Source organism: Cryptomeria japonica, chromosome 2 (assembly GCF_030272615.1).
Source record: "Cryptomeria japonica chromosome 2, Sugi_1.0, whole genome shotgun sequence".
Lineage (NCBI taxonomy): Eukaryota > Viridiplantae > Streptophyta > Pinopsida > Cupressales > Cupressaceae > Cryptomeria > Cryptomeria japonica.
The window spans coordinates 509,405,743-509,549,921 of NC_081406.1; positions in this window are offsets into that span (position 1 = coordinate 509,405,743).

Below are 144,179 nucleotides of genomic sequence, written 5' to 3' on the forward strand. Positions count from 1 at the left end.
CTTGTGTAGCCATTGGCAAACTAGTAGGTGGCTGACTTGAAGATATTGCTGCCACTGATGGTCCCAATTGTACTAAGGACATTGTAGCAATAGGAATCATAGGAGTATTCACAACTGGAATTGTAGAAACTAATACTGGTGGTGGTAGTGGCATAGAAGTTGGTAAGACATTAACTATCCTAATTGTTGTATCTACTAGTGGCGTTGATGTAATAATGTAAGTTTTTGTTGCTGAAATGACAATTATGCTCACCAGGGGTGGAGTTTCTGTCATGGACACAAAATTTGAAAGACTCACTACCTATTTCTCCTGAGTTACCTATTCCATGGCTTCATTAAAATCCAATATTGACAACTCAATCATGGAAGTTGGAATGTCGTTAAAACTAGGAATGCTAGAAAGAGTAACAAATTCTTCATTGCCCCCATCTTGAACTTATTCATCATCCATATCAATATCTTCTATTTATTCATCATGTTCTTGCACCTCTTCATCATAATCAGAGTCAATAGAATGACTCACAACACGAATAGGTGATGATGTATGGGAGGTGGTAGGAATGAACTTTCTCCTTGTTCTTGTTCTTCTCCAACATGAGTAATTTTTCCCTCTTCTTGTTCTTGTTCTTCTTCCTCGGCTTGGTTAGGCCCTTGGGCCAATTCCTATTGCATAGCCATGGTGGAAGATTCCCCTTTCTTTGGGCCTTTAATTGTGAATTTTAATTTAGGTTCCTTCCCTTTAGATTTTGGTGATGAAACCAGTGGTGGGGGAGCCTGAGTATTTTCCTTATTCTTGGTTCTTATTTTTGAAGTCTTCCCCACTGGACCATCATTATCTTCCTCACCAGAGCTAGAAAGAAGTGGTTTCATCTGGATTCTCTTCTTCAGTATCCAATGGTTTGTGCTTTCCATGATAGGCACAAATCTCTTTGAAATTGATTTGCTTTTTTTCTTTGACCATTGAATTGGAGGTAAAGGAGTATCAATAATTTTCTACTCATAGTAGATAGGATCCACTATATCATTTGTATCCTCCATGGTGTCTAGAATCTTAGCCAATTCCAAGTTCTATATTTTCTCTAATGTAAGTCAACTATAGTCCATCCTTCTTACATCTTCGTCACTTTTACAATCCACCCAAACATCCTCAAGTCTATGTACATGCACATAACTCCTCTTGATTTTGCCTCTCATGTTGCAAAAATCAAAGTTATCTCGAGCTTTAAACCTCCTCATTGTGACCCATAACATTTCATTCTCCATATTCTTGGCCTTGGGCATGGTACAAACTGAATATTGGCCAATAGATAAGCCATTTGAGACATGTCTTATGAGTAGAAGCTTGTCTGGCATGTACAGGTACCAATTGACGACACAGTTCCATGAGGAGAATCTTATCTGATGGGTATCGAGGCAACATGAATGGTTCACCTATGAAGCATCCAATGTGGATATATGTAAATGTAGGAAATTGTAAGAACACACAACCAAAAGAAGACACCAAGTCATATGTTGCTTCTGAAATTCTCTCCTTGTGCAGATTCTTGTTGAAAAAATATCTCCACACTACAAAGAAAGCATCATTGACTCTTTAGAAATGAGAGCCTTGGTTATTGATGGTTAGCTGATCATAATAATCCTAAATATGTAACAACCTTCTATCTCCTTTGGTAGATAGTCTTGGATATTGCATCATTGAAGCATCTGCATAAACAAGATATGAAGTCATAGAAAATTTCAATGATGTTTTGACTTCCTTTAACTGAATATAAAGAGCATCTTTGATTTGTTCTCCCCAATCAATCTTGGTTGTCCCTTTTTTGATTACTTTCATGTAGTAACACATCCATTCTTGGAAGTAGTGGGAATCTCTCAAACCTCTAACTCATGCAAGAATTGTAACCATCTCATTATACTCTTCATGGAAATCACTTCTATGAAATTACTTTGGCCATCTAGTGATAGTTGAATCACGTGAAGTAGATAAAAACATAGCATTGCTTATTTTCTTGCACTTATCTGTGTGCTTCTCATAATATGCTTATGCACTATCCATGGTTATATCAACAACTTCAACTTCCTTTAGACCTTTGAAAAGACTATTGAAAAACACACTATCAAGTGTCATCACCACATTCTTGTCAGTATCTTTCACCTGATGAGTGTTTGGGTCAAACTGTTCTGACACAACCAATACAAATTCTAGATCATGAGCTGCAATAGGAAAATATGCATATTTGTGCAATTTTGACCTCATCAAATTTGTCATATGGGATGGAGCCTTCTTGCATCTATTTTAAAACTACTTCATATCCACATGCCCAATTTCAGTATCTCTGATCTTTGCCACATTAGAGTCCACTGAGCTTTCAAGGATCATATTCAAGTGCTTATTGTACTTGTACTTCATCTTTTTGTATACAAGTTTTCTCATTGATGGATTTGTATGAATGGGAGCGGCCTTTGATTTGCTTGTGGATGACTTGGACATTTGCAAAGATGTTGCAGAGAACATATTTGTTAGGCCTATGATCAGTATTCATCATCAGAAGAACAAGCTGGAGATCCAGAATCAAACAGGGCTAAGTGAAAAACTTGATTGAAAAAGGCTCATGAAGGGAAAAAAATCAAAACTGGCAGGTCAGGGTTTAAAATCCGACCTACTAGTTGCAAAGGAAAGATACTGGCATGTCGGTTTTCAAACACTGACATGCTAGTATAAAGGAAAAATAAATCATTGACAGGTCAGGGTTTAAAACCCGACATGCTAGTGGAACAAAACTGACTAGCAGGTCGAGTTTCAAACCCCAACATGTCAAGTGCAAATGTAAAGATAAAAGCTCGCATGTCAAAGTTTGAAACCCAAAATGCGATTTCAGGAAACTTCATCCTCACATGTTAGGTTTCAAACCTCAACATGTAAGTTGTGGGAACTAGCATTGGCTGACTTGCATGTCGGGGTTCAAAACCCGACATGCAAGTCCATGGAAGGACAATCCACATGTCGAGTTTTGAAACCTGACATGAAAGGAAAATGGAACAAAAAAGCAAATCTTATTTTGAGTTTTGAAACCCATTATGAGAGGTTTAGTAGAAAAGGGGAAGGCATGTTGGGTTTCAAACACTCGACATACCTCACATTAACTAGAGAAAAACAAACAACGAAGCAACATTGAAAATTAACACAAACCTTAGGAAAAGCTAGCAAAAACCTGATGCAAAACAAATAAAAGAAAAATAAAAACCCTACCTGCCGGATATGAAGACGCTGGAGAAAAAGATGAATCCAGCAACTAAATTGCCAACACCTACAAGGAGGAAGGAGATAAGAGCTAAAGGCCTCACATGAAGAAATAAAGACCTAGAATGCAAAAAGACCGACTAAAAAGTAATTTATAACTAACTAAAAGATAAACATGAGTTGCAATACATCCAACTCATGTTGAGAGGTCAGACTTTAAAGTCCAACATGTCACCACAAGACACTAGCAGGTTGGACTTTAGAGTCGTCCCTGTCAACAAAACCAAATTGCAAGTCGAACTTTAAAGTTCGACCTGCTAGTCAAGCAAATTGGCACATCGGACTTTAAAGTCAGATGTGCTGACAAAATATGTCAATAAAAACATAGAAAACTAATAACTCAAAAATGACTAAACATAAAGACATAAAATGAAAAGCGACTAATCGATAAGGTCGACTAGCCTTTCTCGGAGCCCATGAGGTATGAAACGCATGAGTTTTGTAGGGTTGCCTCATGAATTAGGCCACACTGAAATCAAGGACAACAAAATCCCTTGGTAAATATGATAATTTTGTGAAGAAGCTATTAGGGGCATATGGTGCTAGTACATTTGGAGAGGTTTTTCGACTGCTGTTCGTCGAAACTCGGATAACTAAACTTCAAAATTCTGATGTATTTGTTTGTTGCTATTGATTTTTTGATGTTTCTGATGATGGGATTCACATCGACATTTAGACGACACCACATCAGAAATTTCTATGCACCCGCAACATGTTTTTTTGACAAAGAGACGTTAAAATTCTGACCTCGTTGCATCCTTTATCACAATAACCTGTATCAATGACCCTTTATTTATCATCGTAACCTTTGCTGATGCATTTTACTTTGGCAGTGTCCATCAAGATAAGTCTTACCAATATCCTCATATGCTATCAACAAGACAAGATTTCTTTATTGTCGCTAGGCAGTATGTTTGTTTGATGAGGAGACGTCGAATTACGACCTTGTTGCATCCTTTATCATCGTAATCTTTGTCGATGACCCATTAACATTGTAACCTTTCTTGATGCATTTTACTTTTGCTAGTTTCCATCAAGATAAGTCTTACCCATAGCCTCATCAGCTATCGACAAGACATGATTTCTCCATTTCCAATAGTGTGTGTTCTATCGATGGACCATCTTCAAGGAGATATTAGAATTTTGACAATTATGATGATGGACGAGGCTGCATCCTATGATGTTTTTGTCGTCATAGGTATGGAAACATCATTGGTTGTCTTGTGGTGTTTGTTAGAATTCTAACCTTCCGACGATGGATGAAGCTACATCTTGTGACATTTTTGTTGTCGCAGGTATGGCAACATCATCGATTGTCTTGTGGTGTTCTTCAAAATTCTAACCTTCCCCAACATTTAAAAAAAAAAATCCTACTACTTTTATCTACACCAATGACCCTTTATCGTCATAACCTTTGCCGATGCATTTTACTTTTGACAGTGTCCATCAGGATAAGTTTTACCGATAGCCTCATTGGATATCAACAAGACAATATTTCTCCATTGCTGCTAGTGTGTGTTTTGTCGGTGGACTTAAACGGTGTATGCTATCCCATTCACATGCTTCTACTTGTTGGTGTTACCTATTGGTATTGCACACTCTAATGGTAGTTAAAGGTGATTGAAGGTGTTGTCATTGATGGTAACCTTGTGTACCTTAAGGTATTCATCTAGAAAATCACCAGAAGGCAACGACACTGGCACAGACAGATAGTTCACCGACAGCGACAATAATGTTTACCAACATCTCGGCCGATAGGATTTTGATTATTGTATTTTATATTTAATTTTAATATCTTTTTGTAAGCCGACATGGCATATTGTAATAGACTCATATATAAGTATGAGATCTTGTAAATCATTTGGAGAGAAAGTGAGAAGATGGATAGGATGAACATGATAAGCGAATATTAAGGCAGATTTTGTATAAGGGTTTTTGGTTATTGTATGAGCTTAAACCAGTACCGAACCTGGCATAACAGATGTTGTTTTGTAGTACATTATATTGGATTTTCATAATCCATTTTGTAAGTCAGTGAGACTTCCTTTTGTATTTGAGCAGTGAGCTCTACGCAGTTGGCCTTCCTACATGTGCAGGCACCACATTGTAAGTAATATCCATTCATTGGCTAGTGAGTGAATATTGTGGGTCACAAATCCCACTGAGGTTTTTCCCACACCGGGTTTCCTCACCAAAAATATTGTGTTATGGTATGCTTTCTATGTTGTCTTTATTGTTCATATTTTTTGCATTAATTCTTGTTTACCGGTACACTGTTTTGGAATGTAAAATACATAATAAGGTCAAATTTTTTGTATACCAATTAGATATTGATTCACCCTCCCTCTCAGTATATTTAGGACTATCATCAATCCTAACAATTGGTATTAGAGCTTGGTCCTCTATTTTCAAAAGCCTAACAGCTTGAGGGAGATCCTGACACCGGTACATATGAAAATTTTGAGAAAGCAATTGGAAGAAGCTCTTGCAGACTTTGATGCAAAAAAGTTGAAGAATATCAAACTTGAAGATGATCTAAGGACTACATAGGAATTCATTCAAGGACTTTAGGAAAATCTCACTATTACTAGAAACAAGAGAAAAGAACTTCATGAAAAGATGCAAAGTGATAATGATGAAAAAGAAACTCTTAATGATCTTGTGAACAAATTGAGGCAAGAAAATAGTACTATGAGGAATGAAATGCAAGATATGACTATGAGGTTTTGTAAAGACATTGAAGACAAAAAGAAGAATGAAGATGAATTGACTAGGAGACTTAATGATGCTGGAAATGAAAATCTAAGACTCAGTCATGAAAATGATATGTTAAAGATAGATTTGATTCACATGGAACATGATAAAACTGAACTTATGAGACAAAAAGGAATTTTGGAAAATGAGTTGGCTACTGCTAATTAGTACAAAGAGAAATTCAAGAAAAGTTAAGAAGAACTTGATGATATGCTGAAAAAGTCAGAGACCTAATGGAGATACTAGTGGACTTGGTTTTGAAGTTGGTGAAAGATCTGGTACTGCAAACAATCATGATCACAGTAAACTGGTAAGACAACCTAATGCTTACAAATTTAATGGGAAATGATTTAACTGTAACAAGTATGGTCATAGAGAAAATCAATGTAGATCTGGAAACAATCAGAACATTAATGCACCCATTGATCAATGTTCCAAATGCAACAAAATTGGTCCTAATTCAGAAAACTACATAATGAATGTAAGATGTTATGTTTGTGGAAGATTTGGGCACTTATCTAATCAATGCAGAACACATACCGACATAGGAAATGGAAAGGCTATTCAAAAGAACAATGTGACTTGTTATGCTTGTAACAAGATTGGACATATTACAAAATTTTGTAGAAGTAAGGCATCACTAGCAAATAATAAAGGACCCATTTTGAAAGGCAAAGAGAAGGTAGATGAGGTAAAGCAAGAATTTTCAAAACAATGGATTAGAAAGAGAGATCAGAATGTTGATGAGACTATTCCTTCACCGGTAGAACAAAGTGTTACTCCACCATGAAAAGAAATCTTTTGGGGGTATGGCAACAAGTTGAAAATCATGCAATTTTACCCTCAATTGGTGGTGAGAAGATGAACTTCTTTACCAGCAGATGTGTTAAGTTTCACTTAACTGGCAAACATTTATTGTGGTTGTTGGAAGAAAAGACATTATAAATCAGTGTTTTTCCCTCTTTTTCATTCAATGAGCATTCAAACTTCCTAAGAGCACGAAAATTTGAGTGAAGGCATCCATAGTGAGAAGTGAAGCAAATTCTTTCAAGCATCCAAACCTATTAGGCATATTAAGGTATTTATCAATGGCTTCCTCCTTTGCTCCAGAATTTATTGCAAACCCTACTATTATAGAGGTAGTTAAAAACCCCAGGCTCGTTTTCAAGATTATACCCGAGGTAGCAAAAAAGGATGATACTGTAGGTGCTTTTTCAAAAATCCCTAAAGGATTTGCATATGCAAAAGACCCTAGAATATATATTCATTGCCACATTGAGGAATTAGGTTCAGAAGAAATAATGAAAATGTATAAAAATGTTATCTGTGATGAAAGTGGAACTGTGAAACCCGAACATAAGGTTATTGAAACCCTAGGTTTTGTGGAAATCCTTGACATCTCAGAATTTCCTAAGGAAGTGGTAAGGATTGTGTTTAGCAGAGTTCATGGTGAATTCTTTTGGCTAGACTCCATTCACAATATCACTAAGGAAGTAGTTATGGTAGTGACTGGCTTACCCTCCATTGGTAGTAGGCTAGATAAAACTAAGAAGGTTCCCAATAAAATAGTGATGACTCTAACAAGTGCAACCTATGACAGCAGATCCTTAGAGTTAATGATGTAAAAGACATAAATGTTATATTCGTAAGCATGATCTTAGGATATAAAGACACACATGCTAACCGACTGAACTTAGTTTCAAGTCTTTGTATTAAAAGTGCATATGATATGGTTAATAGTGATGCAAAAATAGATGTATGTGAGTGGTTGAAAGATGAGTTGATTGATAATATAAAGAAGATAATAGGAGACAAGAAAGGTACTTTCCATTTTGGCAATCTTCTTGTATATTTAATACTATATCTTATAAAAGAGGTTCTCGGTATAGGCAAGAAAGACTTTGGTTATGATATACCGATAGGGAAACAACTGTTAGATATCTTCATTGGTATGGGAACAGATGAGGATAAGAATATCACTATGTATTTTCAAGACTTTAAAGCAAAAATGAAAAACAAGGGAAAGATTACCACAAAGCATTGTAGATAAGTATGAGAAGGAAATTTATTTTATAATTAAGAAGGATGAGATATAGGTGGAGGCAGTTCTTCCTAGAACTATATGGGTGAGATAGATAGGATATGAGGCTAATGTAAACATAATTGAAACATATGCCAAAGCCCTACTTGAAGCCCCTAGAGAACCAGAAGAACAAGTGTTTGGTAATGCTGAGATAATAGAAAGTGGCGTGCAGACACTAAAATAGAGGAAGAAAAGAGAAAAATATATGAGTGCCACCAAGAAAGTGAAAGAAATAAAGGAAAACATAATGAATATCACTGGTATCAAGGAGAGTGACCTTGAAGGATTACAACTGGAGGCTCATCTCTCACCCCTCCCTCTCAATATCTTTCAGACTATCATCAATCCTAACATTACCATTGGTTGACTTTTGCCGATTACAAAGGATTAATATCAGCAACATTAATATCAGTGAGCTTACAAAGGATTAAGCGTAGTAGGTACTTCATTATCAGGAAGATAAAGATGAAATAGATACAAGCATGCATGAGATGACTTATCATAAGGAATCATAATAGTAAATGCCAAAAATGTCTTATAGCCAATACATAAAGCATTCATAAATAGTCATACAGATAGTCATATTGTTGTTTAAAAATACTATCAAAGGAGGATATTATAAAGATAGAGACCTAGAACTCAGAATGCAGTCATTAATAACAATGTAGGGTTAGGTATAGTCCTAGACCTTGTTTAAAGGAAAAAATGTGATAATGCATGTGCCTAAGGAAAACTCTACAAAATAGTGAGCAGCAAGACTATCAAGAACAATATTTCAGTCTTAGGCATACACAACTCAAGGAAATAATGATTAACAAAGAAATCACTTACAAAGATATATCTAGTCATAAAAGATAATCATCTAAGTTGGAGACATGATAATATTGTAGAACACAAAGTAGACAATGCCATCATAAGGCATAAACTCCATTTCAAGGCTCCAAACTTAAGGACAACACAAGGAGATTCCATCAATGCCAATTGCAGTCCATAAAATCCTTGTCGTAAAGAAAATTAAAGAAAAAGTACAGTCATAGAGAGATAAGAAGATCAAGACTATCAAAGAAAAAAAAAACTCAAAGGCATTCAAAGATGTAATAGTCATAAGACATGCATACAAGATTAGTACAATGGTGATATAGTGTTGCAGATCAATAATGAGGAGTGAAGAATAAGGATTATGATAGAAATCAAGTTCTAAATATAGAGGAACATGACATTAAGTTTGAGATTAGACAATGCAACATGGAGATATGATCACCTTCTATGAGAAATGAAAGTGCAGTCATGATAGTATTTTTTAGTAGATTGGAATACCATAAACATGCACATGGAAATGACTAAAGGGTGGGAGACTCAGTTAAGTGAACTTCAAGTTAGAATGCAAGTTCTTAGTATCATTCATCAGTTCATGCATTAGTTTTTAGAGAAAATGTGGATTTCTAAGTACATCATCAATTTGAGACCTGAAAAGGTGGAGTTTTGAGAATAATTTCATCAGTTAGAAACCCCTCATAGGTCATACATAAGACAAGATGGATTTTAGATAATTTAACAGCTAAGTTACCGATTCGGGTATGCATACGGATACAGAATCAAGTACGGATTCACAAAATCGACAAAAAAAAATCTCAGGGTATGGGTACGGGTACATCCGTACACACACACACATATATGTATATGATATAAAAGTAGTTGAGAGAAAATGTAATCTTGAATTTATTTAGTTTATGACAAACTGAAATTAAATCAAAGTAAACACTCATACAGTGAATTGCATATATGCATAAACTGATTTGATTAATGATGCTCAATTAGGTCTTGAAACCCTTAGAAAAATATTGACAATACCAAATCTAGTCATCAAGATAGTAGGATGACAAAATCAAGTGATAAATAATGCCACGATAACTATTGGAAGATCTCAGAGTTGATTACTAATCAATATGATAACCAGTTGACCAATAAGAAATCACTAATAGCAGCTTCACATCCTTATGACAGTATGAAGAAATCAACAAAAATAGAAATAAAGATCAGATTGCACCAATTATGACAGGCTGTGTATTTATGACAATTACAATTTGAATAGTAGTTTGGGTCAGATCACACCCCTTACAAAAGGTTGCATCATATATGAGTTAACAATTTAAAGTGTACACTTTGTAGCCAACACTACTTTATTAATTTGCCCCAAAATTAGGCACATCAGATGATGAATAATCACTGAGGACCCAGCCACCTAAGAAGGACCTTGGAGGAATCCAAGGGGAATCAAGATCGAACTAGGACCCAAGCAGAATCAAAATTAGGATCCAAGGGTTTTAGTGAGGAATCAGTAACTTAGTTTAACACTCTATTTCCAGTAGTTCCACCTCCTTTTATGCATGCTCATTCTTCAAATTTGACCCAAAATAAACTCAAAATGAACAATGAATGAACAAAATGAGGCAATGTGTCTATTATAAAACAAAATGAACAAATGCTAAGGAATGAACAAAGAAAGTATGTCTATTCTAGAACAAAATAAACTCACAAAACCAATGAGGCATGCATTCACTTGTAATGGGGAATTGTCTCATAGAAGCATGTTCACAACCTACAACACTGAATATGTAACCTAAAAACAAGATGCTTAGGATCAATAAGATTAATAGTGGAGCATAATGAAATATTGAAAAGTGCATTACCTTATCGAGCTTCTATTTGTTTCAAGAATAGTTTAATATTCTCTACTTAATAGGGCCAATCACGTGAAGGTACAAGCTCATTTGGCCCCTCCCCCCCTAATATCACACTAAATTCCTCATTAACATCTAACATTCTTTCCTCCATTAATGAAACATAACATTCATTCATTATCATGTAACATTCATTAACATTCATTAACACATAAAATTCATCAACATTCATTAACACATATCATTTATTAACATTCATTAACAAGTAACATTCATCAACATTCATTAACACATATCATTCATTAACATTCATTAACACATAATTAAATTCATTAACACATAAAATCCAGTTGTTAACATATAATAAGATTACAATCATTTTTTTTCTTTCTTTTTGAAGCTTGGAGATAATGACTAATTGGACCATCGTTGTCGTCATCTTTTGTCGCCTCTTCAATTCTACTGCCATGTGCTCATGATCTAGTTAATGTATTCCTAGTCTTGTACTCATGATGAGGACATGTATGCAAAGGGGGGTTCGCTACAACAACAAAGAAATGGGTTAAATTCATGAGTTTTATTATTATTGTTATAAGTATTCCATTAATTAAAAGAAAATTGTAGGGGTTGTCTTTACCTAATGGGGCCGCATCATCTTCCTAATGATTTTGTATAGCCTCACCCTCAACATCCCGAACATCCTCTAAATCTTTTGGAGTTGAAACACAAAAAGTTACATTAACCAATACACTAATTGCAATTAAATTCATTTAAAGGAATAACAGTGGTCCTCTTTACCTAGTAGGGCCCCCATCACATTCCTGATGTTGTCTACGTGGATCATACTCAACTTGGTCATCATGATCTACATGCTCTAAAATAAAAACAAAAAAGGTTACATTAATTAATACACCAATTTCAATTAAAGATGTTTAATTGTAATAATCATTACATAAAAAAAAATGTTTAGCACGTGAATACCTCTAGTACTGGGATGCACACCATGACCTTCATCATGTGTAGGTTGTCTTCCACCCTATGCAACCTGCATTTCAATGTCATGTGCATTGTTATGATTGCTTGATTATTTAAAACAAATATTATAGTCATATTATGTTGGAAATTAACATCGAATAGATTATTGCTCAAGTATTCAATTTTAAAACATTTTCATTTAACTTATTTACATGATTGACGGATGCACTAGATTCTTTTGTTTTCCCTCTCAATCCTTTTAGATGTTCAACCACGACTCTATAGCCCTCTCAGAAGGCAATTTTCATGTAATCTTTTATAGGCACTCCATTGAATTTAGAGCCCTGCATTTCTTGCTTAATATCATGAATTTTGCTTGTATTATTTAATGATTAAAAAAATTGTGTGCAATTTATTATTTCGATGTGATATTTCATTTATTGTTACTTAAAATTCATGCGACAACTTTCATATAACCACCAAAGCCGAGTTTGTGTTGCCCGTGCTTTTCTAGTCTTGCCTTAGTTGCCTTTGATGTGTCGAGTAGTCAATGAAAATTTTGAAATATGTAAGATTATATAAATATAAATAGTAATTAGTACATAATTACATTCTTAATAGTATCACATACCTTCTTCTACCTGGTGGTGTATTTCCTTTTTTCCTTTCAATTCTCTCCTTTGCATCCAAAATCAAGTCCTTCCACTCCCTCTCTGGAATCATGACGGGATGCTCGTACTTTTTGTTCTTCTCTAAATGTGTCCTATACTAGTCCCTCACATACTTTAGTTGTTTTCTAGCTTAGTCAAGGACCTTGTTTTTCGTGAATGTGTCATTTCCGAACAACCCAACCAAATGGTTTATTAGCTCATCTTTTAACTTTTTTTCTTGCTCATTCCATCATTTACGTATGGTGGGATCGAAGATCTCCAATGTAATTTCATTAAGATTTTTTATAAAAAAATATCATTTCGTGCAAACAAATCGTGGGATGATTAGTCCAAAACAAGTGATCAATAAGTAAATTACAATTACTCTATATAGCATAATAATTTTTAAGTACATGTAACCTTCTCTATCTTTATGGGAAGCAAATCTTCAGTCACCACAAATGTGACTAGAAACGTTCTCGTACTAGAAATACGAGAAGATCTAAGGAATGGTGCTATAGTATCACCATTAGTGGCCTCTGCATCCTCATGTACATGTCTTGCTATAGAAAATGAATCTACTATGAAATACCCCCAAGAAAGCACACTTAAAGGGAAACAAACACATAACAAAAGAGAGAGAAAAAGAGGGATCTGCCAACTTCAGGTTCAACATGATGTGCACTAGTGGATATCTGCATGTTGCCAACATTGCAATTAGTAATATAGGTGGCGATGATGGCCTCTGATGAGGCGATGTTTGCATAGGAACATGGACATCACCTGAAGAATTATACATTAAATATATGAGCAATAACACAGTGGTGCAGGAGCACCAAGAGCACAATGAGGAACTAGGACAACAAGGAGCCTGTGAACACATAAAGGATATATCAGAGCATCAAAGTAGTTTTAATGTATGGAACATGGTCATCACCTGAACTACCTGGAGTACCCTGATCATGGCCACCAGCTTGATGAGGATGCAATATTTCTTGTAAAAACAACACAAACATATTTTAGTTCCTAAAATAAAAGAGTATTAAAAATAAACCATTTTTGAACTTATGTTATAATTAAAGATTTCATTACTACTTACTTGCAAGGCTTGTGCTCTTTGCATCAATTGTTGCAACCTCCCTTTTATTGCATTAGTTTGAGGGACTTGGTATGCCAGAGAAATAATTTCTCTATTAAATTTTTTTTGGATCTTTCTCATCATTGTGATAGGGTCTGTGGAATGACATCACATAATAGTGAGTCCACCATTGTATTGTCATCAGTTAATGCAGGTGCCTTTCCCCAAACATTCATTTATGACAACAATATTAGTAACATTATCAAAATTACTTGAAAACCCTAAAGGAAAGAAGATAATAATATAACATTTTGCTTATATCTAATTTATACGGTTACAATGAGGTTTACCTACTATGTAGAAGGGTTGGGAGTTACATCCATGTCTGTGCTATGTATCGGATGAATTCCACCCTGTGAAAAAGATTAAATATAAATTAAAAAAAATAGCGAAATTAAACCAATAGACTTAGCAAAAAAAATTAATAATAAAATGGTATATTCAAGTCATTAATTGAAAGTTGGTTTACATGGTATATAGTATGTACCACCCCCATGATAGTAACCTTTTTTGTATCTATGAGATTCAAATTGTAATCAATTAGTAGCTCTTCCCCTGCACTTATTGATTTTATCGCACATACAGATACATGATTACCCTCGCGCGCTTCAAATATGCAATTGGGTTGCTTATTAGTTGACCCAGGTCGTGTAATATTTATTAAACCTGCAATACTCCCTATTGCTTTTAGTCTTCTATCAATGTACATAGCCGCTCTTTTACTTTTATCATTATCTTTCTATTGTATATAATTCATCGGGAGTGCATAACTACGCATACTTTTTTATATTGAACAATCTGCATCCAATTTTAATAATTGTAACAAGGTCTGACATACTCCATCAATTCAGCAACTTTGTTGTAACAAATCTTTATGTCATCCATGGAAAATAGGCCCAAATCATGTAATGATGATGGTGCTATGCGATATGTCCTCTCGTTAACACAAAAATCAATGTTTATTGGAGGAATTTCCTTGGGCACCCATTGTTTCTGTAGATGTTTGTACCTCAAGGGCACCTCAATGTCGCCTATTCTCTCATCATCATAAGAACATGAACCCCCTTGAGCAAGAAAAAATTGCACATGTTTATTGAATTTTCTCCTAATATTTTAACCTCTAGTTCATCTCCCTCTTTTAGACACACTACATGTCTCACTTTCATCTCCTCTTCCTAAATTTTCCTCGCTCGAGGAAGAAAAATCTGACAAATACCTATTTGGTGGTACCTGCACTCCATCAAATGAAGAATTCGGCCTGAAAGTCAATGTTGAGATTAATATTTGAATAAGCCCAACTGGGGCCTCAAGTGTTGATAACTGTATTAGATTTGTTGCATATAGGAGGGCTGCGAAGGTGGAATGAGCTATAACATATGGTTTCGATGAGAAAAAAAATCAAACTTTTGAGAAAATATTGTTTCTAAAACTTGGCTTATTATTAAAGAGAAAGAAAGCAATTAATAAATGGTTTCTATAGGGTGTATTGACTTATAGCTATCATTCCATGACACTATGTAAGATCCTCATCAAAAGGGTTCAGGTTCCTGCATATGTTATTCATTTATCTTATGTTAGATAAAAATTACATGATACGCATGCTAAAAATTACATAGTAGACAACATGAACAATATGAAGACATCTTAATCATTGCACTTTTTTTCCTTACCTTCAATTATCTAGAAAGTGTAGGGTCCTCAACAAAAGGGTTGATGATATCTGTAGTCAATTACCTGTTTCCACCAAGGAGGACAGAATTAGACAAAATATATACATATAATCAACACCAACAATTGACCATCATAAGCATTACATGATACGTACACTAAAAATTACATAGTAGACAACATGAACAATATGCAGACATAATAAATATCAGTGTTTATATTTTTCCTTACCTTTTGTTTATCTAGAAAGTGCAAGATCCTCAACAAAAGGGTTGAGCATCATAAGAATTACATTTGCAATTTGATAAACAATAAATACATGAAATATATGAGTAATAATAGAAACATATGTATCATAAATCACATATGTTGTAATCCATTACATATGTATCATAAATCACTATTAGAACATCATGAATAAATTATGTAATGATATTATAATTTAAAACAAAATTTATTAATCATGTGACCATATGTATAAGTGAAATAAAATTCTATCAAGAAATCAATATCAAATAGATAATATTCTAATCGCATACTCATCATCATCATCATCATCATCATCATCATCATCATCATCATCATCATCAGAACCACCACCACCACCACCACCACCACCATCATCATCATCATCACCTTGTTCTTCTTCATGAACATTATCAACTAACTATCGATCATGATCATCATCTACATCATCTTCTACTTCTTCGATATCTTCTTCTTCCATCACATTATACTTTAATGACCTTCCTCTTGGATCATATCTAACAACAAATGACCAACCCGGTTTATGAAGAACCTCTGAGTAAAATACCTGCTCACATTGCCTTGGAAGAACATAGGACTCATTTCCAACTCGCTCAAATGACCATGTATTAACCATTGTAAATCAATTATCATGTTCAATAACAATTTTGTTAGGATCATTTTCATTCAATCATAGCCTGTACCATTAGATGACGAAAAGAACTAATTTAAAGGACCTAAAGTCACACTCAAGTATATCATCCAAAATCCCATAGTATCAATTTTGTGAGACTCGAGGATATATATCGCTTCTAGACAAAACATTAGTCACCTGAAATACTGCACTTATTCCAAAATCACAAGTTTTCTTCATGTCATCCAGCTTTTTGATGCAAAATTTATGACCATTGCACCACATAGCCTTGTGGTGTTTCACTTGCAAAATGTCAAACATATATAATATGTACATCATTACAATTCGGAGAAAATTAAATAATATGGGTGATTAATATATTTATACGTACATGTTTATCTCTTAAACCATATGCTAAATACATTTCCCTTTGTGTAACACTGGAATCTCCATTACGGTGAGCTTCTTTAGCCAATGAAGCCACACCTTCCCATGTTAATGCGTGACCAAATTGTTGACATCGTTGAATCCATACCATCATCCAATCAATATTATTTGCAACATACAAATGTAGTGCATCCCACTCTAAAGAAATTGTAGAAAAATAACTAGAAATTTACAACTGAAGTATATTGAAGATTACAAATAAATTAACTGCAATATCGAATAATTACCTCTCACTTTCCTCATTGTACCTTTCCCCATTAGGTTCTCCTCTTCAAATTTGTTAATGGAGTTGGGATCCCAAATATGATCTACATAGATCTTTGTCGTGAACTTAGGAAGGCATTCAGTAATGTAAACCATAGTCTGGTATACCATATATCCCTCCACCATAGAACCCTCAGGATGTTCTCTTTGTCAAACCAAAGAATTCAAAAATTTCAAGTGCCTCTCAAACATCCACATTTACCTTGTGTGTACAGGTCCACACAATTTAATCTCCTCAACTTGGTGTATAAGGTAGTGTTCTTGTGCATTGAAAAAAGTTGAAGGTAAACACTTTTGCATTTCACACATTAGATGAGAAATTTTTCTTTTCCAATATTTTATATCTTTTTTATGCATTTATTTAGATGACAACCACCTACAAGAGATTCAAGACACAAATATATTAATGAGACTTTGCAAAATAATATACAATATATTACATAACAAGTAATATCACTACAAATTTAATAAATATCACTACTTACCTCATGTCTTTTCCAAGATCATATATAACTTGCTTGACATTATTGTCGAAGTGGTCTAGGAGAGTAGAGGTAGAATGTACTACAAGAATTATAAAATGATCTTTTTCATTGTTTTCTAACATAATACAATGAAAAGTACATGCAGTATACAAATATATAGTAAATACACAATAACATGAATTACCTTAATAAAGGTATGTCAATCATGCATTTTCATCCCTAGGCCAAATTCACTTTTCTTTGTTATGAGATTGTTTATGTTTGCAGCAAATCATGTGGGAAATCAATTTTTTGTATGACTTCTTTTATAGCATTGCTTTGTTGGTCCATTAAAAACCAAGGAAGGACACTTATATTTATCTGGTCTCCATGGCTATTTGATTGAATGACATTTTTCATTGCATGATTGAATTCTTGAATGTCACTACCAATTTTGACAATTTTTTCTTTGTCACGCCTTCCATCCAATATTTTCCATAATGTCTATGTTATATTATTTTTAATATGCATAGTATCAAACAAATGCACAATTTGTAGCTTCTCTTAGTAGGGAAACCTACTAAATTGTTTGGGATAACTCTTTAGCCCCTTTGGAAGGTGGTCATTAATGCCTTGACGAACTTCACGAGGCATATAATATGTTAAAAAATTTAACAATGATGATCATCATCAATTACATCACCAGTAAACAAAACATAATATAAAAATATAGATTCCAAACATAAAACATTAGATGGAATGACATTACCTTGACGATTAATTCTATTATATTCCAACTTCTATAGGTGAGGTGTCATTCTTCTTGGCTTTGATGTAGTCTCCTCTTTCCCATTGAAAAGATATTTTTCAGTATTTCGATACTTATGATTTTTGTGGAGGAAGTGCCTATACTCATCAAACACTTGTTTTCCTAAACTTTTTGAATAACAACATTTCATCTTTGGACCACAAACTGGACATGCAAAATTTCTCTTTGTTTGAAAAACTAAAAAATCATGTATAATCAAATTAAATATGATATTTTTTATATTTATAATTATGCACAAGTTGATCACTATAACATACCACAAAAATGTGTTAGCCCTGGGGCATCATGAATTCTCCATACAAGCATTTCATGGAATTGGAATTGCCTTTGTCCTATTGGTCTAGAGACATCATACATAGTGACACCATTCCATAACTCCAATAACTCATTGATAAGAGGCTCAATATATACATTCATGTCTTTAACTTGGTACTTACCTAGTTGAATGAAAAAAAAACATTACATAATTATTATGACCATTTTGCTGCAATATTTATAATATAATGTGGATGACTGTTAAATGAAAAAATACCACGGACAATCATTTCCAACATTATGTGCTCCCTCTTTACTAACATCCATGGAGGAATGTTATTATTGATAATAAAAACATGCCACACCAAGTAAGTAGATCTCATCTCTCCAAATGGATTGACATTGTCCGACGCCAATGAAAGCCTAAGATTATGATGTTCCTCTTTAAAGTGTGGCCACTTTTTATCTATGTCCATAAATGTAGAACCACTCATAGACATTCAAATAATTTCATCTCGACTTCTAATGTGTGCATGGTAATCCATAAATTGCGCCAATCTTTTTTACCTAAATAATCGTTGCAAATGTGGAATAATGGGAATATAACGAACAACCTTGTGAGGTACCTTTTTTGTTAGTTGATCTGTGTTAGGAACTGAAAGGACAACTAAGAGGGGGGGTGAATTAGTTGTCACTGAATTTCATCCCAATTATACATTAATTCAACTAAATACTGGTAAACCAATCTTAATGTCAGTTAAATAGATTAATAGTGTATATCAATACCAGTGAAACTTAATGCATGAAACAAAAACAGAAACAATATCCACAACACATAACATAGATATTTTTGATGTGGAAACCCTGTAAGGGGAAAACCACGGTGGGAAAACTTACCCACAATCAGATGATACTACTGCAGATAGTATGCGTATACAAATGGGGTCTGGACATGCAGAAAGGCCAACTACCTAGAGCATACTGCTCAAATGGGAGTCACAATGACTACAGTAGGATGGTTAAATCTTAGAATAATGTACTGCTTCAAAGTGCATCTGTAATCCTAGATTCAGTACTAATTTAATCTTTGATAGACACCTTCAAACCTTCCTTGAACCTTCAGATGATGTCTGCTTGATTCTCTCTATGATTTTCTCTTATGATCTTCAATATTTGCACATACCATGTTACAATACCATACCATAATTCCACACTTCATCTCACAAATGAGATCTTACATTTATACAAAACCTAAGACCAAATGTGTAGGTTGGCTCACTAAGAATATTACAATTAAATAAATTACAAATAAGTCTTGATGTTATACAACATGTCAGCTCAATACATTTACAACAATATCCAATCGATAAATCATTTCCATAATGTGTTGTGCTGATCTGGAATAGATAACGTATTCCTGTCCATAACCTAGACCTATCTGCTAGTAACAACAAATATGTCAACCCAATTAGACTGATATATAAAACACCAAAACCAAGTATCCAAATCATGTCTTTGACATAATCAAGTGATGTCCAGATGATAATAAGTCATCATTAGTACCAGTGAACCATATAACCTACCGGTGAGCATATACCAGTGATTGTGCATAAGTCACTGACCTTGTCGGTGAACACAATGTGCCCGTTCAATAGTAAACCAATATAACCATATAGCCAAATCAACAATGTAGATCTCCAGAAGGATAAGTGTTGACATCAATGACAAAACCAATGCAACACATCCATAATACCAACAATCTCCCCCTTTGGCATTGATGGCAACACTAGATGGAAAAACATCTAAGTGTCAAAGAAAAATGCCAAAAAACCATAAACCAACAATCTCTAGAATAGATCAATACCAATTATTAAAACCAAAATACAAAGGGTATATATCTCTCCCCCAGTGAATAATGTTTTTCCATAGATATCTCTCCCCCTTTGACATCAAATGACAAAGCAGTTAAGAAGAAATACCAGAACATACAACCAACTACTCCCCCTAAGAAGTAGCTCTCCTCCATCAAAATCGAAAAAAGATTTCTTGGTTAGTTTCTATCAGTTTGATGCCAATCTTCAATCATCTAAGTCTCTGTCAGTGGGGGTATTACCGCAAGCTAATCTCTGAGATATTCAAAGGTTTCCTTAGGCAAAGGCTTTGTAAAGATATCTACAATTTTCTCTTTAGTATTAACATAAACCAATCTTACTTCTTTTGCTTCAACATTCTCTTTTAGAAAGTTATATTTGATAGAAGCATGCTTAGTCTTAGAGTGAAATACCGGATTCTTTGATATATCAATTTCTACTGAATTATCACAATAAATTATTATTGGCATTTTACCTTTATGTCCTTCAACATTTTCTTAATCCATAATACTTGAGTACAATTAGTTGTTGCTACAACATATTCTGATCCTGATGTTGATAATGATGTACAACTCTACTTCTTGCTTATCCATGAAATCAATCTTCTACCAAGAAAGAATGCACCGCCAGTGTTACTCTTTCTATCATCTACATCTCCTTCCTAATTTGCATCGATGTATGCACATAAATCAAAATTTTCATCTTTAGGATACCATAAACCAATATTTGTTGTGCCTTGTAGATACCGGAAAATCCTTTTTACTATTGATTCATGATTTTGTTTAGGATTACTCTGAAAATTTGAAACAATACATAGTGCATTCATTATATTAGGTCTATTTTTTTGTCAAATATAGTAAACCTCCAATCATAGATTTGTATCTTGTTGAATTAATAGGAGCTAAATCATCCTTCAATTTCAATTTATCAATTGTAGTCATACGAGTAGTTATCGGTTTAGAGTTTTCCATACCAAATTTCTTCAGTAGTTCCTTCAAGTATTTTGTTTAACATATGAATATACCTTTATCAGTTTGTGAAATCTTCAATCCTAAAAAGAATTTTATCTCCCCAATCACAGACATTTCAAATTCTTCCTACATCTTGTTAGCAAAGTCCTTACACAATCCATCTTCTCCTCCAAAAATGAAATCATCAAAAAAAACTTCAATAACCAAGATGTCATCATTAGTCACTTTGTATTATAAGTTGTTGTCAGCATTACCTTTAGTGTAGCCAAGCTTCAAAAGATATTTGTCGAATCTAGCATACCAAGCTCTAGGAGCTTGCTTCAATCCATAGAAACCTTTCCTTAATCTACAAACCATATCTTTATCATTTGTCACTGAAAATCCATCAGCATGTTCAAAGTAAACTTCCTCTTCAAGATCACCATTTAGAAATGCACATTTAACAATCATTTGATATACTTTATAGTTCTTATGAGCTACAAATGCAAGAAATAATCTAACTACCTCAATTCTAGATACCGGTGCAAAGGTTTTATTATAATCAATTCCCTCTTTCTATGAATAACCTTTACAAATTAGTATTGCTTTGTTCCTGATTACCTTACCATCTTCATTAAGTTTATTTCTAAATAACCATTTAGTTCCAATTACATTTTTGTCTTTAGGTTGGGGAACTAATGTCCATGTATTTTTCTTTTCAATTTGTTCTAATTCATCTTCCATTGCTTTTATCCAGTATTCATCTTGACATGCTTAAATAACAGATGCTGGTTCAATTTGAGAAATTAAGCATACCTCTTCATTTGCCAGTCTTCCTCTTGTCATAACACCTTGATACTTATTCCCAATTATCTAATTTTTTGAGTGATTCAGTCTTACATACTTGGGTTTATTCTCATACTGTTGTTTTTCAGTCACTGTGGAATTCTCTGATGATGCCGGTGTGACTGGATCTACATTCTGTACCAATGCAATCTATATTGGTTAATTTATGATCATCTCAACTATCGGTTCAGAATCTACAGACCTTGAATTTCCTCTAAAGTGTTCATCTATCTTCACATTAGCACTTTCAATGATCTTCTGCAATCTTTTATCACAACATATATATGTCTTTCTCTTAGATGAATAACCAAGAAATATTCCTTCATCACTTCTAGGATCAAATTTACCAACATACCCATCTCTCCTAATATAGCATTTGCTTCCAAATATTCTGAAGTATTTAAGAGTAGGAGTATTGTCAAACCATAGTTTATAAGGGGTCTTACCGGTTTCACCTTTGATATGAACTCTGTTGAAAGTGTAAACCGCTATATTCGCCGCTTCTCTCCAATACACATGAGGTAGATTTTCTTCCAATATCATGCTTCTAGTTGCTTCCAGAATAGTTATGTTCTTCCTTTCCACAATTCCACTCTACTGAGGTGTCTGGGGTGCTGATAGTTGTCTTTTGATTCCATTCACTTCACAAAATGTATTAAATTCCTTAGATGTAAATTATCCTCCTTGATCGGATCTTAAACATTTGATTTTCTTATTGGTTCATTCTCTACCATTGCCTTGTATAACTTGAATTTTCCAAAAGCCTCTGATTTCTCCCTGAGAAAAGTAACCCAACACATTCTAGAATAACCGTCAATAATTAGCATAAAATATCTATCTCCCTGTAGACTTCTTGTTCTTGCCGGACCACACAAGTTAGTATGAATTAAATCAAGAACATTATTGGATTTTTTAGAAATACTCTTAAAAGTTTATCTAACTTGTTTTCCCATTTGACATTCCTTACATACCGAATTATGAGGTTTCATAATCTTAAGTAAATCCCTTACTGCCTTAGTTGTACTGATCTTTACAATGTAATCAAAATTTACATGAAAGAGTCTCTTATGCCATAACCAACTTTCATCAATATGTGCAATCAAACATGTATTATCATTATTATTCAAATGAAAGATATTACCTTTATTCTAATTACCAGTTATAATCTCCAATCCAGTTCTGTTTCTGATTTTGCATTTTCCATTCTTGAATTGTAACTAAAATCCCTTTTCAACTAATTGACCAACACTCAAAAGATTATGCTTCAAACCTTCAACATAATAAATATTGTTAGTATTGTGCTTACCATCCAAAGATATAGAGCCTTTTCATTTGATTAAACAAGCTTTATCATCACCAAATCTTACTAGACCTCCATTATATTCCTAAAAAGATAATAATTTACTTTTATCACCAGTCATATGATGTGAACATCCACTATCAATTATCCATTCATCTTTTTCCTCAAATTTAGATGCCAGGGCCTGCTCTACCGATGGGATAGTAGGTGTCAGTTGATCTTCTTTTATTGCAACAAATGCCCATTCATTGTGTACCGATTCTTCATCAGAATCATTTGTAACTCCTTCATTAGCATAGTAACATGATTTATCTTTGTTCTTCTTAAATCTGTATCTCTAATATTTAGGGTTAGGCTTATATGATATTTTAGCTTCCTCTCTCAATCTTGCATGTCTATCAGGACATGTAGATATTATATGACCAACTTTATTGCTATAGATGATGATGCTTTGAAGGCTAAATCACTTAACTATAGCAACAGGACCAAATTCCTCAAGCTCAAATGCTGAAAGTTTTCCAACCAAGGTATCTCTAGATACTAATGTATTAGGCATTGTTCTCAACTCATTAATAGTAGTTATTTTCATTTTGTAAGTTGGTGGCAAAGCTCTTAAAACTTTAGAAACAATTTCATCTTCACTTAAGGATCCTCCACAACATTGTATTCCTAAAATAATTTCATTAACTCTTTCCGTAAAAGCAGAAATTCTTTTATCTTCTTCCATTTTCAAATTTTCATACTTGACCCGGTAACATTCTAGTTTTGCAATTTTGACACTCGTTTCTCCTTCATTCAATGTTTCCAATTTATCCCAAATACCTTTATCAATAGATCGGTCTGATAATCCCATAATTTGCTAATTTGATAATGCACTCAGAAATGCTTCTCTTGCTTTGCAATCATTCTCCAAGTCCTTACCCAATGTCAGTGGATTAGGTTGATTCAGAGTAGGACCAACATAGCCATTCTTTGTAACTTCCCATATGTCTATTCCAATGCAATTTAGATGTGTCTCCATTCTGATCTTCCATATACCATAGTTAGTTACATCAAGTTTAGGACTGTCATTCTTGAAAATGTTTGTTGCCATAGGATCTCCTCAAGTTGTTAGACTTCCACAAAAAGAGGACTTAGCTCTAATACCAATTGTTAGGAATCAGAAGTACAACTGAGAGGGGGGGTGAATTAGTTTTCAATGAATTTCATCCCAATTATACATTAATTCAACTTAATACTTAATACCGGTAAACCAATCTTAATGTTGGTTAAACAAATTAACAATGTATATCAATACCGGTAAAAATTCATGCATGAAATAGAAAGAGAAACAATATCCACAACACATAACACATACATTTTTGAAGTGGAAACCCTATAAGGGGAAAAACCATAGTGGGAAACCTTACCCATAATCAAATGATACTACTACATATAGCATGTGTATATAAATGGGGTCTGCATATGTAGAAAGACCAACTGCCTAGAGCACACTGATCAAATGGGAGTCACAATGACTACAATAGGATGGTTAAATCCTAGAATAATGTACTTCTTCAAAGTGCATCTACAATGTTGGATTCAGTACTGGTTTAAGCTCTGATAAACACCTTCAAACCTTCCTTGAACATTCAAATGGTGTCTGCTTGATTCTCTCTATGATTTACTCATATGATCTTCAATATTCACACATACCATGTTACAATACCATACCATAATTCCACACTTCATCTCACAAATGAGATCTTACATTTATACAAAACCTAAGACCAAATGTGTAGGTTGGCTCACTAAGAATATTACAATTAAATCAATTACAAATAAGTCTTGATGTGATACAACATGTCGGCTCAATATATTTACAACAATATCCAATCAATAAATCATTTACATAACGTGCCATGCTGATCTGGAATAGATAACGTATATCGGTCCATAACCTAGACCTATCTGTTGGTAACAACAAATATGTCAACCTAATTAGACTAATAACCAAAACACCAAAACCAAGTATCCAAATCATGTCTTTGACATAATCAAGTGATCTCCAGATGATAACAAGTCAAAATCAGTACCGGTGAGCCATATAACTTGTCAGTAAGCATATACCAATGATTGTGCATAAGTCATTGACCTTTCCTATGAACACAGTGTGTCAATTCAACAATAAACCAATATAACCATAGTTCCAAATCAACAATGTAGATCTCCAGAAGGATGAGTGTTGACATCAATGACAAAACCAATGCAATACATCCATAATACCAACAATTTGTTTGATATCTACTCATATGACATTCAGGGAATTATGTTGCAAATTCATGTTGTTTATGATATATAATATGATCATTGGGACATGTATCTATTGCTTGATACTCCATTCCAATATCTTTCATAATGGCAAATAATTATTGGCACGAGCGAGGCAGAATATTTGATAGTGGTAACAAAAACTCACCTATCAATCTACAACCAAAAATATAATTTGTTAATATAAAGAATCGTAATGGTGCATATTTCACCCTTTATTAACTATAATGAAATAACAGCAAAAATAGATGAAAAAAGATGACATATATGACATACGTTAACATACTTGAGATTATTATGTTGGATAAATTATTCATAACCTTCAAGTTCACCAATAACAATACAATAGAGAGAAGAGTTGTTTGGGAGCCTTCGTAAAGGGGCTCGTATGCCTTCTCAAGTAGAGGTACATCATGAACAACATCAAAGTCATCTTGATCATCATGATCAGTTGAGCTAGCACTAAATGTGTCATGGATCAACGTATTTGTACCATCATCTTCAATTATGTTTTCTGGCACATGATCATCTTCCTCCATAAGATCATTATCTTTAGCTTTGATATTCACACCTCCATGTTCCTCCACTTGGAAAACAACATACTATGGGTTGTGGTAGACCATATCATGTGCCCTAGGGAACTCTACCTATATAAAAATGATTGACATAAATAAACCATGATCATGATCTCATCATCAAGTGATTTTTTATGTATATAAATTGTTAAAATGATGTACAACCTAAGGTAGCCTAGTGGTATAGAACTTGTGTTCTTAAAAGAGAGGTCACAAGTTCAAATCCCAAAGGGGGTAAGGTATGTACACCTCATCATCTTTGGCCCATTACCTATAAAAAAAATTTAAAAAAAGTTAAAATGATATAATGAACAACTTACCAATGGACGATAATCATGCCCCCCTTCAATGTGACCATGTTGCCTACAATGTTTCTTAGTTGTTGTGATTAGAAGTCTTCTAGTCTTTAAGCCCTTACAATTTTTGCAGGGACAATAACATTTTCCATCACCTTTTCTTTTCAAGATAGACCATAATCTAGCAATTGTCTCCTTATTTTGTTCTTTGCTGATATTATCTGACATGATCTTTCTTGAGAGGCAAAAAAAAATGGGCTATAGAAACTTCGGTCTATAACCTTCACAAAATAAGAAAAATGATGTCGCAAGTATGAAAGTCTTCTTAGAAATAGCTATAAATAACTTGAAATTTTAATTATGAATGATGTTTCAATATAATATACCAAATTGAAATACTTAAACATAGAAAAATTGCAAAATGAACCAAAACCATTGAACATTCAACACAGTAACATCATAAACAACAATCATTGACAAATCACAAGAGCAACAACTATATTACAACAATGTCAAAGCACTCTGATAAGATCAAAGTAGTGATAAGGTCAGGAAGGTTCATAAAGATTTGAGGGATCCTATAGCCTCTCTGCATCACTAGGATTCTCTAGAGTTTGCAAACTAGGCCAAATAGTAAGTCAAGAGCAGCTACATTTAAAGGAGCTTGAAGGTGACCAGCTCCCATCCATCTGTGATTTGGCTCCTATAAACCAACCATCAATTGGGCAGCTTAAAGGTGGCACTAAGATGAGACAAGGTAGACATAGATCCTCTCAAGGTGCATACTAGAGTATAGAAAACTTATCAGACATTTCTTGGAGTGATCAAAAATGAAAAATGTGATTGTGGCTACTTATCAAATGGTTTTCAAGATTACTTTGAAGCAAAAACATGTGTTGTTATCATATGGTAGATATGGATGAGCTTTCACTTTGATAAATTTTTCCAAAATGTATGCTTCAAAAGTACCTTAAATAATAACTAGGAATAGTGGAGTCCATTTTTGTGTTAGAGGTTTTGTTCAGTTTATATTGAACCCATTAAGAAGATTATAAACATTTGTATTCATAAGGAAAAGAAAAAGTTACAAAATAATTGAAATCTACACTATTGACAAAAGTCAACCCAATGGTAACACTTAAGATAAGTAGAAGTATGTGATCCAGATAGAATACACTGGTGAAGTCCATCGGTAGAACACACACAAGTGGCAATGGAGAAATATTATCTTGTCGACAGCCATTGATGCTATTGGTAAGACTATTGCTGATGAGAATGTTGGCAAAGATTATGCTGAGGAGACATAACGTATTGGGACGAGCTATGCCGAGAGAAAAGACATCGAGGAAATTATGCCCATCGCCTGAACATATTTTAATCTATCCCGATGTCCAATGAGACTAGCGGGATAACTCAAACCGATCAGTAGGAAGAGAGGTCATCGGCTTATGTTATCTTAATGAGTAAGAACAAATCAGGAGGCTATGAAAATCATCGAACCAACATATGTCGATCAACAGGTAATCTCAATGTATCAAAGAAAGGGAGAGAGTTATGCTGATGATGCCAAAATAAAATTACATTGGGGAGACTTGTGCCTATGAGCTGTTGTCAAATCAAATTTCAAAACTGAAGCAGCGGACTCTTATTAAAGCTTGCATTGAATACATTTGTTATATAATTGAAGTTACTTGACATAAATCTCACACAGTGAAGGAAATTGGAAGAATAGAGACTTCTAATTCGTAAAGGATAGAGTGAGAAATTGCAGTTGCAAAAATGGAGGTGTGTAGTTCTACAGGGAAAAAGAGATCAGCCAAGAGTTCAGAGTCAGGAGCCAAGAAATCCAAAATAGGAGAAGACACCCCAATTAGAAAATTGAACCAGGATATGATTGATCAAATGCAAGAGCTTGGCCCTAAGTCTAGAAGATCGAAACAACATCTACCTGGTCGGGATCGATTGGAAGATAGATACAAGGATGTCAGGGATGTTTGGACTAGGGTAAGGGGCTATGAATTTTTTTTATTCCATTACTTAAGGATAAATAGGGAGGTGTCTCTTTGCAACCCCTACATTACAAATATGAGTAAGCTAATTGTCCCTAATGTTTTTGTAAATTTAAATTTTTTAGAGATTCTAGTGAGAAATTATAATTATGTGGGTAGATACATTCAAACTCCAAATGGAGAAGCCTTCATAAGGTTTTCAGTAAACGCTATAAATGAAGTGTTCAACCTAGATTTTGGTTTTGATAAACCTCTATCTTTTGGGGAATTGGAAGAGGAATATCAAATAATGGACACTACATACCTTGGGTGGAAACTTGTTGTCCATAAAGAATAAGCGGGAGAACCTACAAAATAGGACGAGCCACCATTTAACATCTATTTGTTCAGACATTACCTTCAGTACACCTATATGTCTTGTGGGTAGTTAGGAGGCATTGAGGTTCCAGACCTCACGAGTAATGGTCCATTAGTTTTAGCTTCAGACATTCAAATGTATGAACCCAAGTCATTTGATTATGCATCATATTTGGTGGAGAGATTGCATGAGGGTTTTTTGAACCTCGGGGATAATAATTGTCGCAATTTTAAGTTTTACTCATTATTGATGCATTTAATCTTATTTTATGGACGTTTTAGGGGTATGTGGCCTGAGGAATTAAGGCTTAACATCAGAAATAGGCAAGGGGAGGAGCAACTTGTTTAATTATGGACTTTTATTTGGGATTCTTGTTACACAACATCAAATTATATCAAATTTTAGGAATGGATAGTAAATCCAATTTATCAGATGTATGGCTTTCCTTGTGATGGATCAATCTTAGATGATATTAAAAGATTTTTAAGACTTAAAGATTTTGATGATTGAAAGATAGTGAGTCATAACTGGGGAGATTGGTATGTCCATAAGGACTCACATGTTTTAGGATATATGGGTTTGAAGGAACTCCCTATATGTTGCCAAAATATGTTCTCGATCGAACAACATACTTGGAGATTGTCAGACAATTGAGTGTCTCAAATGCTAAAAACTTTGGGGATCTACATAAGCATGCTTTCTTGCCAAATACTCTCAGCTTTGGAGATTTGTTTCAACAAAAGCCTATGATGTAATTGGCAAGAAATTAATGGAAGAATTTAATTTATTCAAATATTTTGCAAGAAATAATTATCATCTGGAAGGATATATCTATTGCTACAAGAAAAGGCAAAATCTAGGTGATTATTTGCACATGAGTCTGGAAGCGGAAGATATATTTAGGAACATGGAATATGTAGAGGCTCAAGAAGTGATTGATAACGTAAACAAAAAATTGGAGGAGAAAAGACAAAGGTTAATGGAGATGGAGTCAGAAGAAGAAATGTCATAAATGAACCAGAAGACACTAAAGCCATTTCTAGGTCACAAGCAAAAGATGTAGAAGAAGAGTTCAATGAAGATGATCAAATTGTAACTAAAATGGAAATTTATAAAGATGCAAGATTGGATGGACATGTTGCTTTTGTGGCAGATGATGTATTTGTTAAATCCAAAGAATTTAAGTATTTTCTTTATAATTTTAAAGTCAAAAGGCTGAGGGAGTCTATCCCAAATGTGACACCTGAAAATGAGGTAGGATTATTGAAGAAACTAAATGAGGATATAGAAGCGAAATTAGTGAAAATGACTCCACAAAGAGGGAGACAATTATTGATAGAGGCCAGAGTAATTCCTTTTCCAGGATGGGACCTGAGTGCCTCTTTTATTTTTGATAGTTTATTGCATTTTGATAATAAGGAATTCCAATTGGATATTCAAGGAGTTAATGACATTTTTATTGGGTCAAGGTTTGATCTAGATGAGGAAGAACTAATGCTATAGGCACTATATCTACCAAACAAGAGACCAACAATCATTGATGTGGATAGGGCTTTTGGACACATGATGAAATTAAAGGTGGGAGAAATTGATCCTATTGTCTTAGTAGATATAGGAGTAGATATTTCCAAATTCAGCAAGGCACAGATGGTTAGAGTGGTAAGGGAAAGGAATCTATACAAAGATATGTATGAGGAGGCCATCGGAAGAAGTGGACAGTCTAAAACCATGTTCCTTTCTCCTGAAAATTCAAAATGGAAGAAAAAATGTGAAGAATTGCAGCAGGAAAATCAAAGAATTCTCAAACATATGCAAAGTCTAAGAATTGATATTGCTTCGTTCTTGTTGAATAAAAGATTTCAAAAGCTGCAGGGTCACTTGGAAGACTTTTGGGTTGTGTTTTAAAAAAAACATGGACAATGCAATATCACATAACAGGATAAAAAAAGACTGGGGGTCAAGCTGCATGATAGGAATTTGGAGGGAGCATATGCCAAAGAGAATGAGAAAATTGAAAGGCTGCTTGCAAAGCATGATAAATTCAATGCAGAATTACAAAATGAGTATGATGAGTGTAAAGATGTAATCCAATATGGTATTCCTATGTTAGTTGACCAGAAAGGTGAAATTAAAGATAAGGATAAATGGATTGCTAAATACTAGAGTCTCCTCAGTGTTTCCCTTGATGCTACTCGGATAGATGAAATAGAGTTAAAGGAAACCACTGCAAAGATGGAGCGGTTTGTCACATTGGATATCGTTGTCAGGGACATGATTTATGATGTAGATACCTATAAGTTGGAAAAGTATTTGGAGCATATTAAGAACTGTGGCGAAGTGCTTGGCAATTAGCTCTTATTCCAAATGTTTCAAATTGTTGTCTTTTAAAGTCTTATGTAATATGTTTTCTATGTTTATAGTTGTGTTAGGGTCAATTAGTTGGTTTTTCTAGTTAAGATATTAGTTAGTGTAATTCTGAATAAAGGGGTATGCCCTTTCATTTTGGAATTGAATCCTCATATGTATATATAGATGATCTTTTGATGAAACAAGAGAGAGATTCAGAGATGCAATTGTATACTCTTAGGGTTTATTTTATGGAAATGCCGAACTAGTGAAAAGACATTGTGCTATATGTAATCTGTTGATTATGTTATGTTTATTTCAATACAAAGATCAAGTGTTTTTCATCTCTGATGGTATTTATCTTTTTGATTGTTTGATTAGCTCCCTGTGATAAATCTATTCATTTAGATTGTTTCAATGTGCTATCCTATGTTATTATAGTTTGGGTTAAGTTTCAATTTGATTATCAATTTGAAGGATTGGATGTCAAGCTTCATTCCATCTTATTGGTCTTTTAGAGCAAAGTTAAATTCAGTAAGACTAACTGCAACATTATGTCAGGGGTGAAGGCACTGGTCTACTATTATTTGAAGATAATTTAATCATGTGTTTTCAGAGTAATCTCAATTAATAAATCATACTTATAATAAAGTAACATTTTATTTAAAGCATTCATTTACAAGCAAGCGATTCAAAGTTTTTAGTAATTATTTAATTGAAGTGACAATCTCAGGAATCATTTACCCTCTAATGCACATAAAACTTGGAAACATTCAATTCCAATCAGGAATACTTGACAACAATGGGATTAATAACCATCAAAAGTCTCTTCTTAACCTTCAAAACACCCTTACAAGACAACTTAATACACACCAGCCATACTTTGAGGAAGACAAACATGACAAAGGCTTACCTTACCTTGTGATGAATCCAATCACTCCTATCAGTCTCTTGGTATCATTGTTACAGACTTATCCTCTAATTTATATAAAGATCTAATGGTTCAAATGAAAGTTGTGATAATTCTTCCAAAACTGCTATAGGATACAACAAAAGACAATATTAAGATAAACTATACAAGATACACATTATGAAGAAAACTAGTCAAAATTATTGATAATATCAAATGAAATATAGTGTTTGATTATATTCTACTTTCTTTTAAAGTTCTATACAATACCCATATTTCTATTAACCCATAACAAAATACGCAACTAACAAATAAAATGAGATTAATTCATTCATATTTCAAGCCTCCAACTAAAAATGATTCTCCATGATAGAACTAATATCCATTAGGACTTGTTTCACCTGGTGTTTTATGATGATGAATTCAATGTGTAGGAAAAAATTTATGGGTTGGATCACTTGGTAGTATACCATTTTCATTTAAGGCTAGTTGATAAGAGGATGATAAATGGCATTCTAGTGCTTGGACTTGGGTAGAATGAATGTTAGAAGGTACATGGGAATCTTTTAACAATTTAGCAAGGATTTGTTGATGGATAGATGGTAATTTTAAAATATCAAAAATAGATCAATCAATCCTTATGGGAGAAGAACATCTACAATAGAGATTGTGAGGCGTGTTGTGGCTTTTGGTTGGTATATTTTGAATACATTGGCCATGGTTGCAACATTATGTGGTCCTGGAAAAGAGATATTATCATTGAAGATTCATTCACTAAAAAATTTCCTTAGTCCAGATGACAAGTATGAAGTTGTCAAACAGGTAATGGTTACAGTAACCAATCAAGTTAGTGTTGACATAAACCTAGCAGCATCACATGAATGGATGTTTTCTCCCCTACAATTTGTAGTTGGCCTTGGACCTAGAAAATTTTCTTCCATACAAAGGGCTATTTTGAGGGCTAGAAGTATTTATAGTCGTAGATAATTGTTAACCCCCTAGAAGCTATGAAGCAACTTGTCTTTATAATTGGTAGCCATAGAATGAAGAGGTTAAGGAAGTTGAGGATCCATATTTTGCCAAAGTGGATAGATGGCATACTGGTGCTTGTAATTGGGTAGGATGAATGTTAGTAGGCATGTGGGAATCTTTTAACACTTTAGTAAGGATCTCTTTATGGATAGATGATAATTTTAAAATATCAAAAATAGATCAATCAATCCTTCTGGGAGAAGTGTTGGCAAATGCACACTCCAATGAGAAATTGTAGGTGATTGAAGGTATTGTCATTGATGGCAACCTTATAATCATGTGATATCAGTAGGCAAACACAAGCACCGGCATCAGAAGACTCTACACCTACATACATATCACCGCACCAAAAAAGAAGATTACCGCCACCCTGGTTGACAAGAATTTTGTATAAATATATTTTGTAATTAATTGTAAAATATTTAGTAAGCCGACTTGGTGGATTGTAACATGACTCATATAAGTATGAGATCATTGTAGATCATTTAGGATGTGAAATATGAAAAGATCATAGCAGACCTAATGTGCAAATTATTGGGATAAGGGTTTATGTATATTGCAGAGCTTAAACTGGTACTGAATCTGGCATAGTAGATGCTGATCTAAAGCAGTACAAGACATTGGCTTTGTATAATCCAATTTTGTAAATTAGTGTGACTTATTTTGTAACTGAGCAATGAGCTCTAGGTACTTGGCCTTCTTGCATGTGCAGGCCCCTATTGTAAACAGTAATATTCCCTTATTGGCCAGTAAGCAAATATTGTGGGTCACAAATCCCATCGAGGTTTTTCCCACACCGAGTTTCCTCATTAAAATATTGTGTTATGGTGTGCCTCTTATGTTGTGGTTATTATTCTTCTTTACTGCATTATTTTTAGGTTACTGGTACATAGTTTTGAATTACTTTTCATGTTATAATTCAAGTAAATTTACATACCGGTCAGATATTGATTCACCCCCCCCCCCTCTCAGTATCTTTGGGAATCCTAACAATTGGTATCAGAGCTTGGTCCTCTATTTTCAAAATCCTAACAACTTGAGGAAGATCTTGACACTGATAGATATGGAAAACTTAAGAAAGCAATTGGAAACAACTCTTTCAGACTATGATGCAGAAAAGGTGAAGAATATCAAACTTGAAGATGATCTGAAGGTTGCATATGATATTATTCGAGGACTTCAAGAAAATTTCACTATAGAAAGGAACAAAAGAAGAGAACTTTGTGAAAAGATGCAAAATGATGAAGATGAAAAGGAAACTCTTAATGATCTGGTAAACAAGCTGAGACAAGAAAATAGTACAGTGAAGAATGAAATGCAAGATATGACTATGAGATTTTGTAAAGAAATTGAAGATAGGAAGAAGAATGAAGAGGACTTGGTTAGAAGACTAAATAATGCTGGAAATGAAAACACAAGACTTATTCATGAAAATGATATGTTGAAGACAGACTTGATGCATACACAAAATGACACAAATGAACTCATGAGACAAAAAGGAATCTTGGAGAGTGAATTGGCTGCTGCAAATCAGCACAAGGAGAAATTCAAGAAAAGTTAAGAGGAACTTGTTGACATGTTGAAGAATCAAAAACCTAATGGTGATACAAATGGCCTTGGCTTTGAAGTTGGTGAAAGCTTCGGTACTACAAATAATAATGATCATAGTAAACCGGTAAGACAACCTAATGCTTACAAATTTAATGGGAAATGCTTTAACTGTAACAAGTATGGTCATAGAGAAAATTAGTATAGATCTAGAAATTATCAAAACACTAATATACCCACCGATCAATGCTCTAAGTGCAACAAAGTTGGTCATAATTCAGAAAATTGCAGAATGAATGTAAGATGTTATGTTTATGGAATATTTGGACACTTATCTAATTAATACAAAACACCTATCAACATAGGATATCGGAAACCTATTTAGAAAAACAATGTGACTTGTTATGCTTGCAACAAAATTGGACATATTGCAAAATTTTGTAGAAGTAAGGCATCACCGGCAAATAACAAAGGTCCTAGCTTGAAAGGTAAAGAAAAGGTTGAAGAGGTAAAGCAAGAATTCTCAAAGCAATGGATCCGAAAGTCAGATTAGAATATTGATGGGAATACTCCTCAACCAGTAGAACAAAGTATCACTCCATCGGTAGGAGACTCTTCATCTAACTGAAGGAAAATCCTTTGAGGGTTTAGCAACAAATTGAAAAACATGCTATTATACCCTCGGTTGATGGTGAGAAGTTGGATTACTTCCTTACTGGCAGATGCGTTAAATTGTGACTTAACCAACAAGCATTAAATGTGGTAGTTGGAGAAAATAACATTATAAAGCAAGTGTTTTGGCTCTTTTTTCATTCACTAGGCATTCAAATCTTTGAGAGGGCAAAAATTCCCGAGCAAAGGCATCCTTAGCGAAAAAGTGAAGCAGTTCATCCAAGCACTCATCCCTAAGGCAGATTGAGGTATTTATAACTATGGCTTCCTTGTCCACACCTAAATTTATTACAAACCCTACTGTGATTGAAGTTATCAAGCGCCCTAGACCTGTATTCAAGCTTGTTCCCAAAATTGCGAAGAAGGATGATACCATAGGTGCATTTTCAAAAATACCTAAGGGAGTAGTATATGCTGAAGATCCTAGAATATACATACATTGTCATATAGAGGAACTAGGAGATGATGAAATCAAGAACATGTATAGGACTATGATTTGTGATGAAAGTGGCAATATCAAACTGGAACACAAGGTAGTAGAAACCCTAGGTTTTGTGGATATTCTTAGCATTCCTAATTTTTCTGAAGATGTGATAAGAATAGTCCTAAGCAGAGTCCATGGTGAATTCTTTTGGTTGGATTCAATTCATAAGATCACCAAAGAAGTAGTTAAGGAAGTAATAGGGTTGCCATCCATTAGTAGCATATCTGTCATAACTAAAAGGGTCTCAAATGATACAGTGATGGACCTAACCAGCACAACATTTGACAAAAGGTCTCTAAGGGTAAATGATGTGAAGGACATCAATGTCAAATTTGTCAGTATGAATTTAGGCTACAAAGCTACACATGCAAATAGGTTAAACTCAATATCTGGCCTATGTATTAAAAGTGCATATGACATGGATAATGATAATGCTAGAATAGATGTGTGTGAATGGCTCAAAGATGAATTGATAGACAATCTGAAAAAGATCAAAGGAGATAAGAAAGGAACTTTTAGATTTGGAAATTTGCTTGTATGTTTAATGTTGTACATTACTAAGAAAGTACTTAGTATTGGTAGGAGAGATTTTGGCTTTGATATACCAGTAGGAAAGCAACTATTGGATTTATTAAACAACATAGGAGAAAACAGAGAGAAAAATATAAACAAACATTTTCAAGCACTAAAGGCTCGAATAAAGACAATAATAAGGTTGTCTCAGGAAATTGTGGATAAATATCAAAAGGAAATATGTTTTGTAATCAAGAAAGATGAAATCTGGATGGAGGCAGTTGTCCCTAGAACTATCTAGGTAACTGAAATGGGGTATGAAATAGATGATAACATCATTGAAACTTATGCAAAATCCCTCCTTAAGCACCAATCGAACCCTCTGAGAAAGTCTTTGGCAATGCAGAAACAATTGAGAGTGGCATTCAGTCTAGGAAAAGAGTTAAGAAAGTTGAATAAACAGTAAGGAAAGGCACTAGACAAGCAAAAGCAATTAAGGAAGATGTATTAAAGAAAATGTTGGCATTTGACATTATAACAGACAATGGGAGATTGTTGGCATTTTAATAAGGATATTGAGAAGGTTGTTGATGATTATGGATATAACTGATTAAGGATGTTTACTGTCTTAATATTATTATTTTGTCAATGATGTCAAGAAATTGATTTTCTAATTCAGTATGATGTTGCCATATCTTGAGAAGTATGATTTGATGAGTATAAAGATGTCGGTAAAAGACACAGAAAGAATATGATGAATAAGGGGATGAATAAGGTATTCAATGGGCAACTATTACCAAGTCAGACAATGATGAGATCATGATGTTTAGATTGTTTTGACATCATACATATGTTGTAAATTGTAAGGTTAATACTATACTATGTTACCGAGCAAGGAACCTAGTCGGTAAACCCTAAGGTTATCGCTATCAGTTAATGAAGGCAGAATGTCTACCGAGTAAAGTTTAGTATTCACCGAGTTGTAACTGAGTTGTAACTGAGCTGTAATAGAATGCATTAAATGGTTACATGCATTATTTAATGAAGGAAGCTAATGAGTTGGAACTAATTAAAGTATTGGTATGTCATGCATGAAGTTTGTTAAAGAATCTATGGCAAATGAAAATCGGCATGAAGATCTACAATGCAGATTGAACCGCAATACCCTAGCACAAGTTCCAAGAAATGTATGCAAGTTCCAAGGTAGGGTAAAACATTTTTCAGATTGAAGGATACATTGAACCTAGACAAGTTTGAAGATCTGATGGCTATGATTGATCATGGGAAATGTGATCAAGGAGATTAAGCGGTTAGCTAATTGTTTATAAATAGGGAACTATTGATAAACAATGTATGTGGGAAAATGTATGCACAGGGATGCTACATAGTGATTACCGAGCACAGAAGCTTGAAGACCTATTTTGAATAAATAGAGTATAGAAGCCCAGCAGATGGACAAGATTAGTTCTATGTCTAGATTGTATTCAGCAAATAAGAATCTGCTTTAGCATTTTAGATGTGAAGTTGCTGATAGATTTTTATTACTATTATTTTGTGTAAGTGACAAAAAATCTCTTAACCGAGTGGACTTAACAGTCTTATTTGTAAAACCCTCTAGCAAGGTGACATTTTGATTGAGTGTTTGAAATCCTTTAACAAGGTCACCTCTAACAAGGTGAAGATCCTAATAGATCTGAGGGAAATCCCTTAACCGGGTCACATCTAGCAATGTGTTTGTAATCTTTAATAGGATTTGCTTTTAACCGAGCATACTCTAGAAGAGTATATTTCTTAGTGGGTCCAAAATCCCACAATGGTTTTTCCCTAGTTGGGTTTCCATGTTAAATTTGGTGTTATGAGGTTTATGATGTTTATATGCTTTTGAGTTTGCATGTTTAGCAATTTTGGTTATAATACTGAAGTATATGTTACCAAGGTTGAATCTAATGTTTTTATGGAAGATTAAGTTTGTATGATTCACCCCCCTCTCATCTTGTTGGCTATTGGATCTATACTTACATTAAGTATCAAAACTATCAGCAAACTGGTATCAAAGAAAGTGAGTTGGAAGGACTTTAACCCGAAACTCATCTTTCACTAGTTGCAACTTCCTCTGAGAGTGATATACCGGTGGTATTCAAAAGGGTAGAAAGGAAAAGAAAACCCTCACCGGTACCCTCACCTACACCCAGGAGAACAAGACAAAAGCAATAGGCAGTGAGGCCTCTAGTTAAGAAGTTAAATCCAAAGAAGAAGAAGGTAAAGCAAGATATTGCTCCACTGGATAAACTCTTTAGTGAAATAATAGAGGATGGAAAGTTGAAAAACATTAGCAAACTATATAACACACTTTCCGCTAATGACAAAGAAAGCATAGAAAATAGTGTAATTTTACACTTGGATATATACAAGAAATTTTTTATGGAAATTATTGATGAAATACCCAATGATTTGTATAGAAGACTAGAAGCTAGAAGGGTAGCCATTGTTGAGCTAGACAAGAAGATAAAAATTGAAAAATTACTTGCAGTGCATCCAATAAAATCACCTGATGAGATAGACAAATTAATCAGTGAGGCCAACCGGACAATATTTTCAACCGCTCACTGGCATCTAGCACTAATGGCAGGAAGAGTAAATGAAATTTCAGAAGAGACTGTGGATCAATGGGATATATTCTTTGTTGCAAAAGAGGAGTAGGAAGAACTTAAAAGACCTAAGACTGTCAGAGTCTATCAAAAGGACAGGGATAAGGGGAAAGGTAAGGTAGGTGGTCCTCCAAGCCTAAAAATAACTGACAACTTACCCCCACCTCTTTCTAATACTCCACCGGTACATACTGTTGACAATCAACCGACAACAGAGAGTATGGAGACTCCTCAAGAGGATACAAATCCTGAGTCGGAGATATTATATACTATGAATATAGATACCCAAGAGGTGAATATTGTGGTAGATAAAGAAACCACTGAGGATAAGAAGAAAGGTGTGGCTACTGAGCCACCGACTGTAGATGTGGTGATTAATGTTAGCATAGAGATAGAGAAACTGACATAGGACACTACTAGGAAATCATCAGAAGCACCGGTAGATAAAACTAAGAAACAATTAGAGAAACCGACAATGGATAGTGCAGAGGTAAATATAGAGCAACCAGCAGTGCATATTGAGACTACATTAGAAAAATTGATAGCTAAGAGCATGGGGAAACCCACTGAGGCACAAACCAAGAAACATGAACACCAACAGGTTGATGTACAGGTTCAAACCAAAACAGTGCCACTAGCAACAGCTGAAAAACCAAAACCTTTGCTAATAGAAATGCAAACACAAACTGACCTACCAAAGGTTGAAACAAGCAAGGTTATTACTACAACCAGCAGCATGGAGATTGTGAAAATAGTTGGGCAGACATCTGGTACTTCAATAGCAGAATTACGGCCTACAAATGTGACAGAGGTCTTACTAGACTCAATAAAGAAAATCATAGAGTGTAATGCACAAGCCTATAAGGCTATTGATGACACAATTCCTATTCTTAAATTGATAGCACCCAAGTGCATTGTGGATAATAAAGATTCTTTAGGTCAAATAGACACATTGTCTAAATTCATCACTGGCAACATTTTAATAGTTGATCAAATAAATAAAGAGACATTTAAGGAGAAAATGAATAAAGAGAAAGAGAAATTCTTTGATGAAACAATAAAGAAGTGCATGGGACACATTGGTACCCTTTTACCGGTACTAAACAAAACAATAATGGAGTTTAAGGAACTCTATAGAGACACATGCAAGACAAACATTATGACAATAGATATAGACAAGGAAATCAGTAAGGTACAAAAGGAGAATGACAATATAGTTGATAACCTCATTGATTCATCTGAACCATTATTAGTTATAGAGAAGGAGATATATAGTTTTGAAGAAAAACTTGAGAAATTTGAAAAAGAAAAAGTTAAAATAAAAGGGAAGGCAAAAGACCTTAAATGCAAACTCAGTCCCAAATTGGACTACCTCATTTCTTTAAGAAAAGAGATCTCAGAGGCACTTCTTCAAAGATTGAAGACACTGGAGGAACAAATGCATCACCTCACTGGTACTATTGAAAGGATAGAGGCCATATTGAAAGACAGTGAAAAGTTCACTGAGAGCTTAAATTTTGTATTGGCAGATCTTTTCCAGATTGTAACCAACCGGTTACAAGGATCGAGTTGAAACTGCACTCAATTGACACTTTGACAACCTTTGTCATTGATGTCAAAGGGGGAGTAGTGGAAATGAGAAAAAGGTTGAATAAAGGACATCATCTGCTGAGGGGGAGCACTCATTTTCGAAACAGCATTATGAGCACATAGTTTTGGTAAGACAATTTTGGCAAATCATTTTTGGATTTTTCTCATGAGTGTTGCCATCAATGCCAAAGGGGGAGATCGTTGGCAAATGCACACTCCAATGAGAAATTGTAGGTGATTGAAGGTATTGTCATTTATGGAAACCTTACAATCATGTGATACTAGAAGGCAGACACAGGCATTGGCACTGACAGACTCTACACCAGCATACAGATCACCGACACCAAAAAAGAAGATTACCGACACCCTGGCCGACAAGAATTTTGTATAAATATATTTTGTAATTAATTGTAAAATCTTTTGTAAGCCAACTTGGTGGATTGTAACATGACTCATATAAGTATGAGATCATTGTAGATCATTTAGGATGCAAAATATGAAAAGATCATAGCAGACCTAATGTGCGAATTATTGGGATAAGGGTTTATGTATATTGCAGAGCTTAAACTGGTACTGAATCTAGCATAGTAGATGTTGATCTGAAGTAGTACAAGACATTGGATTTGTATAATCCAATTTTGTAAGTCAATGTGACTTCTTTTGTAACTGAGCAGTAAGCTCAAGGCACTTGGCCTTTCTACATGTGCAGGCCCCTATTGTAAACAGTAATATTCCCTTATTGGCCAGTAAGCGAATATTGTGGGTCACAAATCCCACCGAGGTTTTTCCCACACTGGGTTTCCACATTAAAATATTGTGTTATGGTGCATCCCTTAGGTTGTGGTTATTATTCTTCTTTATTGCATTATTTTTAGTTTACCGATACACAGTTTTGAATTGGTTTTCATGTTATAATTCAAGTAAATTTACATACCAGTCAGATACTAATTCACCTCCCCCTCTCAGTATCTTTGGGAATCCTAACAAGAAGAACATCTACAAAAAGGATTGTGAGGCATGTTGTGGCACTTGGTCAGTTTATGCTTAATCCATTGGCCATGGTTGCAACATTATGTGGTCTTGGCAAAGAGATATTATCATTGAATTCTCATTCACTAGAACATTTTCTTAGTCTAGATGACAAGTATGAAGCTTTCAAATAGGTAATGGTTACAATAACCAACCAAGTTGGTGTTGACATAAACCTAGCAGAATCACATGAATGGACCTTTTCTCCTCTGCAATTTGTAGTTGACCTTGGACCTAGAAAAGTTACTTCCATACAAAGGGCCATTTTGAGGGTTGGAAGGGTTTACAATCGCAGAGAATTGTTGACCCCTCTAGAAGCTATGAAGTGACTTGTCTTTATAACTAGCAGTAATAGAATGGAGAGGTTAAGGAGGTTGAGGATCCATATTTTTCCAAAGTGGATAGATGGCATACTAGTGCTTGGAATTGGGTAGGATGAATGTTAGTAGGCACATGGGCATCTTTTAAAACTTTAGTAAGGATCTCTTGATGGATAGATGATAATTTTAAAATATCAAAAATAGATCAATCAATCCTTCTAGGAGAAGAACATCTACAATAGGGATTGTGAGGCATGTTGTTTCTCTTGGTCGGTATCTTCTAAATCTATTGGCCATGGTTGCAACATTATGTGGTTCTAGCAAAGAGATATTATCATTGACTATTCATTCATTGGAACATTTCCTTAGTCCAGATGACAAGTATGAAGCTATCGAATAGGTAATGGTTACAGTAACCAACCAAGTTGGTGTTGACATAAACCTAGCAACATCACATGAATGGATATTTTCTCCTCTTCAATTTGAAAATTGTAAGGGTTTACGGTCATAGAGAATTGTTGACCCCTCTAGAAGCTATGAAGCGACTTGTCTTTATAACTTGTAGTCACAAAATAGAGAGGTTAAGGAGGTTGAGGATATTTTGCCAAAGTGGATAGATGGCATAGTGGTGCATGGAATTGGGTAGTATGAATGTTAGTAAGAACGTGGGAATATTTTAAAACTTTAGTAAGGATCTCTTAATGGATAGATGATAATTTTAAAATATCAGAAATAGATCAATCAATCCTTCTAGGAAAAGAACATCTATAGCAAGGATTGTGAGGCATGTTGTGGCACTTGGTTAGTATCTTCTAAATCCATTGACCATGGTTGCAACATTATGTTGTCCTAGAAAAGAGATATTATCATTGATCCTTAATTCACTGGAACATTTCCTTAGTCTAGATGACAAGTATGAAGTTGTCGAATTGGTAATGGTTACAGTAACCAACCAAGTTAGTGTTGAGATAAACCTAGCAGCATCACATGAATGGATTCTTTCTCCTCTGCAATTTGAGGGCTGGAAGGGTTTATAGACATAGAGAATTGTTGACCCCTCTAAAATATTTGAAGCAACTTGTCTTTATAACTGCCAGCTACAGAATGAGAGGTTAAGGAGGTTGAGGATCCATATTTTGCCGAAGTGGATAGATGGAATACTAGTGCTTGGAATTGGGTAGGATGAATGTTAGTAGACACATGGGCATATTTTAACACTTTAGTAAGGATCTCTTGATGGATAGATGATAATTTTAAAATATCAAAAATATATCAATCAATCCTTCTGGGAGAAGAACATCTATAATAGGGATTGTGAGGTGTGTTGTGGCACTTGGTCAGTATCTTCTGAATCAATTGCCCATGATTGCAACATTATGTAGTTCTGGAAAAGTGATATTATCATTGAAGCTTCATTAAATGGAACATTTCCTTAGTCTAGATGACAAGTATGCAGCGTTGAACAAGTAATGGTTACAGTAACCAACCAAGTTGGTGTTGACATAAGCCTAGCAGCATCACATGAATGGATATTTTCTCCTTTGCAATTTGTAGCTAGCCTTGGACCTAGAAAATTTGCTTCCATACAAAGGGATACTTTGAGGGATAGAACTATTTACAATCATAGAGAATTGTTGACCAAGCTATGAAGCGACTTCTCTTTATAACTTGCAGCTGCAAAATGGAGAGGTTAAGGAGGTTGACGATCCATATTTTGCCAAAGCAGATAGATGGCATGCTAGTGCTTGGAATTGGGTAGGATGAATGTTAGTAGGAATATGGGTATATTTTAACACTTTATTAATGATCTCTTGATGGATAGATGATAATTTTAAAATATCAAAATAAGATCAATCAATCCTTTTGGGAGAAGAACACCTCTAATAGGGATTGTGAGGTCTATTGTGGCTCTTGGTCGATAGCTTTTGAATCCATTGGCCATGTTTGCAACATTATGTGGTCCTGGCAAAGAGATATTCTCATTGAAGCTTCATTCACTGGAACATTTCCTTAGTCCAGATGACAAGTATGAATTTGTCGAACAGGCAATGGTTACAATAACCAACCAAGTTGGTGTTGACATAAACCTAGTAACATCACATGAATGGATGTTTTCTCCTCTGCAATTTGTAGCTGGCCCTTGACCTAGAAAAGTTGCTTCCATACAAAGGGCCATGTTGAGGGATATAAGGGTTTATATTTACAGAGAATTATTGACCCCTCTAGAAGCTATGAAGTGACTTGTCTTTATAATTGGTAGTCTTAGAATGGAGAGGTTAAGGAGGTTGAGGATCCATATTTTTCCAAAGTGGATAGATGGCATACTAGTTCTTGGAATTGGGTAGGATGAATGTTAGTAGGAACATGAGCATCTTTTAACACTTTAGTAAGGATCTCTTGATGGATAGATGATAATTTTAAAATATCAAAAATAGATCAATCAATCCTTCTAGAAGAAGAACATCTACAACAAGGATTGTGACATGTGTTGTGGCTCTTGGTCGATATCTTCTGAATCCATTGGCCATGGTTGCAACATTATGTGGTCCTGGAAAAGAGATATTATCATTGAAGCTTCATTCATTGGAACATTTCCTTAGTCAAAGATGAAAAATATGAAGTCGTCGAATAGGTAATGGTTAGAGTAACCAACCAAGTTGGTGTTGACATAAACCTAGCAACATCTCATGAATGAATGTTTTATCATTTGCAATTTGAGGGTTGGAAGGGTTTACAGTCATAGAGAATTGTTGACCCCTCTAGAAGCTATGAAGTGACTTGTCTTTATAACCGGTAGTCGCAAAATGGAGAGGTTAAGGAGGTTGAGGATCCATATTTTGCCAAAGTAGATAGATGTCATACTAGTGCTTGTAATTGGGTAGGATGAATGTTAGTAGGCACATGGGAATTTTTTTACACTTTACTAAGGATCTCTTAATGGATAGATGACAATTTTAAAATATCAAAAATAGATCAGTCAATTGTTCTAGGAGAAGAACATCTACAATAGGAATTGTGAGGTGTGTTGTGACACTTGGTCCATATCTTTCTGAATCCATTGGTCATGGAAAAGAGATATTAACATTGAAGCTTCATTCATTGGAACATTTCCCTAGTCTAGATGACAAGTATGAAGTTGTCGAATAGGTAATGGTTATAGTAACCAACCAAGTTGGTGTTGACATAAACCTAACAGCATCACATGAATGGATGTTTTCTCTTATGCAATTTGAGGACTAGAAGGGTTTATAGTCATAGAGAATTGTTGACCCCTCTAGAAGCTATGAAGCGACTTGTCTTTATAACTGGCAGCCACAGAATGGAGAGGTTAAAGAGGTTGAGGATCCGTATTTTGCCAAAGCGGATAGATCACATACTAGTGCTTGGAATTGGGTAGGATGAATGTTAGTAGGAACATGGGCATCTTTTAACACTTTCATAAGGATCTCTTGATGGATAGATGATAATTTTAAAATATCAAAAATAGATCAATCAATCCTTCTAGGAGAAAAATATCTACAACAGGGATTGTGAGGCATGTTGTGGAACTTGGTCAGTATCTTCTAAAATAATTAGCCATGGTTGCAACATTATGTGGTCTTGGCAAAGAGATATTATCATTGAAGCTTCATTCAATGGAACATATCCATAGTCCAGATGACAAGTATGAAGTTTTCGAACAGGTAATGGTTACAACAACCAACCAAGTTGGTGTTGACATAAACCTAGAAGCATCACATGAAAGGATTTTTTCTCCTCTGCAATTTGAGGACTGGAAAGGTTTACAGTCACAGAGGTTGAGGATCCATATTTTTCAGCCCACATGGTGGGACTGTAGCCCTACACTGTGGGTTGCAGCCACCACGTGATGGGTCTACACAACATGTAGTAGTATGCAACCCTACAACCCCACTTCATGTTGTTGCAGCTCATGGAAGGGGAGGGGGGCATCTATGGGGTTGAGCCATGGATCCCCCTCCACTCCCCAATTTTGACATTTTTTTTTTCTAAAAACATTTTTCCAATCATACTTTTTTATAACAATTTTTTTAATATAAATCTTGTAAAGACCGAGTTCAATTCAAACACAAAACTAGTAAAAAAAAATTTAAAACAAGAAACCCAGTCATTTTAAAATGAACTGGTAAAAAAAAAAAAAAATTAACAAAGACCCCCAATTTGATGAAATTTGGTGAGCATTTCCCCCTCTTTTTTGCTAAAAATTTACAACAGCAACCCAGATTTTAAAGGAACACAAGAAATTAATTTTCATACTTTGATGTTGTAAAAGGGAGGAAAATACACTAGATTCAACCTATAGAGAGAAATTGAATCCTGAGTGATGGTAAGTGAATCGCCTCTTCTGAGATTGAGATTTGAATTTGATTGAATTGTGTACTTATGATCAAGTATAAAAGTGACATATTTTGCCAAAGAGGATACCATTAAACAATGGAGAGGTTAAGGAGGTTGAGGATCCATACTTTGCCAAAGTGGATACCATTAAACAAAGTGAACAAGAGAATGCAGGGAAAGCAAAGGAACTTGCAAAAGAATATTGGTGGTAAGAATGAAATGACCAACTGTTGGCATAGGTGCAGAGTATGTTGAAATGATGATATTATGTTGTCATTGATGTCAATATGCTGAAGAGAGAATAGGTAATATGCTGAAGAGTGAACTGGTAATATGTTGAAGAGTGAACCAGTTTACTGAAGTTAAGAAACTGGCAAAGTGAACTGGTATAATGTTATGAACCGGTATAGGTGCAAAAGGTGAAGTGGTACATTTTTCCAAGTGAACCAGTATATGGAACATTTTCTATCAAGGTTTAATATGGTATGACTACCGGTTGGTACTCCTAGCCTCAAGGTTTCTGGTTGAAGTGTTTCAAGCCTGTGTGATTCAACCGATGGTATTGTGTGATGAGTTAGCATTGTAATGGAGATCAGATCATGCTGCCACATTAGCCTCATGTGCGTGAAGGATCTTGTATGAAGGGCATTGATCCTATCTACCTGGAGAATGTGCGAAGTCCTTACAAATGGTAAAGAATGCGTGATGGGTTATCACCTCCAAGAAGCAGTGAAGAACGAATGATGGAGAATGTCTTGAGATTTGTTCAAGACCGTTGTATTCAAATGAAAAGTGTTCAATGGTCAAGATTGAACTGACTGATTTTCTCAACCTAAATGTCTAGGGTTTAGGGTTTATGCTACAGACCTATCTGTTTCCTATAAGGTTGATGTTGTTTTTCATGTTGAAGTTATTGGAAAATGTTGTGTGTGTATCTAAGTGCAGAGATACGTGATTCTTGCCATACCAAATAAGAGAATTGATACCTACAAAGTGTGTGTGTAGAAGGAAGGAACTAAAATGGATCTGCATTGGCATTGAGTGTTGTTACCAGATCATTGTAATACCTATTGATCTCTAATCACTTCAATAGTTGAAAAATCCCTTAACATGGTAGCTTTAACTAGCTTGCTATAAATCCTTCAACAGAGTGACTCAAATCCATTGAGTTCATAAAATCCTCTCACAATGTAACCTTTAACAGGGTTTAACCCTTAACCAGGTATTCTAGCCATCCCTTAACCGAGTGATCCCTAAACAGGATCGGTTCCTAACAAAACCTATTATAATAGTCTTTAACCGGACTAGGCTCCTAACAGTGCAGACTTCTAAAGAGTTCAAAAATAGCTTGTGGGTATTCATCCCCACCATGGTTTTTCCCAATTGGGTTTCCACATGAAAAATAAGTGTGTCATATGTGATGTCCTTTTCATGTGATGTTTTGTTGTTTTCTGTCAAGCGGTGAATCATGTTGATCTAGCAAGTTCTTATATTTTTTATGATAGATTACCTGTTTATACACAAGGATAATGTGGAAATAAGGGTGTAGGTTGTGTGGAAAGATAAATGTTTCCAGTTTATATCTTTCACAGTCTCATTGTGCTTAACCGGTAGTAATCTGGTTCTGACTAATGTTAGTGATTGCCAGTCAAGTTCACTGTTTGCAGTCAAACCGGTTCAGGAAAAGTTTTTGTGTCTGTACTGATTCACCCCCCCCCTCTTAGTACCAGTTTGGTACTCCTTGTTCATCATTGAGTTATCAATTGGTATCAGAGCATCCTCCAGGTCCTCTGTGTTGTAAGCTTAACCACTTGAGGGGAAGATCCTATTGTAATGATGAAGAGGGAAGGTCCAAAGTTCAATAGAGATAACTTTAAAATATGGAAGGACAGAATGAAGATATACATCAGAAGCATGGGTGCTCAACATTGGAGTTATATTGAGAATGCTTATGTTATCCCTACCGGTACTCTCATCGATGACCAAAAGAGAGAGATTCAGGAGAATGGGCAAGTCATGGAAGCCCTAATTAGTAGTTTATCTAACATTGAGTTTATTGATGTCCACGATAAAGAAAATCCCAAAGAAGTATGGGATACTCTTGAGAACATCTATGGCGGTGATGAGCATGTGAAACAAGCTAAGGAAGAAATCCTTAGAGGAAAGTTTGAAGACACGTGAATGGTTGAAGGAGAGACCATTCAACAATATGGAATAAGAATCAAAATTGTTGTTGGAGATATCAAGAGTGCAGGTGGTAAAATGGAAGATTCCACTGTTGTTAGCAGAGTTTTGAGATCCTTATTACCAGTCTATGCAATAAGGGTTTCTTCTATTCAAGAGTTGAGGTCAATAGACAACTAAGGTATCCCTAGACTCCATCATTGCAAAGCTGACAGCCTATGAGCTAAATAGTTTTGATGGCAGTGTTCTGAAGACTAAGTCAGCCTTTAGAGCATCTACTCCTCCATCTAGAAAAGGAAAAGAAGCTAGTACCAGTAAATATAGAGGTAAGCTCCCTTTGAAATTCTTTTCTTGTAACCAGATAGGACACATTGTTGTAAACTATCCAAATGGTGATAGCAAGGACAAACCGGAAAAGTTCAAGAAGTTCAAAGGAGGAAACTGGAGAAACTATTTTGTAGAAGTTGATGAAGGTGTCACTAATGAGGAATCAGAAGATGAAGAAAATGAGGATATTGTGTTTGCAGTAGTCAAGGAAGATGTGTTAGACAAGAAGGCTCTTGTCTCCCGCTTTGATAATTCCAATAAGTGGATTATTGATAGTGGCTATTCTCATCATATGACTGGTGACCAGAGTAAGTTTCTTTCTCTAGAAGAGTATGATGGTGGTGTGGTTCATTTTGGTAATGATGCACCATGTATGGTAAAAGGTAGAGCGTCCATCTCTCTGAATGGAAGAAGCAATGCTTAGAATGTGTATTGGGTACAAGGTCTAAGGCACAACCTTTTGAGTGTTGCTCAACTGAATAATAATGGACTCACTCTGGAATTCAAAAATGGAGTGTGCAAAATCAAAGGAAAGAGTGGTGAACTGATGGCTACCGGTATGCAGACTAAAGGTAACCTATTTAAGTTAAATGCTAATGTCAGTACATGTCTTATGGCTAAGTTTGAGGACAACTGGATATGGCATAGGAGACTCTGCCATGTAAACTTTGACAATATTGTGAAGGCCAATAAAATCAAGGCAGTTAGAGGATTGCCGATGCTAAGCAAACCAAAAAATCCTTTGTGCAGAGAGTCTCAATTGGGGAAAATGTCTTCCTCAACTTTCAAAGGTAAATCTTTCACTGCAGACAATTTACTTGAGCTTGTGCATACTGATTTGTGTGGTCCTATGAAAACTAGGAGTGTGCAGAGAGATAGGTATTTTATGATTCTTATAGATGATTTCTCAAGAATGATGTGGGTCACATTATTGAAGGACAAGTCTGAAGCCTTTGGAAATTTCAAAGCTTTTAGAGCATTGGTAGAAAAGGAAAGTGGTAGAAGAATCAAATGCCTTAGAACTGATCAAGGAAGGGAATTCACTTCCAATGAATTCAACAAATATTGTGAAGAGAATGGCATCAAGAGGCAACTATCTACCCCCTGGACTCCACAATAGAATGGCCTAGCAGAAAGAAAAAATTGGACTATGGTTGAAGCGGCTAGAACTATGTTGATCCAAGGAAAGGTTGCTCACACCTTTTGGAGAGAAGTGGTGAGCACTGCAATCTACACAATGAACTGGGTACTCATTAAGAAAGGAAAGGATAAGACTCCTTATGAGTACTAGACTAGTAAGACACCAGTGGTAAGCTACTTTAGAGTATTTGGTAGCAAATGTTATATCAAGAGAAGTGAACATTAGAGCAAGTTCGATGCAAAATGTGATGAGGGAATATTCCTAGGATATTCCACCAAGAGTAAAGCTCTCAAATGTTTCAATAATAGGACTCAGAGAATCATTGAAAGCATCAATGTTAGGATTGATGAAAACTCTGAGAAACCTGAGGAAACTGATAGTGAGCATGTAGGAGATGAGCTAGTAGTAACCTTCTTGGAACTGGTTGTAAATCAGCCCAGTACTAGTAATTGTGCTCCTGATGATGTTGAAGAAGAAAAGCAAGAGGAATCTGTTAAGAATATACCTAGGTATGTAAAACTCAATCATGATCCAAAGCAGATCATAGGAGACAAAGATGCAGAAATTCTTACAAGAAGAAAGGTCAGAGAAAACTCATGTATGATCTCTGAATTTGAGCCTAAATCATTCAAAGAGGCACATAAAGATGAAGACTGGATCAAGGCAATGGAAGAGGAACTTGAACAGATAGAAAAGAATGGTACATGGTCTTTGGTACCCAGACCGGAGCATAAAAATGTCATTGGAACCAAATGGGTCTTCAAAAATAAACTGAATGAGGATGGTACAATGGTAAGGAACAAAGCCAAACTAGTATGCAAAGGATATGCCCAAGAAGAAGGAGAAGACTATGGAGAAACCTTTGCTCTAGTAGCAAGATTGGAAGGAGTTCGTATGCTTCTTGCATATGCAGCTTTTAAAGGATTCAATGTATACCAAATGGATGTAAAATATGCATTTCTAAATGGAATACTTGAAGAGGTGTATATAGAGAAACCAGATGGTTTTGCCCTATCAAAAGATAGTGACATGGTGTGTAGTCTACATAAAGCCTTGTATGGACTAAAGCAGGCACCTAGAGCATGGTATGAACCCTTGCACTCCCATATAGTAAAGATTGGATTTGAAAGAACAAGTGAAGATAGCAATATCTACTTGAAATCAGAAGGAGATCAGATTCTGATCTATGAGGTATTTGTTGATGACATAATCTTTGGTGGAGATGACAAGATGAGTCATGACTTTGCAAATGAGATGAAGAAGAAAGTTGAAATGTCACTCATAGGGGAGATTAAGTTCTTCATTGAACTACAGATTCAACAAATAAAAGATGGAATCTTTATTACTCAGTCCAAGTATGTCAAAGAGGTGTTGAAGACCTCTGGCATGGAAGATAGCAAACTGGTTGGTACACCAATGGTGACCGGTTGTAAACTATCAAAAGAGGATGACTCAGCATTGGTAAATGAGAAGGAATACCAATCAATGATTGGTAAGTTGCATTATGTAGTGCATAGAAGACCCGACATTGCACATGCAGTGGGTATTACCACTCGGTTGCAGAAAAGCCCAAGAGAATCCCACCTGGTAGCAGTCAAGCGGATTCTTAGATATCTAAAGGGAACTATTGACTATGTATTATGGTATCCATACAATGATGATTTCAACCTGAAGGTGTTCATAGATGCTAATTGGGCTGGTAATGTGGATGACCGGAAGAGCACAACTAGTGGTGCATTCTTTCTTGGTGGTAGACTAGTCTCATGGATGAGTAAAAAGAAGAGTTGTATCTCTCAGTCTACAGTAAAAGCAGAGTATGTTGCAGCTTTTATGAACTGCACCCAAACTATTTGGATGAAGCATGTATTGAATGGCTTCAAAGTTCCTATATCTGAATCAGTAAGTATATTTTGTGACAATACAAGTGCAATTAACATTTACAAGAATCTAGTTTTACATGATAGAACCAAACACTTTGAACTTAAGTACCATTTCTTGAGGGAAAACGTTCAGAACAAAGAGGTGGTATTGGAACATGTTTCCAATAAGGAGCAGTTAGCAGACATATTCACCGAGCATCTACTAAAGGCTACCTTTACCTATCTAAGAGGTGAATTAGGGGTGCTACCCCTTCAAGAGGCAAACTAAAGGTTTGTGCTCCACATCAGTCAAATATTACTTTGCTATTTCTTTTCAGGATTGATGTGTTGAAGGATGCTACTCCTCAGGGGGAGAAGCATAGTGGAACAGGGAAGCTCATGCCTCCACTTTGGCATTGTTGTCAAAGGGGGAGAAGATGTGAAGCGAAGAAGATACCTGCAGTATTAAGGAGAAGATGTGATGCAAAAAGAGAGATATAAGATACCTATACTATTAAGGAGAAGATGTGATGCAAAAAGAGAGATATAAGATACCTGCAGTATTAAGGCGAAGATGTGATGCCGAAAGATAGATATCTTTGTATATTGTCATCAATGCCAAAGGGGGAGATTGCTGGTGTAGTCACATAAATCTGTCCACTTAATTAAATGAATACTTAGTATTTATTTGATTATTTAACCATCAATTAATAATTAATTAAATTAATATTTAATTAATTCATCTTAACCCTCTTCTCCTATTAATTAAATAAATTATTCAATTTATTTGATTTAATTCACTTAACCAAATTCAGACCATTAATTAAATAAATAAATCATATTTATTTAATTAAATCTTCTCTCACATTTAAATAAATTAATATTTATTTAAAACCCCCAAAATCCCACCTCTCACATTTAAATAAATAAATCATTTATTTAAAATCACCTTTATCCTCCACCCACTTGCATTTTCCTACAAATACAAGTTGCACAATTATTTTAAATAAATAATTTATTTAAATCACCTTTATCCTCCACCCACTTGTATTTTCCTACAAATACAAGTTGTACAATTATTTTAAATAAATAATTTATTTAAATCACCTTTATCCTCCACCCACTTGTATTTTCTTACAAAAGCAAGTTGCACAACTATTTTAAATAAATTATTTATTTAAAATCCTATTTATCCTCACCCACTTGAAACCTTTAATGGTTTCCCTTAAAGTATTCAAACTTGATGGCTTCCTTCTATAATCTTCTTAAGACTTTAATGGTTTTCCTTAAAGTCTTCAAGCCTTTAATGGTTTCCCTCAAAGTCTTCAAGCATTTTAATGCTTTATCTTCATTTTTCTCATTTAAATAAATTAATATTTATTTGAATATTTATCCAAATGCAAATTACACCATTTAATTGAAATAAATGATTTTATTTTAATTGAAAATACTAAAATTTCTCCCACTTGCATTTTCCTACAAAATCCACTTGTATGCCTAAACCCCTTCTAGATTCTTCTAAACCCTTCCTAATTAGCCTAATCCATCCCCTAAATATTGTCACATTCCTAAGCAAATTGGAGTCACTTCTCAAAGACTCCAAAGTCTTTGAAAAGCAATTAATGCTTTGTGTGTTCAACAAATTAACCCTCAAAGTCTTGGATAACCTTTGAAAGCTTCCAACCTTCAACCACTAAATGGCTCAAAGTCTTTGATAACCATTGAAGGCTTTCAACCTTCAACCACTTAATCCCCAAAGTCTCCAATAACCATTAATGGTTACCTCAAACCCTCCCACATGGTTAAAACATTTGTTTTGACTCAACCTCTACCCAACCCAAAGGTCTCATCAAGCCTTTAATGCTTTGACCATGATTATCTCTTAATCATTTGCACAAAGGTTTATCCTTGGATTAACTCTTAATCTAATGGGTAATCTTAATTTAGGCTTGACCCTTACCTTCTAGATAACCATGAGGTCTTCTCAAGCCTTTAATGCCTCCAACCTCTTCTCTCAACCCAATCCTATGTTGACACTTGTCACCATTTTATTGGTGCCAATTGTGCACATGGATCCCCAACTTTCAAACTTGGCCCTTGATTAAACCATTCAATCTTAACCCTTCATTTCCCCATTTCTTCTATAAATAGAACCCTTCTCCTCAAGCAAAAAGAAGCATTTTAAAGTATTGTTGTTATACTGGCATTAGCATAGAGCTTTTTCATAGCATCACTATCTACTCTTGCATAGTATTTGCTTATCATATTCAACCATCTTGAATCTCCATATGGCATCCATGGCTAGTGCTAAAAGTTGAGAGCTACACTCATTTGGGACTTGGAGAGGAGAGAAACAAGGGAGAAGCATCAAAAGGCATCATGGAAGCATCTTAGGGAGGCTCTTCTCCTTTCTTTTATTTTGTTAAACTTCTTTCATGCTTTTTGAAATGTCTCTTGATATGTTTGGAATGGTTTTTAGTTCTTTGTTTTGTTTTTATGGTTGAAACTAACTTATTAACATTGAACTTTGTTGTTGCCTTGTCCCCATTTCCATGACATCAGCTGGCATATGTGCAGAGTATGTTGACATGATGATATTGTGTTGTCATTGATGTCAATATGCTGAAGAGAGAACCGGTAATATATTGAAGAGTGAACCAATTTATTGAAGTTAAGCAACTGGCAAAGTGAATCGGTATAGGTGCAAAAGGTGAAGCGGTACATTTTTCCAAGTGAACTAGTATATGGAATTTTTTCTATCAAGGTTTAATATGGTATGACTATCCGTTGGTAGTCCCAGCCTCAGGGTTTTTGGTTGAAGTGTTTCGAGCCTGTGTGATTCAACTGATGGTATTGTGTGATGAGTTAGCATTGTAATGGAGATTAGATCATGTTGCCATGTCAGCCTCATGCTTTTGAAGGATCTTTCATGAAGGGGATTGATCCTATCCACCTCAGGAATGTGCGAAGTCCCTACAAATAGTGAAGAACGTGTTATGGGTTATCACCTCCAAGAAGCAGTGAATAATAAATGATGGAGAATGTCTTGAGATGTGTTCAAGACCATTGTATTCAAATACAAATTTTTCAATGGTTAGGATTGAACCGACTGATTTTCTCGACCTAAATGTCTAGGGTTTAGGGTTTATGCTACTGACCTATCTATTTCCTATAAGGTCGATGTTATTTTTCATGTTCAAGTTGTTGGCAAATGTTGTGTGTGTATCTAAGTATAGAGATACGTGATTCTTGCCAAACCAAATAAGAGAATTGATACTTGCAAAGTGTGTGTGCAGAAGGAAGGAACTAAAATGGATCTACATTGGCATTAAGTGTTGTTACCAAATCATTGTAATACCTGTTGATCTCTAATCACTTCAACATTTGGAAAATCCCTTAACAGGGTAGCTTTAACCAGTTTGTTGTAAATCCTTTAACAGGGTGACTCAAATCCATTGAGTTCATAAAATCCTCTCACAAGGTAACCTTTAATAGGGTTTAACCATTAACTCAGTATTCTAGCCATCCCTTAACCGGGTGATCCCTAAACAGGATCGGTTCCTAATAGAACCTGTTGTAACAGTCCTTAACTGGACTAGGCTCCTAACAGAGCGGACTTCTAAAGAGTTCAAAAATATCTTGTGGGTATTCATCCCCACCATGGTTTTTCCCAGTTGGGTTTCCACGTGAAAAATAAGTGTGTCATATGTGATGTCCTTTTCATGTGATATTTTGTTGTTTTTTGTCAAGCAGTGAATCATGTTGATCTAGCAAGTTAATATATTTTTGATGACAGATTACGTATTTATGCACAAGGATAATGTGGAAATGAGGGTCTAGGTTGTGTGGAAAGATAAGTGTTTCCGATTTATATCTTTCATAGGCTCATTGTGCTTAACTGGCAGTAATCTGGTTCTGACCGGTGTTAGTGATTGTCAGTCAAGTTCACTGTTTGCAGTCAAACCAGTTCAGGAAAATTTTTTGTGCTTGTACTGATTCACCCCCCCCTCTCAATACTGGTTTGGTACTCACTATTTATCATTGAGTTATCACCAACCTCTTGTACAGTTGCTGCCAAGCATCTATCTGCAGCAATTGTGCCTGCTTCTTCTCAATTTTTGCACCCTGAGCCCATGTATAATGATGATGCATATTTTTTTTTTTAAAATACCACATGTTCGTCAAAATTATGACGTGAAATATGAAATCTGCACTATTGAAAGAAGTCAACCTAATGGTAACACACAAGTAGAAGCATGTGATCAGGATAGAATACACCAATGAAGTCCATCGATAGAATGCACACTAACAGAAATGAAGAAATATTGTATTGCTGATAGTCGATGATGCTATTGGTAAGATTTATCCTAGTAGACACTGGAAAAAGTAAAATGCATCGACAAATGTTACCGTGACAAAGGGTCAAAGCTTATGTTGAGGAGACATAACATATCAGAAGGAGCTACGCTGAGGGAAAAGACATCGGGGAAATTATGCCCATCGCCTAAACATATTTAAGCTATCTTGATGCCCGATGAGACTAGCGGTATAACTCACACCGACTGGCAGGAAGAGAGGTCATCAACTTATGTTATCCCGATGAGTAAGAAGAAATCAAGAGGCTGTGAAAATCATTGGACCAACATATGTCGGTCAATAGGTAAAATCCATGAAATTTTAACATGTCGGAATTCTGATGAACACGGGGTAATTTAAAAAAATAAAATAAATTAATCTGAGAAAGCAAAAGAAATCCCAAATCTTGTCAGAAATGTTCATCGAAAAACCACTTCAAATATACTAGTGTCAGAATTCTAACGAACGCAAGCAAGGTTTTAAATAAAAAGGAAATTTGACACAAATTGTGTTGTAAAATCCACCAAAGCAAAATAAATACCATAGTTCATCGAAAATATTTGTCAAAAAATGCACCCAAATGAGTTAGTATGGTCATGACAGTTTGAAAGATGATCATCTGAAGGATGGTGTAGTGCTAGATCAATGGGATCAGTATGCGGCTCATCATTTTGCACCTACAATAGAGTTTAATTCAGATTTAATGGATAGATACTTATTTTTTACTTCTTAGTGTATACATGCAGAAGGAATAATTGATAAGTTAGTTAGTAGATGGGAGTAGGGAAAGCAAATTTTCAAGAAGTCAGAGTTTCAGGTTTCATATGTTATTGATCCTCCTATAGATACAATTGCATGTTTTGTTAGTAACTACAAGAGCTATAAAAAGATGTAGATGATGAACACATAGTTACCGTACATGCAATTTTGAGAGATTTTTTTGAAGATATTTTTGATTGCCACCAAAGCTAAGAGTTCAACTGTTGTGCAAACATCAACTTCAGTTTTTGGGAAAATTTTGCATGGTTGTAATGGCCAATTTCGGGAACACACATCACAGTGATAGTTAATTAGTAGTTTCACTAGAGTTTAAGGTAGAGACTTGTATGTCAACTTTGACTCCTTTCTTTTGTAGCACTTAATTTAGATAGTTTTAATTCTTAGAATTTAGGACATGAAAGTCTAAAAATTAGAGATTTTGATTCATTGTAATGGTTCGTGAATTGATGATTTGAGGTCCATTTTAGAGATTCCATTAGAGATTTTATGTAGATTTTTATAAGTTTAGAATATTTTGTGATACTCTTTGAAGTTTAATGAAAAAGCAGCCTATGGATTGTCCATTCTTCTTGTGTGTTCTATATTATTGTGTTCTTTGTGATCTGGTAACTTCTATCATTTGAATCAACAATGAGTTCTTTTGGATGCTTTACTATTTTATGAATCATATTGAACATGTAAATGGTATATGAGGATTAAATTGATAGGGTAATTATTGATTGGGTGATACTCATTTTCATTGGTGGTGTGAAGTTGTCTAACTTTATCCACTTTCTGGGGCTCATTGTTTGAATGCTGATTTAGTGATATTGATAATATTTGGATTATAAAATTCTAACCATGTGGATCATTCAGTTGTTATTGCATCAATTTCATTGTTATTTCCTTGTTTACTTGATCTATCTTTTATTTTTTATGTTGAGAGAATCTAAATCATAAAATACAAAAAAAAAGTAATTCAAAGTTGTTTCAACTAGCACGCCCCTTGATAGGTACAATCGCATCAGCCACTGAGCTGCCCATCACTATCAAGACCCGACTATAGAGAGCTTGAAGTAGTTAGCTTCCCAAAACTTACTTCTTTATAGGAGAGGTGGTGAGTGTTTGCATAAACTACCTGACTGTCGATGAGTGTGTCAAAACACCCATCAACATACCCGATCTGAGTTATGCTTGAACTATAAAGGAAATTTTGTAACATTTTCTCAGGATCTTCTCCTTTTTCTATGGTAGTAATCCATGATTTTTGCAGCTATAAAATCACATTGCCTCTCATTAATAACATTTGCTTTCCTTACCTAGTTTCATTTTATGCAAATTGTGTATTTTCTTTACCTGGTTGTGTGAATGCATCTTTTCTTTCTTTCCCAACATCTTTAATAGTATTGATCCCTCTTGGAGTGGCATCTAAGAACATTGTTTGTTCATCTACCATTGTTAAGAATTCCAACCTTGACTCAATCTCAGAAAGCTATACTTAGATAGGAACTAGTGTATCTTTGGGCGGTTTTGTCAATGTCTTGTGCAGTTACAGGTGGGGTAGATCAATTTTCAGTCTAGGTAGAAGCCTTATTTTCCTTCTTTCATGCAACCCTCTTCTCTCTCTCTTTTCCCTGTCAAAACATAGATAAGTTTTATCAGTGTTGGGTTGGTCCAACACCTGCATCAGATTGGAAAGGAAGTTGGCCTTCTCTGAAGATTCAGCCTCACAATAGTGCAAGGTCCCACACTTGAGAGGTTGTTTCCATGTTTCACAAGATTGGTGATCAAGCTTGATCACCAAGGGTGCAAACTTTTATGAAAAAAAACCCTTCCTCATCAATTGTGCATATTCCAATTTAAGATTCTCATTCCTATCCCGAACATGTTGGTTGTAAAGTGATAGGATAACCCCATTACTAGTTTCATCAATATTGCAGTGAATATAGGCTCTTACATCATCAAAATACAAAACACCATAGGGCACGGATGAGAAGACACCATTTAGATCATCTTCGACTGACTTAAATGGGTGGTTCTTGAATTGCAGCCCTGCTCTCTCTGAAACCTCAACTACAAAAGGAGTTTTAATAGAGGATGATTCCATTCTGAGAAATTTATGGTTAAGAGTGTTCTTTTGTAAATACCTCTTATTCCCAATGAATACACAATAGCTTCTATCAAATCACTTCAAATCTTTTGACCTCCTTGGAAACTAGTTCACCTAGCTCTGCTGCTTCAACTCTTCACTCACAATGTGAAAAATGATTTACTTTTTCCCTTTTTAACCTCACAAACCCTAATTTCAAGTTGACATAAATGCACTGATAAGGTTCAACTGGATGCCATGTCCAGCATTAATCAACTCACCAAATGATCTAAAGAGCTGGATAATCATCTCCAAGCATCTACAATCAACTTTGATCAATCACAGATCTCTCAAGGGGGTTCTACAAGATTTTACATGAAGATGCCATCCCCCAAGGCCAAATTCCTTAGTTATCGAATGAATATCTTGCACCAGATTCAGGTGCAGATCTATTGTCTGCCTTGGATTCATCTTTTCTAACCCACATATTTTCATGCTTGTCCCTGATCTCCTCTACCTTTGCCTTGCCTTTATCATCAGTTTTGTCTTTGTTTACCAGAGCATTATTCTTACTTTTGCAGTTCTTTGCAATGTGACCAGTTTTGTTGCATACATTGCAAACAACATTCTGCATAGATTTGAAGTTTATCTAATTTGGTCTCATCTTGCACTGGTTAGAGATATTTCCAAACATCCTACAAGCATAGCATCTCTTTTTTTGAAAATTATTCATTACTGCTCTACACATATTTGACTTGTGACCAAAATTATTACATATGAAACACTGACAGATAAAGGTAGAACCGTTGTTCATATTATTCATTTCATTATTCATCTTACTTCTGCATTGATTCTCTATATGACCAAATTTATTACAAGTAAAGCATATACCATTGAATTTATGAGCATTAGGTTGCCTTATCGAAGGATTCTTTCTCTTCTTGGGATTAGGTTTTGCATTGCCTTGTCAAGATCCAGAGGATTCACTTTTCTCAAATCCAAGTCCTCTCATGTCCTTTCCATGTCTCTGAATTTCTAGCATCTCATCAAGCCTTGTTGAGCTAGCATTAAAATTGTCTTTGTATTTATTTGTAGTACCAAGTTCATCTCTTAGGCAATAATCTATCTCTCAAGTTATTGACCATTATTCCTTGATTATGTCAACTCAAGCTTCAACTGATCATTCTCATAGGTAAGCCTAAAGCATTCATCTTCTTTTTTCTTTAATAATTGAGACAAATTCTCTTCATTCTTCTTTCGTTCTTCAATCTTCTTAGTTATCTTCATCACAATGGATTGCATCTCATTCTTCAACACAACTTTCTCTCTCTCAAGCTTGTCAACTTTATCTTGATTGTCCATGCATTGATCTTCCTTCTCATTCATCTTGTCCATCAACTCTTTCCTCTTGTCTCTCAAAGTGTTTACTTGACCCTTCAAATCATTAATGAAGTCTTATGATGCATTCAACTTTTTTTTCAAGGAACTAATCTCATTCCTTGTCATATCAAGATTCTCAAGTGCCACACTAAGTTGTATCTAAAAACTGAAATCCATTGATTCGATCTCCTGGACCTTCCTCAAGCAGTTAGGATTCCTCAGAGAAACTACGCTCTGATACCAATTGTTGGAATCAAGGAACACTAAGAGGGGGGGGGGGTTGAATCAATGTTACACTGGCTATTAAATTTTCTAACTTAACCTTAAACCATTGGAAGCATAAGCATGAAATTGAAATGCAAAGACAAAAAACAATCAACCACAAAATCATAACACTAGGATTTTTACATGGAAACCCAAACGGGAAAAACCATGGTGGGATTTGAACCCACAATATTATTCCACTATGGCAAGTAGAAAAACAATATTACATGAAGGGGAATGCACTAGCATTCAGGAACACTACTTAGAGCTTACAACTCAGTTACAATAAGGGCTACAACCCTAAAAGACTCCATGCCTTATAGATCATTTATAGTGATGAATTATAAGGATTTAACTCCAAAATAGCATCTAACAATGTCGGGATGAGTTCCAATTAAGTGCAAAACTCTGACTGTACCACCTCTTCTACTTTGCTCTATTCACTGTGTCAATCAACTACTAGATCAAGAATGCGCATGTGAAACTACACCAAAAGAGATTCTCGATCACTACTCACTCATATTACTTAATACCCTGCACCAAAAAGATCTTTTACGTTGGTCTTACATATCCGCAATCACAAAATAGACAATTATCAAGTCGGCTTGTAGAGTAACATGTTGAATTGATTTGGCTTAAATGGATCATAAAAAACAAAAGTGGATCACCAAAAACATGATAAAATGATGTCTCTATGTCGGCCCTATCATCCCATGCATGATTCATAACACTGCACTCACCAGAAAGCTTCTAGACCAAAACTGTTATGCTCAACCTGAAATACTGATTAATTGGTTATCGGTTCACATCCACTTCTAGCTATCAAGATCTATAATTGTCGGATAGAATTCCATGAATAGTCTCCATCAATGACAACCCTTAAACCAATAATCAAGTATCAGTATCCACTGGATGAGTGTCAATTTCCAACAAATGGTACTTATTTGTTGTCTTCAACTATTGATAGATATCTGATAGGACAACCTCTTCAGAAAAAAAATTGGAACCTCAACATTGGCCTCTTGTTTAATTAATTAATTCTTTGATATCCTCTTGCTAATTACAAACACTCATTCCTTTGATTTAAGAAAAAAAATTTCTTCATCTTTCTCATTTTGCTTGAGATTTACTCCTTCATGCAAATGTGATAGTGATCTCTCCAACACCTCATTTAAATACATGATATCAAGCACTTCAACTCCATGTTATTCATGAATTTCCTCTTTTAAAGATGTTGGTTTGATGTCTAAACTTGAACAAAAACCTTTCAAATTATCCCAAAAAGAGACTTCCTCTAGATCTTCTTTACTTCTCTACATAATAAGATTCATTTGAACTTCATTTAAACTCTTTTCAAGGATTTATGAGGCATCAACAATATCTTTCTAAAATGCAGGTTTTGATTTGGGGACTTGTTCAAAATTTTATGATCTAGGAGTTGGAGGCTTGGCTTCTAGCTTTGAGAAAAAATTCTCTATTATGTCTAAGAACATACTCTCATCATGATCAGCTTCTTTATGTCCTATTTCAATATTCTTATTACTTTCTTGAATATAAACGACATTAAATATTTTACCTTGACAAACTAGCTCTAGTTCTTGAGAAATAAGCTCTTGCCTTTCAGCTTGTTCAGCTTGACCAAAACATTCATAGATCTCAACCTTTTCCTCTTTTAAAATCAAGCTATTTTCATTAGTCTATTGATGAATAGAACCATTTCAACAAGATTAGCATTATCTCAGTGTTCAAGACTTGGTAATAGTGTATTCTCTTCATCATTCATGACATCGAACATAATTTCATTAAATAAATCAAGCATTATCTCATCATCTTACTCAATATAACCAAGTAACTCATTAAATAAAATAGTTAGAAACTCATCACCAACACTTGTTTCTTTATCTTTAACCTATTGTTCTTGATCATCATTCTTATTATTCACCTGCAACAAATCTGATTTTTCTATTTATCCATCATTTGAAGATGAATCAACAATAGATAACACTTAATCTACCTCAAAGGCTTCTTTCTTTGTTCAACAAACCATATTTTTTGATATACAATAGGACCTCTTGGAAAAAGATGAATAATGCTAGGATAGGAAGGTTGATTTGCAAAGGGATCTTGATAAGTTTTGGGAGTTTTTTGAGAAGGAGAAAACTCTTTAACGGGTTGTTCTTGACTAATAATGGATTGATTTGGATAAATTTGCTCTTGCAAAGACTCTTGGGGAACAATGGTCTAATTTTCTACCTGTATAGCCTCTTGTACAAGGTGAAAGCTTCTAAAACTTAGGATTTCAACTTTTGAAGACCTATTTTCACCTTGCTTGAAACTTGGGAATTTATACTTATGAACCTCTTCTTTCATAGGTTGATCCATTATAGTTGAGGGGACTTGTTTGAAGATAATAATTGTAGGAGTTGATTGAGTCTCCAACCTATGAATTTGAGAAAGAAAAACCTTCATCTGCTGTTGTTTTGTTGTTATCTCCCTTGCAAGATATTCTTCATACTGCCTCTTTTGATCCTCCAACTCCTACTCGTGTAGATAGGCTTGATATGCCCACTCATCTTGTTGCAACTTAAACTCTTATTGTCTCTCGATCTCATCAAATTGGTTTTGACAGTATGAGGCCATGTCTTTTAGGCTCATTGTATCAATACTCTAGAGTTGAGTATTGTCATATGTATTTAGGCTGCCAAGGGGCTTGAGAAGGGGTGGGTGGGAGGCAAGCATGATAGGCATGTTGGTTACTTGTTGTAGTAGGGTTCTCTAGGATAAAACAAATACTGTTTCCAATCTGGTATGGATAATATGAAGGCTCAAAAGAGGGTTTTTTGTTAAAGGATGGAAAGGAAACATAGTTTCTTTGATGATTCATCATTCTAAGATATTGAAATAAGTTGGGAATTCATTCAAAAAATGCTTTGAAAATAAGACTTGCTTCTTGAAAATATAGCATTCTAGAACTTAGACTACTTGAACTAGTAGATCTAAACTCGGAGTCACCATGGTGTTGAAGAAAATTGCCTCCAGAGGCTGAAATTGTTGATGACACACCACATACCAGTAAAGGGATTCCAACAATTAAACTGAAATAGTTCAATCGCATCCCACCGAGCATGCCAAAAACTGTTATCATGAAGGAGTGCACCCTGAATGCTAAGCTTTGATGCTCAACAATCTCTTGCAATATGGAAACACCTTCAAGCCTATGGGTTACTCATGATGAAGGTGAATCTCTAGATTATGGTATGGTTCCCTTAGAATACCTCTTGAAATTAAACTAAACTTGATGGGAAAATGGATGAGGATATTGCTTGAATTAAAAATTCTACCCTACTAGGAGGTGATGCACCAAAAATATGAGAATTGTAGCCTTGACTCACAATTAATTTTAAAATAAATTTTGGTCACAACAAAACTTAGAATATCTAATGAACAAGTGTTCAAAAGGACTTAAGATCTAATGATTGTTTGAAGGAAAATTGCCAATTTTCACAACTTCAACACATTACAATCAGTTATCGCAACCTAAGAATTGTATTAATCATATTATCCTAATCTAAACAAGGAAAAATTGAAGGATGAATAGATAAATCATAATAATAACACATAATCATTCATTCATAAGACGACACCAACATAATTGAGAAGGAAAATTGTTTCTTTATTGAATAAAAGGAGCCTCTTGCCTTATTTCTGATCACATATTCATCATCATTCATTTTTTTCCTAAACACCCATTTTGTCTCAATGAAATTCTTATCTTTAGGCCTAGAAATAGGTTCCCATGTCTCATTCTTTTCTATCTATTTTAATTCTTCTTGCATAGCTTTCATCTTTGCTTATATTTGAGAAATTCTTTGGTTTTGTAATGGATAGCAGAGAAAAGTTTGCACTTTGTGATGTTTTTTGCTAGCATTCTTCTTGTATGTACTCCTTGATTCTTTTCGCCAAGAATTTGATCTTTAGAGTGGTCTCATTGAACATACCTTATAAGTGTCTTGTATCTTTCTTCTCGAGATCCTCTTCATTTGTTTCTTCATTAATGAGTTCAAATTCATCTAAATTAGTGTCTTCTTTATATTATTCCAACTCTCCCACTTTCACATTTGCACTTTCAATTCTTATTCAATCCTTTTTTGTGGCACATATATGCATTGCTTCTTGTTGAGTGGCCAAAAAATATACCTTCATTAGACCTTGAGTCAAATTTACTAGTTATCTTCGTCTCTTCTTATGTAACATCCACTAACAAAGTTTTTGAAAAAATCAATAGCTCATATGGAGTCTTTGTGTCATTTACTCTTATATATCCTCTATAAAAAATATAGAAAACAATATGTAAATTGTTTCTTTCCAATATCTATCTAATAGTTTGGATTCATTTAACATTGTTCTTTCCATTTCTTGAATTGTTCTCAAATTCCTTTCAACTACTCCATTTTGTTGAGGAGTCCTTACAACAAAGTATCATCTCCTTATGACATAGTTTTTATATAAATATTCATACTCATTAGAGGTAAACTCGCCACCTCTATTAGACATTAGACATTTGATCTTGGAGCCCATTTCATTTTCAACCATATTATATTTGAAAATTTTGAATATCTCAAGGGCTTCAAATTTTTCTTTTAAGAATGTAACCCATGCCAGTATAGAAAAATCATCAATAAGTAATATGAAGTACCTTTCAGCTTGGTAACTTCTTATCTTTGTTTGTCTACATAGTTTAGAATGAATTAAATCCAAATCCTTTGACATTGATTACTCTTTTGATTTGAATATTGCTCTTGTTTGCTTCAATTGTTGACACTATTTACAAAAGGTGCTTGATGGTTTTGCAATTTTTGGCATACCTCTTACAACATTCTTAGATTTGATATTCACAATATTTTCAAAAATTATATGACTCATTGATTTTAGCCACAACTAGGTCTCATCTATCTGACTCATGCAACACTTATTCTCATTTATCTCATTTATCTTTGCAGACTCATTATTAATTCTATATGCACCTACAGCCAATTTTCTTGAGCTTGCCTTTCTAATTTCACATCCTATGTTATGAAATATGACATTATATCCTTGATCACACATCTGGTTGATATTTAGTAGGTTATTCTTAAGTCCTTTGACATATACAACATTTTATTGATGTTTCCTTTCCCTGCTATGTTTGCAATATCATTGCTTCCAAGTCTCACTTGTCTTCATTCATTTCCTTTAGAAAAATAAACTTTCTCTATTCACCCATCATGTGGTTTGAACAACCACTATCTATTTACCATTTACTTCTTTCGTCTTGTGCATGAAATGAAATTTTCACAAGAAAATAATTTGCTACCTTTTGATACCTTTTCTTCACTTTCCATTCATTCTTAGGTTCTTTCACTCGATTTGTAGTAATATCCACTTTCTTGGTTTCCATTGGAATAATATATTTTCCACTTTTCTATCTAGAATGCTTCACAAAGCTACTTCTAAAAATATTTCTATGTGCCCCAAATTTTTGCACTTGTAACAAATCATATTGAAATCAACATAAGGTATAAAAGGATTTTTTATTAGGAAACCACTTCTTGTCATGTTGACTTTGTAATCAATAGCCTTATGAGAAAATTGATAATAAGAAAAATAGTAACCAAAGAATGAGTAATTGAACCTGGTTGGGAAGCCCTATGAAATTCTTCTTTCAATTATTGAATTTGACAAAGTCATTATCCTTCTTCTTGTCTTTAGTCTGCTTAGATGCATCAAAACTTGATTCATCTTTCTCTGTATTCTCCTTTTATAGGATGTGCAACAATCTTACAGTTATTACCTTTTCCAAACCTATGCCATATCTTGATGAACGAAGATGTTTAAATATTTAAAATTCCATCTAAAATTTTAGTGCTCTTCTCAAAATTTAGGCTTTTATCCAATTTACCATTTTTTTTCCACTAAAACCTTTCTCAACGATACTATTTTTTCTTCAAGATTCTCACTGTCCCTTTCTTTTGCCTCTAATTTTATTATGACATTTTCTTCTAATTTCTTTGCTTCTTCTATTTTAAACTTTAGGTTGATAATCAACTTAGAGATTCTTCAATTTTTTCTTTTTTCTTCAAATTTCCTTTCCTTATTGATTTCAGATCATTTATAGTAGAGATTGTTAGAATCAATGACAGTCCCAAAGACACTGAGAGGGGGGGGGGGGGGTGAATCAGTGTCTAACTGGTTTCTGAAGTATTTGAACTTATTAATTACTTTGCATACCAAAATAGTGTATCAGAGAATAAGAATTAATGCAGCAAATAAGAGTAACAAAGACAATATAGAAACACACCATAACACAAGATATTTTGGAGAGGACACCCGGTGTGGGAAAAACCTCGATGGGATTTGTGACCCACAATATTCACTCACTGGCCAATGAGAAAATATTACTTTACATGAGGGGCCTGCACATGTAGGAAGGCCAATAGCCTAGAGCTCACTGCTCAATTACAAAAGAGAAGTCACACTGACTTACCAAATAGATAATTAAATCCAATATAATGTATTGCTGAAATAGACATCAACTATGCCAGGTTCAGTACCGGTTTAAGCTCAGTCTGCAATCAAAACCTTCGCTGTCATAAATCACCTTATACAAAATTTCCTTATGCTTCACATACCTATATGTCATTACAAAATGATTTACAAGACTTCATATATATGAGTCTTTTACAATATACCAAGTCGACTTTACAAAATATAATTATAATAAATACAAGTTAATTCATGTTGGCTTGAGTGCTGGTATATATTGTAGTCTTGCCGGTGAAGGTTTGTCGGTGTATGTACAAGTCTATTGTCAGTGCTGGTGCCTGTGTCTGCTAGATGGTTGCCGGTGGTTGCCATTAATTACAACATCACCATTCTCATGAGAGTGTAGAATGCCAACAATCTCCCCCTTTGGCATTGATGGCAACACTCATGAGAAAAATGAAAAAATGTTATCCAAAAATTTGAAATCCAAAAAGGTGTTCTCCCCCTGAGCAAATGATCTATTATGTCTATATTTTTTCTCTCCACTACTCCCCCTTTGACATCAATGACAAAGGATGTCATAAATAGTCAAAAAGAGTACAAAAATTACTATCTCAAATTTTGCAACCGGTTGGTTACAATCTAAAAAATGTCTACCAAAACCAAATTTAAACTCTGCAAAAATTTGTTGCTTTTAGTAAGAGTGGCCTCTGTCTGTTGGATCATACTGGTGAGATGATGCATTTGATTTTCTGGTGATCATTCTCCTTGTATTAATGCCTTAGATAATTCTTCCCTTAGAGTAATAAGACTATCCAGTTTTGGACCAAGCTTGCATTTTAGTTCCCAGGCCTTAGACTTTATTGTTGCCTTCTCTTTTTTTAGCTTCTCCAAATTTGCCTCAAAAACTAACATTTCTTTCTCAAAAATAGATATAAGACTAGAAGAGCCTATCACATCATCTGATATATCATCAATCTCCTTCTGAGTCTTCTGAATTTCCTTGTCAATATCCTCAGTTAATAGATGTGGCTTACAAGTTTCTCTGTACAACTCCTTATACTCCAAAATTGTAGAATTGAGTACCGGTAATAGTGTATTTACATGATCGGTACAATTCTTTATTGTTTCATCAAAGATTGTTCTCTTTTCCTTATCCACTATCTCCTTAATTACATCCTCATTTACCTTATCAATAGTTATAACATTCTCAACAATATACTTAGACAATGTATCCAATTTATCTAAAGAGTCCTTAATGTGATCTACCGGGCAATTAGGTGCTATCATCTTCAAAATTGGTAAGGTGTTATCAATTTCCATATAAGCCAATGCATTGTAATTAGTTATTCTCTTGATAGAATCCAAAAGTACCTCGGTTATGTTGGTAGGTCTGAATTCTCCTATTGATGTGCTCGATGTGTCAGATGTCTGACCAATCATCTTTATTATGTCCCCCTTACTGCTATCCATTTTATTTGTATTTACCTCCGGTGGATCAGTCTGTGTCTACATCTCAACTTGCAATGGTTTCTTAGGTTGTTTCACAAACTCTGTGATTGTCGGTTGCTTTGTTTGTACTTTTGTCTCTGATTGTTCTTCTGGTTTCACAGTCTCTAGTGGTCTTGTGTTAGTACCTTTATCATCAGTAGGTTTTTCTATTTGTGTTGGTTACTCTGGTTGTACCTGTTCCTCTGTCATGTTACTGCAATCAACATTATTTGTCCTTTCTTTAGAGGTTTCCTTAGCCACAACAATGTTTACCTTTTGTGTATCTACATTCATTGTGAAAAGTATTTCAGATTTAGGATTTGTATCATCATGTGTGATACCTTTAGCATCAATGACCGATGGATCTTCTAAGTGTACCAGTTCAGTATCTAAGGGTGGTGGTGTAAGATTGTTAGTAATCTTAATATTTAGAACTCCACCAATATTTCCTTTCCCTTTATCCTTGTCTTTTTGATATACTTTGAATGTTTTCTTTGGTTGGCTTATTTCCTATTGTTTTTCTTTTTCCACAAAGAATATGTCCCATTTGTCTGTTGTTTCATCTGTAATTTCCTTAACTCTCCCAACCATCAGACTTACTTGCCAGTGTCCACTAGCAAATACTGATCTGTTAGCTTCAAAAATAAGTTCATCAATTTATTCTTTAGAATTAACTGGGTGAATAGCCAAGAGTACTTCAACTTTCAATTTCTTATCCAACTCCATGACTGATTGTCTTTTGGCCTCTAATCTCAAATATAATTCATTTGGTAGTTCTTTGACAACTTCAATTAACACTTTCTTATAGATGTCTAAATCAAGGATAATGTTTTCTTCAATAGTGTTCCTGTCAGCATTATTAGAAGAAATATACCATTTTCTTACATTAGACAGGTTTCCTTCCTCTGTTATTTCATTTAGTATATCATTTAGTGTAGGGTCTGTTCATTTTTGTTTCTTCTTAGGAGTAAGCTTCTTTGCCAGTTCCCTAACTGCCTATTGTTTCTTCCTCAAGGACCTTGTTTTCTTAGGAGAGGGAGAGGGTACCAGTGAGGGTTTTCTCTTCCTTTCCAGTCTTTTTAACTCAACTGCCTTGTTATTATCACTATCAAAAGATGTGTCAACCAGTAAAATATGTGCCTCTAGTTGGAGTCCTTCTAGCTCACTAGCCGATCTGCCACTAAGTTTCATTACACTTTCCTTGATCTCCTTCACTTTTCTATATGCTTTCCTAATATATTTTTCTCTTTTCTTAGCAATTTTCTCCATAGATACTTTGCTTTATATAGTCTCATCATTTCCAAAGATTTCTTTAGAAGGCTCTCTAGGTGCATCAAGTAATGCCTTTGCTTATGTCTCCAGAACATGTAAATCAACTTCATAACCTATTTATGTAACCCAGACAGTCCTAGGTGTTACAGCCTCCATCCAAGTTTCATCTCTTTTGATTACAAAATAGATTTGCTTGTCATATTTGTCTACTATACTCTGTGGTATCATTTCTCTAGTTTTCATCTTAGATTTGAAAGAGTCAAAATACTTAGTTATGTTTTTGTCTTTATCAGTTCCCATGCTGGTGAAAGCTTCCTGTAATTGTTTTCCTACCGGTATATCATAACCAAATTCTTTGGGTCCAGTATCGGGGATCTCTTTGGTGAAATACAACATTAGACTTACCAGAAGGTTTTCAAAATGAAAAGTACCCTTCTTGTGACCCTTAATCTTCTTTAGGTTATCAATGAGTTCATCTTTTAGCCATTCACATACATCTATTTCTGCATTGTTGTTCATCATTTCATGTGCACTAAAAATGCAAAGACTGGAAATAGAATTGAGTCTATTTGCATGTGTAGATTTGTAACCTTGAGGGAAGGGATCTAAGAACCTTCTCTACAATCATAGGTTCCTTTAATTCTTCACTTAATCCTCTGATAGAATTGAGAACCTCATACACATGGAGTAGATAGTCATCAATGTTTTCCTCTTCTTTCAAATCCAATCTATCAAAATTGCCTTTATAGGTCCACAACTTAGCTTGTTTCATCTTATTATCTCCTTCATATATGCCATGATTAAGCTTTTTCTAGACATCCTATTAGATTTTAATGAATGACTTTCATAAATCCTAAATTTGTCAAACTGCATATAATACCATTTTTTTTTTAGCACTATTCTCAAATGCCTTCTTTCTAGCTTGATCTATTTGAGGAGTGACATGAGTATTATATCCATCCATAATATAGTGGAAAACATCAAACCTTAATGAGGTTAAATAGGCTTCCATTATTATACTCGATAATGAATAATTTGTCCAATCAAATGGTGGTGTTGTTGATATTTTTGTCACCATTAAGACATCAATGGCAGTCGATCTAAGACATCCCCAATGGCTTTGTTGAATAACTGGGATATTAAGAGGGGAGGGTTGAATTAGTATTCCCTTGAACTTATTTAAACTTCTGATTAACCAATCACATAACATAATTCAAATGTAGCAAACAAAAATTGAGACATAACACATAACACCAAATTTGTACATGGAAAACCCAATGTGGGAAATGATGGAATCAATGAACACTGAGATGGGGGTGAATCAATGTTTTACAATTTATAAACCTATTAATTTGATTCTTAAACCACCAAATGCATAAGAATGAAAGAAAAGTGCAAAAACACAAAGCAATCAACCACACAACCATAAACCAAGATTTTTTATGTGGAAACCCAGAAAGGGAAAAACCATGGTGGGATTTGAACCTGCAATATTATTAAACTATGGCCAAAATTATGATAATATTATATAAGGGGAATGCACTTGCATTTAGGCACACTGTCAAGAGCTCATTGCTCAATTACATAAGAGGGCAGCAACCCCAAAGGACTCGTTGTCGTAACAATGAGATACACGAGTAATTACTATGTTTGAACTGGAATATAGCATCTACACATGCCAAGGATCAATTCTAATTAAGAACAGTCTAGCTGTCAAATGCTTCTATTCATTTATGCCTTGTTCTATAGCACAATCATCTACCAAAGCACCAATTTTGCATTTTGATTCTCATTTGCATACCATACATCCACATTCACAATATTCCTTTCTAAAATCATTATTTGGATCGACATTATATATCTGCATAACCCAATAATATCTCAAACATGTTAGCTTCACAAAAATGCATAGCACGCAACATAAAACATGTAACCTTACTTTGGCTCAATCCACCCACAAATCCATATGCAGACCCAAACCAAATGATAACAAGCTTCATACAAGTTGAATAAATTACCTTGAACATGAAACCAATCATTGAAATCAACCCTGATAATCTACAACATATATTGTACACCAAAATAGCTTTGTTCTAACTGAATTACCAAATACCAGAGCTTTGATCTTTCTCATGAATCAACATCGGATACTAGGATCATGAAATAAGCTACCTCGAACCTATAATCATCTGCATTTATCACCGCAACCAAAATTACACTACTAAAATCAAGATGTGCACAATGATCTCATGCTCTACCAGTTACTGTGTTCCACCTTCCAAACTTATACCTTATGAACAATGTGACTTCCGATAAGTCAAATCTATGTACACCAGACGCGATTTCCAAACTGGGTTTCCATCAATGATAACTCCTAAGAATCTCTCATGCATCGATCTTCACTGGAACAATGTCTCTTGCCAACAATATCCCCCTTTGGCATTTATGGCAACATTGTGAAAAATGAATTGTATACTCAAGACTAAAAAACTTCAAAACAACAAACTCTCCAAGAATTCATCAAGAGTCTACAAGCTCCCCTTGAGAATTTGCACTATTTTTACTTTTCTCTCTCCCCCTTTGACAACAATGCCAAAGATAGGAATCCGCCAAAACTTCTATACAAGGATATATACAAGTGCTCACAAAAAATTGAAAATATCAGCAAAAATTATCCTAAGGGACAAAAAATGGTTATCCCATGCCTTCTTCAAGCTCTCCAAAATGTTGATCATTTCAATGAAAAGATAAACGTGCATCTTTGCTCCCTGTACGTCTGTCGAAACAGGCTTATTCAGATAATCCTTAGTATCTTGCATGCTACTCATCAAGGAATCTATCTAGGGAGTGATAAGACTCCTTACTTCACCTACTGTAGCCAAAATTCTATCCCTCTCTCGATTTAGACTCATAATTTAATTCAAAATACTCAGAACTTGTGGTTCAAAACTGCTAGTCAGGACATACTGTGGTGCATATGACTGAGATATGCTAGCAAGCTTCCCTACACATTCTCTTATTCTCTTGTCAATATCTATAGTAAAATTAGGCAAAATTAGACATGACTTGTATATATGACCACCTTCATCTAATGTTGCGAAAATGGTGTCTCAACCTTGCATTTACATGAGGTTACTATTTATAGTAAGTTTTCATTTGAGCACGAAATAGTGCAAAATTCTCCTCGAAGCTTCTGGTTGGCTAGATAAGCATTTTTGTAAAGTTACGTCACAAGATCACAATTAGTTTTGAAAATATTAAATCGTTCATTTTAAAGGGGTCCAATGAAAGGTTTAAATTTGACTTTGAGGATTTTAGAGGCCTTGAAATGCCCTAAAAAGTGGGTGTAAACAACATGGTTGTTTACGAGGCAATAGAGCACTTCACGAGCTTGCTAACGCTTCAAACGGTTCATCAATAAGACACACAGTTCTCAAGTTATGGCCTCCAAAAGTTTGTACTCCCGAAATGGGAAATATAAAATACACTAGACACATAAATGAGTTGTAAAAGGGAGGGACACACATCAGAGGTCATATAGAAGGGATATTAGGTCGGCTACACCTTATATGGTGGTTTTATCCCATGGTTCTATAATAATGTTTGACGGTTTCTTGTATTATATCTCCTATATATGAGGTGTGTGAGATAGGGGTTATAAGTAAGAGTCTTATGGCTATTGAGTTACCTCTGAATCTCTTATTAGTGGTACTCTTGCAAAGAGATTTCTCTACAAGTATATTGTAATCTATTTTTATTGCTGAATACTATATTGGGTGGCTTTTGGAGTGTGGGGTTTTTCTCCTAAAATGGTTTTTCCCCACATAAATCACTGTGTTATGGTTTGAATGTTATCATATCTATTTCTATTTTCTATAACTATTGTAAATATCTGTAAATTATTTTGCATTGCCCTACTCTCAAGATTAGTGTAGGAAGTTGTTCTGCTACTTAGCTTCCTTACAAATGGTATCAGAGCTTGATCACCTTTGGTTTCAATTGTGGGTTGTTGGGTTTTTTGAACTAATCCAAATTTAAGTGGGAGCTTTTGTAGAAGACACTTTTTGATCTTGTTGTGAGAATTTTTAGATGGAGAGTTCATCAGGGAAAATAGAGGTGGAGAAATTTAATGGAACGAATTGTGAGATGTGCAAGCTAAAGATGGAAGATCTGCTAATAGATCGAGATATGTGGGATGTTGTTGATGCAAATGTCCAGAGGACTTCAGATCCTACTGCAGTAGATTAGTATAATGTTATGGACTAAATAGCCAAGAATCTAATCAGACTGTACTTGGCAGACTCTGTTCTGATCAATGTCCACAAAGAAAACACTGCAAAGAAATTATGGGATAAGCTTGGTGAGATGTATCAAGCAAAATCTTTATTAAATCATATTTTCTTGAGGAAGAAATTATATTCCTTAATTATGGAAGAGGGTGGATGAGTAACAGACCACTTGGAAGTATTCAATATGTTGGTGTATCAATTAGTATTTGTTGGTGTTAAGATGAATGAAGATGAGAAATTCTAGATATTGCTTTGTTCTTTGCCTGATTCATGGGATTCTCTTGTTATGGCTATCGGTAGTACTTCTATTGTTTTGAAGTCTGAAGATGTGGTGGGTGCCCTACTTAGTGAAGAGATGTGAAGGAAGCCCTAACTATTTGTTGAAGACCTAAAGAGAATGGCAAGAAGAATGTGAAACGCGATAAGTCCAAATCAAAAGGGAGATCTAAATCTCCTATAAAGTCCAAAGTCATTTGTTGGAATTATGGTCAACTAGGTCACATCTATAAGGAATGCAAAGAAGAAAAGAAGAAGATTGATTCTGATTCTGAGTCCAAGAAGGAAGATGGTGATGCATTCATTGCGTCTTTGGTGATTCATGCAAGTAATGATACCTGGTTAATTAACTTAGGTGTATCTTTTCATATGACTGCCAATAGAGATTGATTTTCTGAATATGAAGAATTTAATTGAGGTAAGGTGTACTTGGGTGATGATTCATATTTAGACATTGTTGGTCAAGGTAAAGTTAGAATCATGTTTTCTTATGGTAGAATAAAAAGCATTAATGGTGTGTTGCATATCCCTGGTTTAAAACAAAATCTGTTATCAGTGACCAAACTAATAGATGTGGGTGTGAACATAGTCTTTTCTAAAGTAGGATGTAAGATGATTAAGGGTGCTTGTAGACACCTAAAAATGGTCAATGCTTGCGGATTCATATTTTAACATTGGCGCATTGCCTTATTTTAGGGTTTTTGCGTATCATTAACATTTCTCCTATGTCACGCACTTGGTCTTTATCATTTGCAAGCATCGAGTCCTTCTTCTTCATTCTTCATTTATCTCGCTCTCGAATTTGGTCTTGTCGATAACAATCTTCAGTCATGATTTTGGTCAATCTTATCTTGTCGCATCAATGTGCGTGCTAATTTGTCATCATTTTGGACATCATCAATCCTAATTAGGGTTTTGTCCTCTTTTCAATCTTGTCATCATACGATCAATTTGTCATCGATCGTTGTCATTTTCAATCTTATCGTTTTGCAATCTATTTTGTCATTGATACTTATCTTCTTGTCAATTTTGTCATTTTTGTGATCGATTTGTCATCGATCGTCGTCCTTCTCAATCATGTCAATTTGGATCAATTTGTCATTGTTCCTCATCAATTGGTGCATCTATCAATCAAATCATTTATCACATTGGTCCTTTGTTAATCAGAGTCATGATCGAGTCAATTATCTTTCATCGAGACCTAATTGTCATCCTTGCATTTCTAATTCATCTTTTAGGGTTTCATGATTTTATTCATTTAACCCTGTTTGTCATTTCTCCCTCTAGGTTAAATAATTTATTTATTTATCCTAGGTCTTCATGTCACAATTAAATGTTTATTTAATTGGCTAATTAATTCCTCCTCTTTTTGTGAATTAATTAATAAATGACAAATTATTAATTAATTTACCTAATTTGCATCAATTTCCTAATTTCCTAATTTTTCATCAATTTCTAAATTCCCTCTTTGTGAATTAATTAATAAATGAAAAATTATTAATTAATTCACTAAATTCCTAATTTCCTCATTTTCTAATTTTCCTAATTTCATGGGAATGACATTTCAAGTTGTCATAATTTGTCATAATTGACAATCAATCAATTTTGACATAGAAATTTGTCATAGTTTTGTCATAAATTATCAATCAATCAATTTTTGCATAGAAAGTGCAAATTTGTCATAAATTTGTCATAATTGACATTCTTGATTTTCAATTTCCATTTGAATCTCTTCATGCTAATTTGATCATCTCTCCAATTTGTCTATAAATTGGATGAATTTCTTCAATCCTGATCTAATCACATTATCGAACGAATCACTTTTTCGAATCACTTTGTCGAATCAATCACACTTCGAGTATTCTTGCGCTACTATCTTGTCTACTTGCTTTCATCTCATGTGTATGCACTTGTAGGTGAGATCCACAACAAAGCTATTTGAATGAGAAAGAAGGACAATGGAGCCACATGAAGGAGATATTCAAGTCTGCATTTGGTTTGCTTAATTTTCAATCTTGAATGTCTTGTTTTCATGTCTTTATTGAGTGTGTTTAGGATTGATCATTGCATTTGAGCTTTTGTGATTGAGCTAGATTACTAATATTGATATTTGCTTTGATGATTTCCAAATTCATAAGCTACATAAATTGGTGAACCCGACATGAAATAACCCCCTAACCATGCTTTTGAGTGCTTTTGAGATGTTTTGCAGGTCAAAAACCCAAGAAACAGGGTAGTGCAGTGTTTTCTGGGAGCTTTTGCGCCTGTGTCAAGCATTCTACACCTGTGTCAAGCATTCTGCGTCTGTGTCAAAGAGATTTTGCACCTGTGTCAAGCATTATGTGCCTGTGTCAAGACTTCTGTGCCTATGTAGGGATAAAAACAGAGGTAAAAGGCGGTGTGCTTTTACTTGCAAATTGTTCTGTTTTGCATGTTGTTTCTGCTTTTTGGTTTTTTGGTACTGATTCTCTATGCAGAACATTAGCATACACATGGCAAAGACAACAAATGAAACTACTAACATGTTTTTGTGCAGGTTCGATAGTCAAAGACTAAACATATCAAACTTCTGACTTAGGTTTTGTAGGTTGCCTTGGACTACAACTAAACTTTGTGTTTGCAATTAATATTTAGGCACCTAGTGATTTCTAAATAGGATGGAATGAATGTATGTTTGCTTTGATTGTTGAGTTTGACATTGGAGTAGGAGAGTATGCTCTCATCCTTCTTAGGGTGATCAGAAATCCAGATCTTCAATACCATGCTCATGTTTTTTATTGTGTGTCACCTTTAGAGGGCTTGCCTTCCCGACCATTTGCTTTTGCAAGGAAGTGATAATCGTGAGAAGGGAATGACCCAAAGTGAGTACCACTATAATACCTTGGCATTCTAACTCACTATAAACAAATACCTGATGGGCGAAAGCTTTGAAGGAAGGGTTACGTGGGAATTGTAGTTACTTGGGAAGTGATGACCCTTGGACTCTTTCTCATATCAGCATCTAAGTAGGGCCCCATGGTCTAAATCATGCTTGTGTGACTACATTTGTTTGGTATCTTGGTGGGCTTAATGTCTCAATCATGCTTGTGTGACATCAAGGAGTAACACTTAACAGAAATCCTTACTAAACACCTTGTATTTAGAGGCCAAAAATCCTTCTAGTTGCTTGAGAAGGACAAGTTCGGATACTTGGAAGAGATACTAAGTTTGCCATGGGGAGATTTCCATTGGGACTGATGCTTGGCTGCCCTAAGAAGTGAGTTCCATGGAGGGGAGCCCGTGGGGTCAAGCATCTATGTATTCTCCTTGAATTCCATAATGAGTCTACCTCTCAGGTACCTACTGTCCTTGCCTACCATAAGAAATGTGTGAATGTGCATGATTGTCTTGAGTCTAAGTTAAAATATCTTGTCTTCTTTTGTTTGTCAAAAGTTGAATTGTATCTCATTTCAAAAACAAGACAAATTGATTCAAAATAAGGTTAAACACAAGAGACATTCATCCAACAAAATTGAAAAACACCTTCAAAAATGGTTGTCAAACATTGTTCAAAATCTTGTCTCAACATTCATGTCACTTAGATTTAGGTTCATCCTAGGTTGCATTTTGCAAAGTTCATTGTCAAGTACCAAGGTTAGGTTTCACCTAAGTCATACTCCTTTGCATATCAATAAGGGTCATCCATTTGCATGTGTCCTCTTGCATTAAAGTCATACCATTGTCATACATTCATATTTGCATACCCTAGGTCTCTTCATTAAGTTTAGGTCATTATCATATCATATTAGGGTTATTTGCATATTAATTGTCCCTTTGCATATAGTGCCAAAACTAGGTTTTGTTATACTTGAGTAATCAAAATCTTTGATAAACCCTAAGTCATTGTTAGGAAGTCTAGACCTTATCAAACCTTTTCTCTTTATGTCATCATTGCCATTTGGTCAAACCTAGCTTAGTATCCAAGCATATAGGGGAGACGTTGTCATTTTGTCCTTTTGTCACTTGGTCGTTTTGTCCTTTGAGGTCTAGACATCATTTCAGTTTCCTAAGGGTCTCTTTCTTAGATTTGCATTCCAAAATTTTTGTCAAAATCTTGAAAAACAACTAAAACATAGATTGCATTCTTTCCATAGATTGCATCTTCATTTATTTAGTTTGCATTTAGTTGCATATCATACATTATCCTTGAAAAATTCCAAAAATATTGCATTTGCATAGTGACATGTCTATTGAAACAAGGTTCCAAGCACCAATGATGCAACAAAGTTTGACATATCAACCGGCAATGCAATCACAATTCTATCCAACCCAACAACAAGGCAATATCGATCAAACTTTTTATGATCAAACAAGTCTCCAAATACAAAAACTAGAGGAGAAACTAGCTCAAGAAAATGAGATATTGGAACAAAGAGTGAAACACATTGAGAAGAATAGATCACAAATGTCCAAAATGTTTCAAAAATTTCCAGGTAGAAATCCAAAGATTGAGCCAATTGATATAAGATCTCTTCTTGAATGATCATACATACTAGCTCTCCTCTCACAAATACAGATGATGAAACAATTTCAAGAAAAGAGACAACATCAATTTCAACATTATGTGCCTCCACAACAAGAACAAGAATGTGTTTACTATCAATCAGATTTTCAACCAATACAACCAATGGTTCAACCAATTGTTCAACATATACAACCAACACAACCAATGGTCCAATTTCAACAATATGTCCAACCAACTATACAATGTCAACAAATGGTTCAACCAATGGTGGAATATCAATGTCAACAACCACAACCAAACATTCAAAAACAAAGGTTGCAGCACACACCAACCCAAAATTCAAACATGTTTGAACAATTGAACCAAGTCCAATATCAAAACATGACATCAAACCAAGACCAAATTCTTCCTAAACAAGTTCAAATTCCAGATCCAATCATGTCAAAACCCCAAAAGAAAGGTGGCTTTATTGCAAGACTCTTAAGGAACCTACCAAGTGAGTTCTTTGAGGAAGATCAAGATAATACACTTATGTCTAGCAATGCCTCATCCCCCTGCAAATAAATTGACTCTCTAGTGGCATCTATCCCTACACCTTTCAAAGTTTCACAAGAACCTTCCATATTGTCCTCATCAAATAATACACCCAAGGACGCAATTACCCAAGGGCTATCCATAATTGACTGCCAAGATAATCCAATTCATGATGCACATCCTTGTCATGTTTTAGAAATACAAGACCCAATTCCACCATGCACTTTATTGCCATTACCTATTTTAGAGGACCCCATTCAAAGTCCCTCTTCCTCATGTTCAAGCATTGATTCCTTGCCAAAATCCATCACAAATGTTCAAAGTGCATTTCCTTCATGCCAAAACATTGGTTCCTTGTCAGAATCCCCCATGCATATCCAAAGTCCAACCCCATGTCAAGAGGAGAATTTAGAGCATGAAGAAATGAGTCCTAAAGAATATCAAGATCAAGATCCCGAAACCTTATCATCTCATCCAATTGTTGACCAGGACTCCATGTTCCCAGACAATCATGATGATTCCCCTATTCTTGTCCATCCTATCCAAAGTCCTATTGGCACTCATGATGATTCCCCTATTCTTGTCCATCCTATCCAAATCCCTATTGACACTCCATTCCTCAAGCAAGATCAAGATATCCCAGTCCATCCAATCCTAAATGATCCCCTTCCATTTCATGAGAAAAATGTCCTTTCAAATCCCATTGGCATTCCACTTCCTAAGAAAGATCAAGATATCCCTTCCATCCTTTCTGATGATCCCATTAAAAGTCAAGAGCAAAGCACCTTTAAAGAGAATTCCAATGATCTTCCTCCTTGTCAAGATCAAATCATTCCTTCAGATCCTCCACAAGATCCACTTGTTCCTCCATCTCCATGTCTTAATACTCCATATACACTCCAAGATATCATTTCTTTTGATGATCCCATTATTTCTCCCATTCCATCTCTTGAAGAGCCTGTCATTGAACCATGTCCACTACACAATCCTAGTCCCCCTCATGATTCTAACATGTTAGTGCAAGATGTTCATGAACCCTCGACATGCATAATGGGTTCTTCCACTTTGGTGCAATCCGATCCACTTCAAGATCTCATTATTTTTCTCATATCATATCCACCTCATAATGGACTCGCATCTTCTTCCCAAAGAAAAGAGTATCCTACAAGTCAAGATATTCATAAAGGCAAAGGAGTAGATCTCCATAAGCAAGCATCCCTTCATGTTAAAGAAAATTTTAAGGGTCATGGCCTCAGTGAAATTCCTCAAGACGTTGGTATCCCTCCATCAAAAACAAAACATACACCTTCCCCATCATACCTTCCATCCATCTTAGGTCCTTATATCCCTTCTTCCTCTATGCAAGGTCAGAAAAGGCACACATCCTTGAGTAAATTTCATCAATCCAAAAGAACTCCATTTCATTCATATTCATCCATGCATTCATTTTCCCCTCCAAGCAATTTGGATGCCAAGTATAAAAGTCATAAGTCTAGCAATCCACATGTATTCAAGGATCAACATGTCCAATATAATCGACATGTCAAAACAAAGAACAAATTGATCTATAAAGAAAAAGAAATATCCAAAAGGCCACAAAGGCCCACTGAGCAAAATAAAGCAAAGTCAAAATATATATGGGTTCCTAAATCCCTTATGCAAGCAATGCACTCCAACGAACCACAAAAGCATGAAAAATCAAAAACCATGTGGATCCCTAAGCGGCTACTTGAAACACAAAAGCCTAAAGAAACATCCAACTTGGCATCCAAAACTGCTATTCCTCCATCCAAACCTGTCAAACTTGTTCCTCCATCACCTCCTTCTTCAATTTTGGGTCCTTATGTCCCAAAATCCATAGCCTTTCCTCCATCAAAATCTCAATATCCAAAATACATTTTTCCTCCATCAGTCCATCACCCCTCAAGGTGTGTGCCAATGTCGATCTTGCCTTCATTTCCATCCACTAAAGCCCCATTCTTCCAATACCCTATACATTATCCAATGCATATTTTTCATCCTTCGATCCCTTTGGTCCAATCCTTTGCATAAATCCTTGCCTTAGTTTCATCTCATTTTCCATGTCCTTATCCTACCAACGTCCTCGAGCATACTTTTAAAGGTCATGGTCCATTTTTTTTCAAGGCTACTATCCAAACAAAAAGATGTTTGAGTCCTTCTTTCATCCCCTATCATGTGTCCATCTTCTATTGAAAATGTCAAAAAAAAAAAAGAAGTGAAAAAACAAGAAAAAAGAAAAACAAAAGTAAAGCAAAAATAATTCGTCCACTGGTGAAAACCTGGCAAACAGGCACTTTGGGCAAGTACCATGATGAAAACCTGGCAAATAGGTGTCATGTGTAATCTATGAACTTCTTGCACACCACACTTGGGGACAGGTTTCCTCCTTCATATCCTATTGCCCTTCATTATCCTATCATACCATGTCATACTCCTCCATTATCCTATTGTCCCTCATGTCCATTTCCTCTTTCCACCTTTGATCTTGACAAGGCTGAGGATCTTCATGAGCATCATGTATCTTTTTTGTATATTTTAGTCCATCATAGCTTTTGGTCATTTATCCATTTGCTTATTATAACCTTTCATCCATATTCCCTAGCTTATTGCAACTTTCTGCCACTATCCCGTATCCTATCCCGACCAGTCCATGTCCCTTATCCATTCTTGGTCTTGCTTATCCTCTCCATATCTTATCTATCCATACACTCTTTTTCATTCCTTGATCTTGATCTGACATAAGGACGCAAAATTTAAACATGGTTTCAAAAACCTCTTGACATGTCCCTCATGCCATGTCACTACTTTACATTGTCATATCCAGTCTCTTGCCCCATCATGCCATAGCCCTTGAAAATTGCATCTGCATTGTCTCCATGATAAAAGGCCTTTGTCTTCCCTCTATCCACCATCATTTCAGAAAGCTTATTTATTCACCTATCATATTCCTTGCCTTGCTAGACACTAGAGGTAAAATCATAAAAAAATCAAATAATGTCTTGAAATAATCCAAAAAAATTGAAAAATGTCCTAAAATAAATCAAAAAAATTGAAAAATGTCCTGAAATAATTCAAAAAAATTGAAAAATGTCCTGAAATAATTCAAAAAAATTGAAAAATGTCTTGAAATAATTCAAAAAAAGTGAAAAATGTCATGAAAAAATCCCTAAAAAGTCAAATAAAGTCCTGAAAAAATGAACAAAAAAATTGTAAAATCTCGAAACGCAAAACAAAAAAAAATGATCCCTTTGTGCATAGATAGATCACTGAGCATCCCTCCAACGACTCATACTCACAACACTATGCTTTAAATGAAATCATGCATAAACAAATGAACTTTTTTTTCTATCAAACCAGATATTCCAACTGATCAAAATTGTCATATCAATCAACCTCCAAATCATTTGTCCTTGTCACTACTATCATGGGTCTTATACAAGGTGTGGTATACTCGAAACTAGACTGTGTCCTATCTTAGACGGTGACAATGAAGATCAAGATGTTTGTTTGATTTGTTGAAATTTGTGCATCTTATCTTTTTAACTAATTTATCTTTGGCTTCGGTCATGTTCCTATGTTGCTCGATGATGTCACTAAGTGATTTAGAGTGACCGGGATGGTTCATGGTCCCTTTCTTTTTTGTTGTGATTGTTGTTTGTTTGTGATGTGTCTGTCTTTTGCAAAAAGGGTTGCATTTCAGCTCTGGCCTTCAATGCCATGATGCTACACATCCATTTTGCTACATTAAAATAAAGGTTCTCACCTACAAAGTGCATTACTGAAAGCAAGTTTTTCTTCATCTCTAACTATCCTCTGTCTCATTTCTTCTTACTAACATTTCCTCTGTCAGTTCAGATAGTTAGTTCAGTCTAGTGCTCTGATTTCTCCACACACATATACTACATCCTGCATTCATTGGTTACTACATTTGCATTATATCAAACATCACATTGAGCATCACATCAAGCATTTTATCCATTTCATATTATCAATGAGTCAAAAACACATAAAAATACATCCATACATGTTCCACAAACATACATCAACAGTGCATAAGTCATCCATACATAGAAAATAACATATGTCATAACACATTGCATCCCATCATATCAATGCATATCATATCACATATCACAATAATATCAGAGTACAAAATTGGACTGTTCGTCCTAAGTATGGCCCACAGGTTGACCACATAATGTCAAACTACATCTGTCTCTATCCTAAGGAGTACGTGCCTCTATCCTCCTCATCCCTACCATGTCTCAAGGATGATGTCCCTCCTGGTCCTAGCTATGGTGGTCTCATAGGTCCACTCACCCCCATGCTACTCAATGACCTTCGAGAGCGTGCCCTGCTCTCTGTCCTCAATCATGCCCGATATGAAGCTGCTCTCTGCTCTGGTGGAACTACACTATCATATAGTGTCCTCCAATGGTGTATCTCCTCTCTAGTCTCTACCAACATCTGTGCCATCTCCCGTGCACTGGCATCCCTAATAGACCCAATATACTCAGTGACTCTCTATTCTTCTCGTTGTGCCTGTGTTATCACTGTATCTCAAGCCACTGTGAGTCTGGCTATCTCCGCTCTAAACTGATCATTTTGTCTCTCTAATGTCGCAATATGATCATGCTGACTCGCTATGGTAGCCCTGCACATCTCCATCTCCTCTATGCTAGCTGTCTCCGGCTCTATGGGTATATCCTGCAATACCTCCTGCTCACCTGAATCTGGCTCATCCTCGTCATCCCCATCCTCATCTCCATCCTCATCATCCCCCTCATCCTCATCCCTACCCTCATCCTCCTCATCCTCATCATCTCCCTCCTCCTCTCCAGCGAGTGGGAAGTCCTCCTATCACCTAGGTACTAGAATATCCGGATCTATCAATGGCACTAGCTGCCGTCGTGCAAACCATCTCTCATACTCCTCTGTCATCCCGACGTCCTCCACATCTGATCTCCAATCCCACTATCTCTGTTGTAGCTGTGAGAAGTCAGCATATGCTATGTGTGGCTGAATCATACTCCCCCACTAACTTGTCTCTCTGTGAGATCGGGCAAAGTGTGCAGTCCTCCTAGGTACATCCTGCCTCTCTCCAAACTGTCGTCTGACTCTCTCTGGCAGGTACATCTTAATCACTTTCTGGTGATTCATTGGTCGCCCAATCAGGTACCTCTCCTATCTATAATATGGTAGCTCATCACTATCATCTGACCATCTAGGGCAATCATGATATGGCCTCTATGTGAACTCTCTCAGTCTGTCTAGCTCATGTCGCCAATACAATATGTATCCAAAAGGACCCTGTCTCAGTGCTCCCCCATAGTAGTATACATATGGTTGGTGTGGTAATACCTGTCTCTCTACAATTGTTTGACATATGACTATGTGCTCAAATGCCCATACCTGTAGTAGTGTGACTCCACAGCTCAAAGTCTGAACCCCCTGATATGCTATCTGATGCAACTAAAAATACAGCATAGCTAGTACACATGGTCCCCATGCATACACCGTACCCTCTATCGCCGTCCACTCTAGCATTCTTCCCCATCCAATAGGGAATCCATGTCCTCGTCTATCTCCTGCTAGTAGACATGCTATCACCACTGCTATCACCACATATCATCGATCATACTCTGATGCCTTGGTCTCCCAGCTGATCTCCCTCTCTATGATATCCAGATCATCTATGTCACACTCAAATAATCTGCACAACACGTCTCTCCCTATCACTGGGTCATACTCTACCATCTCTCCATGAATCAGAATGTGGAGGATACGCCATACGTCCTCCAGTGTCACAGTCGCCTCTCCAGTCGCCAGATGGAAAGAGGAGGTCTCTGAATGCCATCGCTCTACCAATGCGGTAAGCAGTCCTGTGCTTTCCCTAATCTCGGGCATGAATGTGATATAGTATATCCCAAGTGTCATGCCCAAACTTTTGGGCAAAACACAACCGACAATTTTTTTTTTTTTAAGCACTTAATTACATGCATTCATTTACTTAAATAGTTGTGACAACTTAACAGTTTATTCTAAATGAAATCTTAATTGATATTAAATACTAACATAACAATTATGATAACTTCTATTATCAAGCAGAGCAAATAATTTTCATGAGGGTGTTATTAAGTTCTCTCGAAAGTTCCTTTCATTTCATTTGCGCTTTTTAGTACTTATTTGGATCGATTTCTACTAAACAGACATTAATATAATGACTGGGTTTGATATCAATTATTTACTAAATGTTAACACTATTGCTATTTCATTTCATTAATATTGTCTAATTGAGTAGATACAATTAAGGTGCCAAACATCATTAGGTTAATTAAATTGTCTGATGAAAGACTCCACTTGGGATAATAAGGTACGCCTGACTTAGTCCCTTAAATTTTTTTATAGAGAAATTTTATTACAATATCCTCTTAAATTATTTATTTTACTATATTGAATCATTCCATTTAATTATAAAAATAAAACCATTTTGATCTCTAAAATGAATTAGAATAATTTAAATCAAGTTTATATATTACTTTTTCCAACATCAACTATTTAATATTTTGCTTCTATTAATCCCATCACCCCTTGCTTTAATTTCAACCGATTGAACTTCTAAACTATGTTTATCCAAATATGATAATAATAATGTTGTAGAATGTTTCATTATATTTTCCATTAAAAATCCCCTAAAAGGTTAACCTCCAAAATTAATTAGAATTTTAAGCATTTTTTTATTGATTTTTTAAATATGCCCTCTTGACTATTTAAACATTTATAAAATATAAGCACCTAATAAAATAATTAACTCTTCAATTTGTCCTATGCATTATATATAAATGCACATTTAACATTGATAAAAAGGAATTAAGGTCGGTAAATAAACTTATTAAATTCAGGACAATTTTTTTTTTTTCACTTCCATAATTTTAAACTATATATATATATATATATATATATATATATATATCTAATATACACTTATATATTTAAAGTGAGGTTTATCCCCCTTTTAGTTAAACATACCTAATTTACCATGATACCCATAAACCCCAATTCTCTTTTAATCATTACAAAAAGCCTCTTTTATTTATTTTTTTATTTTTTTATAGATTTGTTTTTTTAAAAAAAGATCTTGTTTTGTAATTATATTTTTTTTTATAAAATAAAGTTTTAAATAGTTTTTTTTTTTTTTTTTTTTGGCTTTATTTAAAAAGTGCAATTATATATTTTGATATATGAATATGTTGGTTTAAGTATATATATATATATATATATATATATATATATATATATATATATATTTCAAACAAATAAGTTTATTATTAAGTAATGAATTCATTTAAACATTTAATATATATATAGATATATTGGACAATAAATTTATTTCTGTTTATATCTGAGAAATTAATTTAATATTCCATATAGGCATGAAAAGTTGTTTATATATATGTGGTGTCTAGGACAAAAGCTTTCTATGAAAAAGCTTTCTGTGAAAAATATAAAATCTGAAACATATTTAGCAGATTGGATAATTTCTACAGATTTGAATCATTGAATTTATTTCCTTTTTATCAAAATCCTAGTTGCTAAAAGAAATAGATAGGTTATTTAAATATTGATTTACTATCGACATAATATAGTAAAAAGCAGAATTAAATCAGTTAGAATAGCAACTTTAGAATTTTTATTTATTTCATTTAATCTGTTTAACTATAGATTTTATTCTCTGTAACTAAACAAATGACAGTATTTAATAATTTTAACAGCAACTATATAAATGACCAATTTAATAAATTTAAGAGCAACTAGATAAATCTAAACTAAAATAAAACTTTAGAAATGACTATAATAAATCTGTTTTTTTTTATTATATTTTTTGCAATAAACAAAATGACAGATTTAAATAAAACTAAATATGACATTTCCATGTATAGATCTAAATTTTAGATTTTATTTTATTTTCCAACCTACTACATGCAGGTAGATCTATTCCATTTCTTTTCTAATATCTTGATTTTAAATGCATAAAGGGAATCAATACATTTCTTTCTTTGCAAAGCATCCTATACACAACAAATATTTATTTCAAAACTAAAAACCAGAAATAATCATTTCTTTTCTACAATATAACATAAATAAATATCACATATCTTTAAAACATATTCCCAAGTCTTTATTGTCATTTTACAAATAGGTCTCTCATTTCAAATAGATGAGGACTTTCAAAGAATATTAATTACATTTACAAAAAATTTCTGCAACAAATAACTCCAACCATATCTACATGTCTTGATATTTTCTTCTAACAACCTGCAAATAAAACAACGAGATGACCATGGAGTGCTCACCTCCCAGCCTAGGCTAACTAGTAGCCACCCCCGAGCTCGGAGAACCAAGCCCTAGACAGGTAACAAGCATGCAACACAGAAGACAGAATACTCACAAACTCAAAACACACTCCCAACCCGGGCTACACTACACCACACATTTGTGATGTCCTTACAAGGGTGGTAGTGGACCAAGTACCCTGAGGAGACTGCAAGTATGGCAAAACAAATAGCCATCTCATGGAAAACTAAAGCATATAGCCACCTCATGGCAACCAAAATACATCAAGTATAACATAATCAACCCTTTATTCCTTATGCCCCCCAAGGCATTCATGCCTTATTTCCCTCCTTATGACCCCCAATGCATAAACAAGCCATGCAGCAAGGGTCACACAAATTTCCTTGTGATCGCTCTCATAACGAGAGTCTCTCACTCGAGGGCTGTCACTTCTACCACCCACAAGATCCTCCTCTCTCCCATGAGTAGGAGATCTTGATTACTCCCAAACACACATACAAAGTATAAAACAATTTACCAAATAAATTTCCAAGAGAGCATGCACGAAAACAAATCTTTTTCACAAACATTACTTACAAACACATGCAATAAGAAATCCATTATATGATAATTACAACCAACCTTAATCTGCCCAAAAGGTAGTATAGTTTGGTTGAGGATGAGCAGCCCAATTCCACAGTTCTTCTCTTTCTAAACTTAGCTAAAATTCTCCAACCAAAAATCCTATCTTTTTTTTTTTCTTTACAAAATTCTTTTGTCTCCAAAAATGGAGAGTGGGTGATTACCCTCAAATTTTCAAATTCTTTCTTAAGAAGCTCATTCTCTGAGTTCTCACAAGTTTCTAAGAACCAAATGGGAAAAAGACTCTCATTCGAATAGGAAAGTTTTCAATTAGATCAAACTTCTAATTTCAATTTTCGCACAACTCAGAAAAGCCAATTTTTAAAGTGTCAAAAAGGTCACTTAAAAGTAGAAACTTGCCTAAAATTACCCCTAACCCCTAGGTATACCTTATGGGCTTTAGGAAACCCTACTAAACTACCCCTAGGTGTTCATTTAACCCATTTTAAACCCCTCTGAAGTTTATTTTCGGGTCAAACATATGTTGACCTCTCCAAAGATTCATTTCCCAAGGTATTTATGACAACACGTTATATTATTTGAAAAAGCTATAGTTGAACACTTTCCCACCAAGAGACAAAAATAAAACATTTAAACTTAAATCCACACATGTGTCAAGTGACACAAATAAAACACTTTTACAATTTAAAACATGAAATCATCTCTTGTGGGTTTTACACATTAAATTTAAATGACACTTAACACTCATGCAGCATACACTGTTACGAATAAAATACAACACAAATGGGGTGTTCTCTCTCCAAATAGACAACCCCCGGCTTACGAACATACATAAGTCTAGGTTTGGTTCTCCGTAATATTTCCATGGTCACATGGATAATTCCTGCGCAACTCAAATCACACATTAGTACTTCCAAGTAATCTCATATAATATAAAACACATGAATAATAATGCACTACAACACTCTGCATACAACATACATTTATCAATCAATACATCTTTCATCCAAATAACTCCTCATAACAATTATCATCATTCACATAATTTTGATCCATACATTAAAACATGCATTCCTATTTCTATCATCATAGTAAAGTCCTGCAAATCTAATAATGACATACTTCCTCTCAAATTTATCCTATTCTAGAATCATATAGAGTTTTGTATTTATAAAGCATATAAATGAAGCATCCACATTCATCAATGTTACCCAATCATAGAATCATATAAGTTCTACATCTAGACATAGCTGACATACGTTAAATCAAGATTATCCAATCAATGGGTCTTTTAGGATTTCAAATTCATAACACATCAAAAGTACACCACTAGGTGCGATAACTCTATAACTTGGTTCAATTATTTTTCTCACAAACCTATCTGCCTAACACAGTCCATTCTATTGAATTATAAAGCATTTATTAATAGGTCAAACATGGTCAACTAAGTAAATCAAATCTTGGTTTGGGGAAGGCCTTACACCAAGTCCTACTAATGTATCTCTGTTTGTGCTCCTGAGTCTATGTCGTAGCATGAAGCAATCTGGTCGGTTCTCCCGTGTGATCAATGGATACTGTTGACTCTGCATCACAATTGGGGCACATTTTGTCAGTTTTAGGGTTTTCTCCTACAGGTTGCATTTCCTCATTTCATGTCTACATCAGGGTGTTTTTCATCTATTCTGACCTATCCTACCCTTATCCCCCCTTTCTGGATCATTTGCATGTTGTTTTTGACCTAAATTGAGTTCCCAGAGCACAACTGTGCTTGTGTGATGAGTCCTGCACCTGTGTCACACAACCTGCACCTGTGTCCCCTACACAAGCATAGGATTCACCCTACACAAGCACAGGAGTCCCTTTCTACCTTTTCTGTGGGCCCCACAATGTCCCGCAAACAAGTCAAATTCATAACATTGAAAACATGGGTTTTTGAGATACATATCACTGCTCCCGCATCGTTTGGTCATCTGAATGTGCGTACACATTCTCCGAGGTGATCTTCCCTTGGAATGTTCGCCATCTCTCTACAAGTGTCCTTTTCTAGCGCAACAAATCCTCTTCTTGAGCTAGTGCAAATGAGCAAATTTCACTCTCTTTGCCTCATTTATAGATCTTTGTCAGTGCATAGATGGACATGCACTCTCTCCATCTCATGTTGGTCACGGTCTTTTGCGTCTTCTATTGCTTTTCCTTCATGCATCCGGTCTCCGATTATCAATCTCTTTGTTCCTATCATGTTCTATCATTCTTATCGATCAATTGGCCTCTTTTCTGGATGTTTCTGGCCAATTCCTCGAGGGGGCATGCATATGTCCTTATTATTGTCTGGGGCATTTTCATTATAATTCTTTGAAACAATGCTTAAAATCGCATTGTCTCAAAGAGGGGCAAAACGTAGACACCTAAAAATGGTCAACGCTTGCGGAGTCGTATTTTGACATTGGCGCATTGCCTTATTTTAGGGTTTTTGCATCGCATTAACATTTCTCCTATTTCACGCACTTGGTCTTTATCATTTGCAAGCATCGAGTCCTTCTTCTTCATTCTTCATTTATCTCGCTCTCAAATTTGGTCTTGTCGATAGCAATCTTCAGTCATGATTTTGGTCAATCTTATCTTGTCACATCAATGTGCGTGCTAATTTGTCATCATTTTGGACATCGTCAATCCTAATTAGGGTTTTGTCCTCTTTTCAATCTTGTCATCATATGATCAATTTGTCATCGATCGTTGTCATTTTCAATCTTGTCATTTTGCAATCTATTTTGTCATCGATCCTTGTCTTCTTGTCAATTTTGTCATTTTTGTGATCGATTTGTCATCGATCATCGTCCTTCTCAATCGTGTCAATTTGGATCAATTTGTCATTGTTCCTCATCAATTGGTGCATCTATCAATCAAATCATTTATCACATTGGTCCTTTGTTAATCAGAGTCATGATCGAGTCAATTATCTTTCATCAAGACCTAATTGTCATCCTTGCATTTCTAATTCATCTTTTAGGGTTTCATGATTTTATTCATTTAACCCTGTTTGTCATTTCTCCCTCTAGGTTAAATAATTTATTTATTTATCCTAGGTCTTCATGTCACAATTAAATGTTTATTTAATTGGCTAATTAATTCCTCCTCTTTTTGTGAATTAATTAATAAATGACAAATTATTAATTAATTTACCTAATTTGCATCAATTTCCTAATTTCCTAATTTTTCATCAATTTCTAAATTCCCTCTTTGTGAATTAATTAATAAATGAAAAATTATTAATTAATTCACTAAATTCCTAATTTCCTCATTTTCTAATTTTCCTAATTTCATGGGAATGACATTTCGAGTTGTCATAATTTGTCATAATTGACAATCAATCAATCAATTTTGACATAGAAATTTGTCATAGTTTTGTCATAAATTATCAATCAATCAATTTTTGCATAGAAAGTGCAAATTTGTCATAAATTTGTCATAATTGACATTCTTGATTTTCAATTTCCATTTGAATCTCTTCATGCTAATTTGATCATCTCTCCAATTTGTCTATAAATTGGATGAATTTCTTCAATCCTGATCTAATCACATTATCGAACGAATCACTTTTTCGAATCACTTTGTCGAATCAATCACACTTCGAGTATTCTTGCGCTACTATCTTGTCTACTTGCTTTCATCTCATGTGTATGCACTTGTAGGTGAGATCCACAACAAAGCTATTTGAACGAGAAAGAAGGACAATGGAGCCACATGAAGGAGATATTCAAGTCTGCATTTGGTTTGCTTAATTTTCAATCTTGAATGTCTTGTTTTCATGTCTTTATTGAGTGTGTTTAGGATTGATCATTGAATTTGAGCTTTTGTGATTGAGCTAGATTACTAATATTGATATTTGCTTTGATGATTTCCAAATTCCTAAGCTACAGTGCTATGCTAATTGCTAGAGGTTTTGGGTTTGTCACTTTGTATAAGCTAGACGCATACACTATTGAGTGTAATAGCACTTCTGTCAAAAGTAAATCTGTGGAAGAATTGAGGGTTTCACTTTCAGTGGATGGAAATGAATTTTGGGTACCTAAGGGTACTCTTTCTTCTGAAGCAAAGTTACCTACAAAAAGGACTATGTTATGGCACTAGAGGCTTGGCTACATTGGATAAAAGCGTCTAAGGACCTTGAAAAATAAAAAACCTTATTGAAAGTTTGAATGATTGTAATATTGATTTTGATTTTTGTGAGCATTGCATTTATGGAAAACAAAATCGCGTTCAGTTTTACTCGAGTTCTCATAAAACTTGTGGTGTTTTGGATCTTAGTCATTCTGATGTGTTTGGTCCTATAGATGTTCCTTCGATTGGAAAATCCCGATATTATGTTTCATTTATTGATTATTTTAGTAGGACGTGGGTATATTTTCTAAAGAGTAAATCTGAATTTTTCAATCAATTTAAAGAATTTAAAACAATGGTTGAGTTGTAGACTGGAAAGAAAATTAAATGTTTGAGGATTGATAATGGTGTTGATTTTTTCTCTAATTATTTTGATAGGTTCTATAAAGAATGTGGCATTAACAGATAGAAGACAACTCCATATTCTCCACAAAAGAGTGCAGTTGTAGAAAGAATGAATAGGACACTGATGGAGAAGGCTAGGAGTATGCTGAGTGGTGTCAGTCTAGAACAAAAGTTTTGGGCTGAAGTTGTTGCCATTTCTTGCTATTTGATTAATAGGTCTCCTACATCATCTCTTGTTGATAAAATGCCTATGGAAGCATGGTTGGGTCACAAGCCTTCATTGAGACATCTTAGAGTTTTTGGTTGCAAGGCATATGCACATGTGCCAAAGGAGAAGCAGAAAAAGTTGGAGAACAAGGTTGTGAAATGTATCTTCATCAGGTATAGTTATGGTGTGAAAGAATACAAACTTTGGGACCCTATTGCACAAAAGGTAATTCATAATAGAAGTGTTATTTTTAGAGAAATTAAGTCTCCTTCTATTACATTGCAGCCCAAACAAACTAAACAGGAAGATTTGATTCAATTCCATTCTACACCTAAAATACTTGAATCCCCTAGATAGGCAAGAAGTTGAGGAGAGCTCATCTATTTATGGATCTTGAGAAGAGGAGGAAGAACCTCCAACTCATCTTGTTTGAAGGTCTACAAGACATGGACAACCACCTGAAAGGTATTCACCTGATGATTGGAGATGTATTTTTTCTTTGAATACTAATGTGGATGAACCAAAATCTATAGAAAAGGCATTAGGTATGAATGATGCAAAATCCTGAAAGATTGCTTTGGAAGAACAAATAATAGCTTTGAAAAAGAATGATACATGGGATCTTGTACATTTGCCTGAAGGAGGGAAGCTTGTTGGTTGCAAATAGGTGTTCAAGAAAAATACTAGTTTAGATGGAAGCATTGAGAAGTATAAAGTGAGGTTGGTTGCAAAAGGCTACTCTCAGGTTGAGGGTGTTGATTATGGTGAGATATTTTCTCCTATTGCCAAAATGACATCCATTAGATTTTTTCTTTCTATTATTGTTGCTTATGATTTAGAAGTTGAGAAAATGGATGCAAAACCTACTTTCCTTCATGGTGATTTGGAGGAGGATATTTATATGACACAACTAGAGCACTATGTGGTGAAAGGTAAAAGTATTTTGGTCTATAGCTTAAAGAAATCCATGTATGGCCTCAAACATAGTCTTAGGATGTGGTACAAAAAATTTCATACATATGTGTTGAGTTTGGGATATGAGCATTCTAAATCAGATCATTGTGTTTATTATAAAATGGATGTTGATCATTTCCTATACATTGCATTGTATATTGATGATATGTTATTCATTGGTAAAGGGAAAGGTATGATTTTAGAACTAAAGTCTCAACTTGTTGATAAATTTGAAATGAAAGATCTTGGTGTAGTGAAACACATTCTTGGGATGGAAATTAAAATAGATAGAATGAATATAAAGATATGGCTAGGCTAGAATAATTATGTGAATTTAGTGTTACGAAGGTTCAACATGCAGGATTGTAGACCATTGTGTGTACCTTTTATAGTTGGAACAAAATTTTCTATTGCGGATTGTCCTACATCCCCATTAGAGATGGAAGACATGGGTAAAGTGCCTTATCAAAGTGCAGTAGGAAGTTTGATGTATGCTATGGTCTGTACTAGACCAAACCTTACCCAAGTAGTGGGAGCTTTGTCCAGATATATGTCTAATCCTGGTAGAGTTCATTGGGATGCAGTCAAAAGAGTCTTCAGATATTTGAAGGGTACCTTAGAGTATTCTTTGTGTTATCATGGTAATACAGTTGGAGACATGATTTTTGTTGATATTCATGGTTATGTGGATTCGGACTCGGTAGGTGATATTGATAGCAGAAGATCCATCAGTGCTTATGTGTTTCCTTTGTTTGGTGGTGCAATTAGTTGGATGAGTAAGCAACACACTGTGGTTGCTTTGTCCACTACTAAAGAATAGTATATGGTATCTACTCATGCTTGTAAAGAGGCCATTTGGCTTAAAAGTTTGTGTTCAGACATTGGAATAAAACAAGGAGTTGTGATAGTTTATTGTGACAGTCAGAGTGCAATCTACCTAGCTAAGAACCCGATATTTCATGCCCAAACCAAGCACATTGATGTTCAGTATCATTTTGTCAGAGATATGGTTGAAGATGGTAGGGTGAAGCTGGCTAAGTTAGAAAATTTGAAGAATGTTGCAAATTCTTTAACTAAGGTTGTGAGCACAGAGTAGTTCAAATGGTGCTCGGAGTCTTTAGGCCTCATGGTGCTTAGCAATTGATTCATTATGTTCATAATCCCTTTTCTCTTGCAAGGTGTTCGAAAAGTGGAAGATTTATTGGGAAAATGGTGTCTCAAACTTGCATTTACATGAGGTTACTATTTATAGTTAGTTTCCATTTGAGGACAAAATGGTGTAAAATTATCCCTGAAGCTTCTGGTTCGCTAGATAAGCATTTCGGCAAAGTTACGTCACAAGATCACAGCTAGTTTAAAAGATATTAAATTTTCCATTTTGGAGGGGTCCAATGAATGGATTAAATTTGATTTTGGGGACTTCAGAGGCCTCAAATCACCCTAAAAAGTGGGCATAAATAGCGTATCATTTTATGAGGCAATAGAACACTTCACAAGCTTTTCGACGCTTCAAACGGTTCCTCAATAGGACACATGGTTCTCAAGTTCTGGCCTCCAAAATTTTGTACTCCTGAATAGGAAATGTAAAATACATTGGACACATAAATGAGCTATAGAAGGGAGGGACACACATCATAGGGCATCTAAAATAAATATAAGGCCGACTACACCTTATTGGGTGGTTTTAGCCCACTATTTTGTAATACCATTTGACGGTTTCTTGTATTGTATCTCCTATATATGAGGTGCATGAGATAGAGGTTGTGTGTAAGAATCTTATAGCTATTGAGTTGCCTTTGAATATCTGATTACTGGTACTCCTATGAAGAGCTTTCTTTGCAAGTATATTGTAATCTATTGTGATTGCTGAATAATATATTGGGTGTCTTTTTGAGTGTGGGATTTTTCTCTCGAAAGGGTTTTCCCCATGTAAATCATTGTATTATGGTTTGAATGTTATTATATCTATTTCTATTTTTTGTAACTATTGTGACAATCTATAAGTTTTTGCATTACCCTCCTTTCAAAGTTAGTTTAAGAAGTTGTTCCACTAGTTAGCTTCTTTACACCTATAAGCTATGGAATTGTGAGATGTTTCTAGGTGGAGGCATGTTAATAATTGCATCCATCTTATTTGTTTCAACCTCGATCCCATAACAAGAGATGATAAATCTTAAAAGATTTCCAAAATCAATGCCAAAGACACACTTAAGAGGATTAAGTCTCATCTTATAGAGTCAAAGTCTTTCAAAGATAAGACAAATATTCAAAGTGTGATCTTGATGAGCTAAAAAAATTTTCATGTCATCAACATAATATTTTAAGATCTTGTGAATGAAGTCATGAAAGATCAAAGTCATTGCATCTTGAAAGTTTTCTCCTACTTTCTCAACCCAAATGGCATGAGAACATAGTAAAAATTACCTCAAGGGGTAGTAAAGGCAGTCTTGTACTGGTCTTTTGGATTAATAAGAATTTGACTATAACCCAAGAAGCCATCTGTAAAGGAGAGTAAGACATGGCCTGCAGTCAAATCAACAATCATATCAATATTTGAAAGTGGAAAATCATCTTTAAGAGATGCCTTATTAAGATCCAAAAAATTGATGCATATATGAATATGATCCTTAGGTTTACTAATGAAAACAGTATTCAAAATCCAAGAAGAATAGCTAAAGGGATGAATAAAATTCTATTTTAAAAGATTTTATATATCAATCTTGACTAATAAGGTCACCTTGGGATTCATCTTACGGATATTTATTTCATAGATTCGACATCAAGACATAGAACAATATTATGAACCACTATAGATTCATAAATTTTGGTATAGATTCATAAATTCCAGTATATCTTCATATGATCAAGAAAAGATATCAGAATATTGATGTAAAAGATTAGAATGTGATTTAGCTTCTTTTAAGGAAAGGCATTTTCCGAGCTTAATCAACTTCTCAGAAGACTTAGGATCAATTACAATATTAGTAGTATCTCTTCTGAGGAGTGTAGTATTCTCTTCAAGATGAGGTATAGATGTATTCTCTCCATAGAAAGATGGTGAGTCCTCCTCATTCGCACCCATAACAGATTCACCAAATTAATCTTGATTATTTAAACAATATGGAAACTGATGCTTATGGTGATAAAAAGGAAAACTAGAATAAACACCCCAAAAACATCTGAGGGCTTCCTTCGCAGAGAAAACATCTAACAAAATTTCATTGGATGTTTTTGTGGAGTCAATATACTTATTATTAATAATCTTAAGAGAAATAGGCTTGACAAAAATCATGTTGACATTCAACCATAGTTTTGCCTTGCGAGACATATGGTGATATCCAAGTCCAATGTTATGATGTCAAAGCTCAGGCTCTAAAGGGACTCAAATACCTTGTTCATTAGGTCTACAACCTCTACCATCGTAACCATATTTAGAAACTAGACTGAACCCCAAGCCATAGATGCAATGTAACTACTAGAGGTTGGGGGATTGGTGTAGAAAAGGTAATCAAGATGATAAGTATCACCTAGCTTTATGGATTCATAATCATATTTTATAGTAGAATAAAATGAGATTTTAGGAATCTTGAGGTGGATTGGGCCTACTTTGTATTCACCAACATGTGAATCATTGAAGTCAAGCGGTCCCAAATCATCACCCAAAAATTCATTCACTTTAGAAGGAGAATATGGCTTAGTTGGAGATGAAGTAGAAGATGATTGGACATAAGTAGGTTTGGGACCTTTTTCCTTAGGATGATCTACCTTGGGAGGATCCTGCTTCTTGGATGATTCTTCTTTATAAATTACATTCTTCTTCAGAGCCTCTTCCTTGAGAGGGTCCATAGAGGTGGAAGTTGTTACATTAGAAGATAGCGATGGAATATAGTTCTAGAAAGATGGAGTAATCACAGTTTGACCGATTAGTACCATTTGATACAAGTGCATAGCATTAGGGTTAACCTTGTTGAATATCTAAGCAACTAAGAGGGGGGGTGAATCAATTGATAACTTAAAAAAATTACCTTATTCTTTGCACATCCAAATCCAAACCAACAAAATTAACTAAGCATGAAAAACATAAACATACAACATCACACAATGAATACCATATATCACATGGAAAACCAAAGAACGGAAAAACCATGAAGAATTTTAATTCTCAATATAAAACACTGGTTAAGGTGATTTTTATAAAGCATGGCTCACTTCTAGAATGCTTATTGCAGGTGGGCTCATTGCCCAGAAAAAGGCTCACTGTCGAAGAGAGAAAGAAAGAAAGAAAGAATCCACCACTGAAACACAATTTACAAAACCAAACTGCTTCTAGTACCTCAACATCAATACACTCTCACATATGACCAATAATCAGATCTTTCATTTTCAATCTCGCATATCTTCAAAACAATGTCACACTTTTTCTATGAAAAATAATCTTCCAAGTCGACAAAGATAGAGATCTAAAATTGGTCAACACTAAACATTCTAGTGGTGGGAAGGAATGAGAAGTATACCATACCACAACACACATCAATGGTCAGGTCAACACATTACAATCATTACAAATTCGAGACCTAAAACATGACTCACACGCTACACCAAAAGACACTACACATCCTTGAATTCTGAACTTAATCCAAACCTAAAACCTTATTACATAATTCACCAAAGATAAGAATAGAACCTTGATATGCATGAATACCAATGATCAATACCATATCCAATAACCAAATATTTCCAGACCACTATAAACACATCTTATAGAGCACCAAACATTCTAGGAACAAATGTTTTGGATCACCAATACAAAGAACATTGATGACAACCATTATGTTGACATCAATGACAACCACTCAACATCATCACCATCACATCTGCAACAAACCTTAATTGTAACCACTTAATTATTAGCAACAAATTTCATGGAATGATCAAGGTAGATGAAACCACTCCCAAGGTAGGCAACCATGGCCTACCCAAATGAAGATTGTAAGGAAAAGGATTTGGCATCACATATACCAAGGTTGGAATAGTAATTGGTCATATTCTCAAAGGAAAAATCATAGTTCCTAGAGTAGTCTTACTAGTATTATTGAAACCATGAATAAAAAAAGAGGATGCAACAAAAGCATTTGGATCCACTTAAATTTTTGGAAGTAGGTCAAGGCTACAAACATTGAGTGTCAAACCAATGTCAATGAGAGTCTACCTAATACCAACACCATTAACATACATAATTATCATTAATGGTTTTGCTAAATATCTCACTTTAGGAGGTGCGAATTCATGTAGGTAGAATGTATTTTTATTGTATCTGCATGAATATGATCCATCAACGCATTTACATCCATCAGTTTAGTGGAAGAGGGTAACAAAATATTTTGAAGAGCTTCTAAAAGCATGCCTTGATACACCAAATAATTCTAGAGAAATCCCCTGAATGAGATCTTCAAAAGAGTAACACGAAGTTGATCAATGAGCTCATAGTCACTAGGCTACTTGACTATGAGTTTAGGTGCTTGGGGAAGATCAGGTTGAGAAGACGATAAAGAGGCAATAGGTTGATCCACATTCTATGTATTTATTCTTGTACTATACATCTGAGCAAGAACATTATAAGAAACATACTTGGCCCGAGTTAATTTAATAAATAAATCAAGAGAACCACTTTCAAAAGATTTACCATAGATTAACTTAACTTTTTTTAGGGAAGGACTAGTTGTAGTCAAGAAAATAATTGGTCTCTTGGGCTTTTGAGTGGTGGAGACTACAATAACATTAAGAGACTTTTCATTATTCACAAAAGAAGAGTCTATGCATGATTTAGTCTTTACAATTTCAAAATCGGAAGAAAATGCCCCTAGGAAATCATCCAGCACATCATCTAACATATCAAAGTCATCTTTCGAGGACACCTTATTGAATGCATCAAATATTGGCAATATGGAGGAATTGATTATGTGTTTATAGATGTTTTGTCATTGATGTCAACACTAGTTGTTATGGTTGGTTACCGACAAAGGTTTTGGTTACCGGTAGAATATCTTGTGTTACCAGTAAGGGTTTAAAGTTTTACCGACAGAGCTTTTATTAAGAATCTTTGATAGAATGCATAAGTGGTGTTGGTGTGGCTTCTAGATGGAATTTAGGATGCAGAAGATGATCCTTGATCATGGCTCTACTGATTGGAGACATCTCTTTGGCGTGTTGGACCCAGATTAGGTCTGATACCTATCTAGGTTATGGACCGGTATCATGTTAACGTGTTCTCTACACGTTGCCGAGATGATTTATGGATTGGTTAATGTTGTTTTGATCTTAAGCTGACATGGAATATCATTGTAATATGGATGTATGTAATTATCTTATTGCAATATCTTTTAGGTGGTCGACCTAATTGGTTTAGGCCTTAGGGTTTGTATAAATTGATGTAATATCTCATTGTAGATCGTGGTAATGGTAGAATATGTTAATGGTGGTGGAATATGTTCATGGTCATGCAATGAAATATCATATGCGAAGGAGATTTGGTCAATCATAGGTGATCGAATTAGGTTTAAGTAGAGGTCAAAGGCCTCTGATATTGAGCTCGATCGAGACTATAATCAGGCATGGTAGATGCTATCTCTGGCAGTTCATTCTTCTGGGTTGTTGTCCAATTATCTTGAGGTGGTTATAACCTCTCAGTAGTCAATGAGACTCCTTTGTAATCAGTAGTATCTCTAGGCAGTGTGCCTTCCTGCATGTACAGGCCCCTTATTATATGACATACTTTATGTAGAAGTATCATCTGACTGTGGGTAGGCTTCCCACCATGGTTTTTCTATTTACTGGGTTTTCCACATACAAATCATGGTGTTATGTGGTATGGTTGCATTGGGTTGATTCTCTGTTTCATTCTTAAGTTTTATTGCTTAGCGGTATCTATTTCTGCTATTTCAGTATTCAATGTTTATGTGCTCTGGTTAAAGGTTATAAAGTGGTTTGATTAATATAATCTGTTGAAAACTGATTCACCCCCCCCCCTCTCAGTTTTCCACCCGTTATCTTGACATCAAACTATAAAAGAAAGAGATCTGACATAAGGCATTCACGTCAGGTTCACAAAAATGTAGAGGAGAGGATTTGGTACTCTCAAGATGATGAGATCTTGACGAGAAAATTCACCATAACTTGCGCTCTGGTGAGCTAGGAAGACCAAGAACAAGGAAAGAAATGAAACTATACTATCTTATAAATAAAAACCACTAGATAATAGAGGTACAAATCAAAATAACAATATTCTAAGTAAAAAGGGTAAATACTACCTAAATTATACTCGTTTACAATTTTGTCCTCACTTAGACCTCACTTTGGCACTTTAGCTTCTGAGGCCTGATTGAAGTGTTGATTCTACTCATACCACCTATTAAACCTAATTTTTCACCATCTCCACAATCTCCCCCTGAGCTTGGAGCCTTGGTCCTAAATCAGTTTCGAAGCCCAGCACCATAGTCCTCTCAATTAAGGCCTATCTTGGGGCTTCATAACAATCACATAAATTGAGTGGGAACCTAGATATCATGTTGGCCTAGTCCAAACAAATTAATTTGATTTTTTACAAGTATAAAAGGAGGCATACCCCTCTCATTTAAAACCTAATCAATCAATTAATCAATTGCATTGTACCAAAAATTCGAATGAGAAAGCAATCAATCAATCTTTCATCAAGAATTGGAGTAGAAGTGAAGTCAAGTTTGAAGCATTAAAGATGACATCCATGATTTATGTTTTATGAAGGCAACCTACATTAAACCCTAATTCCTTTGTGAAGGTCAAACAAAACTTCATTAAGGTATACATCATAGCTTCAAGAATTTTCAATCTTTCCCTCAAAAAGAAAGTATTTCATTATAGTATTTCATTTACATTTATCAAATTTATAATTTCATGATTAATTCTAATATCCATGTTTGATCAAAGGTAAACCCCTATTCTTAACAAATTTCCCTCTCTCTATGTGTAGGAATAGGTACAAATCTATACTCGGGAGGATCAACAAAGTTCACTTTGATGAATGGGTTCAACTTTAGACGATGAAAAATTTGGAGGACCATGGAGAATTGACACCACCTAGTCCTAAAAAAATAGCTAAACATCTAAGAACAAATTCCAAACAACTTATTTTCCCCAGATCTAGGCCAGTGGCTCTATGGTACATCTATATCTTACTGTTTCTATCAGAATACTTCAATTATTACCTATTTTTCCCTAATCATCAACAATCAAATCAATTCAATTTTGGAAAGAGAAAGGTCCTATCCAAAGAGTCTGGATCTGATCAAAATCTCAGTCTTTTAAGGCTAGATCTATTAGATTTATTCTCCTTCCAAATGTGTTGGTTAATTAGGTCATTTAGTGGTTTTATTATCTTAAATTAACGTTGACCCTAATTATCAACCAACACATTTTTGGTGAGCCCAATTTCTTACAACATGATTTCTAATTTGTGATCTCAGATCTATTTTGTATGCATTTTCAAATTCAAACTTGCACTCATAAGTCTTATTTTCAATTGAATTACGTAAATTTAGAGGTTAAATTCATAAAAACCCTAATTGATAATTCTAAAATTAAACTTTTGGGTTGCATAATTTTGATTTATTGTCTCAGATATAATTATTTATGCATTTTAAAATTCAAATTTGCACTCATAGATCTCATTTTCAATTGAATTACATAAATTTAGAGGTTAAATTAACAAAAACCTTAATTTACTCTAAAATTAACTTGTGGGTTGCATAATTTTTCAAGTGTATTTTCAGATCTGATTATTATGACATGTTATGCTATTATTTAGAGGCATCTATTATTTAAATTCAATATTCACATTGTTTAATTCATTGGTTAACCAATCATTTTCACAAAAAAATGCACTATTTAATCACAATTTTTAAAAATTGACATTCAAAATTCCCACCTTTGTGCACGAGTTTTGTTACCATTAGTCCTACATACAATATTCCCATGAGAAAAAGTTGTAGAATCAAGGGTTCCCAAGGTTTATTCACTAAAGATATGGAGCCTAATTTAGATAACTTATTTCATGAGAATGTTGGTGCTTCCTTCAACCCAACAAATGATATCTTTCATTCCCATTCTCCTTAATTATCTCATGATGTGGATGAACCAATCACTAGGGTTACTGTTGACCAATTAGAGAAGATTGATAATTAATTTGATTCAACCACTAGGGTTACCATTAACCAATTAGAGAATACTGACAATGAATTTGAAAATCTTCAACAATGGATGAGTCAATAGTACCCAAAAAGTGAGCCAATTCTATTGATTGAAGGATAAAAAAGAATGGTGCAAAGTGATAAAATTGGTGTCAAGTTATTGCATGACCTTGATCATATTGTTGACACTAATATTATTCCAATCAAAAGTTATGTTGAATCCCTTAGTTACTCTCAACCCACTTGGTACAGGAGCACCCAGAGACACAAAGGAGGACACAAATGAAGTCTAAAAGATCCTAATATCACCCATGAGGTGAAAATGATCATCTACAATAGGTAAATAGTTTTGTGAGTCAATAAGACCCAATTCATGTAAGGCATTGTCATGGTTGCATTTTGTAAGCCACCATGGATAAATGACCATGTGGGTCAACAGGAGTCTAGGCATGAGTCAAGAAAATATATATTGCTCTTAGAAACATCAAACCAATCCTTGGAATAGGTCGAATACACCTTGGAGTCACCAATTTTGAAAAGTGAAAGTTGACAACTTTTGTTGTCATTACAAAATGTTGTAAAAAAGGGATAACTAATCCTCCAATGGTTCCAAAGTTTGAAAAGTGGTTGGAAACTGCTAGGGAGGCTATATTATGCCCACTTGGATTGATTCCAGGTTGTTGTTGGCATAGTTGTTGAAGTTGATGAAATTTGATGATGTTTTGGAGTTTGGAGCAATAAAATATAGGGGAAAGGACACAGTAGTTGAGCGTGTTCCAATTCTTGTGATAGAAGTTGTTGATTTAATACCCCCATACTTACTGATTTAATGTCCAACCTTTGTATAACATTGCACCAATAGTTGTATGATAAGTATTAATAATTGAATGAATGTACCATTTGTTGTGAAAAGTAACCAATCATGTGATGCCACATCAGTTGCACAGGTATTGGGGCCCTTTTGCACACCTATTGGTCTCACTTTCTTTTTGGGTTATTTTGGACACCTTGGCAAAAAGCATGTTGATGTGGCCTTGAAACCTTAATTATAAGAAGGGGACTTACCAAGTAAGTTTTTGTAAAAAAATAGGAGTTATTTGAAATTTCCACCTAGGATTTTGAGAAGTGCGAAGTTAGGATGCACAACTACTAGGTCCTTTCCCCTACTTGGAGTTTTCTGAAATTCTATGTTTTTTCTATTCATTTATGATTAGAACGAATAGGTGGATGTTTGAAAAAAATTGAATGAATTAGGGAATTATCTTACCTTTCATTTGAATCAATTTTGAGGTTTTGTAAAAATTGAGTTGTAGGGATCCATCCAAATCTAACTAGACTCGTCACAAACCCTACCAGCACCTAGGGTTTCACTGTAAAGATGCCCTTAATCTGACATTTTCACTGGAGGACCAAAAAAACTATGGGGGAAATGTTATAAGTGTCATTGTATCGTAATATTTTGGTGTTGGTTTGTGGGGAGGCTCCAAGACCAAAGAGATTGAATTGACCCTAGGCGAGCATCTCTATGTGATCGCCTGAACTGTAGAAGTGGAAATCACTTGCAAAAGATAAAGAAAATGGGATCAAGTCTTCAAACCATATATTTTGTGGTTTGACACCTTACCCCAAGTTGTATAAGTTTTTTTTTAGTTGGGGGACTAATACAAGGGGTACTTTGTAAATTAGGCCTAATTGGTTTAATTAGGTCTGAAAGGACAGTAAGGGTATGAACATTTCAACTTCTGGTTAGAGTCCAAACCTTTGGGGAATTGTGTAACTAGGTAAAGGGTATCTGAATCTACCTTTAGTTTGTCTTTTCCTTTGGAATTTTGTTAAGCTATGTTTGGAAAACTCAACCAGTAGGGCTACTAGACAATTGGACAATTTTGAGGCAAGTATTCCCTTAAAAATATGATTGATAGACCTTATGGGTGTTTTGTGTTTGCTTAAACACCAATAGACAAAATCCAATAGGTTTCCATCCCATCGGTACCGAAAGATACTAAACTAGTTCACACAAGGGTAGAGTGTTTTCATCATACCGGTAACGGAAGAGACTAAACCGGTATCGATCCAATCACACAAACTATTGTGTGAGTTGAGCTTTTGGTAGGTGTATTATTCACACCTTGAACAAAAAAAGGAACTTTTTTTTGGACATAGTAATTGTGGGTGAGAAAAGGTTTTCACCTAGTTGTTGTCTGGCTCTCCATCACCACTAGTCAAGTCAACCATTTTATTCCTATGCCTACATCCTTGCCTAGTGTGCCTACATTTACATCTTCTATCATGACTAATTGAACACAAAATTTTAATCCTACGCATGTTAGTCATGGGGGAAATATTGTTAATCAATATTCTTACATCCCTCCTTCTGTGAGTCTTCCATTTGTATCCCAATAATCTCCCATTCCTACATATCACAATGTTCCACCTCCTTATTCTCAAACTCCACCCACATACAAGAATATTACTCTTGTATTAAACATATAAAAATTACGATGGCTCCTAACAGTTCTCTCACCCTTCCCATTTCAAACACCTATGTTTCTATTGTTGCCCTTGTGTCCCCATTGACCGTTGTTGCTATGCTAATAGTGGATGCCCTTCCTCATACCATTGATGCCCTTCCTAGTGCCAATGTTGGTAATTTTTTCATGGGTATAGGTGTTGTAGAAGCCCCTTCTAGTGGTGTTGTCTACTGCCGATGGTGATCCAATGGGTGCGAAGATCCCTCTTAGACCTCCTTCTTTTGCTAGTGGGTGAAGCTTTGCTCATGTGTCCAAATTGGTTTCTCATCCCACCAAGGGGATTAATCCTTTTCCTTGTGCCAAGACCTATCCTGTAGTGTTCTGTGGCTAGGAGGTTGTGGAAAATAATGATTTTTACCAACATTGTATGTTGGTTTTCGTATTTTTGGGTTTTGGCCTTCTCTCGCAAACCTCCATCGTTGGGTGAGTGCTTCCAAGAAACCTTTGATTTTGAGGAATTTAGAGGCCCTGAAACACCTTGAAAAGTGGGCATAAATGGTGTGGTTTTTTATTAGGCAATAGAGGACTTCACAATCTTTACGACGCTTCAAACAGTTCGTCAATAGGACACACGGTTCTCAAGTTATGGCCTTTGGAAGTTTGTACTCCTAAAATAGGAAATATAAAATACATTGGACACATAAATGACCTGTAAAAAGGAGGGAAACATGTCATAGGGAATATAGAAGGGATATTAGGTCAGCTACACCTTATTGGGTGGTTTTAGCCCATGGTTTTGTAAGATCATTTGAGGGTTTCTTGTATTATATCTCTTATATATGAGGTGCATGAGATATAGGTTATAAGTAAGAGTCTTATGGCTATTGAGTTACCTCTGAATCTTTGATTAGTGGTACTCCTACGAAGATCTTGCTCTACAAGTATATTGTAATCTGTTTTGATTGTTGAATAATATATTGGACAACTTTTGGAGTGTGGGGTTTTTCTCCCAAATGGGTTTTCCCAGCATAAATCACTGTGTTATGGTTTGAATGTTATTATATCTATTTCTATTTTCTAGTAAATGTTGTAAAGATCTATAAAAAATTTTGCATTACCCTCCTCTCAAGATTAGTGTAGGAAGTTGTTCTGCTACTTAACTTCCTTACATCTAATGCATCCTGAATACCCTTCAATGCAGTTACTAAGCTTACCCTATCATCCTCAATCATCTTCAAAAATGTTTTCAATCACATGGCATTGAATTGATTAAAAACTCTAGTATTTGTTTCCTTCTCCAAGGATTTAAAATGAGAACCTACAACATTCAACATACTCTTAAGCTTATCAGAGGGATTAGATGTGCTCAGTTTGAAAGATGGAAATATTTTATCCATGACATCTCCTGCCAATGTTATCAATTATTTATATGTTGAATGGGACTTAAGTAAGTCCTCAATCACTTTATCTTGGGCAAGAGTTTCTAACTTCAATTCTTGAATCAGTGATAAGGAACTCAGATCAATAGGCCCTTGACCAAAATCATCTGAATCAGTAGCAATTTGTCTAGCTTTATCAGTTACCGTGTCTCTTACCATTGTCACTGGAGCTTGATCATCCTTCTTTTCTCCTTTCTCCTTTTCTACAACCTCTGTACTATCATCTTTCCTAGCATCTTTTGTTGGCATTTGGCATAACTGATGTAGATGAGGTGATGCAGTTGAAGATGGATGACTGCACTGGTAAAGGATAGAAGTCTATTTGTGATGAAGAGATTGAGATTTTATGAATAGATGACATGATCAGCTATTTATGTTGTCATTCTTGGCAACTAATGTCAAATGATGTTCCTAAAGTTCTTAATGTCTTGTTTTGTCATCTAAGTGATTTGGTTTATCGGCAGTGAACTAAAGTCTGTGAATTGGGACTTTAACCAATAAAGTAGAGTTGTTTTGATTGGAGTGGTCGATCGGAAATGATTGGTGATTTCTGGTTTGGATGGTGAACTTGTATCATGGATAGTTGTATATGACCAAAACTGGAACTTGTGGAGATTACCGAAAGGTGTGTTTCAAATTTCAAATGAAGTTTTGCTAGGGTTTTAGTAGGTTTAAGACCGGTGAAGAAATCATCAAACCGATAATAATTTATATTATGATGGTGATCGAAGATGACTCGATATGAAGGTGGTAACACAGCACAACCCACGTGAAAGATTTAATTGTTGTTTTGGTGTGATTCAAGGAAGATTTTCTTGGGAAACAATGAAACACTTAGTAGAGTGTTTTGAGGGTTTGACTTTTGTACAGATCGGATTTTTGTGATGGTTTATGATCAACCAATAGTTGATATTGCATTGTAATTTCTTGTAATGATCTGTATATCAATCTATGATGATCTCTTATGATTTGAATTGTAATTCATGATGTAATTAGGGTTTTGTGGCCAAACTAGTTGATATGGCTATTTAGGCTGACAAAGTTGATGTTTATTGTGTCAGTGGTCTTAGAGAATCTGTTAATCTATCCAAGTGAAGTGTGAGATCTTCCTAAGAGTTTTAGAGAGTTGTGTATAACTGGATCTGATCAAGCAAGCAAACAAGTGCAAGTAAAAGATCATTTTCTTAATGTTGTTCCCTAATAGTTACAGCAAGTTAAATCCCTTAACCGGGTAGGTCCTAACAAGCCTTAAACATTTAAGTCCCCTAACAAGGTAGCTCTCAAAAGAGTGTTAAATCCTCTCATGAGGTTGATCCTAATAGATCATCAAGCTCCTAATAGGGCTGCAAGGCAAATCCCCCAACCGGGTGACTCCTAACAGGGTCTACTCCTAACCAGGCGTATTGTAAGCTCCTAATAGGGTGTACTTCAAAAGAGTACAAATAATTTTGAGTACCAACTCCCACTGTGCTTTATGGTGTTCATGTGTGGAATATTTTTCATGTGATGTTGTTGTTTATGTCTCATTTCATGCCTTATTTCTAAGACACCAGTTATGATGTTTTATCATAAGTTTAGAAGAGGTTACCAGTACTGATAAAGAGTTGTTTGAGAAAGTATTTGATATGATTGATAAGGTTAATGAGTTGGTAAATGATCAAGTTTATATGATTTCTTTTGTGGTGAAAGTGTTGATAGTTGTGGTAAATGATTTGATTAATGTGTTAAAGGAAATATGATAAAGAGGTTGTTATATCTGATTAAAGAAGTTGAGATATTTGTTAAATAGTTTCAGATATGAGATAAGTTTTATTTTGGGTTAAAGTTTCAATTGGTCTTAATACCGATTCACCACCCCGCCTCTCAGTATTAACCGGATCCTCATAGGATTAAGCATTGGTATCAGAGCTTTGGTCTCCTATGTGTAGAAATCCTAACCACTTGAGGAAAAGATTCTGAGGAAGTCAAGATGATGAAAAAAGAGGTTCCTAAGTTCAACAAGGATAACTACAAGATTTGGAAAGACACAATGAAGATCTACATCAAATATCTTGGTGCACAATATTGGAAGCAAGTTGAAACAACATATGTTGCTCCTACTACTACTACTCCCTTAACACAAGATGAACTCAAAGAATAGAAATATAGCATGCATGCCCTAGAAGCTATTGTAAGTAATTTATCTAATTCAAAATATATTGATGTTCAAGGATTGGAAACTGTAGGTGACGTTTGGGAAAATTTGCAGACAATCTATGAAGGAGATGAGCATGTTCAAAGAGCCAAAGAGGAAAGCTTGAGAGGAAAGTTCAATGACATGACAATGCTTGAAGGGGAGAATATTGCACAGTATGGTTAGAGAATCAAAGAAGTTGTTGGTGGCATAAACAGTGTTGGAGGCAAAATAGAAGATGATACAATAGTAAGTAAGATGCTCGGAACCCTTACACCTCAGTATGCTATAAGAGTATCGGCAATCCAAGAACTTGGATCTATTTCAAAGGATAAGGTAACTATTGATTCATTGATTGGTAAGCTTACAACATTTGAGTTAAATAGTTTTGACAATAGTGTGATTAAATCTACTGAATCTTCCTTTAAATCTTCCATTGCTGGTTCATTTGCTAGAAAAGGAAAAGATATATGTCAAAATCATGAGTGTAGGACAAGTCATGGAAGTAACCAGGGAAATGAATACAATGAAGATCAAGTGATAGAACTTGAAGCATTGTTAGAAAAGAGATTTCCAAGAGGCACTGGTAAGTATAAAGGAAAGCTACCTTTGAAGTGTTTCTCTTGTATTAAAATTGGTCATATGGCTGTTAACTACCCTAACACTGATAAAAAAGACAAGTTTAGAAGATTCAAAGGAAAGGGCAAGAAATATTGTTTGTTCACATTATAACAAACAATGGGAGATTGTTGGCATTTCAATAAGGATATTGAGAAGGTTGTTGATGATTATGGATATAACTGATTAAGGATGATTTACTATCTTGATATTATTATTTTGTCATTGATGTCAAAAAATTGATTTTCTAATTTAGTATGATGTTGCCATATCTTGAGAAGTATGATTTGATGAATATAAAGATGTCGGTAAAAGACACAGAAAGAATATGATGAATAAAAGGAGAAATAAGTTATTCAATGGGCAACTATTACCGAGTTGGACAATAATGAGATCATGATGTTTAGATTGTTTTGATATCCTACATATGTTGTTGATTGTAAGGTTAATACTATACTATGTTACCGTGAAAAGAACCTAGTCGGTAAACCCTAAAGAACCTAGTTGGTAAACCCTAAGGTTATCGCTATCGGTTAATGAAGACAGAATGTCTACCGAGTGAAGTTTAGTATTTACCAAGTTGTAACCGAGTTGCAATCGAGTAAAAATAGAATGCATCAAATGATTACATGCATTATTTAATGAAGGAAGCTGATGAGCTGGCTATGATTAAATGATTGGTATGTCGTGAATGAAGTTTGTTAATGAATCTATGGCAACGGAAAATTGGCATGAAGCTCTATAGCGCAAATTGAACCACATTACCCTAGCACAAGTTCCAAGAAATGTATGCAAGTTCCAAGGCGGGGTAAAACATTTTTCAGATCAAAGGATACATTGAACCTGGTCAAGTTTGAAGATCTGATGGCTATGATTGATCATGGGAAATGTGATCAAGGAGATTAAGCGGTTGGCAAATTGTTTATAAATAAGGAAACTATTCATAAACAATGTATGCGGGCAAGTGTATGCACAGGGATGCTACATAGTGATTACCGAGCACTAAAGCTTGAAGAACTATTTTGAATAATAGAGTATAGAGCCCAGCAAATGGACAACATTAGTTCTATGTCTATATTGTATTGAGCAAATAAGAATCTACTTTAGCATTTTAGATGTGAAGTTGCAGATAGATTTTTATTATTGTTATTTTGTGAAGTGACAGAAAATCTCTTAACCGAGTGGACTTAACAGTCTTATTTGTAAAACCCTTTAGCAAGGTGACATTCTGATTGAGTGTTTGAAATCATTTAACAAGGTCACTTCTAACAAAGTGAAGATCCTAACAGATCTGAGGGAAATCCCTTAACCAGGTCACATCTAGCAATGTGTTTGTAATCTTTAACAAGATTTTCTTTTAACCGAGCATACTCTAGAAGAGTATTTTTTTAGTGGGTCCGAAATCCCATAGTGGTTTTTCCTTATTTGGGTTTCCACTTTAAATCTAGTGTTATGAGGTTTATGATATTTATATGCTTTTGAGTTTGCATGTTTAGCAGTTTTGGTTATATTACTGAAGTATATGTTATTGAGATTGAATCTGATATTTTTATGGAAGATTAAGTTTGTATGATTCAACCCCCCCCTCTCATCTTATTAGCTTGGCATCTATACTTAACATTAAGTATCAGAACTATCAATTGGTATCCAAGCTTTGGACTCTCAAAGAAATGTTTAAATGGTACAAGACAATAGGTGAAAATGAAATAGGAGGACAACTGAAATGTCTTAGATTAGATAGAGGAGGAGAGTTCACATCTAATGAGTTCAACTTATTCTGGAATGATAATGGTATTAAAAGACAAGTCTCTACACCAAGAACTCCACATCAAAATGGGATAGCTGAAGAAACAAATCTGTTGTGGATTGTGCTAGAATCTTGATGATTGAAAAGCAAGTGCCATAAACATTTTGGAGAGAAGCAATAAGCACAGCAGTTTACACCTTGAACTAAGTACAATTGAAGAAAGGAACTTTGAAGACACCATATGAAATCTAGTATGACAAGAAACCTAATGTAAGTTACTTTAAAATCTTTGGAAGTAGATGCTATGTACACAAAGATGATAGAAATGGAAAATTTGATCTAAAAAGTGAAGAAGGTACCTTTCTAGGTTATTCTTCTAGAAGCAAAGCATTTAAATGTCTGATCAAATCATCTAACAAAATAGTAGAAAGTGCAAATGTGAAAATTGATGAATTTCCAGAAAGAAATGATGAAGGAAACTCCAAAGAACTAGAAGATTATGATGAATTTGTCTATTTTCAATCGACAAGTCTTACCGAGAGAACTATTGAAGAAAATGAAGAGAATATCCAGTTACTGAGTGATGAAGAAGATCATATAAAGCCTACCGAGCCAGTATTAGCCAAGTATGTCAAAAGATATCATGCATCAAGTCAGATTATAGGAGATAAAGATGATCCAGTGATGACAAGGAACAAACTAAGACAGAACACATGTCTGATATCTAAATTTGAACTGAGAATAGTGAAAGAGGCATTTAACAGTGAAGATTGGATAAATGCTATTATAGAAGAGATTGATCAAATCAAGAAGAATGACACATGGACACTAATCCCAAGACCAAAGGAAAAAAATGTAATCAGTACAAAGTGGATTTTCAGAAACAAGATGAATAAAAAAGGTGAGGTCATTCGAAATAAAGCAAGACTAGTTTGCAAAGGTTATGCTCAAGAAGACGGAATTGATTATGGTGAAAATTTTACACCTATGGCTAGACTTGAAGGAGTAAGAACATTGTTGGCATATGTTGCTTTCAAGAATTTCAAGGTATATCAAATGGATGTCAAATCTGATTTCTAAATGGTATTTTAGAAGAAGAAGTTTTTTTTGAACAACTTGAAGGATTTGTTGAAGACAAGAGTAAAGATCGGGTATGTAAATTGAACAAAGCTTAATATGGTCTAAAACAAGCACCTAGAGCATGGTATGAAAGATTGCAGTCTTATTTGATTAAGATTGGTTTTATAAAGACGAGTGAGAACAGCAATATGCTCATGAAGAATGATGAAAATGGAATACTGATCTCAGCCATATTTGTTGATGATATTATATTTTGTGGAAATGACTCTATAGAATATCTTTTAGGAGTTGATGTTGATTTACACACTTTAGGAGGTTTTCCAAAGGTGTGCAGGAAACAATATAGGGAACAGGAATTGAAGACATAAATGCTCTGACCGAGACTAAGTTGACACATCACAGCAGGAAATAACTTCATACAAGAAGAAATTATGTTTTAGTTCTTTACTTTTTGGCATTGTTGTCAAAGGGGGAGAAGACTGAAGAAGACTATAGAAAAGAAGAAAAGAAAGACTGAGAAAAGAGGAGAAGTCTAATGTATGGGGGAGAAGACTGATGACAGGAAGAGAGCATTTCAGCATTTCAGAATCATAGCAATCCAAATCTTTTAAGGTCAAATCAATTGGTTTTTCCATCAATGCCAAAGGGGGAGATTGTTGTCATTATAACAGACAATGGGAGATTGTTGGCATTTCACTAAGGATATTGAGAAGGTTGTTGATGATTATGGATATAACTGATTAAGGATGATTTACTGTCTTGATATTATTATTTTGTCATTGATGTCAAGAAATTGATTTTCTAATTCAGTATGATGTTCCCATATCTTGAGAACTATGATTTGATGAATATAAAGATGTTGGTAAAAGACACAGAAAGAATATGATGAATAAAAGGAGAAATAAGTTATTCAATGGGCAACTATTACCGAGTTAGACAATGATGAGATCATGATGTTTAGATTGTTTTGATATCCTACATATGTTTTTGATTGTAAGGTTAATACTATACTATGTTACCGAGAAAAGAACCTAGTCGGTAAAGCCTAAGGTTATTGCTATCGGTTAATGAAGACAAAATGTCTACCAAGTGAAGTTTAGTATTTACCGAGTTGTAACTGAGTTGCAACCGAGTAATAATAGAATGCATTAAATGATTACATGCATTATTTAATGAAGGAAGCTGATGAGTTGGCTATGATTAAATGATTGGTATGTCATGAATGAAGTTTTTTAATGAATCTATGGCAAAGGAAAATCGGCATGAAGATCTACAGTGCAGATTGAACCGCACTACCCTAGCACAAAATCCAAGAAATGTATGCAAGTTCCAAGGCAAGGTGAAACATTTTTCAGATCAAAGGATACATTGAACCTGGTCAAGTTTGAAGATCTGATGGCTATGATTGGTCATGGGAAATGTGATCAAGGAGATTAAGCGGTTGGCAAATTGATTATAAATAAAGAAACTGTTGATAAACAATGTATGTGGACAATTGTATGCACAGGGATGCTACATAGTGATTACCGAGCACTAAAGCTTGAAGAACTATTTTGAATAACAGAGTATAGAGCCCAGCAGATGGACAAGATTAGTTCTATGTCTATATTGTATTGGGCAAATAAGAATCTACTTTAGCATTTTAGATATGAAGTTCTAGACAGATTTTTATTAGTGTTATTTTGTGAAGTGACAGAAAATCTTTTAACCAAGTGGACTTAATAGTCTTATTTGTAAAATCCTCTAGCAAGGTGACATTCTGATTGAGTGTTTGAACTCCTTTAACAAGGTCACTTCTAACAAAGTGAAGATCCTAACAGATCTGAGGGAAATCCCTTAACCAGGTCACATCTAGCAATGTGTTTGTAATCTTTAACAGGATTTGCTTTTAACCGAGCATACTCTAGAAGAGTATATTTCTTAATGGGACTGAAATCCCACAGTGGTTTTTCCCTATTTGGGTTTCCACTTTAAATCTGGTGTTATGAGGTTTATGATGTTTATATGCTTTTGAGTTTACATGTTTAGAAGTTTTGGTTATATTACTGAAGTATATGTTATGGAGGTTGAATCTGATGTTTTTATGGAAGATTAAGCTGGTATGATTCACCCCCCCCCCCCCCATCTCATCTTATTAGCTTGGCATTTGTACTTAACATTAAGTATCAGAACTATCAATTGGTATCAGAGCTTTGGAATCTAGAAGAAATGTTTAAATGGTACAAGGCAAGAGTTGAAAATGAAACAGGAAGACAACTGAAATGTCTTAGATCAGATAGAGGAGGAGAGCTCACATCGAATGAGTTCAACTTATTCTGCAATGATCATGGTATTAAAAGACAAGTCTCTATACCGAGAACTCCACAGCAAAATGGGATAGCTGAGAGAAGAAATAGATCTATTAAGGATTGTTCTAGAACCTTGATGATTGAAAAGAAAGTGGCACAAACATTTTGGAGAGAAGCAATAAGCACGACAATTTACACCCTGAATCGAGTACAATTGAAGAAAGGAACTTTGAAGACACCATATGAAATCTAGTATGACAAGAAACCTAATGTAAGTTACTTTAAAATATTTGAAAGTAGATGCTATGTACACAAAGATGACAGAAATGGAAAGTTTGATCTAAAAAGTGAAGAAGGTACATTTCTAGGTTATTCTTCTAGAAGCAAAGCATTTAAATGTCTGATAAAATCATCTAACAAAATAGTAGAAAGTGAAAATGTGAAAATTGATGAATTTGCAGAAAGAAATGATGAAGGAAACTCCAAACAACCAGAAGATTATGATGAATTTGTCTATGTTCAACCGACAAGTCTTACCGAGAGAACTGTTGAAGAAAATGAAGAGAATGTCCAGTTACCGACTGATGAAGAATATCATATAGAGCCTACCGAGCCTGTATTAGCCAAGTATGTCAGAAGACATCATGCATCAAGTTAGATTATAGGAGATAAACATGATCCAATGGTGACAACGAACAAACTAAGATAGAACACATGTCTGATATTTGAATTTGAACTGAGAATAGTGAAAGAGGCATTTAACAGTGATGATTGGATAAATGCTATTACATAAGAGATTGATCAAATCAAGAAGAATGACACATGGACACTAATCCCAAGACCAAAGGATAAAAATCTAATCGGTACAAAGTGGATTTTCAGAAACAAGCTGAAAGAAAAAGGTGAGGTCATTCGAAATAAAGCAAGACTAGTTTGCAAAGGTTATGCTTAAGAAGAGGGAATTGATTATGGTGAAACTTTTGCACCTGTGCCTAGACTTGAAGGAGTAAGAACATTGTTGGCATATGCTGCTTTCAAGAATTTCAAGGTATATCAAATGGATGTCAAATCTGCATTTCTAAATGGTATATTAGAAGAAGCATCTTTTATTGAACAACCTGAAGGATTTGTTGAAGACAAGAGTAAAGATCAAGTATGTAAATTGAATAAAGCTTTATATGGTCTGAAACAAGCACCTAGAGCATGGTATGAAAGATTGTAGTCTTATTTGATTAAGATTGGTTTTATAAGGACAAGTAAGAACAACAATATGTACATGAAGAATGATGAAAATGGTATACTGATCTCAGCCATATTTGTTGATGATATTATATTCTGTGGAAAAGACTCTTTATGCAAGAACTTTAGAAATGAAATGAGCAAAGAATTTGAGATGTCATTAATCAGTGAGATAAAGTATTTTATAGGCTTACAAATACTACAAATGAAAAATTAGATTTTCATTACTCAATCCAAGTACATAAAGGAAATCTTGAAGAAATTTGGAATGGAGGATTCAAAACCAGTAAGTACTCCTATGACTACCAACTGTAAATTATCAAAGAATGATGAATTTGCATCTATTGAGGAGACACTTTACCGATCCATGATTGGAAAGCTACAATATGTTGTTCACAGCAGACCAGACATAGCACATGTAGTAGGTATAGTTGTAAGATTCTCTGCAGATCCTAAGGAAACACACATGACAACAATCAAAAGAATTTTTAGATACTTGAAAGGCACTGAGGATTATGGCTTAGTATATCAGAAAGGAAATGATTTTGATTTAAAATTTTATACTGATGCTAACTGGGCAGGTAACATTGATGACAGAAAAAGCACAAGTGGAGGAGCTTTCTTTTTAGGAGAAAGACTAGTGAGTTGGCTTAGCAAGAAATAAGGTTGTGTTTCATAGTCAACAACAGAAGTTGAATATGTTTCTCCAGCATTGAATTATACCAACATAGCATGGATCAAACAACTATTGCATGGTATAAATGAGAAAGTTATCGAGCCAGTAACTATATTCTATGACAATATAAGTGCCATTAACATTTCAAAGAATCCTGTTATGCAATCTAAGACAAAGCACATCTCTATCAAATATCATTATCTTAGAGAAGAAGCTCAAGAGAAGAAAGTGGTGTTGGAATATGTTAGCACAAAGGAGAAAATAGTAGATATCTTCACCAAACCACTACCAAAAGATACTTTTGAGTATCTCAGAAGTAAGTTAGGGGTCCTACCCTTATCTTCAATTCACTGATCGAGTTTGATGAAAGCATCAATTCGATGACTCTATAGAATATTTTTTAGGAGTTGATGTTGATTTACACACTTTAGGAGGTTTTCTAAAGGTGTGCAGGAAACAATACAGGGAATAAGAATTGAAGACATAAATGCTCTGATCGAGACTACGTTGACATATCACAACAGGAAATCACTTCATATAGGACGAAATTATGTTTTAGTTCTTTACTTTTTGGCATTGTTGTCAAAGGGGCAGAAGACTGAAGAAGACTAGAGAAAAGAGGAGAAGTCTAATGTATGGGGGAGAAGACTGATGATAGGAAGAGAGCATTTCAGCATTTCACAATCACAGCAATCCGAATCTTTTATGGTCATATCAATTGGTTTTTCCATCAATGCCAAAGGGGGAGATTGTTGGCATTATAATAGACAATGGGAGATTGTTGGCATTTCAATAAGGATATTGAGAAGGTTGTTGATGATTATGGATATAACTGATTAAGGATGATTTACTATCTTGATATTATTATTTTGTCATTGATGTCAAAAAATTGATTTTCTAATTCAGTATGATGCTGCCATATCTTGAGAAGTTTTATTTGATGAATATAAAGATGTCGGTAAAAGACACAGAAAGAATATGATGAATAAGGGGAGAAATAAGTTATTCAATGGGCAACTATTACTGAGTTAGACAATGATGAGATCATGATGTTTAGATTGTTTTGATATCCTACATATGTTGTTGATTGTAAGGTTAATACTATACTATGTTACCGAGCAAAGAACCTAGTCGGTAAAGCCTAAGGTTATCGCTATCGGTTAATGAAGACAGAATGTCAACCGAGTAAAGTTTAGTATTTATCGAGTTGTAACCGAATTGCAACTGACTAATAAAGGAATGCATTAAATCATTACATGCATTATTTAATGAAGCAAGCTAATGAGCTGGCTATGATTAAATGATTGGTATATCGTGAATGAAGTTTGTTAATGAATCTATGGCAAAGGAAAATCAACATGAAGATCTACCGCATAGATTAAACCGCATTACCCTAGCACAAGTTCCAAGAAATGTATGCAAGTTCCAAGGCGGGGTAAAATATTTTTCAGATCAAAGGATACATTGAACCTGGTCAAGTTTGAAGATCTGATGGCTTTGATTGATCATGGGAAATTGTAACAAGGAGATTAAGCGGTTAGCAAATTGTTTATAAATAAGGAAATTGTTGATAAACAATGTATGTGGGCAAGTGTATGCACAGGGATGCTACAAAGTGATAACCGAGCACTGAAGCTTGAAGAACTATTTTGAATAACAAAGTATAGAGCCTAGCAGATGGACAAGATTAGTTCTATGTCTATATTGTATTGAGCAAATAAGAATCTACTTTAGCATTTTAGATGTGAAGTTGCAGATAGATTTTTATTATTGTTATTTTGTGAAGTGACAGAAAATCTCTTAACCGAGTGGACTTAACAGTCTTATTTGTAAAACCCTTTAGCAAGGTGACATTCTGATTGAGTGTTTCAAATCCTTTAAAAAGGTCACTTCTAACAAAGTGAAGACCCTAACAGATCTGAGGGAAATCCCTTAATCAGGTCACATCTAGCAATGTGTTTGTAATCTTTAACAAGATTTTCTTTTAACCGAGCATACTCTAGAAGAGTATATTTTTTAGTGGGTCCGAAATCCCACAGTGGTTTTTCCCTATTTGGGTTTCCACTTTAAATCTGGTGTTATGAGGTTTATGATGTTTATATGCTTTTGAGTTTGCATGTTTAATAGTTTTGGGTTATATTACTAAAGTATATGTTATCGAGGTTGAATATGATGTTTTTATGGAAGAATAAGTTTGTATGATTCACCCCCCCCTCTCTCATCTTGTTGGCTATTGGATCTGTACTTACATTAAGTATCAGAACTATCATGGACGACCCTGCCTACTAATTACACTCTAGTGCATTTAATGTTATTCCCATTGTTGGTTTTTGTTGGTTTTTGTTTGTATTATTCAACCCCCCCCCCCTCATCTTATTAGCTTGGCATCTGTACTTAACATTAAGTATCAGAACTATCAATTGGTATTAGAGCTTTGGACTCTTGAAGAAATGTTTAAATGGTACAAGGCAAGAGTTGAAAATGAAATAGGAAGACAACTGAAATGTCTTAGATTAGATAGAGGAGGAGAGTTCACATCTGATGAGTTCAACTTATTCTGCAATGATCATGGTATTAAAAGACAAGTCTCTACACCAAGAACTCCACAACAAAATGGGATAGCTGAGAGAAGAAATAGATCTATTAAGGATTGTTCCAGAACCTTGATGATTGAAAAGAAAGTGGCACAAACATTTTGGAGAGAAGCAATAAGCACGACAATTTACACCCTGAATCGAGTACAATTGAAGAAAGGAACTTTGAAGACACCATATGAAATCTAGTATGACAAGAAACCTAATGTAAGTTACTTTAAAATATTTGAAAGTAGATGCTATGTACACAAAGATGACAGAAATGGAAAGTTTGATCTAAAAAGTGAAGAAGGTACATTTCTAGGTTATTCTTCTAGAAGCAAAGCATTTAAATGTCTGGTTAAATCATCTAACAAAATAGTAGAAAGTGCAAATGTGAAAATTGATGAATTTGTAGAAAGAAATGATGAAAGAAACTCCAAAGAACTAGAAGATTATGATGAATTTGTCTATGTTCAACCGACAAGTCTTACCGAGAGAACTGTTGAAGAAAATAAAGAGAATATCCAACTACCGAGTGATGAAGAAGATCATACAAAGCCTATCGAGCCTGTATTAACCAAGTATGTCAGAAGACATCATGCATCAAGTTAGATTATAGGAGATAAAGATGATCTAGTGATGATAAGGAACAAACTAAGATAGAACACATGTCTGATATCTGAATTTCAACCAAGAATAGTGAAAGATGCTTTTAACGGTGAAGATTGGATAAATGCTATGACATAAAAGATTGATCAAATCAAGAAGAATGACACATGGACACTAATCCCAAGACCAAAGCACAAAAATGTAATCGGTACAAAGTGGATTTTCATAAATAAGCTGAATGAAAAAGGTGAGGTCATTTGAAATAAAGCAAGACTAGTTTGCAAAGGTTATGCTCAAGAAGAGGGAATTGATTATGGTGAAACTTTTGCACCTATGGCTAGACTTGAAGGAGTAAGAACATTGTTGGCATATGCTGCTTTCAAGAATTTAAGGTATATCAAATGGATGTCAAATCTGCATTTCTGAATGGTATATTAGAAGAAGAAGTTTTTATTGAACAACCTGAAGGATTTGTTGAAGACAAGAGTAAAGATCAAGTATGTAAATTGAACAAAGCTTTATATGGTCTGAAACAAGCACCTAGAGCATGGTATGAAAGATTGCAGTCTTATTTGATTAAGATTGGTTTTATAAGGACAAATGAGAATAGAAATATGTACATGAAGAATGATGGAAATGGAATACTGATCTCAACCATATTTGTTGATTATATTATATTTTGTGGAAATGACTCTTTATGCAAGAACTTTGGAAATGAAATGAGCAAAGAATTTGAGATGTCATTAATCGGTGAGATAAAGTATTTTATATGTTTACAAATACTGTAAATGAAAAATGACATTTTCATTACTCAATCCAAGTACATAAAGGAAATCTTGAAGAAATTTGGAATGGAGGATTCAAAACTAGTAAGTACTCCTATGACTACCAACTGTAAATTATCAAAGAATGATTAATCTGCATCTGTTGATGAGACACTTTACTGATCAATGAGTGGAAAGCTACAATATGTTGTTCACAACAAACCAGACATAGCACATGTAGTAGGTATAGTTGCAAGATTCTTTGCAGATCCTAAGGAAACACACATGACAACAATCAAAAGAATTTTTAGATACTTGAAAGGCACTCAGGATTATGGCTTAGTATATCAGAAAGGAAATGATTTTTATTTAAAATTTTATACTAATGCTAACTGGGTAGGTAACATTGATGACAGAAAAAGCAAAAGTGGAGGAGCTTTCTTTTTAGGAGAAAGACTAGTGAGTTGGCTTAGCAAGAAACAAGGTTGTGTTTCATAGTCAATAGCAGAAGTTGAATATGTTGCTTCAGCATTGAATTGTACCAACATAGCATGGATCAAACAACTGTTGGATGGTATAAATGAGAAATTTATCGAGCCAGTAACTATATTCTGTGACAATACAAGTGCCATTAACATTTCAAAGAATCTTATTATGCACTCTAGGACAAAGCACATCTCTATCAAATATCATTATCTTAGAGAAGAAAATGGTGTTGGAATATGTTAGAACAAAGGAGAAAATAGATGATATCTTCACCAAACCACTACTGAGAGACACTTTTTAGTATCTCAGAAGTAAGTTAGGGGTCCTACCCCTATCTTCTATTCACTGACCGAGTTCGGTGAAAGCATCAATTCGATGACTCTATAGAATATCTTTTAGGTGTTGATGTTGATTTACATACTTTAGGAGGTTTTCCAAAGGTGTGCAGGAAACAATACAGGGAACAGGAATTGAAGACACAAATGCTCTAACCGAGACTAAGTTGACACATCACAGCAGGAAATCACTTCATACAGGAAGAAATTATGTTTTAGTTCTTTACTTTTTGGCATTGTTGTCAAAGGGGGAGAAGACTAAAGAAGACTAGAGAAAAGAAGAAAAGAAAGACTGAGAAAAGAGGAGAAGTCTAATGTATGGGGGAGAAGACTGATGATAGGAAGAGAGCATTTCAGCATTTCAGAATCACAGCAATCCAAATCTTTTAAGGTCAAATCAATTGGTCTTTTCATCAATGCCAAAGGGGGAGATTTTTGGCATTATAACAAACAATGGGAGATTGTTGGCATTTCAATAAGGATATTGAGAAGGTTGTTGATGATTATGGATATAACTGATTAAGGATGATTTACTGTCTTGATATTATTATTTTGTCATTGATGTCAAGCAATTGATTTTCTAATTCAGTATGATGTTGCCATATCTTGACAAGTATGATTTGATGAATATAAAGATGTCGGTAAAAGACATAGAAAGAATATGATGAATAAGGGGAGAAATAAGTTATTGAATGGGCAACTATTACCGAGTTAGACAATGATGAGATCATGATGTTTAGATTGTTTTGATATCCTACATATGTTGTTGATTGTAAGGTTAATAATATACTATGTTACCAAGAAAAGAACCTAGTCGATAAACCCTAAGGTTATCACTATTGATTAATGAAGCCAAAATGTCTACCGAGTGAAGTTTAGTATTTACCAAGTTGTAACCGAGTTGCAATCGAGTAATAACAGAAGGCTTTAAATGGTTACATGCATTATTTAATGAAGGAAGCTGATGAGTTGGCTATGATTAAATGATTGGTATGTCGTGAATGAAGTTTGTTAATGAATCTATGGCAAAGGAAAATCGGCATGAAGATCTACAATGCAGGTTGAACCGCATTACCCTAGCACAAGTTCCAAGAAATGTATGCAAGTTCCAAGGTGGGGTAAAACATTTTTCATATCGAAGGATACATTGAACCTAGTCAAGTTTGAAGATCCGATGGCTATGATTGATCATGGGAAATGTGATCAAGGAGATTAAGCAGTTGGCAAATTGTTTATAAATAAGGAAATTGTTGATAAACAATGTATGCGGGCAAGTGTATGCACAGGGATGCTACATAGTGATTACCGAGCACTGAAGCTTGAAGAACTATTTTGAATAATAGAGTATAGAGCCTAGTAGATGGACAAGGTTAGTTCTATGTCTATATTGTATTGAGCAAATAAGGATCTGCTTTAGCATTTTAGATGTGAAGTTGCAGATAGATTTTTATTACTATTATTTTGTGAAGTGACAGAAAATCTCTTAACTAAGTGGACTTAACAGTCTTATTTGTAAAACCCTCTAGCAAGGTGAGATAGATTTTTATTACTATTATTTTGTGAAGTGACAGAAAATCTCTTAACCGAGTGGACTTAACAGTCTTATTTGTAAAACCCTCTAGCAAGGTGACATTCTGATTGAGTGTTTGAAATCCTTTAACAAGGTCACTTCTAACAAAGTGAAGATCCTAACAGATTTGAGGGAAATCCCTTAACCGGGTCACATCTAGCAATGTGTTTGTAATCTTTAACAGGATTTGCTTTTAACCGAGCATACTCTAGAAGAGTATATTTCTTAGTGGGTCTGAAATCCCACAGTGGTTTTTCCCTATTTGGGTTTCCACGTTAAATATGGTGTTATGAGGTTTATGATGTTTATATGCTTTTGAGTTTGCATGTTTAGCAGTTTTGGTTATATTACTAGAGTATATGTTACCGAGGTTGAATCTGATGTTTTTATGGAAGATTAAGTTTGTATGATTCACCCCCCCCCCCCTTCTCATCTTATTAGCTTGGCATCTGTACTATCATTGTTATGTTGCAGTAGATGAAGGAGTGACCAATGAGGAGTCTGAAGATAAAGATGACAATGAATAAATTGTGTTTGTAGCCATGAAGGAGGAACTATCAGATGAAAAGGCACTAGTATCGCATATGGAGAATAGTGATGAGTGGATTTTAGACAGTGGCTTCTCACACCACATGTTTGGAGACAAACTTAAGTTCATAACCCTTAATGAATTTGATGGAGGTGTTAGATTTGGAAACAACTCTCCTTGCATGGTGAAAGGTAAAGGTTCTACCTCTCTAAATGGGAAGAGTAATGTTGATGATGTATTTTGGGTTGATGGTCTTAAGCATAATCTTTTAAGTGTTGGTCAGCTCAATTATAAAGGTTATTTTCTTGAATTTAAGTGTGGAGTCTACAGAATTCTTGAAGGTAATGGTGAACTGATTGCTATCGGGAAGAAAACTAGAGGTAAGTTATTCCATTTGAATATTAATATTAATAATTGTCTAGTTGCAACAATGTAAGATAATTGGTTATGGCATTAAATATGTTGTCATGTTAATTTTGATAATTTGGTTAAGATAAGAAAGTCAAGTGTTGTAAGAGGATTACCCCAACTTGTCAAACCATATAGTGTAATATGCAATGATTGTCAAATCGGTAAGATGACCTCTATTTCTTTCAAGAGAAAGAATTGTATTTCTAAGAATGTTTTAGATTTGGTACATACTGATCTTTGTGGCGCTATGAGAACAAAGAGTTATTATGGTGACAAGTATCTCATGATCTTCACTGATGACTATTCTAAAATGATGTGGGTGACATTTTTGAGAGAGAAATCAAAAGCATTTAATAAATTTAAATAATTTAAATCTCTGGTTGACAAGAAATTGGTAAGAACTTGAAGTTTTTAAGATCAGACCGAGGAGTTGAATTCACATCTAATGAATTTGTTGAGTATTGTGATGAACAGGGTATAAAGAGATAGATGCATGCTCTGAAGACACCACAAGAAAAAGGCATAGCAGAAAGGATGAACAGAACAATTGTTGAAGCTGCAAGAACCATGTTATTACAGGATAATGTATCCAAAATGTTTTGGAGAGAAGTAGTCAGTACTATTGTATATACTCTAAATCGGGTACTAGTGAAAAGAGGTAACAACAAAACACCCTATGAGCTATGGTATGGAAAAAAACCTTGTGTAAGTTATTTCAAAAAAATTGGAAGTCAATGTTTTATTAAGAGAGATAACTGCACTGAGAAATTTGATGCAAAATCTAATGAGGGAATTTTTCTTGGTTACTCTTTTAAGAGTAAGGCATATAAATGTTACAATAAGAGAACTAAGAAAATTGTTGAAAATGCTAATGTAAAAGTTAATAATCTATCTGATAAGTCTGAAGGTACAAGAAGATCATAATCTAAAAAGGATGATAATGCGGAAAAGTTTGTGATCATTGAATCAGAAGCAAAGAATAATGAAGAACCAACAAATGCAGAAATAGGTGCTCAATCGGTAAGCGATGGCAGTGAGGAAGAAGATGAAGAACTTGATGAAAAAGGTGCAGAACCAACACAGGCAACACCTAGATATGTCAGACTGAATCATTTACAAGAGTAGATAATTGGTGATAAGAATGTAGGTGTGCAAACCAGGAGAAAGATCTGAGAGAACTCATGTTTGATATCTACAATTGAACCCAAGATAGTTAAGAAAAAACTAAAAGATGATGATTAGGTGAAAGCAATGAATGAAGAATTAGATCAAATTGAGAAGAATCGGACATGTTCACTTGTTCCTAGACCAAAGGATAAGAATGTGATTGGAAGAAAATGGATGTTTAGGAATAAACTGGATGAATAAGGAAGGATTGTAAGAAACAAAGCAAGGTTAGTCTTCAAAGGGTATGCTCAAGAAGAAGGTGAGGATTATGGTCAAACATTTGCACCCGTTTCTAGATTAGAAGGTGTAAGGATGTTTCTGGCATTTGTTACATATAAAGAATTCTAATTTTACCAAATGGATGTCATGTCAACCTTTTTAAATGGGATTCTAGAAGAAGAAGAAGAGGTATACATTGAACAACCAGATGGATTTTCCTTGACTGATGATAAAGACATGGTGTGTAAATTGCATAAAGACTTATATGGTCTTAAGCAGGCACCGAGGGAATGGTATGAGAGATTACATGCACATTTGATCAAAATTGGATTCCAACGTACCAATGAGGACAACAACATTTATTTTAGCCTTATTAAAACATGCATACACCAATCAGTATACCGGTAAATATAGAATTGAAAGAAGTAAAGCAACCAATAAGCCAATCACATAAATGAGAACCATAACACACAAAATTATATGTGGAAAACCTCAAAGAGGAAAAAAGTGGTGGGATTTGTGACCCATAATATCAATCCACTGGCCATATGAAGAGATATTACAAAATATAAGGGGCCCACACTCGCGGGAAGGCTTACATCCTAGAGCACACTGCTTAATCACAAAAGGAGCCTCACTAACTACATATAAATCCATACTACAATCTGGAGAAGTGATTGAACTACTAAGATAACATCTTCTATGACATAATACAATTCCGGTTAAGCTTTGTTTGTTCCAGTCTGAAACGCTAAACCCTTTGCCAAAATAATCCCTACATAAATATCCTCACATACATGATCACTCTAATATATTTCGCATCATATCACATCCACATCTCCATTACCATTACAATTACCATATCGATCATCAAAATGATCTAATCCAACTGACCTATATACCCTATAGAACTTATCTTGCCTTGTGTCAGCTTACAAAGATAGTTGCAATATCAATATACATGTCGGATAGATAACATAAATACATGAATATCAAAAAAAATTGTCGTTACCGGATCCAAGAGATGGCGGCCTCCAAAACTGATAACCTTATTCTTAACCATATCCAATTGCATTGTCGATAACCAAAGAAATCCTTCTATCCTACTAGTGTCGATGCGAGTACTAGTGTAGGGTCTGTGAAGTGCCTGTCAGTACACAACTAAACAAAAACATGAAGCCGGAACAAGATACCATGTTGCCATCAATGACAACATAGTGAAACCAACCAATTGAGTGTCAATTGCCAACAATCTCCCCCTTTGGCATTGATGGAAACACTCATGTGAAAAATGGTCATGGTTTCAACTATTGGTTTCATCCTGCCTGCTCCCCTGAGCTCATATTCATCAATACAAAGTACTCCATACTCCATATCTCCATATATCAACCTAATGAATATAAATCCCTTTTTTTCTCTTTCACATCTATATCGCTCCCCCTTTGACATCAATGCCATCAAAAATTCTAAAAGGAATATCAAAGATCCGAAAACTATACAATGAATATACCAAAAATATCTTATTGGAGCTTAACAAATTTGAAAATTTCTAGATATCCCTTCTCCAATAGCTCAAGACAAGTATCCTAGCTAGTTTTGAAAGTGTCGAAAATAGATACAAGTCCATTTAGTATATGAGCAAATGATTCTTTCTCACTTATCTATGTTGGTGTGGGGTTTCCAACCATATCCATATACTCCTTATGTACATTGAGTGAATCTAACCAGGGACTCACTAAGCCTCTAAGACTTCTATCTCTTCTTATGATTGTGTCTTCTTCTTTCTCAGGAACAGAAATTTGGGCTTCCAAAACCAAAATTTGACCATCAATGGATGTAGTCAATGAAGTCAATACATCAAAAGAATTAGCTATACTTGCAATTTTCTGTAAGTACATCTATGTTACAACATACTCTTTATATATTTGTACATTGTTTCAAAGAATTGTCTTTCAGTTTTAACTTTTCATCAATCTCATTCTTCTTATATTCAATCACCTGATCGAATGAAACTCTTTTAGCCTATGTGAACCTCTCCAATGCTTTCCTATTTGAAATTTGTTGCAAGGATTGAAAATCCTTTGAAATGTGCTTCATAATTTTCTTAAGCTTGTTGGATGGGCTCACTTCTCTATCAATATTGCACTTCGGGACTAGTCTGTGTAAAACAGTGATAGACTGATCAATAATCCCTTTATCTATAGATCCTTCCTTCATCAATTTTTGTGTAGCCATCAGCATGAGTTCAGTAGGACTCATCTCAGTTATGTTTTTATTTACAACCTGTGAGGTGTCAATTAACAACAATGATGGGCCTACTACTGGTTACCTATCAGATTCCTCTTTTTTCTCCTCTGATGATTTATCCTTTATATATTCCTCACTTGCACCAGTGGCTTTGCCACTTGGTGCAGTCTTTGTAACTATCGATTCCCCTGTAGGAACTATAACCTCAACCTATACATCTGTATCTAGAGGATTATTATCCTCAACATTAGTATCCTGTACAATATCAACCTTTTCACTCTCTATATTAGCCAGTATCTCAACATTTTTCTATATACTTGTATATACCCAAGGCTTAATTTCCACTATCTTAATGTTTTTCAAAATTGAGGGTGAAGTACCCATAATACTCTTTCCTTTTCCTTCAACCAGGGTGTCTGCAGTGTCTAATTTTGATTCCGATAAAGTAAAGAAACATCGGTTCTCTCCAAAGAACTTAACCCATGCCTTGTGGGTCTCCTTTATTATCTCATTTACCCTTCCTAGAATCAAACTCGCTATTCTATGTTTGTTGTTAAAGACTTTTCTATCTGCCACCTCAAGTGTCCTATCCATTTCTTCTGGAGTAATAGAAACACAAATAGATAACAACTCTTGAATTTTTATGTGTTTGTCTTCTTGCATTGCTGATAGTCTCCTAGCATCTAACATATCATACAATTCTATTGATATTTGATCTTCAATTTCTACCAAGGCTTTCTTATAAATATCCAAATATAACAATACTACTTCATCCACCTCTCTTTATTCATCATTCTCTAAACGATCATAGTAAAACTGTACATTCTTTAACATGCCATCCTTAGTTATTTCTTCTACTAACTTCGAACAAGTTTTTCATCGAATGATAGTTACAATACTAGATTGAATAGTTGTATCAATGTCATTCTTCTTTTCCATTTTGTAGTACCAAATGGGGCTGAAGGTGTTGCTTTTGGTGCTTGCTTCTGTGTACTTGAATATAACTTTCCTAACCAGTTTCTTTTTAGCCACTACCTTGGTTTCCTTTGTTTTCTTCCTTACAACCCTCTTGAATGCCATGGTTGTGTCATCCTCAGATTCAGACTCTATTGTGATAGACTCAATGAACACTTCTGGTTCTTTCCTCTTCATGTCTTTCTTTGAGACAACATCAATTAATGCTTTGATGTATTGTGAAACCTTCTCTACAAGCTTGTTGCCTTTCCTTCCTACTTCTCTCTCTTCTTCCAATTGAACTCTATTTCAACCTCTTGTGTTTTCTATTTTGCAATACCACAAGGCTTCTTAGCCTGATCAACAGGTGCATCAATCAATATCTTTGCATAAGCATCAAGGATTTGTGCATCAATTTCATAGCCCATTTCCTCAATCCAAATCTTCCAGGGTGTTGGATCTCAAATCAATAGATTGGATAGGTTCTAAGGAAATGCCAACTCCTATGATCAAACCCTCAAATGGACTTGGCCAACTTATCAAGTGAACCTATGTGGTTACTAACTCCCTCACTTCAGGCTCTGCAAGACCTAGGTGGGTATACCTATTCACTAGTGGTTTTTGATGACTAGTGCTTTTTTATAGCAGATTGAGTGTCTTGATCTAAGTTCTTCCCTGTCTCAGAATGGCATAGGTTTCTAGGATAGGTGGCTTTTAGATAAGTTCAAGATGGTTATTTGTGAAAGTTATTCAATATTTGCACTTGAAATTTATATATTTACACTATTGCTAGTTTATTCTATATTTCCTACTCAACTATTACTATTGCTTTAAAGGTAATTGATATGGTAAAAAGTTATGATTTGTGAATGACTAGTGTCTTTCCTGTTATTTGGGCTACAGAGTCTTATATTTCTCTAGGACTTAATGTATGATTTGTGAGATATTTTTTAAACTTACCCCCTTTGGTAAATCTATCAGTTACTGTTTCTTATGAGATTTGCTAAATGTTTATAACATAAACCGCCTGAATGAATTTAACCCTAACCTTAAGGGACCATTCAAGGAAGAACTACAAGGAACAATTACAATCCATGAGTAGATCTTATTAATCCAAGTTTATAACATAGAAACATAAAATTCATTGTAAGAATACGAATAACCTTATCTCCTTTAGATAATATCACAAACAACTACCTACAGAAAATGAAATAACTCATAGCACATATGTGAAAGAAAACAACTGATTGTATTAAAGGTTCAAAATAGTACAGTATTATCCAAAGTTTATATTATATTTCATTTCTCTCACTCTCCCCCTCATATCTACATTTTTTAACCACTTATATATGTAGTTGAATGGGCACCATACCCCTTTTGGGGTGAAAAGTGACCATTTTACATTAAAATTAACAAAACCCTTTGAAATTAATATGCAAACTAGTTAGTCAATAACCTTGCTTTTATCTATCTTTTTGGTTTTTGTTTGGTCGGTAGCCTTAAGCTTCAGATACGAATCTGAAATTTTTTGTGGTGCTAGAAAACATCCACTTCTAAAATGGGTCTTCATTAGACTTGATATTTGCATACATTTTCATTCCAAGTCAACATCTTCTTTTATGCAGGTTGAAATAACAGGCTTTTCAACCTTCTTACGGTCTTTTGTATGGTCTACAGGCAAAACACATTGTACAAATCTAATATTTTAATTGGATCTTGGAAACTTGATTTTCTGAAATGGGTATTTCATATATTTTCATTAATTTTAATTCTTTGTTCATATCATCTTTTGTGTAGATCAAAAACACTAGTCTTTCATGGGGTCCATTAGAATTAATTTATTCATATCCTCCTTTACTCTACATGTTCAAATCATTAATCATCCATTATGTGTCATTTCCATGAAGTGACCACCATTTTCAATAGCAGGGTTCTTGAAATTACTTGGAAATTTGAAGCCCCAACATGGGGTTTGACCGCTTCCATGAGTGTTTCATCTTTTTTCACCATGAAGCATATGTCAGTTGAGTATTTCTCAACAATATACTTAGGAACCCTTTCCCTAGATTTCATAGACTTTTGGAATCCCTTAAAATATCCCCATACTTTTTCATCCCTCTGACTGCCTAATGTAGAAATTGACTATTTTAATTGTCTCCCTACCGGGATATCAAATGCCCATTGTCTCTTCCCAAAATCGAGAGTGTCATTCATGAAAAATAACATCAAGCAGATAATCAAGTTTCCATACCAGAAAGTCCCTTTCATTTCACCTTTAATCTTTCCTAGGTTTATTAACAGTTGATCTAACATCCAACCACATAGATCCAATTTCTCATTTTCTCTCATCATTTTGTAAGATGTGAAAATGTAGGAGCTAGAAACAAAATTCTATCAGTTTTATTGAGTTACCTTATAACCGATGGTCATGCTACCAAATCTGATGTCTATATCGGTAATAGTGCTTATTCTCATAGATCTTCTATCAAATGTTGCGCTAGTGATTTTATTGACATAATAATTAGAGACCTTATCTGGACGTTGCCCAACTTGTGGTAAACCAGTGATTGCCTTGATGGCTTCCATGGTGATCTTGCAAGGCCTATCTAACCAAATAAACTCTCCATGTACTCTGCTCAAAACATTGACTGGGAGTAGAATCAGTGAAATCTATTGCAAACAAAACATCTACTATTAAATTTATAAGCATTAAATTGCCTTACCAGTGCCTTATGGTTTTGATCTTCATTAGTAGTATCGGAACTCTATCCTTGCTCAAATCCAGGTCCACTGGAATCTCCAATCTGCCTTTGTCTCTTTAATAACTCATCTAGTTGTGCTAAACAAATCTTGAATTTCTCTTTGTACTCACTTGCAGTGGTTAGAATCTTCTCTCAAAATTATCATTTGTCTCTCAAGCTCTTGTTCATTACTCTGGGATTGTACCAAATCAGTTCTCAACATATCATTCTCATGAACCAACCTACCAGATTCTTCAAATTTGTTCTTCAAGGATACAGCAAGATTTTCTTCCTTTTTCTTCCGATCCTCAATCTCTTTAGGCATTCTCATAGTTATATCTTGCATTTCATTTCTCATAACCATGTTCTCCTGACTCAATTTCTGGCACTATTTCTTAAATGCATCTTTCTTTTCATCATCCTGATTTTGCAAAAGTTCCTTCCTCCTAGCTTGAATAGATGATAGCCTCTCCTGTAGGACAAGAATTAATTCCTTAATAGAAATCAATTCATCTTGTAGATTTAAGTTCTCCAACCTTTCAGCATCATAATCTTCAAGTGTCATCTCAAGTTGCTTTTCCAAACCCATGTCCATGGATTTTGGATTCAGGATCTCCCTCAAGTTGTTAAACTTCCTCTAAGGCACAAGGCTCTGATACCAATTGTTGGAATCTAATAACACTGAGAGGGGGGATGAATCAGTGTTATACTGGAACTATCAATTTTAGCCTTATTAAAATATGCATACACCAACCGGTATACCGGTACATACAAAATTGAAATAAGTAAAGAAATCAATAAGCCAATCACATAAATGAGAACCATAACACACAAAATTATACATGGAAAACCTCAAAGTGGAAAAAACACGATGGGATTTATGACCCACAATATAATTCTACTGGCCATATGAAGAGATATTACAAAATATAAGGGGCTTGCACTTGCGGGAAGGCTTACAGCCTACATCACACTGTTCAATCACAAAAGGGGCCTCACTGACTACATATAAATCTAGACTATAATCCAGAGAAGTGAATGAACTACTAAGATATCATCTTCCATGCCAGATTATAGTTCTGGTTAAGCTCTATTTGTTCTGGTCTGAAACCCTAAACCCTTTGTTGGAATAACCCTTACATAAATATCCTCACATACATGATCACACTGATATATTTCACATCATATCACATACACATCTCCATTACCATTACAATTACCATATCAATCATCTTATGTCAGCTTAAAAAGATAATTACAATATCAATATACATGTCAACTAGATAACATAAATACATGAATATCAAAAACAATTACCAATGCTGGATCCAAGAGATGTCGGCCTCCAATACCGATAACCTTATTCTTAACCATGTCAACCTACATTTCTAGTAACCAAATAAATCCGTCTATCCTGCTGGTGTAGGGGCTATGAAGTGCTTGCTGATACACAGCTGAACCAAAACATGAAACCGGAAAAAGATACCATGTTGAAATCAATGACAATATAGTGAAACCAAACAATTGAGTGTCAACTGCCAACAGAAAACTGATGGAGACAAGATGCTAATAGTAGAAGTATTTGTTGATGACATAATTTTTGGCAGAAATGATAAAATGTGTATGGATTTTGTTGATATAATGAAAAAAGAATTTGAAATGTCTCTAATTGGTGAAATTAAGTTCTTTATTGGCTTACAGGTCCAACAACTAGATGGCGGTATCTTTATTTGTTAGACCAAGTATATCAAAGAAGTATTTAAGACTTTCAGCATGGAAAACTGCAAACCAGTAGGAACACTGATGGTGACTAGTTGCAAGTTGTCAAAGGAAGATGATTCCCCTATTGTTAGTTAAAAAGAGTACAGATCTATGATTGGAAAGCTAAACTATTTTGTCCATAGTAGACCAGACATTTCTCATGTTGTTGGATTAGTGGCTAGATTTCAAAAAGAGCCTAAAGAGAGTCAGATGGTGGCTATGAAGAGAATTTTTTGGTATCTCAAAGGCATAGTAGACTATGGTTTATGGTATCCCTATAAAGGTGATTTTACTTTGGATGTCTTTACTGATGTTGATTGGGCAAGTAATGTGGATGATTGGAAATGCACAACCGGTGGAGATTTTCTACTTGGAGGAAGATTAGTGGCATGGATGAGAAAAAAACAAACTTGTGTTTCTCAATCTATAGTTGAAGCAGAGTATGTAGCTGCATCCATGAATTGCATGCAGGCAATATGGATGAGACATGTACTAGAAGGATTCAAGATGGATATATCAGAACTAGTGACTATCTATTATGATAATACAAGAACAATCAACATTTCTAAGAATCTTGTACTTCATGCTAGAACCAAGCACATTGAATTGAAGTATCACTTCCCAAGGGAAAGAGTTCAAGAAAAAGAGGTGAATATGGAATATGTGAAGAGTAAAGATCAGTTAGTCGATATCTTTACTAAGCCCTTACCAAATGATACCTTTGAGTTTCTTAGAGGTAAACTAGGAGTTAGACCCCTACACTGAAATAACTAAAATGATGGAAATCCATCAATCCTGTGGATTTCATGTTTATTTTTCACTAAGGATTTCTGAAGGTGCAGGCTACTCCTTTGGGGGAGCGAGTCTAATGTAAAGTTTTGATTTAATTCTATGTTATAATTTTTCCGATTTGAGTAGAAGAGATGATGGAAGAGGCAGCAGCAAAATTGAAGATAAGTTATGCTTTTACATATTTGGCTTTGTTGTCAAAGGGGGAGAAGAAATGAATAGAAATCAAATATGGTAGACATGTGAGAAGTTGAAGATTAGAAGATCAGATTGAGAGAAGAATTGGTTAAGGGGGAGATGAAAAAAGGAGGAGAACCCACAAAAGTTGTGATATCGGCAAGCAAGTTGCAAATGATGATATTACTCTGATTGTATATCTGATTGGTGTTCCCATCAATTCCAATGGAGGAGATTGTTGGTATTTAGCATAACTAATGCAGATGAGGTGATGCAATTGAAGATGGATGTTTGCATCGGTAAAGGATAGAATTATATTTGTGACGAAGATATTGAGACTCTATGAATAGATGACATGAACAATTATTTGTGTTTTCCTTACTGGCAACTGATGTCAAATGATGTTCCTAATGTCTTGTTTTGTCATCTAAGTGATTTGGATTACCAGAAGAAAGAGTTTACCGACAATGAACTAAAGTCTATGAAATAGGACTTTAACTGGTAAAGCAGAGTTGTTTTGATTGGATTGGTCGATCAAAAATGATTGGTGATTTGCAGTTTGGATGGTGAACTTGTATCATGGAAAGGTGTATATGACCGAAATCGGAACTTGTGGAGATTACCGAAAGGTGTGATTCAAATTTCTAATGAATTTTTGCTAAGGTTTGAGTAGGGTTTAAGACCAATGGAGAAATAATCAAACTGGTAATGATTTCTGTTATGACGATGATCGATGACAACTCTACATGAAGGTGGTAACATGACACAACCCACTTGAAAGATTTCATTGTTGTTTTGGTGTGATTCAAGGAAGATTTTCTTGGCAATCAACGAAACGCTTAGTAGAGTGTTTTGAGGGTTTGACTTTGGTAGAGATCATATTTTTGTGATGGGTTATGATCAACCAATGGTTGATATTGCATTGTAATTTATTGTAATGATGTGTATATTTATTTGTGATGATCTCTCATGATTTGAATTGTAAATTCATGATGTAATTAGATTTTTGTGGCTAACCGAGTGGAGATGGCTATTTAGGTTGACACAGTTCATGTTTATTGTGTTGGTGGTCTTAGAGAATGTGTTAAGCCATCCAAGTGAAGTGTGAGATCTTCCCAAGAGTTGTAAAGTGTTGTGTATAATTGGATCTGATCAAGCAAGTAGAGAAGTGCAAGTAATAGAGCATTTTTCTTATTGTTATTCCCTAATAGTTGTAGCAGGTTAAATCCCTTAACTGGGTAGGTCCTAACAGGCCTTAAACATTTAAGTCCCCTTGTATATGGTAAAAAAGGAAACAACAATATTGAAAGACTAAATGAATTCAAGCACAAAACCCTAGCCTAACAACAACAAAGATCCACCATAACATATGAAGATTACCTAAGGCAATGCAAATCAAATGAAATCACAAACATTATACCATCACATGTCCAATAGGGTTTGAATCTCCATTATTCCTATCTCCATTGATCTTGCTCGATATATTTGCTCACAAATTTTATGTGTGCACAAGATCTCAACAAACAACAAAAATGTGGTTGCAAGTAGGCTTGATCGCATATGAAATTTCGAATGCTAGAAGGCTTCAAAGATTGATTAGGGTTGATAATGAAGGAAGCATCTCCTTATATAGAAGACACTATAATAAATGGAGGGATAAGATTGAGAGGTGTAAAAGATAAATGGTCGGCTAAGATTAGAGGGTAGGTAGAGAAAATAAGAAAATAATGAGAGGGTAGGTAGTGGAGGAATTAAGAGATGAATGACATGTGTCATAGGTGGAAAAGGCTAATGAATTAATTAATTAAATAAAGATTTATTTAATTAATAGAAGAAGTGGGATGATTAAATAAATAAGATATTTATTTAATTTAGAAATAAGATAATTTAAATAAATAAAAGTATTTATTTAAATGAGAAATAAGGGTAGAAGAGGATAAATGAATTAATTAAATAAATAAAGATTTATTTAATTAATAGAAGAATTAGGATAAAATAATTAAATAAATAAAGATATTTATTTAATTAGACTGGATAATTTTAGGTGTCTACACCCCTAACAGGGTAGCTCTCAAAAGAGTGTTAAATCCTCTCACGAGGTAAATCCTAACAGATCATTAAGCTCCTAACTGGGTTGCAAGGCAAATCCCCTAACCAGGTGACTCCTAACAGGGTCTGCTCCTAACTGGTTGTATTGTAATCTCCTAACAGGGTTAAGCTCCTAATAGGGCGTACTTCAAAAGAGTACAAATACTTGTGGGTACCAACTCCCACTATGGTTTTTTCCAATTTAGGTTTCCACGTCAAAAATTTATGGTGTTCATGTGTCGAATGTTTTTCATGTGATGTTCTTGTTTATGTTTCATTTCATGCATTATTTCTGAGACACCGGTTATTATATTTTATCATAAGTTTATAAGAGGTTATTAGTACTAATAAGGAGTTGTTTGAGAAAGTATTTGATATGATTGATAAGGTTAATGAGTTGGTAAATGATCAAGTTTATATGATTGCTTTGGTGGTGAAAGTATTCATAGTTGTGGTAAATGATTTTATTAATGTGTTAAGCAAATCTGATAAAGAGGTTATTAGATTTTCTTAAAGAAGTTGAGATATTTCTTAAATGGTTTCACATGTGAGATAAGTTTGATTTTGGGTTAAATTTTCAATTGATCTTAATACGGATTCACCCCCCCCCCTTCTCAGTATTAACCAGATCCTCATAGGATTAACATCTTCACCCTTTTCTGCATCATCAATCTCCTCAAATTCCTTATTTGAAACAACTTCAACCACTGGAGGATCTTGTTCATCTTCATCAAAGATATCATTAGTATCATCAACATAATCAACTATGGTTTGTTCATTTAATTGCCCTTCTAGAATGACCTTCTCAAATGATTGATATTTTTTCTTATCGAGAATGGGTGCATGCACTTCCAAAACATGTGTCATGTGATGGCTCTCCTATTTGAGTGTTATCATGTGTAAGATTCACATCAATTATATAATCTATAAAAACTTATCTCAAAATTGTCTCAGTCTCTTTAGTGACTTCATCTATTTTACCAAGCATAAGCCTATTGACTGTCTTCTTACTTTGAAATCTTTCCTTTGCAATCTTTAATAGCCCAATAACTTCCTCTTTAGAAATGATAGTAGATAAGTTTACTAATAAATACACCTTGATTCTTTCATCCTCTAAAGTTGTTGTATGTCTGCTTGCATCCAAATTGTCATACAGGCTTTTGGGTATCATGGATGAAAATTCTATTAATGCTTTGCTATAAACATCCATGTATTGAACAACTACTTCTTCTATAGCTCTTTGATATTTATCATCAAAATTTTCATAGTATATAGGCAGATTCTTCAAATTATCATCCTTAAGTACTTCACTAATTAATTCTTTCAAAGTCATTAGGGGCACAACTTCATAAGTACGTTTAATTTTAATGGACTTTAGAGCTTCATCTATTTCATACTTTTATTTCTTTCTTGCTCTAGCTCTACCAGATGGCTCAACTTCATCTCCTTGCTTCTTGGTTCGTTGGGCACCACCGAATTAAGGCTTCTTCACCACTCTGGCATAAGTGGTTGTCTTCTTCACCTCTTTTACCGCTTCATCAGATTTAGTCTCCATATCCTCAGTAGTGGCTACAAGATACTCTCTTTGTTACTTTTCCTTTTCCCTCTTCTTTGTTCCACCGATTGACTTAGATTGAGACTTGTGTGGATGAATAGGCTTCTGAGCATTGAAGGTAAGTGCAAACTGAGATTGCCTAGGCTTTGATTGCTTGGGAGAAGTGGAGATAGGCTTTGAATTCTTCGGATTTTCCATGTCTTCCTCCTTCAGTAAGTTTTGCTCCTTATCTCTTTGCACAACTTCCTTAGATGTACCCATTTTCTCTGCTAGATCCCCAACCTCTTTTCTTACTTTTATTTTCCTTGCTTGTCCAGTAAATTGATTGTGCAAATCAAGATTCTTCTCTTTGCAGGTACCGAACCTTTCATCCTTTTCATCTACCGGATGACTCAACAAGTGTTGAGAATATGCATCAAGTGTATTTGCATCCACCTCATACCCATGGGCATGATCCAAACAATCCTGGGCTCAATCATCTTTATATGACATTGATCCTTGTCAACCATGAAGCAGATTGTTTTCTCATATATTTCTATAATTTCTTTAGGGATACTCTCTCTACTTTGCACCATTGCTTGAAATGAGATGAAATATCCCCACAAAGTAGATTTATGTGCTATAAAATCACCCAAACCTTGCAAACCTTCATTTATTTGGATTGCCACCAATTTATCATAAGCCTATTGAACATTTCTAATACCGAGGATCTCATTCAAGAAATACAATGCTGAACAAACAATCAAGGAACCAAACTTAAAAGCATGTTTCTTATCTTGCTTTATCTTCTTTAGGTTTCTTGATAGCTCACTGAGAAGCACTCCACAAAGATCATACATCTTGTCCTCCTTAAGCATTTGATAAGTGGCAAATATGGCAATACCATATCCTGAGTTCTTCATGTTGGATTGATATACCTTATATTCAGTTACCATTGAGGCAAATCTTACCTCATATTCTATGATATCACTAATTCTCATCGACTGGTTATCATATTGGGATCCAGTAACAGTTGTTACTATAGTGTTCTGAACTTTTCTCAGACCAGGGATCTTATCGATTTCATTCAAACATGTAACTACTTGAATGACTTGCTTCATGATTTTCTGAGGTCTGTCCAGCCATACAAACTCATCATGGATTTGGCTAAGGATGTATCTTACCCATTCAAATTCATCAAAAAATCAAAAAATGAACAAATTGGATGACACCCTTGTCCTGCAATGACTTGAATTTGCCATTCAAATTTCCCAATCCATCCATCATATGCTTGGTGTAAAGTGATAACATGTCCACATTTCCAAGTTCTTTGATGTTATAGTTGATATATTCCCTAATATCTTCATTGTGCAATATGCCATATGCGACAGAGGAAAAAGAACCTTCTGGATCATTTTCAATAGATTTGAATGGATGTCACTTGAATATGAGCTTTTCTCTCTTAGTAATCTAAACCAGCAATGGAGTTGCAACACCAGATGTAGATGTCATTTCAAAATTAGGGTATGAGAAATAGTTCGAGCACAAATAAATACCTTCTCAAATTCCATCAGATGTTAGGAATCATTGATTGATCACTTCAAACTTGGTTATCACTACCCAATCTCATTTTCCTTGCTCTTTTTCTCTTTCTCTTCATTCTCAATGTGAAGAATGAATGATTGAAATTCCTTTTTATCAACCAAAAACCTAACTTTAAGTTATAATAATGCACACAACCCTAAAGGCTTTTTGGATACCCTATTTTTCTTGAATTCTTTCACCGGAATTTCAAACTGCCATGAAATATTTGAGATATCAATTGCATAACTAATCTAGATCTTCTGCAACCTTTTGTAACTAGTTACATATCTCTGAGAGGGGGTTTTAAGGATCTACATGATAAACTTTCCCCCTAAGGCCAAAATGCCTTAGTTACTAGATGAGGTTCCAACACCAGATTCAAGTGTGGAGCCATTCTGCACATTTGAATCTACTTTTTTAACCCACATCTTCTTATGTTGATCTCTGATCTCTTCCACTTTAGCTTTTCCTTTTTAATCTATTTTATTCTTCTTTACCAGACCATTGTTGCTCATAGTCTTGCTTCAGTAATATTTTGCAATTTGACCAGATTTGTTACATGCGTAGTAAACAACATTTATTTGCATAGGTTTGAAATTAATGTAATTTGATCTCATCCTACATTTTTTAGCAATGTGTCCAAACATTCCAAAGGTATAACATCTCTTATTCTGAAAATTGTTCACCATTCTGCACATATTTTGTTAAGAACCAGAGGCAACTAAGAGGGGGGGGGTGAATCAGTTGTCTATTAATTTCAACCCAAATATAACTTAACCAAACTTAATGTCGATAGACAGTTTAACAGTTAATAACAGTACCGGTAAAGTTTAATGCATGAAACAAAAGATAAATAAAATCCACAACACATAACACAGATATTTGTATGTGGAAACTTGGTAAGGGGAAAAACCATGGTGGGAAGCCTTACCCACAATTAGATGATACTATTACATATAGTAAGTGTGTACAAATGGGGTCTGCACATGCAGAAAGGCCAACTACCTAGAGCTCACTCCTCAATCACAAAATGGGAGTCACACTAACTACAATTGGAGTGTTAAATCCAATGATAATGTACTATTCAAAATAGCATCTTCATATGCTGGATTCAGTACCGGTTAAGCTCTGATTGTCTTCTTCATACCTTCCTTGAATCTTCAAATGGTGTCTGCATGTATAGCTCTACTAAGAATATTACAAATGAATCAATATGTGATGCACCATGTCGTATCAATGCATTTACAACAATAACCAATCAATAAAATATCTCCATAACGTGTCATGTTGAACTAGAATAGATAACGCTTGTCGATCCATAACCTAGACCTATTTGCTAGTAACAGAAAATATACAAACTCGATTAGACCAATAACCAAATCACCAAAACCAGGTGTCCAAATAATGTCTTCGACATAACCAAGTAATCTCCCGATGATAATAAATCATCCTCAGTGCCGGTGAACAATATAACTTGCCAGTGAAACAGATATCAGTGACTGTGCATAAGTCATTGAATATGCCGGTGAACATAACCAAAGATCTTCAGTGCTGATAAGTGTTGACAAGTGTTGACAAGTGTTGAAATCAATGACAAAACCGATGCAACACATCCATAATACCAACATATTTGACTTATGACCAAAGTTGTTCAATATGAAACATTGACCAATAAAGGTAGGACCATTAATCATCACATTATTCATCATCCCATTATTCATCTTATTTCTACATTGACTTGCCATATCACCGAATTTACCACAAACAAAACATTTACCATTGAATTTATAGGTATTAGGCTCTCTTACCAGAGATTTCTTGTTGGTTTGATGATTGCTTTGTCTAGAACCGAAGGATTCTCCCTTCTCATATCCAAGTCCTCACATGTCTTTCCCATGTTTGTAACTTTCCAACATCTCATCTAACCAGGCTAAGATAGCTTTGAATTTTTCTTTGTACTCATTAGCAGTAGAAATCTCATCTCTCAGAATTATGATCTACCTTTCAAGTTCTTGTCCATAATTCTTTGTTTGCACTAATTCAACCTTCAACTGATCATTCTCATAGTTCAATCTATAATATTCATCAAATATCTCCTTCAGTGACTGAGTCAGGGTTTCTTCATTCTTCTTTTGGTCTTCAATCTCCTTTGTCAGCTTAATTACAATGGATTGCATCTTAATTTTCAACATTGCATTGTCTCTAGCCAACTTCTCACATTTATCTATCTTGTCTTGACTCTCTATGCTTTTCTCTTCTCTTTCCTTGAGTTTGTCCATCAACTCCTTTCTCTTTTCTCTAGAAGTTCTCACTTGTTCTTTCAATGTCTCAATGAAGTCTTCAGCTACACTCGGGTTTCTTTTCAGGGAAATTCTTTTCTTGTTGCATCAAGATCTTCAAGTGCCACACTAAGTTGTCTTTGAAAACTAGAGTCAATTGATTCAATCTTCTAGATCTTCCTCGATTTGTTAGGCTTCTTTCGAGGAACTAAGATCCGATACCAATTGTTGGAATCAATTAACACTGAGAGGGGGGTAAATCATTGTTTTACAATTTACAAACCTATTAAATTGATTCTTAAACCACCAAATGCATAAGAATGAAAGCAAATTGCAGAAATATAAAGCAATCAACCACACAACCATAACACCAATATTTTTATGTGGAAACCCATGAAGGGAAAAACCACGGTGGGATTTGAACCCACGATATTATTATACTATGACCAGAAGTATGATAATATTACATAAGGGGAATGCACTTGCATTCAGACACACTACCTAGAGCTCACTACTCAATTACATAAGAGGGAAAAAAACCCGAAGGAATCACTGTCCTACGAATGAGATACATTAGTAATTACAGTGTCTAAACTATAATATAGCATCTACACATGCCAAGGATCAGAACTAGTTAAGCACAATATGACAGTCAAATGTTGCTTTGCCTTTCTGCCCTCTTATGTTGTACAGTCACATACCATAGCACCAATTATGCATTTTGATTCTCATTTGCATACCATACATCCACATTCACATATGTACTTTCTAAAATGATCATCTGGATCAATATTATATATCCACATAACCTAATAAGATCTCAAACATGTCGGCTTCACAAAAACCACATAACACGCAACATGAAATGTGTAACCTTAGGTCGGCTCAATCCACCCACAAATCCATATGCGGACCCAAATTGAATGATAAAAATATTCATACAAGATTGTTGAATCACCTCAAACATAAAACCAATCACTAAAATCAACCCTAAGATTCTACAACACATGTTATACCAAAATAGTTATGTTCTAACTGAATTACCAAATACTGGACCTTTGATCTTGCTCATGAATCAACATCAAATACTAGGATCATGAAACAAGATACCTTAAATCTCAAATCATCTTCATTTATCACCACAACCAAAATTACACCACCAAAATCAAGATGTGCACAATGATCTCATGCTCTACCAGTTACTGTGTTCCACCTTACAGACTTATGCCTTATGAATAATATGACTTTCAGTAAGTCAAATCTATGTACACCGGATGTGATTTCCAAACCAAGTTATCATTAATAACAACTCCTAAGCATCTCTCATGCATTGATCTTCACCAGAATAGTGTCTCCTGCCAACAGGAAAAACCACTAAGAGACGATACTCTCAAGAATAGTGTAGTATGCAACCAGCTACAAAGTACAAGAGGGGGGGTGGCTCACTGTCAATTTGTCTCACTACAAGTTTGGACTTATTGTCTGATATACAGAGGAGGGCTTATAGCCAAATTATAGAGTATACCAAATTTGAACTATTGTGATTGCATCTAATATATACATAGAATATAGTTCCCTTGAAGTACATAAGTTGTCACATAAATTCATTGTACCAAACTTGCACACATAACCACAATTCTTTCATATATAGTACATCAAAATAATTGTATTTCAACAACCATGCCCTTTAGTATATGAAAGCCTCAATGATATATATCTATGTTGATTGATTATCAAGTTGTCTCAGTCAGAATGGATGAGACTGGACTTAACCACATGCTACAACAATCCAGGTGGTTCTATGTCATGTCGACTTTCCACTACAACAAAATCAAGGAATTTATAGCTCAACATATCCAAATGGAAGGTCGGTTCTAAATATATATTAAAATGTGTGAAACCATCATATCTAGAAAAGACTAGACTCAAAAGCATCTTTTGGTAACACAAAATACCAGGCCTCAAAAAGATGTGAGCATGATAAGAAAATGAAGCAAACTCTTTGGATCGGATCACATACATTCATGTTGGATAACATACAACAACCATGACATCAATGACAACAATGAAAAATAGGCCAACATTCTTCCCCTTTATCATTGATGACAATATAAGTTATATAGAGTAAGTTTATTGAAGTAGTAATAGAAAATAAAGTATCAATAGTCTTTGCATGAAATGAAGA